Genomic DNA, 144,179 nt, shown 5'->3' with positions numbered 1-144,179 from the left:
AGATAGTCATTGCCTGGCACTTGTGGGGAGCGAATGTTACTTGCCACTCATCAGCCCAAGCCTAGATATTGTCCAGGTCTCGCTGCATTTCTACACGGACTGCTTCAGTATCTGAGGAGTCGCGAATGGTGCTGAACATTGTACAATCATCAGTGAACATCCCCACTTCTGACCTTATGATTGAAGGAATGTCATTGATGAAGTAGCTGAAGGTGGTTAGGCTTAGGACACTACCCTGAGTAACTCCTGCAGTATGTCGTGGAGTTGAGATAATTGACCTCCAACAACCACAACCAACTTCCTTTGCGCTAGGTATGACTCCAACCAGTGGAGAGTTTTCCCACTGATTCCCATCAACTCCAGTTTTGCGAGGGCTCCTTGATACCATACTGTGTCAAATGCTGCCTTGATATCAAGAGTAGTCACTCTCACCTCACCTCTTGAGTTCAGCTCTTTTTCCTTCTTTGAACCAAGCCTGTAATGAGGTCAGGAGCTGAGTGGCCCTGGCGGAACCCAGACTGAGCATCAGTGAGCAGGTTATTGCTAAGCAAGTGCTGCTTGATAGCACTGGCGATGACACCTTCCATCACTTTACTGATGATCGAGAGTAGACTGATGGGGCAGTAATTGGCTGTGTTGGATTTGTCCTGGTCTTTGTGTACAGGACAAACCTGGGCAATTTTCCATATTGCTGGGTAGATGCCAGTGGTGTAACTGTACTGGAACAGCATGGCTAGGGGTGCGGCATGTTCTGGAGCACAGGTCTTCAGTACTATTGCCGGAATGTTGTCAGGGCCCATAGCCTTTGCAGTATCCAGTGCCTTTGATCTTTTCTAGATATCACGTGGAGTGAATCAAATTGGCTGAAGATTGGCATCTTTAATTCTGGGGACTTCAGGAGGAGGCCGAGATGGATCATCCACTCGGCAATTCTGGCTGAAGATTGTTGCAAATGCTTCAGCCTTTTCTTTTGCACTGTTGTGCTGGGCTCCCCCATCATTGAGGATATTTGTGGAGCCACCTCCTCCAGTTAGTTGTTTAATTGTCCACCACCATTCACGACTGGATGTGGCAGGACTACAGAGCTTAAATCTGGTCCGTTGGTTGTGGGATCGCTTATCTCTGTCAACCGCAGGCTACTTACGCTGTTTGGCACGCAACTAGTCTGGGCTGTAGCTTCACCAGGTTGACACTTAGCACTACTGCAAACCCCATACCAACATCTCACACACTGACAGCTATTCAACCATGACAATCACATTACACCTCACTCAATGACCCACTTCCCTCTCTCTTGCAGGACAAAGTGGTGCATAACCAACAGCAGCAGGACCTAACTGACAGGATACAGGCACGGCTGCATGTACATACCCCAATGGAAGAGACAGTGATTGCTATCATTGGAATGGTCATCGCTGAGGCTGTGACCAATGGCAGGGCTGAATCTATTGAAGGTGATAGTGTTCTTTTTCTCAAATCCCACTTCCAACTCATCTCATAATCTCTTCTGATTTCCAAACTTCGATGGTATAAGCATGCACCTCTTGCTTTTCCCCACTTCCTCGTCACCTTACCTTTGTGCTTTTCTACTTTCAGCTATTCAAGAACTGGCCAGGCAGTCGTGGACGAGCAAAAGGTGGAAGAGTAGCAAGACAAGGATGAAGAAGAAACACTGTCATTGGTTCTCACTGTCGCAGCCACCAGCTCAGATAACTACATTGCATGTCCTTTAGAGGATAGCTTGGGGACAGGATCTGCATGTGATAAGGGACTGGGCACAGCAAGGCAGAAATTAGTGTTGCACATATACCCGTTTTCTGGAGGATGAGGTCATATATGGGTTCTGCTGCAGTGGACTGAAATTAGGACTTTCGACTAATGAATATGCACAACAAAACGTTTGGTACATTGACAGGCCTGCCAGAAACCTGTGGTCAAAGTCACGCAGCATGGAGGAGCATAAGATTTTATGAGAGTCGAAGCTATCTTCCTTAATGTGGAAGTGGTGGCCAACACCATGAGAACACTTGCAGACCCATCCATCATGCAGCATCAGATGATTGACTTCTCAAGCTTCCGCTGCAAAACAAGCAGAAGCCACCCAATGCCTGCTATAACGCAAGCTCAGAAGGTGACCATCATAGCTGTAGATGCGAGTGTGCAGGGTGTTACAGCACTCCAGCAATCTGTCCTCCAACACATTGCTAGATTTGCTGAGACACCACCCCATGGGAGTGGCAGTGGCTCCATGGAGCACAAACCTGCTGTTCCCTCTCAGAATGGCAGCATTCGTCCTCTCACCATTACCATTCTGCCAGTGCCCTTGCTGTTGCCTGTTAGTTAGCCAGCTCAGACTGTTGCTGCCCATGTCAAGATGGTGCAGTTCAAAGCTGGGACTTCTCGGCTCAGAGCTGCGCCAAGTCGTCCTGCAAGGTCATCTGTAATTTTCCCCATTGAAAGTCAGCAGCCTTTCACCAGCCACGCTGCAGCCATTACAGTAGCACTGGGTAGGAGCACTAGGATAGGCAAAGGCACTTGGAATATAGGCACTAAGAGAATACGCAAGAGTGATTAGTTGACTTTTGTGTGAAATATTGAATAGTTTGATTTACAAACTGGTGTGGAATGTTTGTTTTATGGTGGTTTTTATTTTTGCATTGTGGCCAAGTGGATGCTGTGATGGTCATTGACAAAGGGAAGGTAAGGTGTGGGATTGTTAGTAAATTGGGAATTGGGGTTGCATTCACAGGTATTACAGTCAGATGAGTTAATCACAGGTAGCCAGGCCAGAAAGGAGCTGTGCTGGCTGACTGCTTCCTTTCTATCCTCCTCCTCCCTCTCCACCTCAGCTGGTCACCATTATACCTGTTGGCAAAGGCTGTGCCCTTATGATGGCAAGGATGTGCAGCATGTAGCAGGCCATAGCAATCTTGACACATGCTCTGCCGAGTACTGAAGAGCTCCTCCAGAGCAGCAGAGGCGATGGAAGTATTGTTTAAGCACCCCAATGGTGTGCTTGGTCACATTTCATGTGCAGCATGGCTTTTGTCATATGCATGCTGCCCACTTGTGCATGGGTTGCACACTACAGTCATGAGCCAGGTGGTCAAAGGCTAGCCCCTGTCACCCAGTAGCCACACTCTAGTTTGTCATCATGGCGCAAATGCTGATGGCACAGTGAAGTGACACAGAATGAGGGCATCATGACTGCTGCTAGGATACCGAGCATTCAACAGCAGGAAGCACTGAGTATGATTGCACACTGACTGGACGTTGAGGGACTGGAATTCCTTCCGGTTGTGGTACATCTCAGAATTCACATGCGGTACCCACAAAGTGACGTGTGTGCAGTCACTATCATCGGTTGTCGTAAAAACCCATCTGGTTCACTAATGTCCTTTAGGGAAGGACATCTGTTGTCCTTATTTGGGCTGGCCTACATATGACTCCAGACCCACAAAGTTGACTCTTAACTGCCTTCTGAAATGGCCTAGCAAGCCACTCAGTTGTCAAGGGCAATTAGGAATGGGCAACAAATGCTGGCCTTGTCAGTGACACTCACACCCCATGAAAGAATTTAAAAAATTTGCCTGTGATAATCAAATAGTTTGTATGTTGTGCGGAAGATGTGACATGTGGGGAACTGAGGGTTGCAACAGTCTAGAGAGTAGCAAGGACAGCGTGTCTAATGAGGCGGGGTGAAGTGTGGAACAGTGATTGTTGGAATGTTAGGGATGTAGAGGAAGGGAGTATTGTGGGTAATGAAATTGCGGGTGGTGTAGGTATGAGGAAAGAGTAATTGACCTGAGCGGTAGGATTCTTACTTTAACAACTCTGGTGAAATCATTAAACGTATGTTGGCATTGCAGCCATGTCCTGGGAGCTAAGCTGCAGATGCTACCTCCTCAGCAATTTCTTCTAGACGTGTTGCCTGGAGGGCTTTCTGCCTCCCCACGGGAAACAGGATCTCACTCCTCCTGTTTACCACTTGGACCAGGGCCCCCAAAGCTGCATCAGAGAACCTGGATGGCCTCTCTGGACCACTTGCAAGCATTTCTTCACTTGCGAAGTTTCCCAGAGGCTGCAGACTTTAATTAATGGACTTTGTCTCTTACAATTTCTCAAAACTGGAAGTATATTTCTGCAGGTAAGTTTGCCTCAAAAGCAATGTATAGTCAGTCTCCAATGAGCATTGACTTCAATCTGTGGTGTCCTGGGAGCTAAGCTGCAGATGCTACCTCCTCAGCAGATGCTTTGCATCATGTAAGAACTGAGCAACCATTTTCGAAGTTCAGCATATGTAAAGAGGTGGTTCAGGCAAAAGAGTTTTTATTGTTTTGATATCTTAGGGAGGATAGGAAGTTTAACAATAATTATAACACACTGTTTGTATAAAATTGTTCTATGATATTGACATTCCTCACTGTGATGAGCACAAAAGCTCCATAAGAAAAAGAATGCACTGCACCATTTTAAATGCAGTAATTTTTCTCCCTGGTGCTCACAGAATGCAAAACTCTCTCTCAATTGGATTCAGTTTTTGATCATAGGATCGTAGGAAATAGGAGCAGGAGTTGGCCATTCAGCCCTTTGAGCCTGCTCCACCATTGAAACAGATCATGTCACCATATCCCTTGATGTCGTTAGTATTCAGAAATCTATCAATTTCTGTCTTGAGCATGCTCAGTGATTGAGCTTCCATATAAAGGCCTGCTACCCGACACGACCCCGACGACATGTCGGGTTCGGGTCGGGTCGGGTCATACTTCCAGGCCCGGCATTCGGGCTCGGGTTGGGTTGGGCCAGGGCAGACACACTTTATCACCACCTCAGGTAAATGGCTCCAATGTTAATTTACCTTTTGGACTTGAAAGGTGGTTTTGTTACAGTTATTTTAAGCTTGTGCAAATAAGGAACAAAGTGAAAAACGGAAGGTAGGTTAACTGATGGGCGGGTCGGGTCGAGTCAGGTCGGGTGCGGGATAAAAATGGAAGGACTCAGGCCGGGTCGGGGTCGGATGTGGTTCTGTCGGGCTCGGGTCGGGTTTCATTTGCAGACCCGAGCTGGCCTTTACTTCCACAGCCCTCTGGGGAAGAGAATTCCACAGATTCACCATCCTCTAAGTAAAGAATTTCCTCCTCATCTCAGTCTTAAATGGCCTGCCCCTTATTCTGAGACTGTGTTCCCTTGTTCTGGACTCACCAGCCAGAGGAAACATCCTATCCACATCCACCTTGTCACGCCCTGTAAGAATTTTGTAAGTTTCAATGAGATCATCTCTCATTCTTCGAAACCCTACAGAATACAGGCCCAGTTTCTGCAATCTCTCCTCATAAGACAATCCCAGGGAGTAGTCTAGTGAACCTCCGTTACACTCCCTCTATGGCAAGTATATCCTTCCTTAGATAAGGAGACCAAAACTGTACACGATACTCCAGCTGCGGTCTCACCAATGCTTTATACAATTGAAGCAATCCACCTTTACTCCTGTAATCAAATCCCCTTGCAATGAAGGCCAACATACCATTTGCCTTCTTAATTGCTTGCTGCACCTGCATACTAGCTTTCAGTGACTTATGAACAAGGACACCCAGGTCTCTTTGGACATCAATGCTTCCCAACCTCTCACCATTTAAGAAATACTCTACCTTTTTGTCTTTTCTACCAAAGTTGATCACTTCACACTTATTCATATTATATTCCATCTGCCATGTTCTTGCCCATTCACTTAGCCTGTTCAAATCCCCTTGAAGCCTCTATGCATCCTCCTCACAACTTACATTACCTCCTAGCTTAGTGTCATCCACAAATTTGGAAATATTACAAACAGTCCCCATATCCAAGTCATTTATATAGATTGTGAACAGCTGTGGCCCAAGCACTGATCCTTCCGGTACCCCACTAGTAACAGCCTGCCATCCTGAAAATGACTCATTTATTCCTATTATCTGTTTTCTCTCTGTTAACCAATTCTCAATCCATTGCAGTATATTACCCAAAATCCCATGTGATCTAATTTTGTTTACTAACCTCCTGTGTGGGACCTTGTCGAAAGCTTTCTGAAAATACAAATACATCACATCCACTGGTTCTCCTTTATCTATGCTACAAGTAACATCCTCAAAAAACCTCAACAGGTTTATCAAACATGATTTCCCTTTCACAAATCCATGTTGACTCTGCACAATCATATCATTATTTTCAAAGTGTCCAGTTATCTCATCCTTGATAATAGATTCCAACATTTTCCCTAATACTTACACCAAACTAACATGTCTGTAGTTCTTAGTTTTCTCTCTTGCTCCCTTCTTAAATAGTGGGGTTATATTTGCTACTTTCCAGTCTGCAGGAGCCCTTCCAGAATCTATAGAATTTTGAAAGATAACCACCAATGCATCCACTATCTCTATAGCCACCTCCTTCAATACACTGGAATGTAGCTTATCTGGTCCAGGGGATTTATCAACTTGGAATCCAATTAATTTTTTGAGTACTACCTCTTTATGGATACCAGTTACTCTCAGTTCCTCATTTTTATAAGTCCCTTGGTTCCCTAGTATTTCTGGGAGATTTTCTGTGTCTTCCTCCTTGAAGACACACACACAAAGTAATTGTTTAGTCTCTCTGCCATTTCCTCATTCTCCACCACAAACTCTCCTGTATCCGCCTGCAATGGACCGACATTTGTACTTGCTAATCATTTCCTTTTCACATACCTAAAGAAACTTTTACAGTCCACCTTTATGTTTCTAGCCAGCTTACATTCATAACCTCTTTTCCATTTCTTTATCAGTTTCTTGGTCCTCATTTGTTGGACTCTAAATTGCTCCCAATCCTCGGGCTTACCATTTTTTCTGGTGACCTTATAAGCCACTTCGTTTGACCTAATGCAATCCTTAACTTCTTTTGTTAGCCACAGTTGGTTCCCCTTTCCTGTTGAGTTTTTGTGTCTTAGAGGAATGTATATTTGTTGTAAACTGTGTAATACTTCTTTAAATACTAGCCACTGCCTGTCTATCGTCAAATCTTTTAATGTATTTTCCGAATCCACCATAGCCAACTTGCCCCTCATATCCTCATAGTTTCCTTTGTTCAGATTTAAGACCCTAGTTTCAGAATAAACTATATCTCTTTCAAACTTAATGTAGAATTCTATCATATTGTGGTCATTATTTCCTTATGGCTCCTTTACAGCAAGGTTGTTAATTAACCCTTTCTCATTGCATATTACTAAATCTAAAATAACCTGATCCCTAGTTGGTTCTTCAACATACTGCTCCAGAAACCCATCTTGCACACACTCCAGGAATTCCTCCTCCACCCATTAGTGCTAATTAGGTTTGTCCAATCTATATATGAATTGAAGTCGCCCATTATTACAATATTGCCCATGTTACATCCAGCTCTAATTTCCTGATTTATACCATGCCCAACACTACCACTAAAGTTTTGTGGCCTATAAACAACCCCCGCACAATGATTGCTGACCCTTACTGTTCCTTAGCTCCACCCAAACTGATTCTACATCTTGCTCCTTCAATCTAAGATCCTCTCTCACTAATGTGCTGATCTTATCACTCATTGACAGCTCTACCCCACCTCCTTTTCCCTTCCGCCTATCCCTCCTAAATGACGAATATCCCTGTATATTCAGTTCCCGGTCCTGGTCACCCTGTAACCATGTTCTGTAATGACAATTAAATCATACCCATTTACCTCTATTTGTACCTTCAAATCATCTACGTTGTTGTGAATGCTACGTGCATTCAGGTAGAGTGCCGTTATCTTTGTCTTAACATTATTCCTCATTCTGATCCTATTTGATGTTTGCCTTCATTTCGTCAGCCTTCTAATTTCGCTTACTACTTCTCCACTTCCTTTTACCAGTTTTGCTTCCATCCAATCTGAGCTCTCTCTTAGGTTCCCAACCCCCTGCCAATTTAGTTTAAACCCTCCCCAACAGCACTAGAAAATCTCCCTGTGAGGGTGTTAGTCCCAGTCCTGCTAAGGTGCAACCCGTCCATCTTGTACAGGTCCCACCTACCCCAGATCAGGCCCCAATGCCTCAAAAATCTGATGCCCTCCCTCCTACACCAATTCTCCAGCCATGTGTTAAATTGATTAATCCTCCTATTCCTATGCTTACTGGCATGTGGCACTGGGAGTAATCCTGAAAACTGAATATTTTTAAAGCTTGAAAATGAAAAGTGTTAACATTATTACAGTTGTGCTTTATGTTCAATAGATTGAAGAAAGAACAGTGTCTTTTGCATATTTTATGTTCTGTTTTGCTTCTTGGTGTCACAGACATGATATGCATCGGAACTGATGATACAGAGCCCCCTAGAGGAACTGCATCTTTAGGGAAAGATTAATACATATTTATCATTTATCACTGAGGATATAACTTTATTAAAATTTGACATTAGCTCAAACTTGAGCATACTTCTACCTGAAGTTTCCCCATTGTATTTGCCAGACCATAAAACGCGCTTTTCTCTGAAAAAAGTCACCTAAAATTGCCTTGCTTCTTACGATCCAAAGGTTACCCCTGGTCGCACAGATTATTAGCACCTGTTTCAGAGTTATGCACAGTGATTAGTTTTTTGTGGGGTTTTTTTGGTAAAATCTGGTGCAAACCCAATGGTTACAAAACGGAAAAGGTTTTCCTACACCGTAGAATTCAAACTGGAAATGGTAAAGTACATCAAAGAGCATGGAAGTAGAGCAACTGAAAGACATTTTGGTCCCCCTCTAACCAAGAAAATTAGATGGGAACGGAAGAAGCAAGAGGAAGAACTAATGAAATTAGTAAAGGGCAAGCACACTTCTCGTGGGTATCCTGCAAAATGGCCACAGCTGGAAGACAAGGTGAAAAATTGGATAATAAACCACAGGAAAAATTGAATTTTTGTATCTACCAAAATGATAGTATGTGAAGCAAGAAGAGTAGCGATAGCAAGCGGTGTTACTGATTTTGCCGGGACAACATCTTGGTGCTACAGATTTATGAATAGGCACAGGCTGAGCATGCATACTAGAACTAGGATAGTGCAGAAGATGCCAGCCAAATACGAAACAAAGATATTTGAATTTCACAGGTTTGTGATTAATGCAAGAAAAAATCATGTTTTGAATATGGACAGATAGGCAACATGGACAAAGTTCCCCTAACTTTTGATCATCCATCGAATAAGTGTGTGGACATTAAAGGTGCTAAAACAATACCCATAAAAATATCTGGCCACAAGAAGACCCACCACACTGTCATTTTGGCGTGTTGTTCTAACTGCAAAAACTGGCACCATTACTGATCCTTAAGAAAACAACTGGACCAAAGGATGAAATTCCACTTGGTATATTTGTTCACATACATCCTAAGGGATGGATGAAGGAAGAAGAGATGAAATTGTGGCTGGAGAAAATGTGGTCAAAGCATCCAGATAGCCTTCTAAAAAAGCCAGCCTTTTAACATGTGACCAGTTCCGGGTACATATAACTGAGGCCATGAGAAGAAGGGTTGCGGAATTGAAGCTGCTGACAGCTGTGATTCCAGGCAGTCTTACTAGCCAGTTACAACCCCTGGATATTTCAATGAACAAACCATTTAAAGCATTCACGCGTGAGAAGTCAACCAAATGGATGGAGACTCCAAATCACGACTTGATACCAACAGGACAAATGAGGAGGCCTACCAGTCCGCAGGTGTGCGAGTGGATGAGAAATTCATGGCAATTGATGAAACATGAGACAATTGTGAAGTCATTCAAGAAAAGTGATATCAACAATGCCCTAGATGGCAGTAAAGATGATGTACTATTTGAAGAATGTGACAGTTCACATAACATCAGTAATGATGAGTGTGACAGTAGTTGTGAGGAATTTCTGGGCTTCTACAATTAGTAAAATTTCATGATGCATTATTGTTTTAATGTGCTGCATTGCTGTTTTTGTTTTGTAATGGTAAATGTAAATATTAAATACCTACATGCCCAGAAATATACTTTTCCCAAATGTTTACTCTTACAATCCTAGTGCATCTTATGATCCGGTACACCTTATGGTCGGGCAAATACAGTAATTATCAGAATAATGGTTTTACTCAGACTCCATGGGCAGGAATTTGGGTTTTTGAGTCACGTCCCCAATGATGGGGTCAAATGGAGGTCACAACCTCGCACCGTGAGGGAAACAGTCACCTAGCAGTGATTTTCCCTGAATTGGCCAATTAGCGGCCAGAGGGCATGCTCGCTGTCCAATAAAGTATGGCTGGTGGGCTCTTAAAGCTCAGAAGGAGTTGCAGCCTGCCATTTCAGGTAAGAGAGAGAGAGGCTGCCTCCATCCTGTGGTGCCCTCTCAGCAACTTTTAAACTTCAATTTAAAAATGGCCACAGGGACCCCATTACAGGACAGCCCGTGGCTGCAGCTGTGGCCAAGTAGGCACAGAGCACCTCAAAGCCCCCTGGAGTGCTAGCCCTTCAGCCTGCCACCAGGAGGCTGCCTCTTGGCAGCTAGCCTGTTCCCATCGCTGTGGGGAGGCCCACAGGCCGACTTGAAAATTCCTGTCGGACTCTGACCTTAATTGGCCATTAGCTACCTGAATTGGCTACCAGCTGCTTGCGGGCAGTTAGCGCTTACATCCCCAACCTCACATCTGGGAAAACGGCCTGATGGTGCTGGAAAACTGGCCGCCAGCCAGCAGAGTAAATTTTCGTGCCCACCACCTGCATACTCATCCCCATATGGGGGTGAAAATTCTGCACCATGTTAATGTGTTGTGTACTGTCTAATTGCCAACTATACACAGAATTCAGCAGAGATTAGGAATTAACTGATAAAAATTGAAAACCACTATGTCCTCTTCACCACCATTGTGAAATTCATTTAAAAAATGTTTTTTAAGGTCTCTTCAGTGCTGTATTATGTTGTTCCATGGGGACAGGAGCCTACTTTCCATCTTTTTCGTCAGAAAATTAATTTGTGCTGTATTTGTCTTATGAGGAAAAATTGGACAGGCTAGACTTGTATCCGCTGGCGTTTAGAAGAGTAAGAGGCGACTTGATTGAAACATATAAAATCCTGAAGGGTCTTGACAGGGTGGATGTAGAAAGGATGTTTCCCCTTGTGGGGAATCTAGAACTAGGGGTCACTGTTTAAAACTAAGGGATCACCCATTTAAGACAGAGATGAGGAGAATTTTTTTCTCTCAGAGGGTCTGAGTCCTTGGAACTCTCTTCCTCAAAAGGCAGTGGAAGCAGAATCTTTAAATATTTTTGAGGCAGAGGTGGATAGATTCTTGATAAGCAAGGGGGTGAAAGGTTATCGGGGGTAGGCAGAAATGTGGAGTCGAGGTTACAATCAGATCAGCCATGATCTTATTGAATGGCAGAGCAGGCTCAAGGGGCCGAGTGGCCTACTCCTGCTCCTAATTCATATGTTCATGTTTAAATTTAAGTTAGGTTCTGCAAAAAACAACTGTAACAATTGTTACCACCAGGTGAGAAGGGGTCTAGGGGTTCCCTCTCAGCCTTTGCCTGGTTTAACCGTAACAGGGTTTAATTTTAGAAACATCGTGTTTTTAGTTCCCTCTTAGTGAATCTTTGGTCACTGCTCCAATTGTAAGGCAAAGAAATTTTAGAATTTTAGAACATTACAGCGCAGTACAGGCCCTTCGGCCCTCGATGTTGCGCCGACCTGTGAAACCATCTGACCTACACGATTCCATTTTCATCCATGTGTCTATCCAATGTCCACTTAAATGCCCTTAAAGTTGGCGAATCTACTACTGCTGCAGGCAGGGCGTTCCACGCCCTTACTACTCTCTGAGTAAAGAAACTACCTCTCACATCTGTCCGATATCTATCACCCCTCAACTTGAAGCTATGTCCCCTCGTGTTTGCCATCACCATCCGAGGAAAAAGACGCTCACTATCCACCCTATCTAACCCTCTGATTATCTTATATGTCTCTATTAAGTCACCTCTCCTCCTCCTTCTCTCCAACGAAAACAACCTCAAGTCCCTCAGCCTTTCCTCGTAAGACCTTCCCTCCATACCAGGCAACATCCTAGTAAATCTCCTCTGCACCCTTTCCATAGCTTCCACATCCTTCCTATAATGCGGTGACCAGAACTGCACGCAATACTCCAGGTGCGGTCTCACCAGAGTTTTGTACAGCTGCAGCATGACCTCGTGGCTCCGAAACTCGACCCCCCTACTAATAAAAGCTAACACACCATATGCCTTCTTAACAGCCCTATTAACCTGGTTAGCAACCCTCAGGGATTTATGCACCTGGACACCAAGATCTCTCTGTTCATCTACAGTACCAAGAATCCTCCCATTAGCCCAGTACTCTGCATTCCTGTTACTCCTTCCAAAGTGAATCACCTCACACTTTTCCGCATTAAACTCCATTTGCCATCTCTCAGCCCAGCTCTGCAGCCTATCTATGTCTCTCTGTACCCGACAACATCCTTCGGCACTATCCACAACTCCACCGACCTTAGTGTCATCTGCAAATTTACTAACCCACCCTTCTACACCCTCTTCCAGGTCATTTATAAAAATGACAAACAGCAGTGGCCCCAAAACAGATCCTTGCGGTACACCACTAGTAACTAAACTCCAGGATGAACATTTGCCATCAACCACCACCCTCTGTCTTCTTTCAGCTAGCCAATTTCTGATCCAAAGCTCTAAATCACCTTCAACCCCATACTTGCGTATTTTCTGCAATAGCCTACCGTGGGGAACCTTATCAAACGCCTTACTGAAATCCATATACACCACATCCACTGCTTTACCCTCATCCACCTGTTTGGTCACCTTCTCGAAAAACTCAATAAGGTTTGTGAGGCACGACCTACCCGTCACAAAACCGTGCTGACTATCTCTAATGTACTTATTCTTTTCAAGATGATTATAAATCCTGTCTCTTATAACCTTTTCCAACATTTTACCCACAACCGAAGTAAGGCTCACAGGTCTATAATTACCAGGGCTGTCTCTACTCCCCTTCTTGAACAAGGGGACAACATTTGCAATCCTCCAGTCTTCCGGCACTATTCCTGTCGACAATGATGACATAAAGATCAAGGACAAAGGCTCTGCAATCTCCTCCCTAGCTTCCCAGAGAATCCTAGGATAAATCCCATCTGGCCCAGGGGACTTATCTATTTTCACACTTTCCAAAATTGCTAACACCTCCTCCTTGTGAACCTCAATCCCATCTAGCCTCGTAGCCTGAATCTCAGTATTCTCAACAACATTTTCTTTCTCTACTGTAAATACTGACGCAAAATATTCATTTAACACTTCCCCTATCTCCTCTGATTCCACACACAACTTCCCACTACTATCCTTGATTGGCCCTAATCTAACTCTAGTTATTCTTTTATTCCTGATATACCTATAGAAAGCCTTAGGGTTTTCCCTGATCCGATCCACCAATGACTTCTCGTGTCCTCTCCTTGCTCTTCTTAGCTCTCCCTTTAGATCCTTCCTGGCTAGCTTGTAGCTCTCAAGCGCCCTAACTGAGCCTTCACGTCTCATCCTAACATAAGCCTTCTTCTTCCTCTTGACAAGCGCTTCAACTTCTTTAGTAAACCACGGCTCCCTCGCACGACAACTTCCTCCCTGCCTCACAGGTACATACTTATCAAGGACACGCAGTAGCTGCTCCTTGAATAAGCTCCACATTTCGATTGTTCCCATCCCCTGCAGTTTCCTTCCCCATCCTATGCATCCTAAATCTTGCCTAATCGCATCATAATTTCCTTTCCCCCAGTTATAATTCTTGCCCTGCGGTATATACCTGTCCCTGCCCATCGCTAAGGTAAACCTAACCGAATTGTGATCACTATCACCAAAGTGCTCACCTACATCTAAATCTAACACCTGGCCGGGTTCATTTCCCAGTACCAAATCCAATGTGGCATCGCCCCTGGTTGGCCTGTCTACATACTGTGTCAGAAAACCCTCCTGCACACACTGGACAAAAACTGACCCAGCTAAAGTACTCGAACTATAGTATTTCCAGTCGATATTTGGAAAGTTAAAGTCCCCCATAACAACTACCCTGTTACTCTCACCCCTGTCGAGAATCATCTTCGCTATCCTTTCCTCTACATCTCTGGAACTATTCGGAGGTCTATAAAAGACTCCCAACAGGGTAACCTCACCTCTCCTGTTTCTAACCTCAGCCCATACTACCTCAGTAGCCGAGTCCTCAAACGTCCTTTCTGTCGCTGTAATACTCTCCTTGATTAACAATGCCACACCCCCCCCCTCTTTTACCATCTTCTCTGTTCTTACTGAAACATCTAAATCCCGGAATCTGCAACATCCATTCCTGCCCCTGCTCTACCCATGTCTCTGAAATGGCCACTACATCGAGATCCCAGGTACCAACCCATGCTGCAAGCTCACCCACCTTATTCCGGATGCTCCTGGCGTTGAAATAGACACACTAAATCAAACAGGGTTCCTTAGATTTAAACAAGAAAGGTAGAAGTTTATTAATCTTAAACTCTAAGCCGGTTAACGACTACGAATATGCGATGCGGCCACACTAGCATGCATACACGATAAACACACACGCAGATAGAGACAGAAAATGTAGAAGGAATAAAGTGGAAAGGTTTGAGGCAATATCTGGTAGTTACAGTCCTTTAAGTTCAATGTGGAGTCTTTGGTTGTCATTAAGCCTTGCAATTCGTTGGGGCCCAGTTCACACTTCAACTTGTTTCGATGTAGGAGTCTTTTCTCTCTTGAGGTTTACGTGTCTTCTGTGGGTCTGGTGGCTTGGGAGAAAGAGAGAGAGAGAGGCAGCCAGGTGAGAGACTTTCTTGTTTCAGCTTCAGTTGCACACTGCCTTCTGAATTCAGACTGTCCTGTGGCTAGTTCAAAAAACCTGGACCAGTCAGTTAGTCATGTGATATAAAAACAAGAAATGCTGGAAATACTCAGCAGGTCTGACAGCATCTGTGGAGAGAGAGGCAGAGTTAACATTTTGGGTCGGTGACCCTTCATCAGTCACAGACCTGAAATGTTAACTCTGCTTCTCTCTCCACAGATGCTGCCAGACCTGCTGAGTATTTCCAGCATTTCTTGTTTTTATTTTAGATTTCCAGCATCTGCAGTATTTTGCTTTTAATTCAGTTAGTTATGTGATCAGCTGGTTTAACTAGTCCTGGCTTTGTGGGAAGGTCGTGGCGTAGTGGTAATGTCACTGGATTAGTAATCCAGAGCCCAGGTGAGTGCTCTGGGGACATGGGTTCGAATCCCACCAGGGCAGATGGTGGAATTTGAATTCAATTAATGAATCTGGAATTAAAAGCGAGTCTAATGGTGACCATGAAACCATTGTTGATTGTTGTAAAAACCCATCTGGTTCACTAATGTCCTTTAGGGAAGGAAATCTGTCCTTACCTGGTCTGACCTACATGTGACTCCAGACCCACATCAATGTGGTTAACTCTTAACTGCCCTCTGAAATGGCCTAGCAAGCCACTCAGTTGTCAAGGGATGGGCAACAAATGCTGGCCTTAGTCAGCGAAGCCCACATCCCACAAACAAATTTTTAAAAATCATCTTAGCAGGGCCTGGAATACGCATCCTTACACCTTCAATGTCTGATGATCAAAATCCATTTGGGTTAATTGGAGCAGGGAATAGTCCTTTGTCTCCACAAGCAGCATCTCTTAGTATGCAAATGTCCGTCCAGCCCAATGTCTGGTGATCTTCAAATAAGTCATTTCTTCACTCCAGCAACAGTTTATAATCAATGTTTATATGATAAAAATAATATGCCTCATTATTGGCAGGTGAGGGTCCGCATGACACAATAAATATGTAAATTTGGTCCAACAATCCTGACTACTTCAGAGGATTTCAATCCCATCTTGCACCATATCTTCAGTCCCTTTTCTCCTGAAAGATATTGAGTTCTCTTTGATTGAATACTTATATTTATATATCCATTTATATGGTGGTTTATCATTATCAAAATGTCTCAAAGAACTTCACACAATTGATCTCTTTTTAGATTGAAATGGTATTGTCATGCCAGTAATCACAGCAGCCATTTTGCACTGACATTGTTGCACTAACAGCAATGGGTTAATTTGCCTCTCTGATGATTGTGGTTGAGGAAGGAGTGTTCGTCAGTGTAATGAGAAGCTTTTTATGTTGTCTGATGCAACATGAATGAGATGCGTAAAGTTCAGTTGATTGAAGATCTCAAACAGCTAACAAGTATATACAGTGCAGAGCCAACTATTGTATGACTTGCCTCTAGGTGTTACAGTAGCAGAGTGAATCGGGCAAGTAGTCACATGACTATGTCCTGGTGCTTAGCTCATTAGCATACTAAGATCTTAAAGGACATCACTCTTAAAGGCAGTCACACAACATCCCCTTCTTTCCAAAGATAAGTCTCGTATGTTAAAACCAAAACATATAAAATTAGATGACATCAAAGTTATTCACACATAGATAGAGATTATGAACTTTACAAATATAGAGGCTCAAAAGTCCATACATCGTCTTGGAGGTTTGACAACTCTTGCTCAGGGAGTTTGTTTCTCATCTGTTGCTATTCTTCCTGAAGTTTTTCCCTCTCTGCATTCAGTTTCCGGTGCTCTGCCTTCAGCCTGCTAACCTACTCTATTGCTTTCCTCAAGATAACCACTTTGGGGCATTGTCATTCTTGCAAGTTCCGGCACCTAATCTTGAAGAGCTAACAAACAATACTTCAACTCATTCCTCCTCTGCTTCTTCAGGACATGGTGTGTCCTTCACCTCTCCTCATCCTCCATGTCTGAAGGCTTGGGACTCAAGGTTGAGGACCTGTAGGGGGAGGAGTACTTGGTCTCATGGAGGTACTTGTCTGTTATGGCTTGTGATGGTGCTGGAGGTTCTGTAGAGAGTAGAAGTGAAGGCATGGCATAGCTGTGCTGTTGTTGGGTTTCCAGACTGCACCATTTGTTGCTGGTCAGTGTCTGCAAGTGGGTTCTGGTCCTTGGAGACTTGGATTCGGTGCAATCCCTCATTTCCAATTGCTATCATTATTTTTACAGCCTGTTTTTCTGTTTCTATAATTATTTGGACTGTAAAGCATAACTGCATTCTCTCTTTGAACAGTTGGAACTCAGATAGGATATCCAAGGCTTTCCAGTTCATGCTGGGAAAATTAGTATCCATCTTTCTGCTGTTCTTTTGCTTTAAAATGTGCTTTAAGAACTTGCTTTTATGACCTGGTTCTGTGACTCTGTGCTGTCTTTCCTTTTTTTAAAAAAAATCATCTTCTTTAGACTGGCTGGTTTAATTGACATGAGCAGCTTGTCTGTTTATGTAGCCTCCAGCACTTGAGCCTGTCTGTTTATACAGCTATGACAGCACAGGCATTTCAAGTGTTTTTTTTTGGTAGAGTTTTTTTAAACTTTGGCTGTGTGAATGAAAACTGTTCATGCTGGAGTGATTTAATGGGGTTTCTTTTTATAGCTTCAGCTGTGAGCTGCATGTCTGGAGGATTCCCATGCTTTTTGCTATTGGGTGCCTCCTGTAATGATGCCAAACTGATCAGCCTGGGGGAGCCTTTGAAAACAATCGATCAGCCTGAGATAGAGATTGGGTTTTCCCTGTTTTTTTCTTTTACTGAGCCTTTAAAAAAAAACAACTTTGTAAGCACTTCAAAGCTTTTTTTTAAACTGTCGTTCCTGTACCGATAGCAGACTGACTCACCCGCTCACAATGATTGATTTGCAGCCTGTCGTTCAACTCTGTCTTCTACAGCTGGAGGTGAGTTTTTTTTTTATCTTCTTTAGACTGTTTGGACCAATGTTTATTTTGACTTTTTTTTAGCTGTAGGTAGTTTTTAAAGCTGTTTCCTGTGGTCTTCAATCTTGGATTCTATCTTCTCACCATAGCTGCCACCATGTAATGAGAAGCTTTATATGTTGTCTGATGCAACACAAATGAGATGTGTGGAGTTCAGATGATTGAAGATCTCAAACTGGTTTATTAAACATCTAAACTATTATATAGTGCAGAGCTATCTATTTATGTGACTTGCCTCTAGGTGTTACAGTAGTGGAGTGAATCTGGCAAGGAGTCACATGACTACATATTGGTGCTTAGCTCATTAGCATACTAAGATCTTAAAGGGACATCACTCTTAAATGCAATCACATGACAGTCAGGTTATAAGAAGAATTCCTTGATCTTCTTTGAATAGTACTATGGGATTTTTATCATACACCTGAATAAGACTGCAGTTTGATGTTTCAACCAAAGAATCTTTAATAATGCAGCAACCCTTTCACCACTGCAGGGGAGTGTTGGCTTGGATACGCACACAAGTCCCGATGTGAGACTCAAACTCACAAATTTCTGATCCAGAAATCAGAATAACACCAGGTGCCTGTGTGGAGTTTGCAAGTTCTCCCTGTGTTTGCATGGGTTTCCTCCGGGTGCTCCGGTTTCCTCCCACATGCCAAAGACTTGCAGGTTGATAGGTAAATTGGTCATTAGCAATTGCCCCTAGTATAGGTAGTTGGTAGGGAAATATAGGGACAGGTGGGGATGTGGTAGGAATATAGGATTAATGTAGGATTAGTATAAATGGGTGGTTGATGGTCGGCACAGACTCGGTGGGCCGAAGGGCCTGTTTCAGTGCTGTATCTCTAAACTAAACTAAACAGGTCAGTCAAGCCTTCCTTTCCACAATCTCATTGGTAGAAGTGACCACCAAACAGTCCTTCTGAAGAACTGTTCACAAGTCTCCACCTTGACATCCTCCATCATTGCACTACTACTGCGTCAAGTAGAAAAACTAAGATCAAAATTAGCAGCCCAAAATTGAGCATCTATGAGGCACTGTGCCTCATCAGCAGCAGCAGAATTTTATACCATCATAATCTGTAACTTCATAGCCTGACACATTACGCATTCCTTGATGACTATCAAGTATGGAAAACAACCATAGTTTCAAGGTGGCACAGTGGTGCAGTGGTTAGCACCGCAGCCTCACAGCTCCAACTGCCTCGGGCCTTCCTCTCAGGACACCCCCAGGGAAAGCAGGAAGGATTCCTGCAGAAAGGATTATAGGAAGGATGTGATTGCATTGGAGGGGGTGCAGAGGCGATTCACCAGGATATTACCTGGGATGGAACATTTAAGCTATGAGGAGAGGTTGGATAGGCTTGGGTTGTTTTCGCTGGAGCAGAGAAGACTGAGGGGTGACCTGATCAAGGTGTACAAGATTATGAGGGGCATGGACAGGGTGGATAGGGAGCAGCTGTTCCCCTTAATTGAAGGGTCAGTTACGAGGGGTCACAAGTTTAAGGTGAGGGGCGGGAGGTTTAAGGGGGATTTGAGGAAGAACATTTTTACCCAGAGGGTGGTGACGGTCTGGAATGCCCTGCCTGGGAGAGTGGTAGAGGCAGGTTGCCTCACATCCTTTAAAAAGTACCTGGATGAGCACTTGGCACGTCATAACATTCAAGGCTATGGGCCAAGTGCTGGCAAATGGGATTAGGTAGACAGGTCAGGTGTTTTAATGCATCGGTGCAGATTCGATGGGCCGAAGGGCCTCTTCTGCACTGTATTATTCTGTGATTCTGTGAAAGCAGCGTCTTATCCTCTCCCCGACATTGACCCCCTTACCTCCAGCAGGCAAGCACACGGGGAAATACTCAAGCAGCATTATTACAGACCCCCATTAGGATGGAGACATCAAGGGCCCGTTCCTCCAGAGAACACCCACCACGATGATCCACAGCAACGGGGCAGTGCACTGAGCAGACTGCCTCCACCTCAGCTGCTAATGTCAGATTCGCACCTAGACGTAGTAGCAGGAAAAGAAAATTGAAACAGTTTTGAGCATGAAGGTGGCATGGGTGATGCAGAAATGTTCATGAATGCAAAGATATATTCAAACATTTTTATTTCTTGCAAAATTGGATCCATTCTCAGTAATGTTTTGCTTGGTTGCAGATGGATACAAAGAAGCGTTTTGGAGGACTATGGCAGGAACACAATGATGTTTGCAAAGTATCTCAGGAAATGTCCAGTGTCCAAATCTCATTGGAATTTTAGCCTTCACTCCTCAATGATAGCTGTTTTCCTATTGATGATTAATACTCTTTTTCCAATACGCTCATGCCTGACTTTTGTTTTCTACGGTCATAACTTAACGCTGTTTGCAGTGATGAGTAGTTGCATTCATCATAACCCATAGATGATTTCAAATGCCAATCATATGAAAGTACAGTAATGCTTCGTTAAGATTGCAGAGATGAATAAGACCTCATGCAAAAGGGAATTTCTGTGGGGCATTGTTATGTTGCTCCTCCCAATATTCCTTGATGATTTGGATTAATATTGGCTGAAACGTATATAAATTAGATTCTCCCTGATGTCTCCACGGCCCTCATATCGATGACAGCATCGTTGTCATTGTTGTCATCCTCCTCACCCTCTTCATAGTCATCCTCATCTGAGGAGGACTGGTGTTCCTCCTGTTCCTCCGCCTGCAGAATGTTGCCACGTCTAATTGAAAGGTTGTGCAAGGCACAGCAGACAATGATTATTCGTGACATTCTCTGTGGCGTGTACTGAAGAGCCCCTCCAGACCGGCCAAGGTAATGAAATTGAATTTTCAGCATGTCTATGGTGTGTTCAATGTTAGTTCTGGTGGATGTGTATGCAGTATTGTACCTCTCTTCAGCAGCACTTTGAGGATGATGTATTGGTGTGATCAACCATGTAAAAAGGGGGTAACCCTTGTCACCCAACATCCAGCCATCCACTTTGGCTGGTTCTTTGAAAATTGCTGGCAGCTGGGAGTTCCTCAAAATATAAGAGTCATGACAGCTCCCTGGGAAAGATGCACAAACATGCATGATTCTTCTCCTGTGGTTGCAAACCAGTTGCACATTTAAAGAGTGGAAGACTTTGTGATTAACAAAGACAGCAGGCTGGTCCCAGGGAGCTCTAATGGCCACATTGAGTACAGTCGATCACCTCTTGCTCTCTAGGGAAGCCAGCGATGGCACCAAAGGCCACAGACCTTGCTGTCTGGCTATCCTTGTCTGCAGGTAAGTAGATGAAATCATTGGCATGTCGAAAAAGGGCATTGGTTACCTCTTTGATGCGCCTGTGGGTCACAGATTGAGTGATGCCACATATGTCACCCGTGGATCCCTGGAAGGTGCTACTGGAGAAAAAACTGAGTGCAGCAGTCAAATTGAGGGCAACTGGCATGGGATTCCCACCGAAGCTGAGTGGCTGCAGGTCATGCTGCAGGATCCTACAAATTTCTGTGACCATTTCACGTGACATCCTTAGGCATCTCTGGCATTGCTTTTCTGACATTTGTAGGTAATTTGTCCTTGTTCTGAGGATGCGATGACGTACCAGTGCCTGTCTTCCATAAGGCCATTTATCAATGTTATCATTTGCAGCATCCTTACCTTCCTGTTCTGCCTGTTGCTGGCATTCAGGCATCATGAGTTGAGGGAAAAGAGCCCTCCTTAGTCTCTGTTTTTGTTCTTCCGTGATACAAAACAATATGGCTCTATGAGACTCATGTCGCTGTGGCTTTTCTGAACAATAATTAAGCAAAGCATAGCAATTCAACCCTCTGTTTCTTGTGAGCTGAAACATTGAGGCAATGAACAGCTCAGTTATATCTGCCTTCAAATTGTAGCCAAATAGAAGACACACCCACTTTCATTTGCCTGCTCCCACTCTCCTTGCAATCCTTGAGTGTCCATGTAGTTCCCACTGTCGTTGGAGAAGATTTTTTTTAATTCATTCGTGAGATGTGGACATTGCTGGCTAGGAGAGCATTTATTGCCCATTCCTAATTGCCCTTGAGAAGGTGGTGAGCTGCCTTCTTGAACCACTGCAGTCCTTGGGGTGTAGGTACACCAACAGTGCCGTTAAGAAGGGAGTTCCAGCGACAGTGAAGGAACGGTGATATATTTCCAAGTCAGGATGATGTGTGGCTTGGAGGGGAACCTGCAGGTGGTGGTGTTCCTATGCATTTGCTGCCCCTTGTCCTTCGAGGTGGTAGAGGCCGCAGATTTGGAAGGTGCTGGAGAAGGAGCCTTGGTGAGTTGCTGCAGTGCATCTTGTAGATGGTACACACTGCTGCCACTGTGTGTCGGTCGCGGAGGGAGTGAATGTTGAAGGTGGTAGATGGGGTGCCAATCAAACGGGCTGTTTTGCCCTGGATGGTGTCGAGCAACCTGAGTGTTATTGGAGCTGCACCCATCCAGGCAAGTGGAGAGTATTCCAAAACACTCCTGACTGGTGCCTTGTAGATGATGGACAGGCATTTGGGGGACAGGAAGTGAGTTACTCGCCGCAGAATTCCCAGCCTCTGACCTGCTAGCCACAGTATTTATGTGGCTGGTCCAGTTCAGTTTCTGGTCAATGGTAACTCCCAGGATGTTGATAGTGGGTGATTCAGTGATGGTAATGTCTCTGAATGTCAAGGGGAGATTGGTTAGATTCTCTCTTGTTTGAGATGGTCATTGCCTGGCACTTGTGTGGCACAAATGTTATTAGCCAGGAAGTAATGCTACAATTGTACAGGGGTTTTGGTGAGACCACATCTGGAATACTGTGTGCAGTTTTGGTCCCCACATTTAAGAAAGGTTCACTAGATTGGTCCCTAGGATGAGGGGGTTGTCCTATGATGGGAGACTAAGTAAATTGGGCCTGTACTCTCTGGAGTTTAGAAGAATGAGAGGTGATCCCACTGAAACATATAAGATTCTAAATGGGCTGGATAAGGTAGTCACTGAGAGATTATTTCCGTTGGTCGAGGAATCTAAAGCACAGTCTCAGGATAAAGGGCCAATGATTTAGGACTGAGGTGAGGAGAAATTACTTCACTCAAAGTGTTCTGAATCTTTGGAATTCTCTACCCTAGAGGGTTGTGGATGCTCCATTGTTGAATACAGTTAAGCCTGGGATAGACAGATTTTTGGTCTCAGGGAATCAAGGGGTATGGTGAGTGGGCAGGAAAAAGTTGAATCCTAAGATCAGCCATGCTCATTTTGAATGGTGGAGCAGGCTCGATAGGCCATATGGTCTAATCCTACTCCTATTTCTTGTGTTCTTGTTGCCACATATCAGCCTAAGCTTGGATGTTGTCCATTTCTTGCTGCATATGAACATGGGCTGCTTCAGTATCTGAGGATGACGTGCATGAAATTCCGGGCAACTCTCCCCACTTTCCAATCTCCTCCTGCAACCTTCCAGCTTAAACCCATCACCCTTGCCCCACCCAATGTTACCATTACCCTTCCCTCCGTTACCATTGACCGTCCCCCATTACCGTGCACAATGTAATCATCAATGTATTCATGCCATCCCTCCCCACTGTTCCTACTCCCATTGCTATCGACATGCTGACTCTTATCCTTGACCCTCCTCACAGCGAACTGACCGTTGTTGCCGAGTCTCGTTACCCTCCATATGTGTCGTGTATTGTTGTTAGCGTAGTTCAAGTGCTATTTACAGATGTCTCGGAGTCTTGATATAGCTAAATAGTAACTTGTTTATTTTATGTACACAACCATTTGCACTCTCACTAAGCCTGTCCAGCTAACACCTCTCGTGTTTCTAGCTTCTTCCAAGCCTAATATGCATGTAACTACTATATCATCATCACTACAGTGGGAGGGGTTGCTCTCACTGTCTCAAGCATTAACCCCTTCAGACCCTTATACGGCAATATGAAGCTGTCGAATATCCACCCATTAATCTTGACCTTCCCCCCTGCAGAATCCATTTTCCCCCATTGACTGTGACAATTCCCTCTGCGAGCCAGTACCCTCAATTTGCCCCACCCCTCCCTTTAGACCCTTGCCAAATATCTGCACACAGTACTGATCTAAACCACCCACCACCTCTGCAGGCGACCAAATGCATCTTCAACATCAACTATTCAACAACCTGGACACTCCTCTCCATCCTCCCCTGCTCTTCCATGCACCTGATCAACTCCACCCTTCCTTCCCCGACTACCCTGCCCTACTCCTCCATGTAGCCCCCACCCATGCCGTCGTGGTCATTTCCTGAGATCATTCACTCTTGCTGGTGCTGAGCCTGGAGGCAAACATCCATTGCAATGCTAATGTTAGTTTTGCGGCTCAGTGAAAGAGAGAAGACCACAGACCTGAGACTCAACTGCACAAATGCGACTGCTGCACGCCACCTTGAAACATTCATGAAGTGGGTGGTGCGGGAATATCACTCGCCATTCAGTTATTCTGGCAGGTAGGGCTAAATCGTAACTATGTGTAGGGTAATGAGTGTTCATGACATGTAAATAAATGCAAAGCTGTAACACGCCACCATGCTGGGGGACCCCAGAACGCCGCAAACACGCCGATGACTTAATTCCTCTCAAAGTCTTCTCGAATACTGTGCGTAGTTTTGGTCTCCTTATTTAAGGAAGGATGTAAATGCATGGGAGGCAGTTCAGGGCAGGTTTACTAGATTGATACCTGGAATGAGCGGGTTGTCTTATGAGGAAAGGTTGGACAGACTGGGTTTGTTTTCACTGGAGTTCAGAAGAGTGAGGGGAGACTTGATTGAAGTTTATAAGATCCTGAACAGTCTTTACAAGGTGGATGTGGAGAGGATGTTTCCTCTTGTGGGTGAGTCCAGAACTAGGGGGCACTGTTTTAAAATTAGTGGTTGCCCTTTTAGGACAGAGATGAGGAAAAAAAATTTCTCTGAGGGTTGTGCGACTTTGGAACTCTCTGCCTCAGAAGGTGGTGGAGGCAGGGTCATTGAATATTTTTAAGGTGGAGGTAGATAGATTGTTGTTAGGCAAGGTAATCAAAGGTTATCAGAGGTGGATGGGAGTGTGGAATTCAAGACACAAACAGATCAGCCATGACCTTATTGAATGGCGTAGCAGGCTCAAGGGGCCGAATGGCCTACTTCTGCTCCTAATTTGTATGTAAATATCCTATCATCGGGAATCCGAAAAAACATCTCCCCCTAATTATATCACCCCGTATGCCGCTAACTCCACTGCGGCGGACAGCATAAAGTTCCCGCCGTACTCAACCAAGCAAGTAGAGAGTAATCCAGCACATTCTTGATTGTGATTTGTGGATGGTGGAAAGGCTTTGGGGAGTCAGGAGGTGAGTTATTTGATGCACCATACCCAGACTATAACCTGCTCATATAACCACAGTATTTATGTGGATGGTCCAGTTATGTTTCTGGTTAATAATGACCCTCCCCCTCCCCCCCCCCCCACCCCTCCAGCACCACCACCCCAGGATGTTGATGGTAGGGGATTAGACAAAGGTAATGCCATTGAATGTCAAAGGGAGATGGTCAAACTTTCTCTTGTTGGAGATGGCCATTACCTAACACACAAATGTTACTTGTCAATTATCAGCCCAAGCCTGAATGTTGTCCAGGTCTTGTTGGATGCTTCATTATCTGAAGAGTTGCGATGGAACTAAACACTATGCAATCATCAGCATCAATCATTATCACAAATAACTCCTTTTGTTCTAGGTATGGCTTCAACTATTGGAACATTTCCCCCCAGTTCCAATTGACTTCAATTTTGCTAGGGCTCCTTGATGCCAACACTTGGTCAAATGCTGCATGATGTCAAGGGCAGGCACTCTCATCTCACCACTGGAATTCAGTTCGTGTCCATGTTTGGACCAAGGCTGTAATGAGGTCTGGAGGCAAGTGGTCCTCGCAGAATGCAAACTGAGCGGCGGTGAGCAGGTTGTTACTGAGTAAGTGCAATTTGATAGCACTGTCGACGACCCCACCCGTCGTCCTACCGCACTCCCCACCCACTTCCTGGAACTTACCTGAGATCCATTACCGGCGAGGCAGGCAGTCAAAATTGATCCACTGGCAATGAGCAAGCTGCCTCTGCAGGTGGGGCAACTTTAACCCTCAGAAATGGATGGATTTGGGTTGGTTGGGAGGTTAACATTTTTTAATCACAAAGCCAAACCCAACCTGCTTTGAATCCACCCACATCCAGGTCTAATGGAGGCGAGTGGCTTATTTAAGTATTTAAGGAGGATGCATGTCTCAGATTTTACCTGACTTCCAGCTTTGATGCTAGCCGGCTGGGTTTCCCTGCCCTCGGGAAATCTGGCAGACAAAAGGAGGTGAGGACTGCTGCACGGAACAGCTAAATGCTTTTCCAGCATTGTTTGTGTACCAGCAGAAGCAAGATTGCTTCCTCCTGGACCATCAAGCTAACCTATTTCTCCCACCCTCCCATGATCAGACTCCACCTCCATGATTGGCAGCCTCCATCCCTGCAATCAGACCCCCATATGATCAGACTCCACTGCAATGAGTGACACTTCCAATATCCCCATCTCTGACCCCGGTCTCTCTCTAACCCCTCGCGATCTCCCCGCTACCGTCCAAGACAAGCTCCCACCTCACTTCTCACAATCTCTACACCAGCATCAGGACACCTCTGGACTCATTCCCGGGCTGTAACCTCTTCCACAACTTTCCCCGCCTGGCAAAGAGCCAAGTCTGCCAATCAGGCTGCTTTCCATGCGGGGATCCTGTTGGAAAAAAAACACGCATGGCATGGAGTTAAAACACCACAGTGTTCAGGGAAAACTGAACTTACTGGTTTCCTGACCAGAACCCCTCCCCCGCCACAACTTGGAAATCCCACACCAGTAAATTCAGGACCAAAGTATTCAAATGAGACTTGAGGCTAAATTTAGGGTGAGCCTCGGGTCTTCGATTATGCATAGAGGGTGGAATCTTGTGCCCTTTAAAACTAATCGAGGGGTGGGACCATTTCTGTGTCCCGACCTTGCACTGGCTGCCAGGGTGCCCACTTGGGAGATCTTCCCGGAAGTGGCCAATTAAGAGGCTGCCTCCGGGTCCACTGTCCTTACAGTTTCCTGAGGCTGCCCCACCGTCAGAGGTAGGCTAGGCACTGCAGGATGGGGACTGTGAGGGCACCTCCCTATTGAGGCACCCTCTGAAAAGGTATTCACTTTAATAAAACAAACATTGGCCACAGCTGCCAGGCCACGCCTCCACAGGATGGCCAGCAGCCGCAGCTATGGCCTGTTAATAGCTGTGGCTCTGATTGGGGGTGCTGAACTGAAGAAGGTCTCGCATTCCACCTCCAGGCTTAGCCTTCCATGGGGGTCTGTCGTGGTGTTCCCATTCAACCCACAAATAGGTGGTTAGTTATTCAAATTGGCTACCCGCTGCTGCCAGGTCGGTAGCCTCTGACATTGATGACCTGCCTCCGACAAGATTGTCCAGAGGCAGGAACGTGTTGGACCACTGATCCAAAGCCAAGATTTGTGAATTCCCTCCTGGTCCCACCTTCAAGCCTGCCTCCACAGGACATGGAAGATTCTGCCCAGAAAATGCCGCAATTGGTTAAGTGCCCAAAAATGAACCATAGTAGCCAATTGTATTTCAGCAAATATTTAAAGAATTGTGATTCCAAATAAGGAAGAAATGCAACAATTACTTTAATTATTTTTCAAATTTTGTTGAAAGAAACCAATCAAATAATGCAAGTTTGAGCAAGAAAACTGGAAAATATTTAACAATTAATGGTCAAAATATCTTTAAAAATTCTTTTTTTTTTGCGAAAAGAGAAAAATTAAACACTGATTTTCACGATGATAGTGCTGGTGTATATTTTCAACAAGGCATTTAAAGGTTGATGCATTGACTGCCTAGTTGTCATTGACATAATAATTTTCATTTACAGTCTAGTTGTACATATTCTTACAGCAATTTAACACACCAGGTCAGTAGCAGACACAAGCTTGAGCCTGATTTTAAATCTGTGTAAATGAATGGGTTTTGAGTAAGTTAAAAATCGGGCCCAAGTTGGGGAGGCAGGGGTGGGTTTTAACCTAAAAAAAAAGGTGGATTTGGGTTGTGGGGGCGGTGGGGGGGGTTAAAGTCTGAGAAATCTGTTTCCTGACCCAAATCCGCATGGAAGTCACCCATTTCTGGCTTTAACTTAGGCCGGCAAGTGGGCAGGCGACCAAGCTGCTCCAAGGAGGAGGGTTGATACTTTAAGTATGATAATGAGGCTGCGAGCTTACTAGTTATTCTACATTTCGAATTTAACTGCTGTCGGCTGGGTTTCCCTGACCATCAGGAAACATGGCATCATCATCAAGGAGAGGATGGCAAACTGTCTTTACACCTTACCTCCTCGATCCAGATACCTACCTAAGGAGCCTCTCCATCAGGCACATCTATCACCACCTTCCCCACTGAGGCCTCAAATCCCACCTCGAGGACTCCAATTTCCTCCCACCACCACCAGGCCTCCAAATTACTCCCCATGAGGCTGCAGATCTTCCTCACTGCCCTCCCCCCCCCACCCCCACCACACCTCCAATCTCTGATCCCCTCTGTCCTGGGAGGTTTCTGGCCACTCCCGCCCCCCCATCACCCTTGCCAAGCCCTCGGGCTCCGTAGCTCACCTGATTAACTCCCCCCTCCGATCAACTCCTGAAAGAGTTGGGCACTCTTACTAGTCTACATTTTGTCTAAGCTCAAACCGATGGATGAACAATGATAAGATTCTTTGCCTATGCAGCCAGTTTACAGGAGAAACATTTACCTTGGAAGTTTGTGCTGTGAGTAAAGGTACCATTTTTGACATCCAACACAAGTGTTATTATGTATTGCCAATTTAAAGGAGAATTGTTGCCTTGTGTTTATTATAAAACGAAACTTGTGTATTATGTTCTTTGGTGTAATGGTGAGGACTCTGAACTTTGAATCTAGTGATCTGAGTTCAAATGTCAATAGAAAGAATTCTTGCCGCATTAACTCAATGGGCTGAATGGCATCCTTCTGTGCTGTAATGACTATTAAGGAATTTTATTGTATCAGCGTGTAAATAAATGAAATGAAATTTAAAACACTAATAACAGTTATAATTTTTTCTTAAGGACCTGTTACAGCTGTACAGCTGTTCTGATCAGCTGTTACCACAGGATAATCTCCGGAGATGAAGTGGATGGTAGGTTCTTGAGTATTGATGTAATTTACTTGAACAGGGTTATCGAATCCACTGGATGCAGGTTGATGTTGAACCTGGACTTCAGCTAAGTGTGATGGAGTTGAGTTGTAGAGAATAAATCCAACCGTAATGATCACAAATGCCAGGATATATAATGTTGAAAACTAATAAAAAGAATAAAATTTAAGGTACAATGATTCAGAAGCTTTTAAATTGTTACATATTAATTTAGTATAAGTGAAGCATAATGACTTAAACCTCTCAAATACCTCAAATTATGTATTTTTCAACTTAGCCATAAAGGTGGGGCTAAAGTGTGGCGAGTTGAAGAGACTTAGCAGTTGGCAGGAAAAAAGACAGAAGCGCAAGGAGAGAGCCAACTGTGTAACAGCCCCAACAACCAATTTTATCTGCAGCACCTGTGGAAGAGTCTGTCACTCTAGAATTGGCCTTTATAGCCACTCCAGGCACTGCTTCACAAACCACTGACCACCTCCAGGCGCTTACCCATTGTCTCTCGAGACAAGGAGGCCAAAGAACACAAAGATACAAAATCTGAACTTCTGTATCTGAATTCCAAGAGCTATATGCGGTGAGATTTTTCTCCACATAATGACTCACATCTAACTTAAATTCATAAATTAATATATTTGTAGTTTGCGGCATGAGATTTTTTCAGCGTATGATATTTTTAATATAATAAATGAGAATGATTAAGAGTGTAGCTATGGCGACTATTGTGCAAAGCTATCCACCCACAAATGAACACAGCTGGGAGCAGATTTTAAAATTACCTGTTAATTGTCATCTAAAAAATACAAAAGAGAATTTTAATGTTAACCTTTCATATTAGTTGACTGGTTGATGTAAAAATAGTGTATCAGGCCACAGAAGGAGGTTGATGTTAATCACAGTAGTGACTTGATTTTTTAAATTTGGTTTCCATAACTTCCTCCTACACACTGCTATTGGGAGTCACTAACCTTTGCACCATTCTGTAATTATCCAACCAAGAAAAAAGCGGTTACTGGAGACTTAGAGCAGCATTAGCTTTCAATGCTGTGCTGTGTGTTCTGTAGTTACCAATGCTATTGCCAAGCACCTTGGAACAGCTGTATGATCTTTTAACAAAAAGATTTTATGGATGAATCAAATGTATGCTTTATCCAATTATGTGGGACTGCCTAAAACAATGTTGGTACATTAAAGTTAAGTTGACTAAAGCATGCAGAATAATAACTGCAATGATGTCATATAATGATCTTGTGTATCATGTAATATTATTTAACAATAATTGAAACTTATCAAAGTTGTCAAATGAACACATAGCTAAATTTCACAGAAAAAAGATTTAAATGTCACTGATAAAGTTAACACATACTAAAGAGATTTTTCTTTGGGATTTTTGCCTCAAATTTCTTACCCTCAAGTTTTTCTCTGCTTTTACTTTCCTAGGATCTTGTATGTGATACCTCCTCAATAACTGTTAATGAGCCAACAATGGTAAACTCATGAGAGTGAACCACTGATGACACTGTTTTCTCCCCACCCCCCAACAAGATGCCTATTCTTTGTTTAGCATTTCTCCACTGCACCACAGTTGCAATCAGGAACTCAGAAGATTACAGGATGAAGTGTTCAATTGTTCCATGGCACAGCATATCTAAAATTTCTCATAATCTTGAGATTTGCTTGTTGCTTTATAAAGTGTTCCCTGGGAAAATAGAGACATTTTGTTGAAGCTTTTCGTCTTGCACTCATCAGGACAATTTGAAAGAATACCAATGTAAGGGAAGCAACAAATTTACGCTGTAATGGAAGAGAATGCTGATTGGTTCGCAAGTGGACTCTGGTAGAGGCGTTGCCATGGAGAATGCACCAGTTTATGGTGACTGGCAGTTAACTGCTAAGCTTTGTTTGAAATTTAAACCAGGCAGCTTGACTCTGATTGGTCAAGGCATTGCCCTGAGGAATGAACCAGTGAATGGCTGTCAAAAAAAAAGCTTCGACAAAATGTCTCTATTTTCAACCATGCTCAAGTTCTATACTACCAAACGACTAAATGTAATAGTCTTTTGAAGAACAGGTTGATTGGATAAATGAAAGAAGTGTGTATATGGATTTTCAAAAGACTTTCAATAAAGTGTCACACAAGAATCTTGTTATAAAACTTCAGCCCTATGGTATAAGAGGAAATGTTGGTTAACAGATAAGAAACAAATAGTTAAGGTAGGTAGATGTTGCTCAGATTAGAGAAAGGTTGGAAGTGTCAATGCAGGGCCACATTTGTTCTCAGCATATATAAATCATTTGGACTTGTCTATTGGAAATAAAACTGTGAAAGTTGCTGATGACACAAAAGTAGGAGGTTTGGGAGACTACAAGCCAAACTATAAATGACTTCAGGAAGACAGACTGGTGAGCAAAATAGTAGGGGGGTGGGGTAGGGACACAATTTAACAAGAATAATTGGGATAATATATTTTGAAAGGAACTACAAGGAATGGGAGTATACAGTCAATGGAAAGACACTGAAAGGTGTTAATGAACAGAGGCCTATGGTTCAAATCCACAATTCCATGAAAGTATGAGACAAACCTATAAAAAAGACAATAGTAATTTGGGTTTTATAAATGATGCATAGAATACAGCAATAAAACAATAATGGTAAATTTATACAACACTTTGGGTAGCCCACAAGTAGAGAATTGTGTGCAATTTTGGGCAATTATTATATAATTTTTTTTATTCGTTTATGGGTATGTGGGCATCGCTGGTTAGGCCAGCATTTATTGCCCATCCCTAATTGCCCTTGAGAAAGTGGTGTTGAGATGCCTTCTTGAACTGCTGCAGTCCTTGGGGTGTAGGTACACCCACAGTGCGGTTAGGAAGGGAGTTCCAAGATTTTGACCCAGCGACAGTGAAGGAACAGCGATATAGTTCTAAGTCAGGATGGTATGTGGCTCGGCTGGAACTTGCAGGTGGTGGTGTTCCCATGCATTTACTGCCCTTGTCCTTCTAGGTAGCAGAGGTTGCGGGTTTGGAAGATACTGTCCAAGGAGCCTTGGCAAGCTGCTGCAGTGCATCTTGCAGATGGTACACACTGCTGCCACTGTGCATCAGTGGTGGAGGGAGTGAATGTTTGTTGATGGGATGCCAATCAAGCAGGCTGCTTTGTCCTGGATGGTGTCGAGCTTCTTGAGTGTTGTTGGAGCTGCACTCATCCAGGCAAGTGGAGAGTATTCCATCACACTCCTGACTTGTGCCTTGTAGATGGTGGACAAGCTTTGGGGTGTCAGGTGGTGAGTTACTCGCTGCAGGATTCCTAGCCTCTGACCTGCTCTTGTAGCCACGGTGTTTATTTGGCTACTCCAATTCAGTTTCTGGTCAATGGTAATGCCAATGGTAATGATAATGTTGATAGTGAGGGATTCAGCAATCGTAATGCCATTGAACATCAAGGGGAGATGGTTAGATTCTCTCTTTTTGGAGATGGTCATTGCCTGGAACTTGTGTGGCGTGAATGTTACTTGCCACTTATCAGCCGAAGCCTGGATATTGTCCAGGTCTTGCTGCATTTCTACACGGACTGCTTCAGTATCTGAGGAGTCGCGAATGGTGCTGAACATTGTGCAATCATCAGTGAACATCCCCACTTCTGACCTTATGATTGAAGGAGCATCATTGATGAAGTAGCTGAAGATGGTCGGGCCTAGGACATCACCCTGAGGAACTGCTGCAGTGATGTCCTGGAGCTCAGATGATTGACCTCCAACAACCACAACCATCTTCCTTTGCGCTAGGTATGACTCCAACCAGCGGAGAGTTTTCCCCCTGATTTCCATCGACTCCAGTTTTGCAAGGGCTCCTTGATGCCATACTCGGTCAAATACTGCCTTGATGTCACGGGCAGTCGCTCTCACCTCACCTCTTGAGTTCAGCTCTTTTGTCCATGTTTGAACTGACTGTAATGAGGTCAGGAGCTGAGTGGCCCTGGCGGAACCCAAACTGAGCAGTGAGCAGGTTATTGCTAAGCAAGTGCCACTTGATAGCAATGTCAACAGCACCTTCCATCACTTTACTGATGATCAAAGCAGACTAATGGGGCGGTAACTGGCCGGGTTGAACTTGTCCTGCTTTTTGTATACAGGACATACCTGGGCAATTTTCTACATTGCTGGGTAGATGCCAGTGTTGTAGCTGTACTGGAACAGCTTGGCTAGGGGTGCGGCAAGTTCTGGAGCACAGGACTTCAGTACTATTGCTGGAATGTTGTCAGGGCCCGTAGCCTTTGCAGTATCCAGTGCCTTCAGTCGTTTCTTAATATCATGTGGAGTGAATTGAATTGGCTGAAGACTGGCATCTGTGATGCTGGGGACTTCAGGAGGAGGCTGAGATGGATCATCCACTTGGCACTTCTGGCTGAAGATTGTTGCAAATGCTTCATCTTTATCTTTTGCACTGATGTGCTGGGCTCCCCCATCATTGAGGATAGGGATATTTGTGGAGCCACCTCTTCCAGTTAGTTGTTTAATTGTCCATGGCCATTCATGACTGAATGTGGCAGGACTACAGATTTTAGATCTGCTCTGTTGGTTGTGGGATCGCTTAGCTCAGTCTATCACATGCTGCTTACGCTGTTTGGCACACAAGTAGTCCTGGGTTTTAGCTTCACCAGGTTGACACCTCATTTTGAGGTATGCCTGGTGCTGAGCCTGGCATGCCCTCCTGCACTCTTCATTGAACCAGGGTTGATCCCCCGGCTTGATGGTAATGGTAGAGTGGGGGATATGCCGGGCCATGAGGTTACAGATTGTGGTTGAGTACTCTTCTGCTGCTGCTGATGGCCCACAGCGCCTCAAACTGCCCATTTTTGCATTGCTAGATCTATTTGAAATCTATGCCATTTAGCACGGTGGTAGTGCTGCACAACACGATGGAGGGTATCCTCAATGTGAAGATGGGACTTTGTCTCCACAAGGACTGTGCAGTGATCACTCCTACTAACACAGTCATGGACAGATGCATCTGCGGCAGGCAGATTGGTGAGGACAAGGTAAAGTATGTTTTTCCCTTTTGTTGGTTCCCTCACCACCTGCCGCAGACCCAGTCTCGTAGCTATGTCCTTTAGGACTCAGCCAGCTCGGTCAGTAGTGGTGCTACCGAGCCACTCTTGATGATAGACATTGAAGTCCCCTACTCAGAGTACAGTTTAAAATTATTAATGAGTGAGGACAGATGTTAGCAGAGATTTTCCACACAAAGAAATGTTAGAACATCGATACTTTGGCAGAGGGAGTGGTTGAGGCAAAGATCATTGTATTCTTTCAGGAAAATTTGATAAATATGCATAGCAGGGAAGAAACAGGGCTATGGGGAGAGTTCAGGGCAATTCATCAGAGACAACAGGTGAGGTGGACTGTTTGGGCAGAATTTTACTCACCCTTTGGAAACAGAAATGGAATCTGGGTGGGATGGGGTTAGTAAGATGACATGGGGCTGCGCTGGGCCAACTTCCTGATGTCTTCCTGCTGTCGACCAATTTTACCAGAAGTGGGCGGCAGGATGCATCAGTGGCTGACAGATCAGCAGCGGGCAGGTAATTAAGTATATTAAACAGCCAATTGCCAGGAATTTTCCTACCTTTTTCTGATTTTACCAATGCTGCACGGGATGCATGGAAGTTTACAGGCTCCCCTACTCAAACAAGGCAAGATCTCAGCGGCATCTGAGTTGGGCAGGGAACTGGCAACTGTACTGTGAAGCTGTCTGCAGGCCGTGTGTTGAAGAAGCAAATCTATCAAGTTTGGAGGCACTGTAGAGGGTGGGGCCAAGGTGATGTGCTGCTAGTAGAAAGGACAATCCCAAGTCCACAGCAGCCACTGGAGGCAGGACAAGGTTCTTGAGAGGTTCATCGCATAGGAGACCTCATCTGGTTCTGAGATCAATGCTTTCAGATTCTGACTCCTCCAGTGAGGAGGAGAGTGGCACAGAGATGGGGATGCAGCCACATAGAGCAGCCATAGAGCAGCCGGAGAGCTCCAGCTATCTGAGCAAGCCATTGGATGTTGACAAGGACGGTGCATGAGGGCAAGGCGCTATCCAGCTCAAAGCGTGTACCATCAGAGGCTCAGCATCATCAAAATGTCTGAGCACCAGAGTCTACAAAGACTGCGTCTCTCCGGGTAGGTGATGGTGGAGCTGTGCAGTATGTTGGAGCAGGAGTTGATGCCACTGGGAATTGGCAGGCACCCAATGCCTGTAGCCTTAAAGGCGATGTTGGCACTCAAATGTTTTGCCTGTGGCCCATTCCAGGGATCGTCTGAAGATCTATATGGCACCTCTCAGCCAGCGGCCCATCACTGCATAAATGAGGTCATGCATACAATGTATTGTCGGGCTGGCCAGTATATCAAGTTCACAACTGATCAGGCCAGTCAGGTTAAGAGAGCAGTTGGCTTTGGGACCATGGCTGGATTTCCCCAGGTATGGGGGTCATTGACTGTACTCATGTGGCCATGAAGGCTCCCTCAGTGCAGCTAGATGCCTTTGTAAACTGGAAGGTGTTCCACTCCCTCAATGTTCACATCATCTGTGACCAACCAGTACTAGATCATTCAGGGGAGTGTGAGGTTTCCAGGAAGCCACCATAACTCTTATATTCTTAGACAGTCCCAATAGCCTCAGAAATTACCTCAGGGTTGAACTCAAGAACAAAAAAGGGGCAATCACATTACTGGGAATGTATTAAAAAAAAACAGTCAGAGGCTGATAGAAGAGCAAATATGTAGGCAAATCTCTGAGAAGTGCAAAAACAACAGGGCAGAAATAGTGGGAGATTACCACTACACTAATAATTGGGATAGAATTAGTGTGAAAGGCATAGAGGAACTGAATTCTTAAAATGCATTCAGGAGAACTTTTTTAGCTAGTACATTGCAAACCGAGCAAGGAGTCTGAGTTTTAGTGAATGAAGCTGGGCAGATAGAAGGGGTCTCAATTGGGGAGCACTTTGCTGGAAGCAATAATAGTTCAGTTAGATTTAGGGTAGTTATGGAGAAGGACAAAGATAGACCAGGAATAAAAGTTCTCAATTGGGGAAAAGCTAATTTTACTAAGCTGAGATGTGATTCAGCTAAAGCGGATTGGAAACAGTGAGTGAGAGGTGCCAGATAGTGGGAGGCATTCAATGAAGAGATAGTGAGGGTTCAGATCAAGTATGTTCCCTTAAAGAAAATGGGTGGGGCTAACAAATCCAGAGCCCCCTGGATGTCAAGGAGCTTAGAGGAGAGGATAAAGAAAAAAAGGGAAGCTTATGACAGATACCGAGGGCTCAATACTATAGAAAACCTAGAGGAGCATAAAAAGTGTAGGAGTGAAATTAAAAAGGAAATTAGGAAATCAAAGAGAGGGCATGAAAAATATTGGCAAGTAAGATCAAGGAAAACCCAAAGATTGTTTTATAAATACATAAACAACAAGAGGATAACTAGAGGAAGACTAGGGACCATAGGGGTAACCTGTGTGTGGAGGTGGAGGACGTTGGAATGGTTTTTAATGAATATTTTATGTCTGTTTTCACAAAAGGGAGGGATGATGCAGACATTGCAATCAGGGAGGAGGAATGTGAAATATTAGATGAAATTAACATAGTGAAAGAGGAGGTATTAAGAGGTTTGACATCTATGAATGTGGATAAACCCCGAGGCCCAGACCGTAATGTTTCCTAGATAGTTAAGGGAAACAAGAGAAGAAATAGATGAGGCTCTGACAATCATTTTCCAATCCTCCGTGGCTACAGGTGTGGTGCCAGAGGACTAGAGGATTGCTAACCTTGTACCATTGTTTAAAAAGGGAGAAAGGAATAGACCAAGTAATTACAGGCCAGTCAGCCTGTGCTGGTGGGAAAATTATTGGAAAAAATTCTGAGGGACAGGATAAATCTTCTTTAGAAAGACACGTATTAATCAAAGACAGACAGGCAGCATGGATTTGTTAGGAGGAGGTCTTGTCTGAGTAACATGATTGAATTTTTTGAGGAGGTAACAAGGAGGATCAATGAAGGTAGTGCATTTGATGTAGTCTACATGGATTTTAGCAAGGCATTTGATATGGTCCCACATGGGAGACTGGTCACGAAAGTAAAAGCCCATGGGATCCGAGGCAAAGTGGCAAATTGTGTCCAAAATTGACTCAGAGGCAGGAAGCAAAGGGCAATGGTTAATGGGTGTTTTTGTGACTGGAAGGCTGTTTCCATTGGGATTCCACAGGGTTCAGGAGTAGGTCCCTTGCTTTTTGTGGTCTATATCAGTGATTTGGACTTAAATGTAGGGGATACGATTAAGAAGCTTGCAGACGATATAAAAGTTGGCCGTGCAGTTGATAATGAAGGAAGACTGCAGGAAGATAACAATGGACTAGTCAGATAGGGGCAACAGCGGCAAACGGAGTTCAATCTGGAGAAGTGTGACATAATGCATTTGGAGAAGGCTAACAAGGCAAGGTAATACATAATAAATGGTAGGATACTGAGAAGTATAGAGGAACAAGGGACCTTGCTGTGCTTGTCCACAGATCCCTGAAGGTGGCTGGACAAGTAGATAAGGTGGTCAAGAAGACATACAGGATACTTGCCTTTATTAGCTGAGGCATAGAATATAAGAGCTAGGAGGTTATGCTAGAACTGTATAAAACACTAGTTAGGCCACAGCTGAGGTATTGCATGCAGTTCTGGTCACCGCACTATTGGAAAGATGTGATTGCACTAGAGACGGTATGAAAGAGATTTATGACAATGTTGCCTGGACTGGAGAATTTTAGTTATGAGGAATGATTGGATAGGCTAGGGCTGGTTTCTTTGGAATAGAGGAGGCTGAGGGGAGACCTAATTTAAGTGTATAAAATTATGAGGGATCTAGATAGAGTAGATAGGAAGGCTCTATTCCCCTTGGTTGAGGAGTCCATAACCAGAGGGCATAGATTAAGGTAAGAGGTTTAGAGGGGATTCAAATGGAAATTCTTCCACCAAGAGCTTGGTGGGGATTTGGAACTCAGTGCTTGAAAGGGTAATAAAGGTAGAAACCTTCACAACATTTACAAAGTACTTAGATATACACTTGAAGTGCTGTAATTTATGGAAAAAGGGAGTGGGATTAGACGAGATGGCTACTTGTCAGCCAGCATGGAGACGATGGGCTGAATGGCCTCCTGCTGTGCTGTAAATTTCTATGAAACTTTCTATGAAGCTCCTCAGGCCATCCGAACACCTTTGTGGCTGGATCTTGGGGGACAAGGGGTTTCCACCAAAGTCATGGCTTCTGACCCCTGTACACAATCCCAACGCACAGGCAGAGAACACAAACAACCACTGCCATCTGACGACAAGGGCCACCATTGAGCAAGCCATTGGCCTTTTGAAGATGAGGTTTATAGGCCTTGATAAATTTGGGGGAGACCTGCAATACACATCCTCATTTTCGTCTGCTGCACATTGCACAACCTGGCGCTCGAGAAGGGAGTAGCGCCGGAGCCAGAGGAAGACACTGAGCGAACCACATCCTCAGAGGAGGAGGATAAGTATGAGGCAACTCAACAGGTGACAGCCAATGAAGATGGCATCACGGGGCCCAGCTCACAGGACAGTGACATGTATGGCAGGGAGATTCGCGACTCTCTGATCAGCAGAGGCATCATGTGAGGACAAGTGCAAACGGCCACTGAATCAAGAACTCTCCCAGAGGCGGCCCTGCTGATCTTTCACTGGAGACCCTTAGCATCTCTTTGTACCTGTCAACACTACATGCCAAGGCCTTTTGTCAGCACAGGTCTTTGTGAGACCCTCACGTTTACATACCATCAAAGAAGAACAAAGAACAAAGAACAGTACAGCACAGGAACAGGCCATTCGGCCCTCCAAGCCTGCGCCGATCTTGATGCCTGCCGAAACTAACACCTTCTGCACTTCCCGAGCCCATATCCCTCTATTCCCTTCCTATTCATATATTTGTCAAGATGTCTCTTAAACGTCGCTATCGTATCTGCTTCCACCACCTCCCCTGGCAGCAAGTTCCAGGCACTCACCACCCTCTGTGTAAAAAACTTGCCTCGCACATCCCCTCTAAACTTTGCCCCTCGCACCTTAAACCTATGTCCCCTTGTAACTCACTCTTCCACCCTGGGAAAAAGCTTCTGACTATCCACTCTGTCCATGCCGCTCATAACTTTGTAAACCTCTATCATGTCGCCCCTCCACCTCCGTCGTTCCAGTGAAAACAATCAGAGTTTATCCAACCTCTCCTCATAGCTAATGCCCTCCAGACCAGGCAACATCCTGGTAAACCTCTTCTGTACTCTCTCCAAAGCCACCACGTCCTTCTGGCAGTGTGGTGACCAGAATTGCACGCAATATTCTAAGTGTGGCCGAACTAAGGTTCTGTACAGCTGCAGCATGACTTGCCAATTTTTATACTCTATGCCCCGACCGATGAAGGCAAGTATGCCGTATGCCTTCTTGACTGCCTTATCCACCTGCGTTGCCACTTTCAATGATCTGTGGACCTGTACGCCCAGATCTCTCTGCCTGTCAATACTCCTAAGGGTTCTGCCATTTACTGTATACCTCCCACCTGCATTAGACCTTCCAAAATGCATTATCTCACATTTGTCCGGATTAAACTCCATCTGTCATTTCTCCGCCCAAGTCTCCAACTGATCTATTTCCTGCTGTATCCTCTGACAATCCTCATCATTATCCGCAACTCCACCAACCTTTGTGTCGTCCGCAAGCTTACTAATCAGACCAACTACATTTTCCTCCAAATCATTTATATATACTACAAACAGCAAAGGTCCCAGCACTGATCCCTGTGGAACATCACTAGTCACATCCCTCCATTCAGAAAAACACCCATCCACTGATACCCTCTGTCTTCTATGACCGAGCCAGTTCTGTATCCATCTTGCCAGCTCACCTCTGATCCCGTGTGACTTCACCTTTTGTACCAGTCTGCCATGCGGTACCTTGTCAAAGGCTTTACTAAAGTCCATATAGAAAACATCCACTGCCCTTCCTTCATCAATCATCTTCGTCACTTCCTCAAAAAACTCAATCAAATTAGTAAGATACGACCTCCCCTTCACAAAACCATGCTGTCTCTCGCTAATAAGTTCGTTTGTTTCCAAATGGGAGTAAATCCTGTCCCGAATAATCTTCTCTAATAGTTTCCCTACCACTGACGTAAGGCTCACCGGCCTATCATTTCCTGGATTATCCTTGCCACACTTCTTAAACAAAGGAACAACATTGGCTATTCTCCAGTCCTCTGGGACCTCACCTGTAGCCAATGAGGATGCAAAGATTTCTGTCAAGGCCCCAGCAATTTCTTCCCTTGCCTCCCTCAGTATTCTAAGGTAGATCCCATCAGGCCCTGGGGACCTATCTACCTTACTGCTTTGCAAGACACCCAACACCTCTTCCTTTTTGATAACGAGTTGACTGAGACTATCTGCACTCCCTTCCCTAGGCTCATCATCCACCAAGTCCTTCTCTTTGGTGAATACTGATGCAAAGTACTCATTTAGCACCTCGCCCATTTCCTCTGGCTCCACACATAGATTCCCATCTCTGTCCTTGAGTGGGCCAACCCTTTCCCTGGTTACCCTCTTGCTCTTTATATATGTATAAAAAGCCTTGGGATTTTCCTTAATCCTGTTTGCCAATGACTTTTCATGACCCCTTTTAGCCCTCCTAACTCCTTGCTTAAGTTCCTTCCTACTGTCTTTACATTCCTCAAGTGCTTCATCTGTTCCTAGCCTTCCAGCCCTTACAAATGCTTCCTTTTTCTTTCTGACTAGGCTCACAATATCCCGTGTTAGCCAAGCTTCCCGAAACTTGCCAAACTTGTCTTTCTTCCTCACAGGAACATGCTGGTCCTGGATTCTAATCAACTGACACATGTCAGATGTTGATTTACCCTCAAACAGCCACCCCCAATCTAAATTCTTCAGTTCCTGCCTAATATTGTTATAATTCGCCTTCCCCCAATTTAGCACCTTCACCCAAGGATTACTCTTATCCTTATCCACAAGTACCTTAAAACTTATGGAATTATGGTCACTGTTCCCGAAATGCTCCCCTACTGAAACTTCAACCACCTGGCCGGGCTCATTCCCCAATACCAGGTCCAGAATGGCCCCATCCCTAGTTGGACTATCTACATACTGTTTCAAGAAGCCCCCTTGGATGCTCCTCACAAATTCTGCCCCATCCAAGCCCCTAGCACTAAGTGAGTCCCAGTCAATATAGGGGAAGTTAAAATCACCCACCACCACAACCCTGTTACCTTGACATCTTTCCAAAATCTGTCTACATATCTGCTCCTCTATCTCCCGCTGGCTGCTGGGAGGCCTGTAGTAAACCCCCAACATCGTGACTGCACCCTTCCTATTCCTGAGCTCCACCCATATTGCCTCGCTGCATGACCCCTCTGAGGTGTCCTCCCGCAGTACAGCTGTGATATTCTCCTTAACCAGTAATGCAACTCCCCCACCCCTTTTACATCCCCCTCTATCCTGCCTGAAGCTTCTAAAGCCTGGAACATTTAGCTGCCAATCCTGCCCTTCCCTCAACCAAGTCTCTGTAATAGCAACAACATCATATTTCCAAGTACTAATCCAAGCTCTAAGTTCATCTGCCTTACCTGTTATACTTCTCGCATTGAAACAAATGCACTTCAGACCACCAGTCCTGCTGTGCTCAGCAACATCTCCCTGCCTGCTCTTCCTCTTAGTCCTACTGGCTTTATTTACTATGTCCTCCTCATTTATTTCACTAGCTGTCCTACTGCTCTGGTTCCCTCCATCCATTTGATTTCATATCTGGACACTCAACTGTTGCATGAAAATAAAAATGCAAGTCATTATAAATTGCATGTCAAGACCTTCAACTCTCATTTAACATTAAATACTTCTGCAGTTAACAAATTATTGCCCAGTGAAACCCTAAGTGCTAGTCCATGCATTTGCACACTTGCTCATAGTCACTTCTATGGGGTACTCCCCTGCGCCTGGAGTTGATGTGGAGCAAGGCTGTTGCCTTTCTTGTTCCAGTGCATTAGCTGGCGGTGGCCTGTGTCCTCGGAGTGCCTGAGCCCTGCTGGGGCCCAGTACATTTAGGGCCACCTCAGTCATCAGACCAGCAAGCAGTATTGGTGTCACCGTCGAAGGGGCCAAGGATCTGCCTTCAGCTGTGGAAGTGTCTTGAGAGGAGTCCCCATTGCCTGGACCTTGGCCCTTCCCTATCCTTTCAGGCCCCTTCTGTACTCGCCTGGAATGGTTGAGCTCCTGACAACGGGGAGATGCGTGGCTGGCCCACATCACCCACCAATCACTCCATAGACCTCATAGATGAAAGCATGGAGGGCTGTGCGGACCCCCTGCATCCATTCAGTGCTATGCTCCATGTGCCTCTGCATGAGGGTCACCATTCTCTCAAAGGAGGACGCCATGCGTTCACATGCCAGAGATATGGAACCACTCATGGCACAGATGGACACCTCCATCATTTGCGCATGGGAATTCACCGCCTCTGGAAACTCTGATGGATCCTGATACATTTGATGCAGCAGCTGTATCCTCTGCTGCTTTGCTGATGACACCCAAGGTTCGCCATCTGCATGGAGCTGAGCATCGCTGGGCGTCTCCTCACTCCTCCGAGGGGAAGTGGCCACAGCTGTCACTGTCTCTGTTACCTCCTCCTGCAAGTCTGTGCAGTGCTCACCAGATGGTGCCACCTGCTGTACTCATGCAACAAAGCCCATCAATGTGAATGTATCTGCGCTAATGGAGGGTGTGCTGGAATAAGGTGATGTTGTATGTTCAGATGGGGTTGCACCCTGTGAACTTTCCAGTGTAGCCCTAGTCTTTCCTCATCTGCTGCTGTACGTGCTGGAGAGACATGAGGGAATGAGGACGCAACCATCGCTTTACTCACTCTCCATAGCTTCCACACCTGTCTCACCCTCAGCGACAGGCTGCCCTGCCATGACCATTCAATCTCCATGGCCTCCTCCTCCATTGATGTCACGAGGGCAATGAAAGGCATTCCACCTCTGGTTTGTTGATGCTCCCTGGCATTCTGAGCATGTTTCTCCTGCATAGACATAGGCAGTGTCATTTTTGTCTCATGTTGCATCTGTGCTTGCCACTCTGAGGCATTGTAAACATGCAGCACCATGGGATGGCATGGTGAGGTGGCCATTCAGCTATCTCAATGTCGCATTCGCCCATCAGTGACCATGGGGTTTGGGTGCGTGTGAACTGGATGCCTCAATGTGCACATTGATGCTTGCTGTTGCTCTAGGCATGGGTCTACCACTTGGCCTCACATTACATGGGGGCCTTTCAATTCATGCTGGTCTTCCAGTTTGCAACTCTAAAGCTCACCTTTCCAGACTGAAGCAGGTGATTAAATCTCTTCCTGCACTGGATTCAGGTTCTTGCAACAACCCCTTGGCTGTTTACACTGTCTGCCATCTTTAGCCATGCCTTCTTGATGAGATTTGTTGGCCTCCTCCTCCCATCTGCTGGAAACAGGACCTGTCTCCTTTCTCTGACTGCTTACAAAAGAGCCTCCAGAGAGGTGTTGTTGAATTGTGGAGTGATTCTTCCCCTTTCTGATTGCTGTGCTGATATCTTTGCTGTAGACACCCTCCTTCTTGTCTCTGTCTTCAATCTGCCTGACTGACTGCTTAAAATGGCAGCTGTGTGCGAGCTACCAGCACTAGGACCTGCCCGCTGTTAATTGGCCAGCTGCTCCATTTGCAGGCCCTTAATTGGCTGTTACTGGTAAAATGCCGTAGAATGTCCCGCCGCCCACCCATGTGTGCCAATGACCTGCATTTCTGCCTGACTGGTAAAATTCAGGCCTTCTACCACACTGGCTCTATTGCTACAAAATAAAGTAGAGTTCCTTCATGCTTTAAGTTCTTTGAGAAGTGGTTAAAAATTATTGAACCCTATGACTATGATACTGACCTTAGATCAACAAAGATGAATGGTTCCTGAATACTATTATAGGTGTCTTGGGTGAAGGATATTACCCTGGATTTGACTAAATTACTCCATGCTGGCACTAATTAGGTTTGACATCACAGACATGCAAAAATAGAAAATTAATATAAGCTGACACCAACCCCCCCCCTCCCCCTCAACAAATAAAATGCTGATGGAGCACCCCAAAAGTTAACAGCTTCAAAGAAGCTCTGAATATAGACCAATGGCAGATGCAGTCAAAGAGTTAGACTGAGTGCAGCAGGACAAGGGTTTATCACAGTCTAAGCTGCAGGCATGCACAACATTTCATCACCTTTATTACAGTGTAAGTACTGAAAGTCTGCATTTTATCTATCTGGGCATGCTTTCCAGAACATTTTGATTTTTAACACCTGATACGGTGCATCTATTGATATTTTGGAGTCTACTGTGAAACTGAATCTCAGTATAATTGCTTTTAATTACGAGTAAAATGCACCATCATCCCAACCCCTTTCCTTATTTTGTTTCATTCCACAAATACAGTGCCAGTAATGATCAAATAATGCTAGTTCATGCATTTACTGAATGGAACATTTTCTTTATCTCAAACAAACAGCTGCTAACAGCATTGAAGAAAATAAACATCATAGCCACTCTGGAAAATTCCTTTGAGGGAAATAAAAGGTTTTATGTTACTTACAACTTCTTTGGGGGCAAACGCTAAATGAACAAATCTGGAACTGCAACTCCTGGACACCAACAACTCATTTGAAATTCTTCTGCCTCACATTTGTATGCAACAACAACAGGAGAAAGTAATGTCTGATTGGTTCCAATCCTACCCTTCAACCAATCTGATTCTCAAAGGGTCCAGTCCCAATTTCTAAATGATCTGATTGGGTGATACTAACAACCTCCACCGCTGGTCAAAAAGCTAATTTTTCTTGTGAAACACTAACAAGTTGGCACATACCTGGACAATCATTACCAGTGCACCTCAAATTTCTAACCAAGAATTCATCTGCTTTATCATCTATCTGCTGCCCCTTGATCACATCATCCAGAAACACAGGATCAGTTTCCACAGCTTTTGCTCAATCCTCCAAATATCAGTCCAACATTGAGGTTTTGGACCAAAACTTCAATCTCTAGATTTAAAGGGGATAATAAAACTCTCGGTCAAAAACCCCCACATAGGGCCAGCAGCTGAAATATCCAGATCCTAGAAGAGTTAAGTTCAACGCAAACAGAATTTCCTTCACTTAAAAAACCAAATCCATCTTTGTCAACTCCCTTTCTCTTCTATGTGCATCTACCATTCAACCTCACCAGTTACCACCTCAGGCAAAGAATAGTGATGCAAAGCCATGACATGCTGCTTGACCTCTGAGCTGAGTTTTCTTTCCCATATCACTCCTGTTCCCAAGATCACCTGCTTCCACCTTTAAAATATTGCCCACTTTACCTCTACCTCCCTCCCACCAAGACTAATTAATGCCCTTATCATTTTGAGGCTCGATTTCTCTTTGCTTGGCAAACTGTCTAATTGCCACCTCTACAAACTTTAACTCATTCAGAATGCCAGTGCCCTAATTCTGATCCACTCAAGCCCTACACTTTCACTATTTCAGTTGCCACCAGCTCTCTCTCTGCCTCTCAAAATCAACTTCAAGATTCTTTCCCTCAGTTCCAAATGCCTCTATGGGCTTGTGTCATCCTACCACAGTGGTTTCCTTCTATCTTTTGTTTCTGCTTGTACCCTTTGCTCCTCTGACTGATCTGTTCCCTGTTTCCTCCTTTTCACTCCACCATGGGTGCTGTTCCCTAAACCACTGTCCAGCTCTCTAGAACTACCTCCTACCAATATCATTCCAACCTGTGTCTTTTGGTCCTGTTTTCAAAAATATACTAAAGACCTTTCCTTGCAGCCTTCATCATAACTTCATTCTACTTATTCTTTTGCTCCCAATCAATGGGTGGGATTTTAGTTCTGTGCAAGTGGGTGTGTTTTGGATGGGTTATAATTAGGCCCAGATTTATATTCTTCTCTCTGTAAAGTGCTCTGAGACATCTTAACAATAGAGGGTAACAACAATAATATATTAATAAAATTCATGAAGTAGGTTCTCCTATTTAGTTTTCTTGAAATAAACTTTAATTATGTTGAAGTGTACTCCTAATTGATTTTTGTTTAATTGTCTCTTATTGTAAGTGAACAGACGACATTTTAAAATTCCTCTGTTAATGAATTGGATGAAGCAATCTACTTTACTGATCAAATAGGTTATATTTTATCACTCATCTCATCTATCATGTATCTGAGTATTTTCATTAAATCTAACAGCAACACTGAATTTCCACAGGCCAGCACAGATAATCCCACCGCTTACTCTACCAGAATAAGGAGGCTGCAGTTAAATAATTTTTAAAAATTACTCTTTCAATCTTCAGCGGTCCAGAACACCACCAGTGGGACTCAGTTATGCACTTCTGGAAGCTGGTATGTTTTTTCTCACTCAGCATACTGGCCACTATCAGTCTTCGTGAGGCCCAGCATATGGAGTGCCCACCATCATCCCTGTCCCCTCTGATGTGGGTGCCCTTGTAAGGAGCAAAGAGAGGTTCCAGCCTCTGCCCTATGAAAACCCTTGCATAAGGCCACTGCTGACATATCCAGCTCCTAGAATAGTTTGTGACCATTCTGGTGGACTCAGGTGGAGGAATTTCGTCCCTAGTGTTTTGTTACACAATTTCTCCAGGGTTTCTGTTAATTTTCCTTCAAAGGAATGATCAGAGTTTGGGACAACCCTGTGAAAGAACTCCCGGAGGTTTTTTTTAAGTAGGTGTATTAAAAATAAAGTACATATTGGTAGTTTTAAAATGGTGCCTGTTCCTTTAAATCCAGTGAGAAGCTATTTAAAAAAAGTGATGGCAGTTCAGATTCCTGAACAAGCCTATTTTGAACAATGTTTAAGTTTCCTTGGTTACAGGCTAAAGAGAGGAAAAAAACAAATTTAAACAATACTGTGTGATTGGTTCTGTTTGTAAAAGACTAATAGTTCCTTTTGAAATTTGAATGGCCAGACATTCAAACTCCAGGAATTTCTAGTATCTATTTTTGGGATATTAAAACAAATCAGTTTGAATCAGTTTGAAAATCTGTGAGAAAAATATCAGTTTGAAAATCTCTGAGAAGAAACCAGTCAATCAGTTAGAAATTCCTGACAGAGAAATTTAAATTAATTTAGGCTCCCACAATGTTAAGAAATTTAAGAAATGCTGCAGAGTAGAAACCTTAGAAAAGTTACGGCACAGAAAGAGGCCATTCAGCCCATTGTGTCCACGCTGGCTGAAAAACTAGCTGCCCAATCTAATCCCACCTTCCAGCTCCTGGTCCATAGCCTTGCAGGTTACATCACTTCAGGTGCATGTCCAGGTACCTTTTAAAAGAGTTGAGGGTTTCTGCCTCCATCACCATTCTGGGCAGTGAATTCCAGACACCCACCACCCTCTGGGTAAAAGTATTTCCTCATGTCCCCTCTAATCCTTCTACTGATCACCTTAAATCGATGCCCCTGGTAATTGACCTCTCCTCTAGGATAAACAGGTCCTTCCTGTCTACTCTATCTAGACCCCTCATAATTTTGTATACCTCTATTAAGTCACCCCTCAGCCTCCTCTGTTCTAAGGAAAACAAACCTAGCCTATCCAATCTTTCCCCATAGCTGCAACTTTCAAGCCCTGGCAACATTCTTGTAAATCTCCTCTGTACTCTCTCCAGAGCAATTAGATCCTTCCTGTAATGTGGTGACCAGAACTGTATGCAATTCTCCAGCTGTGACCAGTGTTTTATACAGTTCCAGCATTTTATCCCTGCTTTTGTATTCTATACCTCAGCCAATTGAGGAAAGCATTCCGTATGCCTTCTTCACCACTTTATCTACCTGTCCTGCCACCTTCAGGGACCTGCGGACATGCACTCCAAGGTCTCTCACTCCCTCTACCCCTCTCAATATATTCCCATTTATTGTGTATTCCCTTGCTTTGTTTGCCCTCTCCAAATGCATTACCTCACACCTCTCCAGATTGAATTCCATTTGCCACTTTCCGCCCACTCAAATAAACCATTGATATCATTTTGGAGTCTACAGCTATCATCTTCACTATCAAACATAAGGCCAATTTTTGTGTCATCTGCAAATTTCCCAACCATGCCTCCCACATTTAAGTCCAAATCATTAATATATACCACAAACAGCAAGGGACCCAACACTGAGCCCTATGGAACGCCACTGGAAACCGCCTTCCATTTGCAAAAATATTCGTTGACCATCACTCTTTGTTTCCTGTCACTGAGCCAATTTTGGATCCAACTTGCCACATTCCCCTGTATCCCATGGGCTTTCATTTTTCTGACCAGTCTGCCCTGTGGGACCCTTACTAAAATCTATGTAGACAACATCCACTGCACTACCCTCATCAATCCTCCTTGTTACTTCCACAAAAAGTTCAATTAGGTTAGTAAGACACCAGCTTCTCTTAACAAATCCATGATGACTATCCCTGATTAATCCGTGCTTTTCTAAGTGGCAGTTTATCCTATTTCTCAGAATTAATTCTAATAATTTGCCCACCACCGAGATCAGACTGACCAGCCTATAATTATTTGGCCTATCCTTCACACCCTTTTTAAACGCTGGTACAACGTTCGCAGACCTCCAATCCTCTGGTACCTCGCCCGTATCTAGTGAGGATTTGAAGATGATCCTCAGAGCATCCGCTATTGCCTCCCTGACTTCCTTTAACAGCCTGGGATACAGTCCATCTGGCCCTGGTGATTTATCCACTTTCAAGGATGTCAGATCCTTCAGTACTTCCTCTCTCATTATGCTTATTGTATGTAAATATTACTTACAAAGGATTAACATAGTATTTAAGGTTGTGATCTTTATATTATATTTCTGCTCAAGGAACTAGGTGGAAAGATTTTGACTATATATATAATTTGTATTATATGACTGCTACTTATTTACTGGCTTAATTTTATGAAATAAATAAATTCATGAATTTAAAATGAGTGGTAAAGGTATGATGCCTTATCATTCCTGAAGACTGGCCTAAGATCTTATACGGCCACAGATTAAAAATAATTTACTATGTTTTATTATTCATTTCCTAGGTATGTTACTGACAGTTTGTTTAGATATCAGGGCTGGGATAGATATTTTTAAAGATTTGGGGAGTGAGCACTCACATCCGAGTGATCTAAAATATGAGAGGTAGAAATGACACTAAAGTGTAACAATAGGCACAGATTGAACATTCACTCTTTTGTTTCTGATGAAACTTTAAAAACCCAAAGATAATTGGCACTGAAACACTAAAGCACATAGTGGTAGACTGGAGGAACACAAGTTTAATTGCCACTCTGTTGAATTCCCAATCTCAGTCATGCAGCACAGGGAATTGCCAAGTGGAAGTCAGGCATTTCCCTACAGAAAGGAGCAAAGCTCACAGAGGAAGTTGTCAGAGGATCTTCCAGTGGCCAGCTAAGATCAGTAGAAACATTGGAGCAGGTAGACTGCCTACACTCTTGGACACAACTGGCAGGTATTAGGGAAAGACCAGATCAAGGGGAAAGAAAATGGCCCTTAAAAAAAAAGGAGGAATATGTAACACAACCAAAATAAAAGAAAATCCAATGCAAAATATCCTCCTATGACCAACAATAAATTTACTAATTCAGTTTCTCTTGGATGGTTGCTCACCTTGTAATGGAATAAAAAAGTCCCAAAGAAGAGGCTGTAGAGATCTGCGGTCAAGATTGCAAGATTGACTGAGGTGGCATTGCTGAGTTTAATCACAACTGGCAGGAAGCTGTACCATCCAAACATGCAAAGAGCAAATGCAGTGAACAATAACACTGTAAGGAAAAGAGTATATGGTTCAAAATAAATGTATGTTTAAATATAATCTTGAAACTGTCATAATATATGTTCACGTAGTCAGAATAGATCCAGTCATTTGGCAGTTTTTGAAACATTCTTTCCCTATTTTCTTTGTTCTTCCTCATTTCGAGCAACCATCAACTGGTTCTCTTGTTAGCAGAGTGGCGAGAGTGTATGTAGTCATCATAGTTTCTATCAGATGATAGTGCTAATCAATGGTTCAAATCGAAATTGATTGAATATTATACTAGTTTTTATGACAAAATACTGCTGGCCTTACAGGGAACGTATAAAATACGTTAGGGCCAATTTTTACAAATTATATCAGAGATTTAGTTGTGATTTTAGACCATTAATAATCAAAACATCTTGGGTAGATGCTGTGAATTTCTAATATGTATTGTCAATAGACAGAGCTGATAAAATTACCTCTGTTATGCATTACATTTGCCAATTTAAAACAATGCCCTTAGGTTGCCTTGTATTGATTTTCCTGATATCGTCCCCTGCTTCACCAAAAGAAACATTAAGATCATTCAAAACATTTTGACTTTCAAGGTACCTGGTGTTTGATTTATTTTATGTTATTTTCCAGACAATTGTAGGTTTCCTCTGTTACAAGTTTAGGGTCTGACCTTCTTGGGTTCAGTGTAACCTGTTTAAGCATCTTACTTTCATGAGTATTGATCACACTGTCAGGATATAACAATAGTGCCTTTGTGACCTGAATCATATATTCACATGTGTCTCTCTGTTCTCTCCGAAGGCAGACTGAGCAAACCATTGGTGAGACAATGTCTGATATAAACCCCGCTAAGTTTTTTTATGTCACCATAAGAACAGAAGTTATAGTTTTACTTGATGAATTCAATCAAAACAACCTATCTTTCACATAAAAATACAAAATGAAGAACATGCCATACCACCCCACAGAAATAGATCATCTTATCTGATGAGATGAATTCAATGTCTTCCTGTATTTATAACTCCATAATCTCTGCAAAAGTCCTTGAAACTTTCTCTTTTAAAAATCTGACTGTCTCTCCGTATTCACAGCCAAAAAAGAAGGCTTGCCAGACAGTTCCTAACGAGTGCATGAATCAATAGATGTGGGGTGTTTAGCTAATAATGAGACAAGTTAACAAATTGGTCATTGTTTACATTCTTTGGGGGGAGTTTTATGCTGTCCCCGCAGTAGATTTGGAGGAGGGGAGAGCATATAATTGGATGGGAGGGCGGCATGGGGAGTCCCCACTACAGTACCGCCTCCGCTGAAATTAAGTACAGGGTGGGAAGGCCTCTGAAAGTCCTTCCTGTCCCGCCACCAATTGAGGCCCTTAACTGGGCAATCAATCAATGTCCAATTAAGGGCCTCATCCCACCATCACCGCAATTAACCAAGAGGCGGGCGGCCCTGTCGCTTCATGGGAAGCATGGGAGGAAACACCATGCGGACTGCTTGCCAGCTAGAGGGCAGGTAGGGGAGGAAGGGGTGTCTCGTTAAAAGGCACAGTGCCTGAATGAGGGACCCGACATTGGGAAGGGGGAAGCCTACTGAGAGCCACAGCCCTGCCCTTGCTGCTGAACCCCTTACACCCCTCTCCTCCATGACCCCCACCCGGTGAGACCTCCCGCCGACCTATGCTGCTCCTGGGCCTCGGGTGAGTCATCCACTGGCAGCAGCCACTGCCTCTGCGGTGGTGCTGCTCATTTGAAGAGCTGCTGGCCTCTGATTGGCCAGCAACTCTCAGAGGGCGGGACATCCATCGCCAGGGTCCTTCATCCTGTAGAAGGCCTGCTGCTGCCCAGTTAATTGCCTAAATAGCACTTGATTCAGCAGGTCTCCCAGAGAAGAGGTGACATGGGGTTCTCTGCGTCGCTTGCCAGACGTCAAGACCCCTATCACCCAGATAAAATCTAAGCCTTTGCTGCTAACAGGGAATATGCCCCATATGGAAACTAAATTTTGTTACTCAATTACAATAGTTACTTTCCTGAAATAAGAGCCAATTTCTTTGAGAAAATTGATCACAGGCTAATGACAATTATCTAGTAGAAGGCAAAACGTAACTGATGGACTTATATTCTCTAATTCTGAAATGTTCAAGAATCAGTTCTGTGATATCATCCATTGCTATGAAATCTTCACTTTCTATACAATGGAATGACCTACAAACAAAAAACTAAGGGCTGAGTACTGGGCCGTAAAGCCGGGGGTAACCCCACCTCAGCCATTTGGAGGACCCCCAGCTGCATTTCTCGGCGCTCAGGCAATTAACTGCCTAGCACCGGAGCTCCCGTCCCTTTAAAAGATGGGGGCCTGCCTCCAAGAGCTGCCAGCCAATTGGAGAGCGGCAGCTCTTCAGTCTCAGCAGTGCCATAGGGAGCGGTGGCTACTGCTGGGACTGCAGCTGTCAAAGATGGATGCCGACCTCCCCATGAGGTGTGGAGCCGGGGGGGAGTGGGGGGTGTCACCAGGGCCAATCAGGCAGGCCCTGGCAAGGGGTTGGGGGAGAGGGTGAGGGCAGGGGGCCCCTGTATGGGCCCCCGTGTCCAACTACTGGTCTGTCTCTCCTTGTGGTAGGGGCCCACCAGCCGTTGGTAAAATTCCAGCGGTGGCGAGAAGAGGTCCTTACCTGGCCCTTCATTGGCTACTTAAGGACTTAACTTGGCCTTTGGGTGGGAAAGCCATCCACCATCTTCCCCGCCGTTGATAAAATTCCATGCCATCGGGAAGGCGACAGGCACTCCACCCACTGCCTTCTCTCACCATTTTACAGCTCCCTCCTCCACAACCCCCCGCAACCTGGCTCCCAGCCCATCCATAAAGGGCAGATAAAATTCGACCCTAACAATGCACTTTTGAAATTCATGGTTCAAGGCTGTATTCTGGCTGTCGAATCTCTCTAATGACTGGGAAAATTCTGTATAGATCAGTAATGAGACAATCGGATCATTGGCCTATTTTGACAGGCAAATGTCCTTGTCTTGATGATTGCTAGAACATATGATATTCTTTGCCTCCAATGGTTGTATCCACATTTGTCACTGAAAGTACTGCTCTACTTGGAGCTGCTAGCAGAAGATCATTTCTTTAATGGATCTTGGCATTTAGGAAAACAGCACTATCTCTTAAAGTGTTGCTTCCACAGTTGGGACTGGCATGCTATAAAAGGAACATTCAAGACAATCCAATTTTCACAAAGAGCTTAATTGTTGACAAGTAGAAATTTACAATCCACTTGCAATTTTTGTAAAAAAAAAATTAAGCTCTTATTTTGATTTGTTAATGTGTTTTCTTCATGGGACATAATTTTGTGAAATGTTATAAAGCAAAACCAAGAATTACATGTATTCCTGATGAGGATAATTTATTTGTTCAAGCAATTGTTCAATTTTTCCTCAGAAATAGCAATTTCAATGCATCTGCCTTTTAGTGCAAAATTTGGATACTGGGGCAGTAAATTGTGCTGTAGAAATTCATGGGATTTGTTGTGATTATGATATTATGACAAGAGAAGCAGTGGTGTCCTTGACAGCAGTTTTATACTCTGACTCCATTTGGCAGCAAGACTCTCTGCCAACTTTGGGCAAAGTATTTTCTTGCTGAGCAAACTACTGAAGTAGAAAATGAAATAAAAAGATGGTAGGGTTCTCCTTCAACTGTTGCACTACCCAAACCATACACATCAGTTGAGAACAATGTTAGTCTGTGATGGCCCTTGTCAAATAACCTACAGAAACTCACTGTCTAAGCTTCAATTATGCCCTTTGTGTGAAGTATTTGAGGGCTGCCATGGATGCATGAAAATGTAAAGGAGCATGATTTAATGCCTTCAGGAGAGCAGAGGAGACTATTAGAAGAAGACAACAAAAAAAGTTGACAGTTACTAAGTTGAAACACCAGCACCAAGATATCAGAGTTTTCTCCACATAAATTAGTGACTTTCATTAGAGATAAACAGAAAAGAGTAAATCCTCTTCTTTTTCTAGACTACATTCAATTCTAGATTTAGTCTTCGGTAATGAAGCTGGGCAAGTAGGTGAAGTAGCAGTGGGTGACCATTTTGGAGATAGCGATCATAATACAGTTAGTTTTAGCATAATCATGGAAAAGGACCAAGATAAGACAGGAGTTAAAGTTCTAAATTGGGGGAAGGCAATTTTTACAAAACTGAGAGGCAATCTGGCAAAGTGAACTGGACACAGCTACTGGAAGGAAAATCAGTGGCAAACCAGTAGGAGGCATTCAAAAGCGAGATTCTACAGGCACAGTGTAGGCATGTCCCCACAAAGATAAAGGGTGGTACGGCCAAATCTAGAGCCCCCTGGTTATCTAGAAGCTTACATGGTATGTTGAAGCAGAAAAAAAAGCTTATGACAAGCACAAAAAACTTAATACTTTAGAAAGCCTAGAGGAGTATAGAAAGTGGCAGGGTGAAGTAAAAAAATGAAATCAGAAAAGCGGCGGCACAGTGGCGCAGTGGTTAGCACCGCAGCCTCACAGCTCCAGCGACCCGGGTTCAATTCTGGGTACTGCCTGTGTGGAGTTTGCAAGTTCTCCCTGTGTCTGCGTGGGTTTCCTCCGGGTGCTCCGGTTTCCTCCCACAAGCCAAAGACTTGCAGGTTGATAGGTTAATTGGCCATTATAAATTGCCCCTAGTATAGGTAGGTGGTAGGGAAATATAGGGACAGGTGGGGATGTGGTAGGAATATGGGATTAGTGTAGGATTAGTATAAATGGGTGGTTAATGGTCGGCACAGACTCGGTGGGCCAAAGGGCCTGTTTCAGTGCTGTATCTCTAAAAAAAAAGAGAGGACATGAAAGAATACTGGCAGGTAAAATCAAGGAAAACCCAAAGATGTTTTATCAGTACATTAAGAGCAAGAGAATAAATAAGGAAAGGGTAGGGCCTATCAGAGATGTACAAGGGAACTTACATGTGGATGCAGATGATGTGCGCAGGGTTCTTGATGAGTTTTTTGCCTCTGTCTTCACAGAGGAGAGGGATGATGCAGACATTGTAGTAAAAGAGGAAGAGTGTGAAATACTAGATACAATTAGCATAATGAGGGAAGAAGTACTGGGGGTCTGACATCCTTGAAGGTGGATAAATCACCAGGGCCGGATGGATTGCATCCCAGGTTGTTAAAGGAAGCCAGGGAGGAAATAACGGATACGCTGAGGATCATCTTCAAATCCTCACTGGATATGGGCGAGGTGCCAGAGGATTGGAGGTCTGTGAACGTTGTACCATTGTTTAAAAAGGGAGCGAGGGATAGGCCACATAATTATAGGCCAGTCAGTCTGACCTCGTTGGTGAGTAAATTATTAGAATCAATTCTGAGGGACAGGATAAACTGCCATTTAGAAAGGCATGGATTTATCAGGGATGGTCATCATGGATTTGTTAAGGGAAGGTGGTGTCTTACTAACTTATTTGAATTCTTTGAGGAAGTAACAAAGAGGATTGATGAGGGTAGTGCAGTGGAAGTGGTCCACATGGATTTTAGTAAGGGATTTGACAAGGTCCCATTGGTCAGAAAACTGAAAGCCCGTGGGATACAGGGGAATGAGGCAAGTTGGATCCACAAAAGGAAACAAAGGGTAGTAGCTGACGAATGTTTTTGTGAATGGAAAGCTGTTCCCAGCGGCGTTCCACAGGGCTCAGTGTTGAGTCCCTTGCTGTTTGTGGCATATATTAATGATTTGGACTTAAATGTGGGAGACATGATTGGGAAATTTGCTGATGACTCAAAAATTGGCCGTGTAGTTGATAGTGAAGAGGATAGCTGTAGACTCCAGAATGATATCAATGGTTTGGTTGAGTGGGCTGAAATGTGGCAAATGGAAGTCAACCCGGAGAAGTGTGAGGTAATGCACTTGGGGAGGGCAAATAAAGAGAGGGAATACGCAATAAACGGGAGGATATTGAGAGGGTAGAAGAAGTGAGAGACCTTAGAGTGCATGTCCACAGGTCCCTAAAGGTGGCAGGACAAGTAGATAAAGTGGTGAAGAAGGCATATGGAATGCTTTCTTATATTGGCCAAGGTATAGAGTATAAAAGCAGGGATGTAATGTTGGAACTGAATAAAATGCTGGTTCGGCCACAGCTGGAGTATTGCATACAGTTCTGGTCACCACATGAAAGGAAGGACATAGTTGCTCTGGAGAGAGTGCAGAGGAGATTTACAAGAATGTTGCCAGGGATTGTAAGTGCAGCTATGAGGAAAGATTGGACAGGCTAGGGCTGTTTCCCTTAGAACAGAGGAAGCTGAGGGGTGACTTAATTGAGGTGTACAAAATTTTGAGGGGCCGAGATAGAGTAGATAGGAAGGACCTGTTTCCCCTAGCAGAGAGGTCAATTACCAGGGGGCATACATTTAAGTTAATTGGTAGAAGGATTAGAGGGGACATGAGGAAAAGCATTTTCACCCAGAGGGTGGTGAGTGTCTGGAATTCGCTGCCAGGAATGGTGGTGGAGGCAGAAACCCTCAATTCTTTTAAAATGTACCTGGACATGCACCTGAAGTGCTGTAACCTGCAAGGCTATGGACTAGGTGCTGGAAGGTGGAATTAGTTTGGGCAGCAGGTTTTTTGGCTGGCACAGACACAACGGGCTGAATGGCCTCCTTCTGTGCTGTAATTTTTCTATGGTTCTGTGGTTCTATGGTTCATATTCATTGTCTAACCCATAAAAAAGATACAGTTCAATGTAAATGTTCAGATGGTACATATTCTCATGGCGCCCTTCTATTTCTCATCTGTATGCTGCCCTTTGGCGATACCATCCGAAAACATGTCAGGCTCCATACGTGTGCTGATGACACTCAGCTCGACCTCACCAACACCTCTCAAGACCCCTCCACTTTCTCTAATTTGTTACACTGCTTGTCCAACATCCAAGATTGGATGAGCAGAAATTTCCTCCAACTAAATATTGGGAAGACTGAAGCCATTGTCTTTGGTCCCCATCACAAACTTCATTCCCTGACTATAATTTCCATCCCCGGCAACTATCTGAAGCTGAGCCAGACCGTTCACAACCTTGCTGTTGTGTTTGACCCCAAGATGAGTTTCTGACCACATATCTGCTCCATCACCAAGACTGCCTACTTTCACCTCTATAACATTGCCCAACTCTGACACTGCCTCAACTCATCTGCTGCTGAAACCCTCACCCATGCTTTTGTTACCTCAAGACTTGGCTATTCCAATGTTCTCCTGGCCAACCTCCCATCTTCCACCATCCATAAAGTTGTGCTCATCCAAAGCTCTGTTGCCTGTATATTAACTCGCACCATTTCTCGCTCTCATTCACCCATCACCCTGTGCTTGCTGATCTACACTGGCTCCTGGTCCAACAATGCCTCAATTTTAAATCTTTATCCCCGATTTCAAATCCCTCCATGGCCTCACCGCACCTCCATCACACCACCCCACGCCCCCACTGACACCCACCACCCCTCCCCCACAACCCCCATCTATGCAACCACCTCCAGCACTATAAGCTTTCAAGATCTCTGTGCTCCTTCAATTCTGGCCTCTTGTCTATCCACGACTTTAATTGCTCCATCATTGGCAACAGTGCTTTCAGTTGTCTTGGCCTTAACTCTGGAATTCCCTCCCTAAACCTCTCCACCTCTCTCTCCTCCTTTAAGATGCTCCCTTAAACATATCTCTTTGATCTAACTTTAGGTCACCTATCCTGATATCTCCTTGTGTGGCTCAGTGTGAAAATGTTTTTTTTATTGATCTTGTTAAGCACATTGGGATGTTTTTCTACGTTAAAGGCACTACATAAATGCAAGTTGTTGTTGTTGAGTGAATGCTTACCGACTTGCCAGTTCCAGTTAATGTTTGCAATTGCATTATGTTCCAGAATGCCTCTACAAAAGAAGAAAATGAAAAGTCTGATTTTTAGAAGTTTCTACTAAGGGTACAAGATCATTCTATTTTTTCACAAGACAGATCTTTTTCTTTCTCTCTCTTTTCTCTTCCCTCCCATGTTCTTCATTTTTATCTATCTCTTCCCTGTTGATTTTTTTTTCATATAGGGCAATAGTAACATGTAATTATAATTTTAAAGTGATTTATGAACATGCTATAATTTTACATGTTGTGGAGACTGATGTACCACATTCTATAAATTCCTGAATTATGCTTTCAAAAATAAACACTACTCCTACTGTTAGTAGTAATGCCATATAACTCCATGTCTGATGTCACACTAATGTTGGTTACTCAGTTACCTACATGATTTAAAATAATCCTCATCTCCTCAACAACATCATTAAATTACCCAAACCAGGATAAACCTGAACCACCTTCATTTAAATTATAATTATTATGGAATGTAAAGGTATAAGAGATTTGCTGTTGCGATTTCTGCGGTTATAAAATTCATCCTGTTCTCCATTGCTCAGTTAATGCCTGATATTTCACTGGTAGTTATCTACCAATATATGTAAATTACAATACATATTGAAGTATTGTAATAATAGTTATATATATATATGCATTTTTTATACAGAGCTGTTACAATGAAGGAAATATTAAGAATGACATTTACAATCAATCAGCAAGAGTGACACACATTGCTAACCCATTCAAAGATACAGAGCCAAACTTTTTTTCAGGATACCGTATACCAAATAGATTACATTTTTAAGACACTCCTCATGACTGGTTCTTGACCAGGACTGTTTAAACCTGGTTAACTTGAAATAAATTTAATCAGGTTCTGACTCGGCACCAGAGGCAGTTTGCTTGATTGTGATTCATGACCTGATGTACATTACAAAATCCCATTGTTCTCCTGAGGAAACAGGCTTTCTCTTAGATACAAAATATTAAAAGGTGAACAGAGGTTGCATACTATTGAATAGCAGAACACCCAGTTTATTGCATTCCTGAGGGACGTATCTTGCAACTAAAGCAAAATGGATTTTTTGATTAAGGTATTTTTTGTTCCCATTTTGTTTGCTGTTTGTAGAATAAGTGTAAATGTTTAGCAAGAATCTATCATGGGAGCTTTCTATGGTTCAACATGGAAGGTATTGACTGAAAAGAAGCTAAACTTAAGCTAAAATTGTCCATATGAACACTGCTTACTATTGTTCAGAGAACATTAAAACATTTATATTGTACACAATTTAGAATAACATTGCCATTCCTTACAGTTGTATACCGCTACATAAAGTTGCAAATAAACCAAGCATTCCCAGGAACTCCTCTCTGCTAAAGTTTTTCACAACAAATTCTTCACACACATTAGAAATTCCATAAAGTATAGCACTCCCCAGGACCAGCAGGTCTCCCAGCAACTTCTTGTCACCTATTTAAAAGAAAAACACCAAATCCACTTAAGAAAAAAAATCAAAGCATTAATAACATTACTTTTTAATAATAATTCAGAACTGTATATTGAGAATATGTAGCCACCTTTTTATGTTATTCGAACAAGTTATAAAGTTAAAAGCATGTTCATAAATATATGGGACAAACTTCCACAGAAAGTAATTGATTCAGGGTCAATTAATCAATACTTTTTAAAAAGGAGTTGATCTACAATCTGATAAACCAATAGTATCAAGGCTTATAGAGATATTCATTACACTATCAGAGAGGTCAGAGAAGGAAACTAATGTTCTGTAAAGTATGGGAGGGAAGTTCATGATAAAATAACGATACACCAAATCTGAATGGACCATGTTTGATTTGATAAATGTTTGAGCTCTAGATTTCTTATATTACAAACATATGAAAAGGGTCAGGTAAACAGCAGCTGCCCCATGCAGTCTGTCCTATGCCAGCACGGTGTGGCATTATTTGACCCATTCCCAACCTCCTGAAAGAGGTAGAAATAAAAACAGAGAAAAAAAAAATCTTAGGCCCACTTAAGGGAAAACTCTGGGAGATTCCTCTCCAACTCCTAAAGGTGATTGAACAAGTTGCAGGCAACCAAGGTGACTGAATGGCACAATCCACAATGACATACCTACCTTCTATATGTAAATATTTTAGCCATTCTCAGGAATTCACTCAATTCCTTTTGAATGCTTGTAATGAATCCACAATCACAGCCCATGCTGGCAACTTACTCAATAGGCCAACGATGCTCTGCAAAAAAGAAACGCTTCCTAGCATCTAAACTAGTTCTATGCTTACATATCTTATACTTATGTCCCTTTGTGCTCCCTAACCTATACAACTCCAATAGCCTATCAGCTTGGACCAAGTCTAATTCTTTCATTGAAGGACTTCAATAAAAACTCACCAATATCTACATTTTACTGAAGTAAAAAAGCCCCAACGCGTTTAAATTAGCTATTAATCTAGTGGCCCACGTCTGAACATTTTCTTAAACTGGTGACCAGAACTACCTAAAGTCTTAGGAGGGAAGTGCACCTACACAAGAAGCAAACTGCCCATGCCTGCCTTTACCCACACAAGCATGCTTATAGACCCAGATGAATGTGCCTTTGCAAAGCAGGTGTGGAAAGAGATGCAGTGGTTTTTGTCAAGGTTCATCCCAAGCAGCTCTGTAACACAGGAGTCTGTGCTCTACGGGCTGTTCCCAGGGACGCACACCGAGACAAACATCAACTGCTGCTGGAGGACTATCAATTCGGTGAAAGACGCCCTTTGGTCTGCCCGAAACTTGCTGGTCTTCCAGCGCAAAGAGTTGTCCACCACCGAATGTTGCAGACTGGCACATTCCAAGGTCCAGGACTACGTGCTGAGGGACGCACTAAAGCTTGGGGCAGCCGCAGCAAAGGCTCAATGGGGAAAGACCACAGTGTAAGGTTCCCCCACCAAGCTAGACTGAGGGGCTGGATCCATGGGAAACCCCTCGAACTGTATCGTTAATATTCTGAATTGCTGTAAATGTAAAACTGTAATTGACATGACAATTGAGAAACGGAAGGGTTGGGAAGAAACTCATGACAGTATTGAAGGAAACTGATCTCCCTTGCAATGTTTGTATTTTTTGGTGCTGTTTGGAAACTGTTTGGCAATGTAATTTTTACAGATTTTTATGAATAAAGTATATTTTGGAAATAAAAAAAAAAAAAAATTTGAGTTCCTTTTGGCTAAGACCAAGTGTAGTATTCTTATCAGTGCTTACTTGATTGAGAAGAGACCATGATCATTGCCTTTTGATCCTGGGGAAGCTTTGAGTAAAATGGCTATAACCAATCTTCGAGCTTCAGGCCAGGGAGTACGCAACACCGTTTGGGTGGTCGTAAAGGACAAGGAAGGAGATGCACTGGTCGATCGCACCTTCTTCATCAAGAAAATTCTCTTCGATTGCTGCGGATTTCAAGCGACGGACGTCTTCTGCCTGCAGGATTTCCCCAGCAGTGGATACTTCGACGTGACGTTCCGGAACGTGGCGGGATGCATCAAGTTCCTGAAGGCGTTCAAGGAGAAAGGGGACCGGGCGCCACTGTCGATCCTCACAGCGGAGCCGCTCTTCACGCTTCCGTCACAACAGGACCGGGTGGTGACGATTCACCTCTACAACCCCCATGTTCCAGTGGTGGATGTACTCACCTTTCTCGCCAGGTACGTCGAAGTGGCCGGCAGCAGCACTGATGTCAAGGACCCCTTTGGGATTTGGACCAGCAAGCGGCAGGTCAAGGTGACCTTGAAGGTCGATCCCAGTGCAGCCATCATCCACCCTCCCTCCAGCTTCACTATCGGGGGAAGTTGAGGCTTCTTGGTCTACGCTGGGCAGCCCAGAGTTTGCCGCAGCTGTGGCAAATCTGGTCACGTGGTGGCCAACTGCAGCACGGTTGTTTGCAAGAACTGCAAGGAGGAAGGCCATCAGACCAAGGACTGTAAGCAGACTAAGTGTTGCAACTTGTGCGGTGCGGCAGGCCACCTCTACAAAACCTGCCCCAAACGCTGCCTCAGTTATGCTCAGGCAGCAAGGTCCAAGGAAAGGCCAGGAGAAGGTTCGACGAAGGCGTCCGGTGTTCGAAAGGAGACCAGCAACCTTCTTCGCAGTGAGGAGCTTCAACCTGAGAAGAAGGAAGGTAGGGGAGGCAGCTGAAACCAGCGACCCAGCACCTACCCTGCACCCGGAAACCCCTCCTCCACAGACAGAATCAATGGAGGAGGAGGCAGCAGATGGACAAACAGGTCAGTGGCAAGTGGTCCAGAGGAAAACCACAAAGAAAAACCATCCCAAAGTGGAATAGGCCACCACCCAAACCAGTGGCAAGAGGAGGCTATCTTCTGAATCAGACTGCAACAACTCCTCTTCACTGGACGGGGGAATGCTGGAACGACAGCCCCTTCAAAAGAGGAGGCAGAACTCCAAGGAGATGGAAGATAAAGCATCCCAGCCCCCAGGCACTGGAAGCTGTGATGGACCCGGCGTGCCCCAACCCCAAAGCGCCACACGTAACGACGTGGCCAACGTGTCTCAGCTCCGGGACACCGAGAGCAAAGACGCGTCCGGCGCACCTCAGCTCCGGGAAGCCGGGAGCAGTGAGGTTTTTGAGGAGGAACAGATGGAAGCAGCAGAGGATAACCCAATCTTTGCTGCCTACAAGACCTCCCCCCCGATGTCACCCCAGCGGAAGAACCCCTGCATGAAAAACCAGGAGGGGTTTCTGAGCCCAACTATTGTGAAACAGCTTGCTCACACGAAGGGTATGCAGGAACATCCCGAAGGACTGGGACTAGCAAGGACAAATGGTATGGGAAGCAACAACTAACTTTTTAAAAATGGATGTAAAGATTGCTTCCATTAATGTGCGCAGCATTAAATCTACTCCGCGATGTGTTTCAACCTTGGATTACCTCGCCAAGGTCAAAGCCGACCTACTGTTTCTGCAGGAGTGTGGAATACCACACCTCAGCACCTACAGGCAGTGGTCGCGATGGTAATCCCACGGGCCATCGATCTGGTCGGGGGGTAATGATTGCCGTTCCTCCGGCCTGGGTATTCTGCTACGGGGAGGTAACTTCACCATCTCCGAAGTTAAGAAGGTGGTGGGCGGTCGCCTCCTTGTAGCAGACGTAATGTACAACAACGCTCCGCTCCGGTTGATCAACGTGTACGCCCCGGTACAACGCAGCGAGCGGCTGACCGTCTTCCAGCAGCTCCCACTGCTGCTGGCGACGTCCAGGCCAGTCATCCTAGGCGGTGACTTCAACTGCATCATCGATGCGGCTGGACAATCCGGCAGTGACGACAGCAAACTGGACGCTACGTCCAGATTCCTAATAGAAACAGTTAAAGATGCCAAACTGCACGACGTCTTCAGCAAACCTGCAGACGGAGCGCAGCGCAGATACACATGGTCAAGATCGGACGGGTCTGCCCGTTCCAGGATTGACTTCCTGTTTGTGTCCCATGCTGTCACGGTCGGATCCACCGACGTCAAGCCGGTGTTCTTCTCCGACCACTGCCTCTTATTGGCCGACTGTCACTTACAGGACGACCAGCGGGTTGGCAGAGGGACGTGGAAGCTCAATGCTACACTGCTGACCCCAGAGAACGTTGAGGAACTCAAAAGGGATTACAAAGGTTAGAGGACCGTGAAACCCCTCTTTGAGTCTTCAGTTCACTGGTGGGAAGCGATTAAGGAGAACATCAAGAGGTTCTTCATCCACAAAGGTGTTCAGAGGGCGAGAGAGAGACAGAGGGAAATGTCCCGACTCCAGAAAAGTATGCAAAATCTGCTCCGGTTGCAGTCAATGGGGGTCGAGGTCAAGGAGGACCTCCAAGAGGTGAAGAGCCAGCAGGCCTCGCTCTTTGCCAAGGAGGCCTCCAAGATCATCTTACGGTCCAGAGTCCGCTCCATCGAGCAGGATGAGACGTGCTCGCGTTACTTCTTCCAAAAGGTACACAGAGAGAGCTCTGTTATCAGCAGCCTGAAGGAAGAAGATGGCTCGGTAATGTCTTCGCAGTCCGACATACTAACGATCAGCAAATCCTTTTATGCGGGGCTGTATGGCGCGAAGCCCACAGACAGCAGAGCCACCCACTCCTTCCTGTCATCTATCACAGAGGTCTTAGATGACAACAGGAGGGAGAGACTGGACAAGCCGCTAACTCTGGATGAGCTGACAAAGGCCGTCGAGTCCTTCGAGACGAGTAAAACTCCCGGAAGCGACGGCTTACCGGTCGAGTTGTACTTGGCCCTGTGGGACTGGGTCGGCCCGGACCTGCTGGAAGTATACGAGAGTATGCTCCTGGCCGGCAGCATGTCAGAATCCATGAGGAAAGGCATCATCACCCTCATCTACAAGCGGAAGGGGGAGAGGGCAGAAATCAGAAATTGGCGGCCCATCTCACTGCTTAATGTTGACAACAAGATTCTGTCCAAAGTCATAGCCAGTCAAGTCAAGTCTGCTCTGGAGTTGGTGATCCACCCCAATCAGACCTGCACTGTACCCGGCAGGAAGATCTCTGATAGTCTCGCGCTACTCAGGGATAAGATCGCCTATGTACGGGACAGGAGGGTGGACACCTGCCTCATCAGCCTGGACCAGGAGAAGGCTTTTGACAGGATATCGCACACCTACATGATGGACGTGCTTTCCAAAATGGGGTTTGCGGAGGGAATCTGCAATTGGATCCAACTGCTCTACACAAACATCAGTTCTTTTGGGCCTCCTTATCTCGAGAGACAATGGATACGCGCCTGGAGATGGTTTGTGAAGCAGCGCCTGGAGTGGCTATAAAGGCCAATTCTAGAGTGACAGGCTCTTCCACAGGTGCTGCAGAGAAATTTGTTTGTCGGGGCTGTTGCACAGTTGGCTCTCCCCTTGCGCCTCTGTATTTTTCCTGCCAACTACTAAGTCTCTTCGACTCGCCACATTTTAGCCCCGTCTTTATGGCTGCCCGCCAGCTCTGGCGAACGCTGGCAACTGACTCCCACGACTTGTGATCAATGTCACAGGATTTCATGTCGCGTTTGCAGACGTCTTTAAAGCGGAGACATGGACGGCCGGTGGGTCTGATACCAGTGGCAAGCTCGCTGCACAATGTGTCTTTGGGGATCCTGCCATCTTCCATGCGGCTCACATGGCCAAGCCATCTCAAGCGCCGCTGACTCAGTAGTGTGTACAAGCTGGGGATGTTGGCCACCTCGAGGACTTCTGTGTTGGAGATACGGTCCTGCCACCTGATGCCAAGTATTCTCCAGAGGCAGCGAAGATGGAATGAATTGAGACGTCGCTCTTGGCTGTCATATGTTGTCCAGGCCTCGCTGCCATAGAGCAAGGTCATGAGGACACAGGCCTGATACACTCGGACTTTTGTGTTCCGTGTCAGTGCGCCATTTTCCCACACTCTCTTGGCCAGTCTGGACATAGCAGTGGAAGCCTTTCCCATGCGCTTGTTGATTTCTGCATCTAGAGACAGGTTACTGGTGATAGTTGAGCCTAGGTAGGTGAACTCTTGAACCACTTCCAGAGCGTGGTCGCCAATATTGATGGATGGAGAATTTCTGACGTCCTGCCCCATGATGTTCGTTTTCTTGAGGCTGATGGTTAGGCCAAATTCATTGCAGGCAGCCGCAAACCTGTCGATGAGACTCTGCAGGCACTCTTCAGTGGGAGATGTTAAAGCAGCATCGTCAGCAAAGAAGAGTTCCCTGATGAGGACTTTCCGTACTTTGGACTTTGCTCTTAGACGGGCAAGGTTGAACAACCTGCCCCCTGATCTTGTGTGGAGGAAAATTCCTTCTTCAGAGGACTTGAACGCATGTGAAAGCAGCAGGGAGAAGAAAATCCCAAAAAGTGTGGGTGCGAGAACACAGCCCTGTTTCACGCCACTCAGGATAGGAAAGGGGTCTGATGAGGAGCCACCATGTTGAATTGTGCCTTTCATATTGTCATGGAATGAGGTGATGATACTTAGTAGCTTTGGTGGACATCCGATCTTTTCCAGTAGTCTGAAGAGACCAGGTCTGCTGACGAGGTCAAAGGCTTTGGTGAGATCAATGAAAGCAGTGTAGAGGGGCATCTGTTGTTCACGGCATTTCTCCTGTAGCTGACGAAGGGAGAACAGCATGTCAACGGTCAATCTCTCTGCACGAAAGCCACACTGTGCCTCAGGGTAGACGCGCTCGGCCAGCTTCTGGAGCCTGTTCAGAGCGACTCGAGCAAAGACTTTCCCCACTATGCTGAGCAGGGAGATTCCACGGTAGTTGTTGCAGTCACCGCGGTCACCTTTGTTTTTGTGGAGGGTGATGATATTGGCATCGCGCATGTCCTGGGGTACTGCTCCCTCGTCCCAGCACAGGCATAGCAGTTCATGTAGTGCTGAGAGTACAGCAGGCTTGGCACTCTTGATTATTTCAGGGGTAATTCTGTCCTTCCCAGGGGCTTTTCCGCTGGCTAGAGAATCAATGGCATCACTGAGTTCTGATTTGGTTGGCTGTATGTCCAGCTCATCCATGCTGGGCTGCATTGAGGGCAGTCTCAGTGACAGCATTCTCCCTGGAGTACAGTTCTAGGTAGTGCTCAACCCATCAAACATCATCAAACATCAGTAGCGCAGTCTCAATCAACGGGTGGGAATCGGAAAGTTTCCCGATCTAATCTGGAGTCAGACAGGGCTGTCCTCTCTCCCCGGTCTTGTTTGTTTTCTGTATTGAACCCTTTGCTGAGTCTATTAGGAAGGATGCGAGCATAAGAGGGGTGACAATCCCAGGCAGCGGAAGCACTCAGGTTAAAACCTCCCTGTACATGGATGACGTCGCCGTCTTCTGCTCGGATCCGCTGTCCGTGCGCAGACTGATGAGCATCTGCGACCAGTTCGAACTGGCCTCGGGAGCCAAAGTTAACCACGGCAAGAGCGAGGCCATGTTCTTTGGGAACTGGGCTGACCGATCCTTTGTCCCCTTCACCGTCAGGTCAGATTACCTGAAGGTGCTGGGGATATGGTTCGGAAGGGCCGGGGCGTGCACCAAAACCTGGGAGGAGCGAGTAGCCAAGGTACAACAAAAGTTGAGCATATGGGGGCAGCGATCTCTCTCCATTGTGGGTAAGAACCTGGTCATCAGGTGCGAGGCGCTCACGTTGTTGCTGTATGTGGCGCAGGTCTGGCCTATACCCCACTCCTGCGCTGTGGCAGTCACCCGAGCCATTTTCCGCTTCATCTGGGGATCTAAAATGGACCGGGTCTGGAGGGGCATGATGTTCAAATCTCTGGACAAGGGCAGGAAAAATGTACCCAACGTGGCCCTCATCCTGATGACCACCTTCGTGTGCGGCTGCATCAAGCTGTGTGTAGATCTCCAGTACGCAAACTCCAAGTGTCACTACGTGCTGAGGTTCTATCTGTCCCCGGTGTTGCGAAGGATGGGCCTGGTCACATTGCCGCGGAACGCTCCATGCAGTTGGACCGTGCCGTACCACCTATCCTTCGTGGAGCAGTTTCTGCGGGAAAACACCTTTGACCACCGGTCCATCAGGCAGTGGTCTGCACGGAATGTCCTCAAGGCCCTATGGGAAAAGGAGACGGTGGATCCTGTCGGATGGTTCCCCGAGCAGACCGCCAAAGTCATTTGGCGGAATGCCTCATCACCAGAACTTTCAAACAAGCACCAAGATGTAGCTTGGCTGGTGGTGAGAAGGGCCCTCCCCGTCAGATCCTTCATGCACGCCCGAAGTCTCGCTCACTCTGCACAATGCCCCCGCGGTGGCTGTGGTGGGGAAGAGACGGTTGCCCACCTCCTCCTGGAATGTGTCTTTGCAAAGCAGGTGTGGAAAGAGATGCAATGGTTTTTGTCGAGGTTCATCCCAAGCAGCTCTGTAACACAGGAGTCTGTGCTCTACAGGCTGTTCCCAGGGACGCACACCGAGAGAAACATCAACTGCTGCTGGAAGACTATCAATTCGGTGAAAGACGCCCTTTGGTCTGCCCGAAACTTGCTGGTCTTCCAGCGCAAAGAGTTGTCCATGACCGAATGTTGCAGACTGGCACATTCCAAGGTCCAGGACTACGTGCTGAGGGACGCACCAAAGCTTGGGGCAGCCACAGCAAAGGCTCAATGGGGAAAGACCACAGTGTAAGATCCCCCCCACCAAGCTGAACTGAGGGGCTGGATTCATGGGAAACCCCTCGAACTGTATCGGGAAAATTTTTTGTGCTGTAAATGTAAAAATGTATATGGCATGACAATGAAATGGAAGGGTTGCGAGGCAACTCAAAATTGTATAGAAGGAAACTGATCACCTTTGCACTGTTTGTATTTTTTGACTTGATGCTGTTTTAAATTGTTTGGGAATGTAATTTTTACAGATTTTTAAGAATAAAGTATATTTTGGAAATAAAAAAAATTTGAGTTCCGAAGAAGGGTCACTGATCCGAAACGTTAACTCTGCTTCTCTTTCCACAGATGCTGGTTCCAGCATTTCTTGTTTTTATTTCAGATTTCCAGCATCCGCAGTATTTTGCTTTAAGTTTAGCTATTTGAGAATATCTGATGAGAACTACCTTCACATTCTGAGGTTCATTATCAAGAAGGCAGTGACGAAATGGTACCATCTGCTACAAGCTGACCTGCAGACAGACTCCACAACAAGAGCAGCAATGCCAGGGTACTGAAGGTCACCGCCACCATGATTTTTTTCTGCCTCTGGATCCTTCTGGTCTACCAAAAGGAATATTTGTAACAACTGTCATTTTCATAGGACATAAATATATCAAGCAATTCACTGATGCTTTTCTTGTGCACCAGTGCAAACACTTTTAATCGCATTCCCAAACAAGCACCAGCAGAGTAAGATGGCACTACAATTCTTTCACAGGGCAAGATTTCCCAAGGTTCAGCTAATTATTGATGGAATCCATGAGACCATCTGCATCCTTAACCACAATGCCATGGTATTTGTGAACCACAAGGAGTTTCGTTCCATCAGTATATCAAGATGGTCAGTAGTCGTAAAACAGAATCTTGAAGGTTGATACCTCCTGCTGAAGCAACAGTCTTTAAGGTAATCTTCTCAGCCTGGCTTATTGGAACAAGAAGGCAATTTGGAAGGATGGTTCCCAAGAGATCAACGTTGCTCTCTGTAGCCCTAGTTAATAACCCTTGCAAGAACTAAAGTCAGAACTAAACTCAGATACGTTAAGGCCCATATGTTTATCATGTGATAGTAGAACCAAATATTGGTATCTTAGACAAAAGCAAAATACTGCGGATGCTGCAAATCTGAAATAAAACAGAAGATGCTGGAAATACTCAGCCGGTCAGGCAGCATCTGTGGAGAGAAAAAGAAAGTTAACATTTCAGGTCTGGGACCTTTCATCAGAACTATTTTGACCTGAAACATTAACTCTGTTTTTCTCTCCACAGATGCTGCCTGACCTGCTGAGTATTTCCAGCATTTTCTGTTTTTATTGATATCTTAGAGCAGGGCTTTAGATGCCTGGATAGATCATGGCTACCTTGCATTGCAATCCTGTTAGATTATCCAAGATCCTTGTTGTAAGCTGTATGCTAGACAACATTGCCATCTAAATAGGTCTGAAACAACTGAAGGAGGAGAGGCAACCACAAGCCAAGCCAGATGGGGACACTGCAATGACTCATAGGATGTCACTAGCATTCGTGGAAGCCACATCCACCTAACTTCCAGAGCCAACCAACATATGTTGTTTGCACAGATGCACAATGCAGTGCCTGAGTACACTTTTACCAATATTGTCTTCTGCACTACTAAAACTACTATGGATGCAAAACTACAGATTCCTTACTCTGCATGGTTAGAAATAAACTCTCTGGAGAGAGTAATAGTAAAATATTTCTTAGATTATAAGTTTGTAATATATGTGTTTACCCCAGTGCTTCCCTTTGACAGTATACGATGTGTATCTCTTCTAGCTGTTTCTCCGGTAAGAGAACTAAGTGAGGTTGTGCCCTTTTGAATTAAGGTGGCCCTGTATCTCTTCGTGGTGGTCTTGAGATTGAGCTGAAAATAGTTCCTGCATATCTGCTGCTGTGGTGGCTGTCTGGTCCTGCCCACTTTCTGCCACGTGTACTGTCAGTTGAGGTGAAGCGAGATGTGGAGCATGTGGAGCTACTTGACCTCTGGGCAGCAATGAGCAATGACGCCCTATATAACGGTACTCTCCATTTGTCCTTCCCCAGCATCCAGACATGAAGTACTCCATAGCACAGTGAGTGTTCATGAGAGACACTCCCACTGAGCACAAGACCTTTTGTTAGTAGAAGCTGAGCTGCAGAATTCTCAGAGATGCTACACGCCATGGGTAGATTCCAGTTCCGATGAGCAGTGTGCACAGATATGGATAGGGAGTCCTCCATGCTCACCAGCAGACCTTCCAAGATCTTGTGCACAGTATCAAATGACTCCAAAAGATTAATCTCAGACAGCAACATTCTTTAACATGGTGTATGGTTGAGTAATTTGCATGCAGCTATAGGCAATGTGTTGCAGGTTGAGAGGAAATATTTTGGGGCACACATGCATTATTTATAATTTTACTACAGGGAACAAATAGATAGCTTTACTTTCTTACATATTTGGATGCCTGAACATTTTTTTTATCTATGTGCTTCCATGTGTGCTACAAGGTGCTATTGGTATTCCTAGCAGCTAACATCTCCTCCAGACATTACTGTCCTCTGGAATGGTGCTGTGGACTGCTGAGCAGAGTAACCCTTCTTTGGTGCACTTCTGAAAACCATATAATTTTTGTCTGACATAGCTTCATCACTACTCAGCCTACGCCTCTTTTAATTCTGCAGCAAGCAAGAATCAGGGTGCAGCCCTTTAAATTCCTGTATTTTCACAGGAATTCCTACCCCTCCAAATATAAGAGCTTCCAGTAGTAGGGTCAAGTCACTCTGCATAGTTAAAAAGCTGCAACCTCAAAGTTGGGTCTCATCTTTATATATCCAACTGTAGCTTTCACATTGAACCAATCTCAGCACCTCCATCACTATCAAAAAAGGCAGTGACTCATAATGAGATGTCATTTTCTAGGAGCTCTTCTGTTCCTCACCTATCTGGCCATTATTCAAATGCGTGTCTGGACAGTGAATATCATGATGCTATCCAGTCTGTAAACTTGTGGCTAATTATGACGTAATTTTGATCTTGTTAGATTTGCATCTGGCCCTCCTAGTTTTTCCTTCAAAGTGTTTCTGTCAGGCTCATCTGATTTTCAGTCTATCTTTGATGAAGCCACATTTGGAATATTGGTTGGAGTTCTTGGCATCCTACCTTCAAGAGGGCGTTGGTTTATTACAACTTAAGAACATAAGAACATAAGATAAAGTCAAGGATGAGAAAGTATCATTCACTCCTCTCATTCTCAGAATCACAGAACTGCAGGTGAAGAGAGTGTTGTTTATTTTGTGAATTCTGTCCCTTGACCACACCACTTGCTGTAATTGCTCAGCTAATTCTTCTCAGCACGGAAGTCCTGCAACTACACTCTCAGGTATTGAACTCCCTTCAATGGATGCGAAACAATGCAGAAAGTGGTAATTTTATGAATGTTGTATTCTTGAATCACATGCTGAAGAGTAACCATTTCCCATTTAACTGTACTCTGCTAAAAAAAATCAGTGCCTTCAGAAAGGAAGAGAATTTCAGGGAAAAATTGTTTTTTTAAAACCTTTTACTGATCTGTATAAGTCAGTAAAGCAGGCCATCATTTAATGTTCTAATAATGCAATTAAAGTTATGAAATTGAAGAGTAAATCTCATTCTTGTACATCTGCATGTTATTTAGGCTAATTCAAAGACTTTTTTCCTCTTTTCCTTATTTCTTCTACCTGCCCAACATTTGAGGGATTCCTCAGCTACTGGTGATGTGATTAACATAGGTGGGTGCATAGTCCTATCCACTAGGTTGGAAAGTGATTTCAGTTTTATGATAAGGTAGTTTTAAAAACAAAACTACAGAAGTTATTAGTACTGGTTTCTGTTAGGTTCCTAAAGTTATAATCACACCAAGTTTAAAACATGGTTTATAAAAGTTTTATAAAACTAAAAGGTTAGCATTGATTGTAAAAATGATTATAAAAATAAAGCAAGGACTGTTTGCTGAGTGCTGAAATTTGATGACTTAGATTTCACAGAACACTGTGATGAACTGAAGCTCTATTCTGTCAACAAAAGTAGTTTGCATTGGCATTGCATACTGTTTTGCTTGCTACCTAGCTAATACAGTTGTACTGCTTTCCATTGATGTTTGTATGCTTAGCTACTTAATTTACAGGGAGAAATGTGTTTTAAATCAGACTGCATTTTGAAGGCATTGGGTTGGCTATACACTTTACATACAGATTAATTGCCCCTATGCCCGTGGCTGAGTCAATAATTGTGTCAAATGTCCGTGGTGCAACATGTTGATGCCTATCCCTGGACTGACTGGATTGTTCCCTGGAGAGCCGGCATGGACTCAGTGGGCTGACTGACCTCCTTCTATGCTGTAAATGACTCTTTGAAGTTAAAGTGACTGGCTTGTAATTGCCAGGTTTATCCTTCTCCCCTTTTTTGAACAAGGATTTAACATCTGCAGTCCTCCAGTCCTTTGGCACTGTTATATTCCAGAAAGGTGAAGGATGGAACTGGAGCCAATTTTTACTCAGTCTAACATTTATTTACAGAGTGAAACATTACAAGCATGCAGCTCCTAATGTAACCACACCACAGTTTCAGTAAGTTTCCCTTTATACATGCTCAAATGAAAGCCCAATTAATGCCCCCCACCTTCATATAATTAAATACAATTAACAGATTCCCTTCTTTCTCTTTAAATAAACCGTAGAGTTATTGTGCACAAACAAAATTTCAAAACAAATCAAAAAAACTTCCACATTCTGTTCAAAACATTACATTATGAGAGTCCCCTCCTCTAGGACCCCTAACAAATGCTTTGGACAAGCACTTCTTTTTGTAAAACAATCAGACAGTTGATGACTTACATCAACCCATTTAATTTTAGAGATTTATTTTCTCTCTAACATTTGTTTCAAGGCAACAAGGACAATCTGTAATCTCTTCTCACTCACACTTATAGTAGCATCCACATTATCCCACAACGAATGATTATCTTCATAACATTCAATGGGTATACTATTTTCAGTATGCCCCTTTTATAGAATTTCACTTAAAATATTTGGCAAACAGAATCCCATATCCACTGCCTCCACAAAAGCCAGTATTTTGGCAGCTAAAGTACTTTTAACAACCCTTTTCATTTTCTTAGCTTCCCCAGCTAAAGGACAACATTTCCCATTTGTCCCTATTTAAGGAGGGATGGATATACTTGCATTGGAGGCAGTTCAGAGAAGGCTCACTAGGTTGATTCCTGGGATGAAGAGGTTGTCTTATGAGGAAAGGTTGAGCAGGTTGGGTGATCTTATTAAAATATATAAGATTCGAGAGGGCTTGACTAGATAGATGCTGAGAGAATGCTTTCCCTCATGGGAGAATCTAGAACAAGGGGGCACAGTTTCAGGATATGTGGTCTCCCATTTAAGACAGAAATGAAAAGGAATTTCTTCACTCAGAGGGTCATTAATCTTCGGAATTCTCTACCCCAGAGAGCAGCGGAGGTTGGTTCATTGAAAATATTCAAGGCTGAGTTAGACAGATTTTTGATCTACAAGGGAGTCAAGGGTTATATGGGGGTAGGCAGGAAGGTGATGTTGAGGCTACAATCAGATCAGCCATGATCTTATTTGAATGGCAGAGGAGGTTCGCGGGATCGAATGGCCTACTCCTTCTCCTATTTCTTATGTTCTTATTGTCATCCATCAGAAATATTATGAAACTATCCATATTTGAATACCCATCAGGAAGATTAGCACATGAAGCATCACTAAAAATGATAAGTTCCATGTTCTTTGGTTCACCTAAGGATAGGAATTTAAGTACATATTTCTCCAACTTTAATTTTTTCAATGATCTATTTTCCCTTAAAACATTCTCAGCTTTAGGGTGTTTCATTGTAGTACTTAACTCCAACATATCAAAACTAGCATCTGGCCTCGTCTGAGTGCACAACTAGTTCAACTGACCAATCAAGCTTTACAATTACTCCATCTCTTCTTTAGATATAACATCACCTTTCTGTGATAACCTAGCAGGGTGGGAGTAACACTGTCTAAATAGGATTGCTGATTTAAAGTTATCCCAGACCCTCTCTGCTTAATATCTAAACAAATATATTTAAAAGCCCCGGAAGCCTGACACCCAATTTTAAATTCTACTCTCATCTTATTAATAACACATTTCTCAAATTCTGCAGTACCACCCCATAAGAAATTATAAACATGCATCATGAAGGTGCCTGACAGTTTTCCTTTATGATACCAATAAAATATTGCAAGATCTGCTTTTAATTAAATACAACCTATTTTCAGCTAAACAGATTTCACCGAAAAATACCAGATCCTGGATGAAGTATTCAGGCTGTAGATGTATTTGATTAGTTTCTATTGTTTCCCTTCTGCATCTGCAGCCTCTTCGGGCAGTTTCAAAAACATTTCTCTTTGAAAAGTATCCTCCTGCAGAAATGTGGCTTTTATGTTGATTGATCTATACTCCCATGAATATGTGGCCAAAAGAGCATCCAGTCACTCTTCAAAACCTCTCGCAACTATCTGCAACTTTAGCCTTATAAGTCCTATCTGCAAGGACTTGTTCAATACAAACCAATCTATGTGACAATGCTGGCTGCCCCTTATCTGGTATCTCAGAATAAACCCCAAACTCTCTCCAACTAACTAATTTCTTTAGTTTTGCCTCTCTTATTAGTTTATCCTCAAGTTTATTGGCAACCACCAAAACTTCATGGTCATTAGGACTTTAGCATCTAGTTCTGTTCCAAGACTGTTCATTTCATTATGTAATCTATTCAGGCTACAGCCTCTACTTGCTCTTTGATGTGTGTTGGGCCTACTGCTCTGAGATTTCCCTCTCGCACTATTGGAGGCTCTTTCTTTGGTACGTGATCATTTCTGATGCAGGGGTCACTTCCGGTCCCACTATTACAACATGCACTACACTTTCTTATTCTCTATTCTTTCACCCCATTTTGCCAGTCCATGGACCTCACTTCTTGGCTATCAACCTGAACATTCAACCAATAATTAAACTTGCCAGTAGCTTTTCCTGCACGTTCAACAATTACCACATCCTTCCATTCATTAGATCCCTCTGGAATATATGTCACCTGAGTACCCACTTTGGGCAATTGGCTTTTGGATGCGATAGCTCTGTCCTTTGTGACATGATCACTCACATTGCCATTATCCAGCCCTTGATCTACTGTATTCTGTTCCTCAGGACTTTCATCACAAAATGCATGAACATTTGAGGTACAAGGTGCATTTTCTACTTCTATTCAAGGTCTGAGATTTTGTAATTAGTCCCAATTAATCATGAGCTATTAACCTTAACAGTTTGATTGCCATGTTTGATAACTGTCTTACCAACATGACCTATGACCGTACCAGGCCGTTTCCATTCTCTATGATGCTCTCTTTTATAATCCACCAAATCTCCTGAATTAAATTCAGGAAATCACAGTTTCCCCAGGAATTTTTTAAGGTAGCAGACATCTGTCCAACAAAGAGTTTCTCTCTGAGACCCGAACACCAGTAAAAACCACGAGCCTCTCCATATGCGACACCTTAGCACAATCCAGCAATTTAAATGTAGCACTGAACCAAGGATCTCCAAATTGAATTTCCTCAATCTTTTTATAAAGACTGTTAAAAATCCATGTTATATTCCTCCATTGAATAACCATCTGTTTTCTGAAATCAGTCAAAGTCTGACCATGCCTCATAGACATTTAGTAGATCATCTTCCTTGTAAGTTTCATCCAAGAACTCTCATAGAAGATCCAAACCTTCATCAGTATCCAATTGATGGGCATTCAGTTCACAAAATACTTTATTTCTGATTTTACTTCCGGTAGGAAGTGACAATGTCAAAGCCATACCTTGTTTCCTCTTAGGTTATATCCCTACCTATGTCCACATAGTCGCTTCATTCTTGCACTGGTCATATGGTTCATATGGTTCAGATTCGGAGAACATCGTCTCCCAACAATTTACAATTGCTTTCTACCATTTCTCACAATAGCTACTGGGATTGTAGTCCTCTGTCTTGAATTTTCTTTTCTTAGATTCCAACCTCACCTTTAGGCAAACATTCTCTGCTACCATATTATATTCCAGAAAGCCAGTTGGTGAAAGATAGTACTGGAGTCTATCTTTACTCAGCCTAACTTTTATTTACAGAGGGTAGTTACAAGCATACACCTCCAAACTCAACCACATCACATTTTCAGTAAGTGTCTGTTTTTATGTGCTCAAATGAAACTGCAATTAATGCCCTCCACCTGCATATAATGAAAAGCAATATACAATTCACAGCCACAACAACTGTAAGGCAGATTGGAAGATTGTGGCCAGCACCTCTGCAATTTCTGTCCTTACTTCCCTCAGCAACCAGGATGTATCCCATCAGGACTGAATGACATATCTACTTTAAGTTTCTTTTCTTTTTTCTTTTGGGCCTCCTTATCTCGAGAGACAATGGATACGCGCCTGGAGGTGGTCAGTGGTTTGTGAAGCAGCGCCTGGAGTGGCTATAAAGGCCAATTCTAGAGTGGCAGGCTCTTCCACAGGTGCTGCAGAGAAATTTGTTTGTCGGGGCTGTTGCACAGTTGGCTCTCCCCTTGCGCCTCTGTCTTTTTTCCTGCCAACTACTAAGTCTCTTCGACTCGCCACATTTTAGCCCTGTCTTTATGGCTGCCTGCCAGCTCTGGCGAACGCTGGCAACTGACTCCCACGACTTGTGATCAATGTCACAGGATTTCATGTCGCGTTTGCAGACGTCTTTAAAGCGGAGACATGGACGGCCGGTGGGTCTGATACCAATGGCGAGCTCGCTGCACAATGTGTCTTTGGGGATCCTGCCATCTTCCATGTGGCTCACATGGCCAAGCCATCTCAAGCTCCGCTGACTCAGTAGTGTGTACAAGCTGGGGATGTTGGCCGCCTCGAGGACTTCTGTGTTGGAGATACGGTCCTGCCACCTGATGCCAAGTATTCTCCGGAGGCAGCGAAGATGGAATGAATTGAGACGGCGCTCTTGGCTGACATACGTTGTCCAGGCCTCGCTGCCATAGAGCAAGGTACTGAGGACACAGGCCTGATACACTCGGACTTTTGTGTTCTGTGTCAGTGCGCCATTTTCCCACACTCTCTTGGCCAGTCTGGACATAGCAGCGGAAGCCTTACCCATGCGCTTGTTGATTTCTGCATCTAGAGACAGGTTACTGGTGATAGTTGAGCCTAGGTAGGTGAACTCTTGAACCACTTCCAGAGCGTGGTCGCCAATATTGATGGATGGAGCATTTCTGACGTCCTGCCCCATGATGTTCGTTTTCTTGAGGTAGATATAGACATATCTACTTTAAGTACTGCCAGCCTTTCAAGTACTTCCTGTATCTATTTTTATCTCATTCGGTATCCTGGCAACCTATTCATTTACTATATTGTTACGACCAGGTGAGAAAGGTCGCTAGGGGTCCCTTTCAGCCTTCACCTGGTCTTACTGCAACAAGGTTTAATTTTAAACTCACCGTGTTTTGAGCTCTCCATTGGTGAATCCTTGTTCACCGCTTTCCAATTATAAGGCAAAGAAATGAGCACAAACAGGTTTTCTTAGGTTTAAAGAAGAAAAGTGAAATTTGTTATAACTTAAACATATACTCTAATTCGGTTAACGCCTACAGATACGCGACGTGCCCACATTAGCATGCATACGGGATACACACATGCAGATAGGGACAGAAAAGAACAGAAGAAAGATAAAGTGGAAAGATTTGAGGCAATATCTGAAGAGTTTCTTGTTACTGTGCTTCGAGCTTATTGTAGAATCCTTTGGTAGGTAGTTCTTGCTTGTAGGTAATTCTTGCTTTTCATTGGGGCCCAGTATTCTTCTTAAACCTTGTTCACTGTAGAAGACTTTCCTCTCTTGGGGTTCCTGTGTCTTCAATGGATTCCAAAGCTGGTGAGAAAGAGATGAGAGCAGACAGGAGAGGCTGCGGCGAGCCAGCCACGAGAGGTCTTTTCAGTCCAGGAGCAAACAGCTTTCGCAGTTTAAATTGTCTGTAGGGAGTTCAAAACAACCTACAACAGTCATGTGACTAAACTGGTCTGACCACATCTTGTGTGTATTGGGAGCAGGGACTGGTTCCTTTGTTCCAACACGGTCAGCTAGAATGCAAAAATATCTTTCCAGCTAGTGGCCTGGCAATTCCTTGTAATAGGCTCTTTTCTTCCCAGCAACAATTTGAAGTTTAATATCCATGTGGCGTAATTAATGTGCCTCATTCTTGGCAGGTGGGGATCTGCATGACAATATCTTTGGAAAAGACCTCTTCCTTGGTAAACAGCAATGCAAAGTACTCATTTCGTACCTCAGACATGCCTTCTGCCTTCACCGATAGATTAGATTAGATTAGATTAGAGATACAGCACTGAAACAGGCCCTTCAGCCCACCGAGTCTGTGCCGAACATCAACCACCCATTTATACTAATCCTACACTAATCCCTTATTCCCAACAAACATCACCACCTGTCCCTATATTGCCCTACCACCTACCTATACTGGTGACGATCTCTAGTTTGACCTTTAATTGGCCCCACTGCTCCTCCAACAACCGTTTTCTGTTAATATGCCTATCGAAGACCGTTAGATTCCCTTTTATATCAGCCGCCAATCTATTCTCGTACTGTCTCTTTACCTGTCTTATTTCCTTTTCACTTCTCCTTTGTACTTTTTATATTCAGCCTTATTCTCCCTTGTGTTATCAAGCTGATGTCTGTCAGGTGCCCCAGAGAATAGTAGAGCTGTGGAACAGGATGTCGGCTCACGCAGTTGTTTTTGATGCCCTGATTTTGTTCAAACCGGACCTGTTTCTGGCTGGACTGTAGATCACACTTTACCGGTAGGTACTGCAAGAAATTCAAGTCTAGAGTCATCTCCTGGACTAGTCTTGATCACCTTGATAGGTCCGAGAGGAACTTTCTGGAATTTTTTCCCCAAATTGACCTGGATTTTTATATGCTTTTGGGTGGGGCGGGGTGTATTTATTGTGATACACAAGGTGCCTAGAGTATTGTGTACAGTTTTGGTCTCCTTATCTAAGGAAGGATATACTTGCCATAGTGGGAGTGCAGCAGAGGTTCACCAGACTAATCCGTGGGATGACCAGATTGTCTTATGAGGTGAGATTGCAGAAACTGGGCTTGTATTCTCTAGAGTTTCGAAGAATGACTGGTGATCTCATTGAAACTTACAAACTTCTTACAGGGCGTGGCAGGGTCGATGTGGATAGGATGTTTCCTCTGGCTGCTGAGTCTAGAACCACTGAACACAGTCTCAGAATAAAGGGCAGGCCATTTAAGGCTGAGATGAGGAGGAATTTCTTCACTCAGAGGGTGGTGATTCTTTGGAATTCTCTACCCCAGAGGGCTGTGGAAACTCAATCATTGAGCATGTTTAAGACAGAAAATCGATAGCTTTTTGGATACTAATGACATCAAGGGAGATGGGTATTCTTCTCTTCTTTGGCCTCCTTGTCTCGAGAGACAATGGTCTAAGTGCCTGGAGGTGGTCAGTGGTTTGTGGAGCAGCGCCTGGAGTGACTATAAAGGCCAATTCTAGAGTGACAGACTCTTCCATAGGTGCTGCAGAAAAACTTGTTTGTCGGGGCTGTTACACAGTTGGCTCTCCCCTTGCGCTTCTGTATTTTTTCCTGCCAACTGCTAAGTCTCTTCGACTTGCCACACTTTAGCCCCGCCTTTATGGCTGCCCGCCAGCTCTGGCGATCGCTGGCAACTGACTCCCACGACTTGTGATCAAAGGACTTCATGTCGTGTTTGCAGAGGTCTTTAAAGCGGAGACATGGATGGCCGGTGGATCTGATACCAGTGGCGAGCTCGCTGTACAATGTGTCTTTGGGGATCCTGCCATCTTCCATGCGGCTCACATGGCCAAGCCATCTCAAGCGCCGCTGACTCAGTAGTGTGTATAAGCTGGGGATGTTGGCCGCCTTGAGGACTTCTGTGTTGGAGATACGGTCCTGCCACCTGATGCCAAGTATTCTCCGGAGGCCGTAAAGATGGAATGATGGGGATAGTGGGGTAAAATGGCATAGAGGTAGATGATCAGCTATGACAGAGTAGGCTCGACAGGCCAAATGGCCTACTCCTGCTCCTATTTCCTATGTATCATAATTGTGTGGGACAGGCTGGATATACCAGAGGGTCTTTTCCTGTTTGTCATTGTATGTGAATACTCTTCTAAATAGACTGGACTGAGAATTTTGTTACTATGGTTTCAAGGCGGCACAGTGGCGCAGTAGTTAGCACCGCAGCCTCACAGCTCCAGCAACCCAGGTTCAGTTCTGGGTACTGCCTGTGCAGAGTTTGCAAGTTCTCCCAGTGACCATGTGGGTTTCCTCCCACAACCAAAGACTTGCAGGTTGATAGGTAAATTGGCCATTGTAAATTGCCCCTAGTGTAGATAGCTGGTAGGAGAATGGTGGGGATGTGGTTGGGATTAATGTAGGATCAGTATAAATGGGTGGTTACTGGTCAACACAGACTCGGTGGGCCGAAGCGCCTGTTTCAGTGCTGTATCTCTCTATGAATCTATGACAGCAATTAGCCTGGGTTAAATAGTGGTGATACCAATGTGTAGATATTCTGGAGTTCCACTTTGTTGTTTAAGAAAAAAGTATGACAAACTTTCCTTTAGGAGAATTAAGTGGAATAAAGTTCATGATCAGGTAGTTTATATATGAAAGGACTATGTTTATGTGGTAAAAGTCCTTTTCTCAATCCATGCTTTGTTTGCATTCTTAAGTTCGTACAATACAATGAACAGTCTATTCAAAAACATTTCTTACAATTCCAGGTCCAGTCAGGTCTCCTGCACCAGTTAGTCTTACCTAATCCTTGATTCTTTGCTGCCAAAACATCTGCACCAACCATAATCCCAACGCCCAGCAAACATATTAAAACGGCCACAAAGTGGATGGCTTTGTATCTTGAACGTAAGATAAACCATGATAGAAGCATCACCACAGGAATGACAAAGCAATCTAGGAGCTGAAAGGGCATAACAAACACATGTTAACAAGTAATTTATTTAAATTTACCTACAGAAAGGGTAGGCTGGACATTCAGCTCCGAAGCACCCCAGGTTTGGGCGCTATGGGTGCTGTTTTGTGTTCAAATTGGTATCCGTTCAATGCGCACACAATTCTGGTATGGGCCACGCCATCTTGGTAAAAGCCAAACAAGAGGCATCCTTTACCCATATCAGAAGCTGGTGTTAACATATGCAAACAAGGGGCCAATTGCCCGCTTCTGCTCCCTCTTGCAACTTTGCCTGTTCTGAGGCAGCCAGCATCAGTGCTGAAATAAAAACAGAAAATGCTGGAAATACACAGCAGGTTAGGCAGCATCTGTGGAGAGAGAAACAGAGTTAATGTTTCAGGTCTGTGACCTTTCATCAGAACCAGATTTCCAGCATCCACAGTATTTTGCTTTTGTATCAGCATTTGTGCTGATTGCCTTGGGAAAACCAACATTAAGCAGCATAGAGTGAAAGAAAGGTTAGTGCTTCTTGTGATACCACTTTAACAGTCTGAATACTTCACACATTGGGCTGGATTTTGTGTGGCCCTTGAGGTGGGATCAGAGGTGTGGAGGCACAGAGTACCACAACGGGCAGTGGGACAGATGGCCCGCCGCCAAGCGATCTTCCCAGGGGTGTGGACAGTCTGACAATGGCCTTCCCACCCAGAGGCCAATTGCGGCCCTTAAATGGACTATTAACGGACAATTAAGGGCCACTTCCCACTGCTGCTGGGATCTTACCAATGGCAGGGGTGTACCTCCACTGTGTGGGGACGATTCCTTACAACGTGAGGCGCCCAGCCTACGGGCTTTGGTGGGTGGGGGGGGGGGGGGGGTTCCCTCCTTCGTGGGCAATTTGTGGCCCATGGAGGACACCCAACGGGAACAAATAACAAATTTAGCCATCCGGGACCCCCCTCCTCCTGGACTGCACGACCACCCACACTTGCCGGGGCCTTCCAGACTTGCCCCAGCAACCCCGTCTCACCTACCTTTGGTCCAGGGTTCCAGCACTAAGCACTAAGCCTGGGTCAGAGGCCTCTGCAGTACCGGCAGTGGCCACCGCTTCCAGTAGAGCTGCTGATACTGCTGAGCTGCCAGCCCTCCGATTGGCCAGTAGCTCTTGGGGCGGGATCCACGTCTTTAAAGAACGTCTGGGGGTGGGGTGCAGTGTGGGCACAAAAAGGCAGAGACGGGATTCCCCCTGCCTTTTTGACCCGGCACCGGGAGCCCCAACTTCAGCACAAAATCCAGCCCATCACAGGAAGTGACATCAACCAACTCAGCTGGAGTTGTGTTAGTCAGCTAGTCACACATGTATTATAGGGCTCTTGTGTAAACCTGTTACTTAATAATAAAGAACCCACTCCTTGATTACCTTTCAACTCAAGATTGTTTGAAGAAGGCACTAACACAAAATGGTGGCAGCTTATGCTTTCTGAAAATGTTCACGTTCTGGACACATCATCACATCTGGTAGTGTTGAAGTGTAGTTCAAGACCACAGCATTGAGGTAGCAGAACACATCGAAGTAGCAGTACAGCAGAGAGGCTCAACAGCAGCATTCATTGGGGACAGCGATTTATCCCATTCAAGTCCATTGGAGGTAGTGGCGACGGCGCAACACTGTCAGGTTTGACAACCATCTGCTGAATTTGGTGCTCGAGTGAGTCACGAACGGGGGGTTGCTATTCTGATGGATGTCGACAAGCAAAAGCAAGAATCAGGCAGGTTCAGGAAAGGTGAGTAGCGTCGTTTCACATTGGGGCAGCAGAGCAGCACTGTATTGCATGCTGTGTGTTTTCCAACCGTAACCACTTTGTGAGCTGAGTCTCCCAATCACAGGCAAAAAGCCCACGCTGCAGGCACTGAACACAGGGCATGGCTGAAGTCTGATGCTGTGCACACAAGAGACCTGCAATTTTTTTCTCCCTTCAGGGAAGCCTCAAAAAAAAAAAGGAAGGCATTTAAAGCAGAAAGTTCCAGCCAAGGATTCTTGCAAACCAGTAATTTTGCTCTATGACTACCAAATACCCATTAATGAATTGGAAAGCCCAAGACCTTCTCCATGAATTCCAACTTTTCAGGCATGGATTTGTATTTCTTGGATCTTGCTGTCACTGAGCTGGACAAGCAAGCGATCAAAATAAAAAATGCGATCGGCAACAAAGGTCTGCATCTTATTAATACCTCGGGATTATCTGAAGCGGACCGGGGGAGCCAGTGAGACTCTAGACACTGGAGGAGCAGCTGAAGGTCAAGAATAATTTTTGAATTCATCGTCTTGAACTAATGGTGTACAGGCAACAATCACAGGAGACCATTGATCAATTCGTAAGCAGATGCTGCGTAAAAGGAACGGTCTGTGATTTTTCGGAAGTGGAGTTATCTGAAAGGATCATGGAATTGGTCATTGCATCTACCCCGATAGAAGCTTTTCAGAAAGAACTACTAGACAACGAAAAAGGGTATGATATAGAAAGTCTCCTGAGAGAAGGCAGGAAATTTGAGGCCATTGCCACAAGTAGGCAGTGCATACGAGCACTTGGAACAATGGCGATCGGCAAGGTAACAGATCACCTCAGCAAGGCAAGATATTTGGCAAGTGTGGACTGGTACACCAAGCGAGAAATTGTCTGGCTTACATGGACAACAGAAAGGTGTGTGGCAAGAAAGGGCACTGGACATGGCTATGCAAGAGGTCTAGTACTAGAAAACTGGCCAGAAGTCACAGCAGACCATGACCTGATAAGAAACAAACACCACCTTAAGAGAGGTTCAGGGATACAATCAGAAGAGGCCAATCCAAATGCAGATATGTCCACGAGATCGATGCAGATGTGTGTAACATAGAGACCACTGATGGTGAGCAAACCTTTCACACAGTAACAATTGCCCACCAGATGGACTTGGTTACTCAGCAGGAAGCATTCACTACCATTGATATCATTTGCCCAGAGAAATCTGGACAGCACAAACTGCGACTCAAGATCGATACAGGAGCAAGTGCAAATATTTTGCCACTGAGAAAACTGAAGAACATGTACCTGGCAAAATGGGAAGCCATGATGCAACCTACAAACACAAGACTCACTGCATACGAGGCTACTCCAATCAAATGTATGGAAACATTAAAGCTGGAATGTAGTTGTGGAAACTCTTTGTGGTCACAGCAAACATTCAACATTGTTGATCTGAACAGACCAGCAGTTGCAGGGCTACCAGCACGTAGCGAGCTTCGAATTGTGACATTCCATGAGATGAGCAGTGTGAAGGACAGAAATCAGCAAATGTGTCCAGATCATTTTGATACAGTGGGAAGTTTCAAAGGAGTAGTCACTTTGCATCTGAAAAATTATGCCATTCCATCTGTAGATCCACCAAGGAAATGTAGCGTCCATGTTAAGGACAAACTCAAAGCCGAGCTGGATACTATGGAGCAGCAGGGAATTATCAGGTGCGTTCAATAGCACACAGATGTTGCAGTTCTATAACGAGGGTGATAAAAAAAAAGACGGCAACATCAGGGTATGCTTAGACCCTAGAAGGCTGAATCAGGCCTCATAAAATCCCCACCTTGGAGGAATTTAATCAAATGTTTGCAGAGGCTAGAAGCTTGATGCAAAATACAGATACTGGTTGGTCCATCTCTATGAAAGTTCACAAGAGTTAACGACTTTCAGGACTCCATTTGGGAGATATTGTTTTTTTGCACCTACCATTAACTTATCAGTAAGCCAGGATTAATTTCAGCAAGGCATGGATCATATCATATATTTCAGGGTGTTTATGTATTGCTGATGTTACGACCAGGTGAGAAAGGTGTCTAGGGGTCCCTTTTGACCTTCACCTGGTCCTATTGTAACAGGATTTAATTTTAAACACAGTGTTTTGAGCTCCCCCTTGGTGAATCTTTGTTCACCGCCTTCCAATTGTAAGGCAAAGAAATGAGCACAAACAGGCTTTCTTAGGTATAAAGAAGAAAAGTCAAATTCATTAAACTTAAACTCTAATTTGGTTAACGCCTACGGATACACGCTGCGCCCCATGCTAGATTGCATACATGATACGGACGTGCAGATAGAAACAGAAAAGAGCCGAAGAAAAATAAAGAGAGGTTTGAGGCAATCTCTGAAGAGGGGTTTTTGTTACTGTGCTTCGAGCTCGCTGTAATCCTTGCTTGTAGGTAGAGCTTGCTTTTCGTTGGGGCCCAATGTTCTTCTTAAACCTTGTTCACTATCGGAGACTTTTCTCTCTTGGGGTTCAGATGACTTCAATGGATTCCAAAGCTGGTGAGAGCGAGATGAGAGCAGACAGGAGAGAGGTCTTTTCCAGTCCAGGAGCAAACAGCTTTCTGAGTTCCAACACTGTTTCTCCAATTTGTTGGCCAGCAGGTGGTCAGGTGACCAACTTGTTTGACCTCCTTTGGTCTCCTTTGTGTATTGGGGAGCAGGAATTGGTTCCCTTGTTTCAACACTGTCTGCTAATACGCAAAAAATGTCTTTCCAGTCAGGGGCTTGGCAGCCCCTTGTAATAGGCCTTCTTTTCTTCCCAGCACCAATTTTAAAATTTAATGTCCATGTGGCAAAATTAATGTGCCTCATTCTTGGCAGGTGGGGGCCTGCATGATGCTGATGATATAGCAGTAATGGGCAGCACTAAAGAGCAGGACAACAGCGTTGAGTTTCTTTGTGTTATCTTAAGCAACACAATGGATTCAAGTTCCTTGAAGCTCTCTAGCAGGTTTATTAACAACTAAACTAGTATATACAATACAGAGCAAACTATATACAGAACCTTTGTCCAGAGATTTACAGTGCAGAGTCACAATGGCTTCTAGTCACATGAATGCATCCTGGTACTTAGCTCATTAGTACATGGAGTTCCTAAAGGGATAGCACTCAAACAACATCTTCTTTCTTTCCAAAGCTAAGTCGCGTATGCTACAAGTAAAAACACATAAACTTGGATAATATCAAAATTAGTTATACAGGGATAGAGATTATAAAATTTACAAGCATAATGATAGGAATTGTGAAATTTACGTGTGCAGAAGCTTAAGAGTCCATATATCGTTTCGGTGGTTTGACAACTCTTCCAGATCTTGTAATGGTATAACCTGGGGATGCGGATTTCACCCTTGACAACACATATGTAAGCCAAAAACAGCCAATGTGTTTGTTGTTGTATTGTTGTTCCGTCCCACCCTCATAGTTGGAGTGTGTTCTTTCGGGTCCATTGTGCGCAATTGGACTATTGCCCACTTCTGTTAATTGGCTTTGGTTCCTCCTCAACACTGCTCCGTTAGATGTTGTAACCTCGTAAGACCTAGGCTCATTGCATACTTTGGATACTTCTGCGAGTAACCATGTTCTTTCCCATTGTGGGATGTATGACCCTGACCTTTTGTCCTACCTGTAGTTGAGGTACTTTCGTCCCTGCATGTCGGTCGTGCACCATCTTCATTCTCCCTTGCTTTTCGAGCAGTGTCACCTGTGTCTCAGAGAATCAAGACAGATAATGGCTTGATAGAATCATTCTCACTTGTCTGCCAAACAGGATCTCTGCTGGTGACAATAAGCCCAGCTCCATAGGTGTAGCTCTGAGGTGTAACATGGAAACATGAAAATCTTGTTTCGTTGTCCTACACCTCAGGATAAGCAATTTAACTGTGCGAACCATTTGCTTCGCAAGACTGTTAGATCTAGGGTAATGTGGTGACGACGTCACATGGCTTACGCCCCATTTGGCACACATATCCCTGAAAGGTCTGCCCATTTACTGCGACCCATTGTCAGAAATAATTTCTTCAGGTACACCGAACAGACTGAATAAGGCACTCAATGTGTCTGCGACAACCGTGCTTGAAGTGTCTTTTGCCTGTCTGACAATTGGAAATTTAAAGAAATAATCGGTGACTAAGATAAAATCATCTCCATTCATGGTAAGTAGATCAGTGGCGATTTTGAATCAAGGGACTGAAGGAATCTCGTGAGGGTGTAGAGGTTCTTTACGCTGTTGTGGCTGGTGACTCTGGCATACCTCGCACATCCTCACTAATCTTTCGGATGTCACCCTTGATCCCTGGTCAATAAACAGTATATCGTGCCAATCGTCTCATTCGATATATGCCCATATGACCTTGGTGAAGTTGTGACAAGATATCCTGTCAGAGAACTTTGGGCGCAATCACTTGTTTTCCTTTGAAGATTTCGCCTCAAGATACTGAGTTCATCTCTATAAGGCCAAATGCATCGGAGGGTTTCTGGCACCTCTTATTGTGTCAGGCCAGCCTTCTATGATGACTCTTCACAGTGCCTTCAGTGGTGGGTTTCTGATTGTAGTTGGTCACATTTGTGTTAACCAAAATGGCAGTAAATTAATTTTGAGCACATCTTCCAGTTCGATGTCCATGCTGTTTACTTATAGATCCAGTGGGTCTTCTTCATTCTTGTTCAGATTTGGCAATCTGTTCAGCATATTTGAGGTGACCTTGTTGGTACCTGGTTTGTCGCAGACATCAAAGTCGTACCCCTGTACTTTCAGCAAAAGTCACTGCAGTTAAGATGGTACACTTATCAATGGTTTGCACCAGATCATCTCCAGTGGTTTGTGGTCAGTTACCACAGTGAATTGCTAACCAACCAGTAGATGTGGAACCTTGTGATCCCAAACATCAGAGCAGGTGTTTCACACTCTATGTTTGAGTAATTGGATTGTGCTGAGGATAAACATTTGAATCCGAATTCAGTTGGTTTGCCGCTGTATAGGACACATGCTCCTAGCCCTGTGAGGCGCCAACTTCCAGGATTTTCTTCTTCCTTGGATCATAGTAGTGCAGGGTACAGGTTTTTGCTGACAATGCTTGTTTGAGAGACTCAAACATATGCTGACGGTCCTCCTGCCATACATATGGTACATCTTTCTTTAAGAGCTCTCTCTCAGCAATGATGCTTTGTCAGAACAATTTTAAATGTATGGTGCCAAAAAGTTGAAATATCCAACAGATCTCTGTAGATCTTCTTTGACTTGTGGAGTAGGCATATGCCTTACATCCTCGTCTTTGCCTGGGTCAGGACAGATTCTGCAACCTGAATAGATGGAGCCAAAGAAATTGATCTGACTTACATTCACCTGGCACTTCTTGCTGTTAAAAATGAGTCTTTCGCGACGAGCTACAGCCAGTAAGTGAAAATTTGAGCATGCTCTTCTTTGGTTTTGCCCATTACTGCAATATCATCGGCAATGCATATACATCCAGGCATGTTTTCTATAATCCTGTCCATATGTTGCTAAAACAGATCTTGACTGACAGATAAGCCAAAGGGTAGTCTCTGGATGCAATATTTTCCAGATGGTGTTCTGAAGGTGGTGACTTCTTGAGATTCTTTAGCTAGATGTACCGACCAATATCCATGTTTAGCATCCAATGTAGAAAAGAATTTGGCTCCTGTGAACTTGGGATTCAATTCTTCCAGTGTTGGAATCTTGTGGGGGCATCTCTTTTGGGAAAGGTTTAGATGCCTCAGATCTAGACATACGCTGATTGCTCCATCTTTCTTCAGTCCGCACGTAATTGAACTGCACTAGTCTGTGTGATGATGCATGCGATGGTTGATGCTATTGCATTCCATGTCATCCAACTCGCTTTTAAGCTTTTCCTGTACGTGCATGCTGCACTTTCTGGGAGGGTTGATTGATGGAATAGCATCCTCGCTGAGGTGCACTACGGCATTGCCTTTGATATCTCCAATGGCATTGAACCTGTCTGGGTACATTTGTTGTAAGTCCTGGACTGACCCAATATGGGTCCCCTTGGTCTCTTCTGCTATAATGGATTACTTGGAGATCTTGTAGATAGTCACAATGTTGAAGTTCTTACACGCTGGTAGTCCTGCCACTGCTGGTCCATGCCGACTTGCCATAGCTGCATTACATTGTCAGTATGTCACTGCAAGGGATAGGTGACTCATTGTATGCAGTTGTCGGTTATATCATTAATTTCCAATGACTCCGGTACATACCCTTCAAGAATTGGACTGGTAGGATATTTTCACTAGCTCTCATGTCAATCTTAGTCCCGAGTGTGTGTTTGCCCAACTTTCTTTGGCTCATGACACTAATTGTAGCAAAAGCTTCCAGTTGTTTGGCTTCATCAACACAATGTGTCGGGTTCACAACTTGAAACGCCTGCTCACGCTCTGGCTGAGAATCGTTCCACTCCGAGTCTTGTCTCAGGTCTATTTTGCTGTGGACTTTGTGTATCAGCTTGCCTTTATGCAGGTCTCTGGCGCTCTCCTTGCTGCTGTTGCCATGTTGCTCCACCTGTCTTCTGTTTGTGTCCTATTGTGACTTCTGTCTGCATCTTTGGAGACAGGTTTCTTGCATAGGTGGGCCCAGTGTCCTTTTGCACCACAAGCCTTGCACATATCTTGAAATGCAGGACAACTTTGCGGTGAGTGAGACAAACCACACTTACTACACAGCTTGCTTGCTTTTTGTGACCTGGTTACTGTGCCGATATTGTCAGCTGCACCTAGTGCTTGCCGATGCTGTTGTCCAGCTACAATGGCTTCATATTTCCTGCCATCTTCTAGCAGCACATCAATGCTGTGGTCTTTCTACTTCCCCCAGGAGGTCTTTTTGAAATGCTTTAATAGGTGTTGAGACAATCACCAGCTCCATTATTCGCTCCGACAGCTCCGTTTCTGAAAAATCGCATTCATTGCCCTTCCTACGGCATCTACTGACAAATTGATCTATTGATTCCTGTGGCTGTTGCCTGTAGGGCATTAATTCCAAGCGATGAATTCTAAAATTCAGTATTACTCTAAGCTGATCTTCTAGCACTTTGCATATCTTTGCGGGATCTTTCTGGTCCTTTTCAGATAAGCCAAAGGTGTTGATTCTGTATAACCCATCATTTCCAACTGCTATCAGTACTTTCACAGCCTGCTTCTCTAGTTTTGTAACCGCTTGGTCTATGAAACAAAACTTCATTTAAAAAAGTTTGAACCCAGATAGGATATTAATGACCTTCCAGTTCATGCTGGGAAATTTGATTCCCATCCTTCTGCTGTTCTTTTGCTTTCTGCTCCATTTTTAACTTTGTTCTGCTGTGTGTGTGCCATCAGCACTGTACTTATTATGACTTTTCTATGTGGTTTAAAACCTTTTTATTAACTCTGTGCTGTTCCCCCTTTAAGAAATTCTTTTTTAAGCTAGCTGCTTTGATGCAGTGTAACAGATGCTTGACAGTGTTCTCTGCTTTTTTCTCTTTCAGTACTTTGCTGAAATGTTTACACAGCTGCTTATTGGAATTCACAGAGCTGTTCAATAGTTCCAGTTGCTTTCTTTTCCAGAGTTTATTTACCTTGTTCATGCTTGACTGCATTAATGTTTTTTTTTCCCAGACTTGGTTGTGTGAATGGAGACTCTGTTGTGTTCAGGGTTTCCGCGCTTTTCTCGGACGCCTCCTGTAATGGAACCGACCTCAATCAACCTGAGAAAGGAATTGGGTTTTACCCGTTTTTTTTCACTCTCCCACAGAGTCTGTAAAAAAATAATTTTTTTAAGCACTTCAAAGCTTTTGTGAAAACCGGAATTCCTCGACAGTCTGCACAATGACTCACCCGATCACAGGAATTTATTTGCAGCCTGTCGTTCAGTGCTCTGTCTTCTACTGGAGGTAAGTTTTTTTCTACTTTCCACGGTTTGGGCCAGTATTTCTTTTGAACTTTCTCCCTTTTAGCTGTAGGAAGGGTTGCTTCACAGCTATTTTACCCATGGTTTTCAAGCTTATATCTTATCTATTCACCACCGCTGCCACCATATCATGAGTTTCTTTGTGTTATCTTAAGCAACGCAATGAGGTATGTGGATTCCAATTCCTTGAAGATCTCTAGATGGTTTATTAACAGCTAAAGTCATTCTTTTGGGCCTCCTTATCTCGAGAGACAATGGATACGCGCCTGGAGGTGGTCAGTGGTTTGTGAAGCAGCGCCTGGAGTGGCTATAAAGGCCAATTCTGGAGTGACAGGTTCTTCCACAGGTGCTGCAGAGAAATTTGTTTGTTGGGGCTGTTGCACAGTTGGCTCTCCCCTTGCGCCTCTGTCTTTTTTCCTGCCAACTACTAAGTCTCTTCGACTCGCCACAATTTAGCCCTGTCTTTATGGCTGCCCGCCAGCTCTGGCGAATGCTGGCAACTGACTCCCACGACTTGTGATCAATGTCACACGATTTCATGTCGCGTTTGCAGACGTCTTTATAACGGAGACATGGACGGCCGGTGGGTCTGATACCAGTGGCGAGCTCGCTGTACAATGTGTCTTTGGGGATCCTGCCATCTTCCATGCGGCTCACATGGCCAAGCCATCTCAAGCGCCGCTGACTCAGTAGTGTGTATAAGCTGGGGGTGTTGGCCGCTTCAAGGACTTCTGTGTTGGAGATATAGTCCTGCCACCTGATGCCAAGTATTCTCCGAAGGCAGCGAAGATGGAATGAATTGAGACGTCGCTCTTGGCTGGCATACGTTGTCCAGGCCTCGCTGCCGTAGAGCAAGGCACTGAGGACACAGGCCTGATACACTCGGACTTTTGTGTTCCGTGTCAGTGCGCCATTTTCCCACACTCTCTTGGCCAGTCTGGACATAGCAGTGGAAGCCTTACCCATGCGCTTGTTGATTTCTGCATCTAGAGACAGGTTACTGGTGATAGTTGAGCCTAGGTAGGTGAACTCTTGAACCACTTCCAGAGCGTGGTCGCCAATATTGATGGATGGAGCATTTCTGACATCCTGCCCCATGATGTTCGTTTTCTTGAGGCTGATGGTTAGGCCAAATTCATTGCAGGCAGACGCAAACCTGTCGATGAGACTCTGCAGGCATTCTTCAGTGTGAGATGTTAAAGCAGCATCGTCAGCAAAGAGGAGTTCTCTGATGAGGACTTTCCGTACTTTGGACTTCGCTCTTAGACGGGCAAGGTTGAACAACCTGCCCCCTGATCTTGTGTGGAGGAAAATTCCTTCTTCAGAGGATTTGAACGCATGTGAAAGCAGCAGGGAGAAGAAAATCCCAAAAAGTGTGGGTGCGAGAACACAGCCCTGTTTCACACCACTCAGGATAGGAAAGGGCTCTGATGAGGAGCCACCATGTTGAATTGTGCCTTTCATATTGTCATGGAATGAGGTGATGATACTTAGTAGCTTTGGTGGACATCCGATCTTTTCTAGTAGTCTGAAGAGACCATGTCTGCTGACGAGGTCAAAGGCTTTGGTGAGATCAATGAAAGCAATGTAGAGGGGCATCTGTTGTTCACGGCATTTCTCCTGTATCTAACGAAGGGAGAACAGCATGTCAATAGTCGATCTCTCTGCACGAAAGCCACACTGTGCCTCAGGGTAGACGCGCTCGGCCAGCTTCTGGAGCCTGTTCAGAGCGACTCGAGCAAAGACTTTCCCCACTATGCTGAGCAGGGAGATTCCACGGTAGTTGTTGCAGTCACCGCGGTCACCTTTGTTTTTATAGAGGGTGATGATGTTGGCATCGCGCATGTCCTGGGGTACTGCTCCCTCGTCCCAGCACAGGCATAGCAGTTCATGTAGTGCTGAGAGTATAGCAGGCTTGGCACTCTTGATTATTTCAGGGGTAATGCTGTCCTTCCCAGGGGCTTTTCCGCTGGCTAGGGAATCAATGGCATCACTGAGTTCCGATTTGGTTGGCTGTATGTCCAGCTCATCCATGACTGGTAGAGGCTGGGCTGCATTGAGGGCAGTCTCAGTGACAGCATTCTCCCTGGAGTACAGTTCTAGGTAGTGCTCAACCCAGCGGTCCATCTGTTTGCGTTGGTCAGTGATTATGTCCCCCGATTTAGATTTGAGGGGGGTGATCTTCTTGATGGTTGGCCCAAGAGCTCTCTTCATGCCATCATACATTCCTCTGATGTTTCCGGTGTCTGAGGCCAGCTGAATATGACTGCATAGGTGTTGCCAGTAGTCGTTTGTGCAACGCCTAGCTGTTCTTTGTGCAGTACTTCTGGCTGCTTTAAGTGCTGCGGATGTTAAATCGCTGGGGGCTTTCTTGTAGTTCAAAAGTGCAATGCGCTTAGCGGCTATGACAGGTTCCAGCTCTTCATTATGAGATTGAAACCAGTCTGCATTTCTCTTCGCACTTTTGCCGTAGGTGGTCAAAGCTGACTCATAGATGGCGTCTCTGATGTGGGCCCACTTGGTCTCAGCATCCCCTGTGGGAGTGTTTTGAAGGGCTGTTACAAGTGAATTTAGAAATTTTTGTAACAGCTGTGGGTGAGAAATTCTGCTCGTGTTGATGCGCGGGTGGCCCTTCTGCTTGGAATGATGCAACTTCTTTGGTCTGAGTCTAACCTTGCTGCACACCAGGGAGTGGTCGGTGTCGCAGTCCGCACTGTGGAAGCTGCGTGTGATTTGAACACTGTTTAAGGCGGCTCGCCTTGTGACAATGAGGTCTAGCTGGTGCCAACGACGTGATCTTGGGTGCCTCCATGAAACCTGGTGACAGGGTTTAGTGTGAAAGAACGAGTTGGTGATGCAGAGGTTATGATAGGTACACAACTCAAGCAGTCTCTGCCCGTTCTCATTCATCCTTCCAACGCCATAGCGCCCAAGGCAGGAGGGCCATGAGTCATGGTCGGCCCCAACCCTGGCATTAAAGTCCCCCAGCAGGAATAGGTGTTCGGTGTTGGGGATGCTGCTAATGATGTTATGGAGTTGTTCATAGAACTGGTCTTTAGCTTCAGGTGCGGAGCAGAGTGTTGGAGCATAGATGCTGAGTAGGTGTACTGGACCAGAGGTGGTGAGCAGTCGGATGGACAGTATGCGTTCCGAGCCATTTGAGGGAGGCTCTATCATGCTGAGCAAGGAGTTTCTGATGGCGAAGCCCACTCCATGCTGTCTTGGTTCTTCAGAATCCCTGCCCTGCCAGAAGAAGGTGTAGTCTTGCTCTGCTAGAGAGCCACTCGCGGGGAGGCGAGTCTCCTGAAGTGCTGCAATGTCCACATTGAATCTACTGAGCTCGTTGTTAATGATGGCGGTCTTCCGAGAATCGTTGATTTGTGTAAGGTCTTCCGACAGGCCAGGACACATAGTTCTGACGTTCCAGCTTGCAAAGCGAAGGGCTGGTACCTTCTTTCCTTTTTTCATGTTGTTTGGTGCGGTGTATCAGTCCACCTTTCGGGCAATGACCCTGAGCTCCAAGCACCCATTGAAGCAGGCAGACTGTGGCGGGACAGAACCTTATTGACCGGGGGCTGCCCGGTTTGAGGCGGGCGGTAGCTGTCCAGTGAGGTGCAATGACCTCTCCCACCGACAAAGGCAACCCGTGGCGCCCAGTTTCTACGCCAATTTATCTGGACTTATAACCCGTAACTGCTGCCTTCCGTGTTGTTTTAGTCGCTGTGAGGCAACTATGGAGTGACCTCTCCATGGCGCATGCCTGGGCAAATTTATGGGGGTTGAGAGTTGCCCAGTCGTCAAAACCCCCCTCTCGGCCTTTCTGGTGGGGTCCAAAGGAGTGCAGGACACGACGTTTGGCACCGGTATGGCTGCAGGAACTGCCGGAAACATGCCAAAGGTGACACATGACCGCCTACGGGGTTCCGCTCCGGATTTTCTGTTAGGGTTTACTCCCTTAGCCTTGGTCTCTCCCGAGACGCCCACAAGGCAGTGGGGTTGTTGGGGCCCCTACACAGGTGTAGGATGGTGCCGGTGGGAGGAGGGGATGCAAGGGGGAGGGGTAGAGGGAGGGGGTGGGGGGGGGTGCAGGGGAAGGGGGTGCGGGGTGAAGATGGTGCGAGGGGGGGGGTGGGCTGGGACGGGGTTGTGAGGGGGTGAGCTGAGAGGGTGGAGCAGGGAGGGGGACGGGGGTGGGGGGGGTGGAAGGGGGGTAAAGGGGGGGGGGAGGGGGGGTGGAATCTGGTGCAGGTAATAAGCCATTTCCTCAGTGCCCACCATCGACGTCCGGAAAGCTCATCCACGTCCTTCGGGAGGTGAAGCATCATTTGGCAGACTTAGAGGTGATTACATTTGCTAAGGGTTTTTTTTTGCAGTGGTTTAAATAAAGGCATGCAGCATTGCCGACAGTGCGCTGCAGATGCTCTCCGAGCCATCTCCCGCGGGCGCTTTGAAGTTGCGGCCGGGGGGGCCGTTCGTGGATGTTTTGGGTGTTCGGGGCACCTTTTCACAGGACTTCTCTCGGGTCCCGCAGCTCCTTCTTCACCTCAATGGACTTACCGCATGCCGTGGCTGCAGACACTCTGGACTGTGAAGACAGCAGGATCGGAGATTGAAGTATCGGCAGCTGTGCTCGTCAGTTTCATCCGGATCAATTTCATTGAGAAAACAAAGAGCAGGTGTGGCTGGGGGAGGGCAGTGGGCCCAGGTAACATACACTAAACTAACTGTTAACTTTTAGATAGGGCTAAAATGAACTGATTTAAAGAGCCAGGGGAATTTAAACAGTTTAAGAGGGCAGATTGGGGGAGAAAACGTTAGGGATGGGAGCAGATGGCCATGGGCTGGAAGCTCCCTAGGAAGCTCCCTTGCTGTTCAACTCTATTCATGGCCAACAGCTAAAGTAGTGTATACAATACAAAGCAAACTATGTACAGAACCTTTGTCCAGAGTGTTACAATGTCAAGTGACTATGGCTTCTAGTCGCATGAATACATCCTGGTATTTAGCTCACTAGCACATTGAGTTCTTAAAGAGACATCACTCTGAAAGCGATTACACAACAAACAGGGATCTGCACATCCTCATGCAAAATGCCAGAAAAGAAGGCCTTGTATTCTACAGCAAGAAGTGTGCCGTGAACACAAATCACATCATTTTTTTTGTTTCCATTTACACAGATGCAGGCATAAAACTAGATCCCAGTAAAGTAGAGGATATCCAAGCCATGCCAAGTCCACAAGACAAGGAAGACTTACGGAGATGACTCAGTCTATTTAATTTTTTAGCTCCTTACATCTCAAATTTTTGCAGAGAAGTCCTCATTTCTATGGGAAGATACATCTTATCTTATTCACTCCACCCAGGCAGGCAGTGACCATCTCCAACAAGAGAGAATCTAACCATCTCCCCTTGACATTCAACGGCATTATGATCCCTGAAGCCCCCACTATCAACATCCTGGGGGTTACCCTTGACCAGAAACTGAACTGGAGTAGCCATATAAATGCCATGGCTACAAGAGCAGGTCAGAGGCTAGGAATCCTGTAGTGAGTAACTCACCTCCTGACTCCCCAAAGCCTGTCCACCATCGACAAGGCACAAGTCAGGAGTGTGATGGAATACTCTCCACTTGCCTGAGATGGGTACAGCTCCAACAACACTCAAGAAGCTCGACACCATCCAGCACAAAGCAGCCCACTTGATTGGCACCCCATCTACAAACATTAACTCCCTCCACGACCGATGCACAGTGGCAGGAGTGTGTACCATCTACAAGATACACTGCAGCAATGCACCAAGGCTTCTTGGACAGCATCTTCCAAAACCACAACCTCTACCACCTAGAAGGACAAGGGCAGCACATACATGGGAACACCACCACCTGCAAGTTCCCCTCCAGCCACATACATTAGAACATTAGAACATTACAGCGCAGTACAGGCCCTTCGGCCCTCGATGTTGCGCCGACCATCTGACCTACACTATTCCATTTTCATCCATATGTCTATCCAATGACCACTTAAATGCCCTTAAAGTTGGCGAGTCTACTACTGTTGCAGGCAGGGCGTTCCACGCCCCTACTACTCTCTGCGTAAAGAAACTACCTCTGACATCTGTCCTATATCTTTCACCCCTCAACTTAAAGCTATGTCCCCTCATGTTTGCCATCATCATCCGAGGAAAAAGACTCTCACTATCCACCCTATCTAACCCTCTGATTATCTTGTATGTCTCTATTAAGTCACCTCTCCTCCTCCTTCTCTCTAACGAAAACAACCCCAAGTCCCTCAGCCTTTCCTCGTAAGACCTTCCTTCCATACCAGGCAACATCCTAGTAAATCTCCTCTGCACCCTTTCCAAAGCTTCCACATCCTTCCTATAATGCGGTGACCAGAACTGCACGCAATACTCAAGGTGCGGCCTCACCAGAGTTTTGTACAGCTGCATCATGACCTCGTGGCTCCGAAACTCGATCCCCCTACTAATAAAAGCTAACACACCATATGCCTTCTTAACAGCCCTATTAACCTGGGTAGCAACTTTCAGGGATTTATGCACCTGGACACCAAGATCTCTCTGCTCATCTACACTACCAAGAATCCTCCCATTAGCCCAGTACTCTGCATTGCTGTTACTCCTTCCAAAGTGAATCACCTCACACTTCTCCGCATTAAACTCCATTTGCCATCTCTCAGCCCAGCTCTGCAGCCTATCTATGTCCCTCTGTACCCTACAACACCCTTCGACACTATCCACAACTCCACCGACCTTCGTGTCATCCGCAAATTTACTAACCCACCCTTCTACACCCTCATCCAGGTCATTTATAAAAATGACAAACAGCAGTGGCCCCAAAACAGAACCTTGCGGTACACCACTGGTAACTAAACTCCAGGATGAACATTTGCCATCAACCACCACCCTCTGTCTTCTTTCAGCTAGCCAATTTCTGATCCAAAGCTCTAAATCACCTTCAACCCCATACTTCCGTATTTTCTGCAATAGCCTACCGTGGGGAACCTTATCAAACGCCTTACTGAAATCCATATACACCACATCCACGGCTTTACCCTCATCCACCTGTTTGGTCACCTTCTCGAAAAACTCAATAAGGTTTGTGAGCCACGACCGATCTTTCACAAAACCGTGCTGACTATCGCAAATGAACTTATTCTTTTCAAGATGATTATAAATCCTATCTCTTATAACCTTTTCCAACATTTTACCCACAACCGAAGTAAGGCTCACAGGTCTATAATTACCAGGGCTGTCTCTACTCCCCTTCTTGAACAAGGGGACAACATTTGCTATCCTCCAGTCCTCCGGCACTACTCCTGTCGACAATGACGACATAAAGATCAACAACAACGGCTCTGCAATCTCCTCCCTGGCTTCCCAGAGAATCCTAGGATAAATCCCATCTGGCCCAGGGGACTTATCTATTTTCACTCTTTCCAAAATTGCTAACACCTCCTCCTTGTGAATCTCAATCCCATCTAGCCTAGTAGGCTGTATCTCAGTAATCTCCTCGGCAACATTTTCTTTTCTCTACTGTAAATACTGACGAAAAATATTCATTTAACGCTTCCCCTATCTCCTCTGATTCCGCACACAACTTCCCACTACTATCCTTGATTGGCCCTGTTCTAACTCTTATCATTCTTTTATTCCTAATATACCTATAGAAAGCCTTAGGGTTTTCTTTGATCCTATCCGCCAATGACTTCTCGTGTCCTCTCCTTGCTCTTCTTAGCCCTCCCTTTAGATCCTTCCTGGCTAGCTTGTAACTCTCAAGCGCCCTAACTGAGCCTTCACGTCTCATCCTAACATAAGCCGCCCTCTTCCTCTTGACAAGCGCTTCAACTTCTTGAGTAAACCACGGCTTCCTCGCTCGACAACTTCCTCCCTGCCGGACAGGTACATACTTATCAAGGACACGCATTAGCTGCTCCTTGAATAAGCTCCACATTTCGTTTGTGCCCATCCCCTGCAGTTTCCTTCCCCATCCTACACATCCTAAATCTTGCCTAATCGCGTCATAATTTCCTTTCCCCCAGCTATAATTCTTGCCCTGCGGTATATACCTGTCCCTGCCCATCGCTAAGGTAAACCTAACCGAATTGTGATCACTATCGCCAAAGTGCTCACCTACATCTAAATCGAACACCTGGCCAGGTTCATTACCCAGTACCAAATCCAATGTGGCATCGCCCCTGGTTGGCCTGTCCACATACTGTGTCAGAAAACACTCCTGCACACACTGGACAAAAACAGACCCATCTAAAGTACTCGAACTATAGTATTTCCAGTAAATATTTGGAAAGTTAAAGTCCCCCATAACCACTATCCTGTTACTCTCGCTCCTGTCAAGAATCATCTTCGCTATCCTTTCCTCTACATCTCTGGAACTATTCGGAGGTCTATAGAAAACTCCCAACAGGGTGACCTCTCCTCTCCGGTTTCTAACCTCGGCCCATACTACCTCAGTAGACGAGTCCTCAAACGTCCTTTCTGCCGCTGTCATACTTTCCTTCATTAACAATGCCACACCCCCCCCTCTTTTACCCTCTTCTCTGTTCTTACTGAAACATCTAAATCCCGGAACCTGCAACATCCATTCCTGCCCCTGCTCTACCCATGTCTCTGAAATGGCCACAACATCAGGATCCCAGGTACCAACCCATGCTGCAAGCTCACCCACCTTATTCCGGATGCTCCTGGTGTTGAAGTAGACACACTTTAAACCAAGTTCTTGCTTGCCAGTGCCCTCTTGCATCCCTGTAACCTTATCCCCTACCTCACTACTCTCAACAGCCTGTACACTGGAACTACAATTTAGGTTCCCATTCCCCTGCTGATTTAGTTTAAACCCCCCCCGAAGAGCACTAACAAATCTCCCCCCCAGGATATTGGTACCCCTCTGGTTCAGGTGAAGACCATCCTGTTTGTAGAGGTCCCACCTACCCCAGAAAGAGCCCCAATTATCCAGGAAACCAAAACCCTCCCTCCTACACCATCCCTGCAGCCACGTGTTCAACTCCTCTCTCTCCCTATTCCTCTCTTCGCTAGCACGTGGCACGGGCAACAACCCAGAGATAACAACTCTGGTTGTTCTCGCTCTAAGCTTCCACCCTAGCTCCCTGAATTTCTGCCTTAAATCCCCATCTCTCTTCCTACCTATGTCGTTGGTGCCTATGTGGACCACGTCTTGGGGGTGCTCCCCCTCCCCCTTAAGGATCCCAAAAACACGATCAGAGACATCACGTACCCTGGCACCTGGGAGGCAACACACCAACCGTGAGTCTCTCTCGTTCCCACAGAACCTCCTATCTGTTCCCCTAACTATGGAGTCCCCAATGACTAATGCTCTGCTCCTCTTCCCCTTTCCCTTCTGAGCAACAGGGACAGACTCTGTGCCAGAGACCTGCACCCCATTGCTTACCCCTGGTAAGTCGTCCCCCTCAACAGTATCCAAAACGGTATACCTGTTGTTGAGGGAAACGGCCACAGGGGATCCCTGCACTGCCTGCTGGTTCCCTTTCCTTCCCCTGACGGTAACCCATCTACCTACTTCTTTTACCTGAGGTGCGACTGCCTCCCTATAACTCCTGTCAATAATCCCCTCCGCCTCCCGAATGATCCGAAGTTCATCCAGCTCCAGTTCCCTAACGCGGTCTGCGAGGAGCTGGAGTTGGGTGCACTTCCCGCAGATGCATTCAGCAGGGACACTCTTGGCGACCCCATACCATCCTGATTTGGAACTATATCGCCGTTCCTTCACTGTCGCTGGGTCAAAATCCTGGAACTCCCTTCCTAACAGCACTGTGGGTGTACCTACCCAACATGGATTGCAGCGGATCAAGAAGGCAGCTCACCACCACCTTCTCAAGGGAAATTAGGGATGGGCAATAAATGCTGGCCTTGCCATCAATGCCCTCAACCCATGAATGAATAAAAAAATCTGTGGCTTGAGGACCACCAGCATGCATTTGATTTGTTGAAGTAATTGTTGCCAGAGGCACGGTTACAGTATTATGGCCTGAATAAGGATACCTTTCTTGAAGCAGATGCTTCTTTGAAAGGTTTGGGAGCACGCTTGTTGCAAGAGGATCATCCAATTGCTTTTGGTTCAAAGAGCTTGTCACCCACACAGGCAAGTTATTTCAACATAGAAAGGGAAATGCTAGCTCTGGTATTCAGAATCACCAAGTTTCACACTTATCTTTTTGTAAACCATTTCATCGTCGAGACTGATCATAAACCATTGGCTATGATATGGCAGAAACCGCTCACCAATGCACCATCCCATCTGCAGCAACTATTGATAAAAGTGCAAGGATATGTCTGCAAGGTCAGATATGAGGCTGAGAATCTTAGTGACCTCAGACATGCTTAGCAGATTATCCAATCCCAGAAAGTATAAAGACGTTCGATTGGCCATCCAGGTTAACAAATTCGACATAGAGCTGGAAGATGTATACCAGATAGATTTGATATGATTTGGACAAAGGAAGCTGAAGGAACTACAGGAAGGAACTTCTAGAAACCCAGTCTTAATGGAGATATGGCAACTCATTGTTACAGGATACGACACAAGAAGTTCCTGCAGAACTTAGAGAATCTTTTGACCATACTGAGATGAGCTGGGGGTTTCTAGTGGCATGATCTTCAAGGAAAGGCCAGTGTTAATTTTCCAGTTGCTTCACCTTGACTCCTATTGCAGTTGTACCAAGGCCATATGGATGTAGAGAAATCCAGAAGACTTGCACGTGAAACTGTCTGCTGGCTGGGAATTAACAATGACACAGTGGCGCAGTGGTTAGCACCGCAGCCTCACAGCTCCAGCGACCCGGGTTCAATTCTGGGTACTGCCTGTGTGGAGTTTGCAAGTTCTCCCTGTGTCTGCGTGGGTTTTCTCCGGGTGCTCCGGTTTCCTCCCACAAGCCAAAAGACTTGCAGGTTGGTAGGTAAATTGGCCATTATAAATTGTCCCTAGTATAGGTAGGTGGTAGGGAAATATAGGGTCGGTGGGGATGTGGTAGGAATATGGGATTAGTGTAGGATTAGTATAAATGGGTGGTTGATGGTCGGCACAGACTCGGTGGGCCGAAGGGCCTGTTTCAGTGCTGTATCTCTAAACTAAACATTGAGCGAGCATTACGGTCATGTGATGCATGCCAAAAGCATCAAGCCAACGTAAAGAGCCACTTCTCCTGCACCAAGTTCCCTCGGATCCTTGGACACTGGTCGCCATTGATCTTTTCTCTATCCAAGGTGATGGCTATCCTTTGCTAATCGCTTATTTCTCTAAGTTCCCCATAATCTGGCAATTGAGGGACACATTGAGCCAATCAGTTGCTAACATTATCAGCGCAATATTCAGCTTATTTGGCCCTCCGGAGGAGATAATATTGGACAATTCACCACAATATCATCGTTGTCTGTCCCTCGATTCAACTCAAGATCACTAGTTTCTGCCATGGGTCTTCAGGTGACTAAACAGACCGATTCTCGACCCGAAGATCTTTAGGCACAGTGTCCAGTCCATTGAAGTTGGCTTTGCAAGAGTTTTGCCTGAATGCTTGTGGAGCTGACTTCAAGAAGGACACTAGTGTTTGTTCAACGGTCCTCCCATTGAATCCGGAGGATGCGGCGGAGGCATTGCTGATGGAATTTCTCTCTTATATGTCGCTGATACACAGTCCAGGTCTTACTGCAGTACAGGAGTGTGGTGACAACAACTGCTCTGTACACTAGGACATTTGTTGACTTGCAGAGGTCTTTGTTGTCAAACACTCACTGCAATAGTTTGTAGAAAGCTGATCCAGTGTTGGATCTCCTCATCAATGGTGGCCTTTTGAGAGAGGTGGCTGCCAAAGTATAGGAAGTGCTCAACATATTCCAGAGTGTCTCTTTCAACATATATGGGAGGTGGAATATTTGACTGACCAGGTGTGGGTTGATATGAGTTTTGTTTTGGCAATATTCAAGGACAGGCAGAGTCTCTTGTATGCAGAATTGAAGAGATCGAGAGCGGCTTGCAAATCTGGTGCAGAGTGGGCAACAACACTGCAGTCATCCACAAGCTGTAGATCATGTATATCTATGGTGGTCAGTTTAGTTTTGGCATGGAGGTGACTGAGGTTAAAGAGTTTTCCATCTAGGGAGTATTTAATACTCACACTAGAGTGCAGCCGATCTTTCATAAGGTGAATAGCCACTGTCAGGTAGATTGTAAATAGTATGGGGGCTATCACACAGCCTTGCTTGACCCTGGTCCGGATTTTGAAGGCATCTGTGTCGGATCTCCCACTCAATATAGTTGTGGTTATATCATGGAGCAGTTGCAGGATGAAGTTTCTTGGATATTCAAACCTTTGGAGCACAATCCACAGAGCCTTACAATTTACTGAGTCAAATGCTTTGGTCAAGTCAATGAATTAAAAGAAGAGTTCCTGGTATTGTTCGACGTTTTTCCTAGATTTGTTAGGCAACAAAAACCATGTCGGAGGTTCCTCTGGAAGATCAGAAGCCACTTGTGCCTCTGGGAGGATTTCCTCAGCCACAGGAAGCAGGCGACCTAGGAGAATGCTTGTCAGGATTTTCCCTTCTATGGACAAGAGGAAAATACTTCAGTAGTATTCACAGCCTGATTTATCTCCCTTCTTGAAGATAGTTACAGTTGTCACATTCCTGAAGTCATTGGGGGGGGTGGGGGGGTGGTAGGGAGGGAGTTCTTTTTCCTCCCAAATCCATAGGATGAGTGCATGGAGTCTTGAAGTGAGCAAAAGCCCACTAGCTTTGAAGACCTCAGCTACAATACCATCAGGACAGCAGGCTTTGTTGTTTTTCATCTGTTTGATTGCTTGTTGCAGCTCTCCCATCGATGGTGGTTCATCCATGGATTCTACTACAGGGTACCGGGAGATAGCCTGAAGAGTATCAGCTGCCACTGTGGATTCACGGTTGAGGAATTGTTGAAAATGTTCTTTCCAGCATTGACGGATGGCATGGTCATCCTTAAGAAGAGAGACACCATTCTGTGAGTGAAGGGGATTTTGTCCATTTGATCTTGGTCTATAGTTCACCCTGGTGGCTTCATAAAAGCTTCGCATGTCATTATGATCAGCACATTGTTGGATCTCTCGGGCTTTCTCTTCCCACTGTTACCTTCCAGATTTGTCTTTGGGTGTCAGCCTTAAGCTGTTGGAATGCTGCCTTCTTGACTTGTGACCTTCTGCCAGGCAATGAAGGCTGCTCATTTTTGTTCCAGGAGGTCACATATTTCAGCATCATTTTGTCGAAGCAGTCCTGGTGACAACGATGCTCAAAACCAATGGTCTGGACACAGGAGTCTAGTACAGCTGACTTTATTTGTTCCCACTGTTCTGAAATTGAGTTAGACGTGTGAAGATTTTCCGGATTGGTTGTGAGCTACACTTGGAATTCCTCTCTTCGGTTGGGCTGTTTAGGCCTGAGAAATTGATCTTCTGCCTCGTGGACTTTTGGGTCTTGCGCTGCCTTGGTGCTAGGTGAATGTTCATCACCGATCGAACAATTTGATGATCTGTCCAGTAGGCATCAGTTCTCTGCATGGATCGAGTGATACAGACATCACTTAGATCTTTGACTCGAGCAATGACATAATCCAGCAGGTGCCAGTGCTTTGATCTAGGATACCTCCATGTGATTTTGTATTGGTCCTTCTGGCGGAAGAGGGTGTTTGTTATAATGATACCATGCTGAAACTTTGTCAGAAGGTGGACACCATTTTCATTGGCTTTTCCCACCCCGTTTTTCCCAGTGGTTTCTCTCCAGGTATCGGAATCACAGCCAACCCTGGCAGTAAAGTCCCCCAGAAGAATGATACTCTCTTCTTTTGGCATGGCAGTGAAGACTTCATCAAGGTCAGAATAGAAATTTTCCTTAACATCTTCATCGATGTCAAGGGTTGGGGCATAAGTGCTGATGATGGTGGCATATTGATTATTACTGAGCTGTAGGTGAAGTGTCATGAATCTTTCGTTTATACAGTTGGGGAGTTCTGGCTGTGTATCCAAGATCCTGTTCTGGATGGCAAAACTAAATCCATGAACAAGAGGGTCACTCTCAGCCTTTCCTTTCCAGTAGAAGGTGTACCCCCTGCTTGTTCCTTCAGCTGCCCTTCTCCAGGAAAGTGGGTCTCACTGAGGGTGGTGATGTCCATTTGGAGTCTTGATAGATCACGTGATATGATTGCTGGTCTTCTTTCCAGACAGACAGTCACTCCAGAGATTATCCAGGAGTGTTCTAAAATTCTAAGTTGCAAAGTTTAAAGTTTTCCTTCTTTGATCACAAACATGGTGATCCCGCAGTGTGTCGTTCCCCAACCAGGAGAAAGTGGGACAGCCTATTGTTCAGGCACCTTTTCTAGCCCCCTCCCCATTTGGGGTGAGCAGAGGGCAGTATCCTGAAGAGTACTGCTCAGTCACAGATGCTGCTGTCCAAAGACACCTCTGTCCAACACAGGTGTCCAACAATCTTCATGCATCTGTCACCTGTGTGCAAATTCTTGACTAGAGACTCCCAGGTTCACAGCCCTGTCCTTGTTGCCAATTCTCCATCGCCACAGGACTTGGCAAATGGACCCTGGTAGAAGCCTGTGCCTGACTTTTATTAATGTGGGGACCTTGGGGCACCGTCATTGTCCACACAATCTTGACTGATTGGTGGTCAGATTTCAATGATGTGTCAAACCATGATGACCGGGACCACTTTGCCGCTGTAGTCTTGTTCCACCTTCGCAGTAGGTGCAACGAACAGTCTTCCTTTGCCTGTTCTGCCGTTGAGGACTTTTCAGACTGCACTTTGTCTGGTACCTCCCCCCAACCTTTCTGCCATGGGTGGCCCTACCAGGAGCAAAAAGCTCCCAACAGCATCGTTCAAGGGATCATCGGAGTGCTCAAGCCTCTCCACCACATCAAGGTGGCGATCCACAGAGGGACCACAATATACTGCCAAACCATTTGAAGGTATGTGTTAAAAAAGGGCAGTGAACTATGTCACATCTTCACCACATTACCCCAGGTCAAACGGCCTAGCTGAAAGAATGGTTCACACAGTCAAATCAATGATTGTGAAGTGTCGAGAAACAAAGCAAGATCTACATGTAGCCATGTTACACTTAATGGCAACATCAATCAGCACAGGATTACCATCAGCCGCAGAAATTATATTTGGAAGGCAAATTAAGACAACTCTACCACTACAGGACAATGATTTTGAATGAGAGGTGAATAGGTTTGAAGAAGATGAGTTGCTCAAAAGAGGAGAAAGTGTCAGAGGAGTAGGGGGTCAGGCCAAGGTGTGAGTTGTTGATAAGCACCAAACCACGACCATGATTGTCTTGACGGGGCAAGTGGTGGAAGACATAACCAGGTGGGGAAACTTCACTAAGGGGAAAGGTGTCATCGCCACTCAGCCAAGTTTCTGTTAAGGCCATGATGTCGATGCAATCTGTGATGGAATTTAGGTATAATAGGCTTAATTAGGTAGAATTTAGATATAGTTAATATATTATACCTTTTAGAATTAAAGATTGAATAAATGGTCAGTTTTCAAGACTCACTGACATTCCCCTTTAAGAAGGTAGCGTTAAAAAATTTCAAGGTCTTTCAAGGTTCCTGTTACAATAGAATATGAACCAGAAACAACTTTTAAGTTGGGAAATCCATTTCAGCGTCTCTGTCGCCAGGGACTTGGAGGATAAATACACACATTGAAATATCCTGTGTGACATCAGTAAAAGATAGCCATAAAATATAATTAGTTGATGGTGTTAGTAAATGTAGGCAGATTGACCCACAAAGAGGGTTCAACCTACCATAAAACACAATTATAGACAATAAAACGGAATAGTACTTACAGGAACAAGAGGTCAAATAAACACAATTATAAATATTTTGACCAGATAAATGCTCACAATTTCAAGAGCAGGGGGTTTCCAGTAAAACATTAAGATGAGATGGTAGTTAATGATACTATCAAATGTGGATCTTGAAAGCAAGAAAAACACACACAGAAAGATAACATCTATATGTTAAAAGGTCATATGACACCTTAGAAACAGTATAAACATGAGGGTATCTGAAGCAAAAATTAAAAGTGTTGAATTCCTCAAACAATATTTCTCACCCCATAGCTTATTTGGGGAATTTAAGGTAAAAGTTTACTTTAAATTTTGATGGATATTCTAAGATATTTTGTTGTAATATTAGCAAGGTTAAATTTTGGATTCTACGTTAGAAATAAGATTATGTGTTACATCTCTTAATAATATTTGATATTGTGATATACTTATCCACTTAAAAGTGTATTGCCTGTTAAATTCTTTAATAAATATAGAAAAGTTAATGAATCGTCACATGTAGCATTCTGTATTCTACAAGAACCCCCTCTCTGTGTCTCTCTTTAGGTGGAGAGATACATATTGAAGAGAGTTTCCCAGACTCTTATAATATCTGGGATATTTATGACTTAGCCATAATTATTAAAAATAGGCTATCCGAAAGATGGTAATATTCTCTGTTAGTTTTCTTTCTTTGAGGGAAAACTAGCTCAATTCTTTGGACACAAATTAGTGTCTATAAGAATTTGTCTGGTTTGAACTTAATTACAGGAGATTCATAGAGATGTACTCCTGATTTAGTTTAGTCCCTATAAAGGGATTAAAGTCATAAATCACTTCAAATCATCCACAATAATCTTATGGATGGCAAGGGTCTTGTTCACAAGTGAACAGACATTCTGGAGGTAGATGTGTAGAGGAGTGGTGAGAGCAGAGCCACAGGATCAGCAGTGGGAGGAGTTAATTTGATGGAAGAAGATTGGCAAGATTAGCCCCCAGTGGGCGCACTGGAAGGGAAGGTCGATGAGAGAGTGGGATGGGGCAATTGGGGTTGCTGCTCATAATGAGCCAGCGCTGTGAGCCTCGGTGAGCCCTTCAGAGGATGCTGAGAGAGACACAGAGGGAAGCTGTAGGGTTCTCTTAGAGGGACTCAAAGCTAGGACAGTAGAAAGAGCAAAAAGATTGAGGAGTATTAAAGAATTGGAGTAGGGAATTGGTAGGGCAGAGCACCTGAGAGTGGAGAAGTGAAAGGGGGCATGATAGAAGAGAGAGGCCTTGGGTGAGTAAAGAGAAAAGACGTATAAAAAAGAACAAGAATAGAAACAGAATCTTGGGCTCTGGACTGGAGCAGCAGCCAAAATGCACACATGAATGAACTCAGGGAAAGCACAAATTATAGAGGCCTAGTTACATTAAAATGTTGATATATAAAAAGCTGATAGTAAATGGGAAATAATAGGAGATAATAGGAAGGAAAAGGATAAGGAGCAATCTAGAATAAAAATAATTAATTAGAGGAGGGCAAATTTCTGTGGGGGTGAGAACAGATCTGGCCCAGGCAAATTGCAATCAAAGATTGGCAGGCAAAACTATAACAAAACAATAGGCTGCCTTTGGAGATGAGATGGTTCGGTTACAGTCGTGGTGCATTTCCACAAGGGAGAAAGGTAGGGCGACCAAAGCCAGAGCTCCCTAGATGAAAGAGTAAGATGATGTAGGAAAAGGGTGAGTATGACACAGGTCAGGTTGATAATACAAGAGAGAAATAAGCTGAATGTAAAGTTCAGAGGGGAAGTGAAAAAGGAAATGAAAGGCAAAGAGAGTATGAGAAGAGACTGGCAGCTAACATAAAAGGGAATGCAAAAGTCTTCTATCGGCATATATAAAGTAAAATGGTCATGGTGAGGGGCGAGGCTGATTAGGGACCAAAAAGAAGATCTTGACATGGAACAGAGGACATGGCTAAGGTACTAACTGGCTACTTTGCACCTGTCTTTACCAAGGAAGAAGATGCTGCCCAAGTCATAGCGAAAGAGGAGGCAGTTGAGGCACTGAATGGGCTAAAATTGATAAAGAGGAAATAGGGGTCGGCGTCGTGCCTGTACATGGACACCTGTGTCCAAGATAAAAAATTTTGAAGTTGTGACTGGTAATTTCAGGGATGAGAAATTTCCAATTAGCTTCTTCTTTCTGATCAGACCCTATTTAAAACAAGATTGCACTGTCAGTTTCACAGCTGAATTGGAATTTCTAAGCTCAACTCTTTATCTAATGCTCATTAACATTCCTTTCCATATTCAGAGCTGACATGGGCTGTAGCAGAACAGTGGTTTCTGAACTTTGGACAGATTAGTGTTTTTCTGGCGGACTTTTAAAAAATATCAGAACCTGTTGGAAAACCCCGAATCTGTCTGAAGTGTCGAAACCACTGTTCCTGCTCTCAGCAGTGGTCCGGGGGCGGGGGAGGGGATGCAGAGAGGAACGGGCAGAGAGAGGGGGATGGGCAGAGAAAGAGGGGACAGAGGGAGAGAGATGCAGAGAGAGAGATCTAATAAGTGGCAAGTAACATTCGCGCTACACAAGCGCCAGGCAATGACTATCTCCAACAAGAGAGAATCTAACTATCTTCTCTTGACATTCAATGGCATTACGACCGCTGAATCCCCCACTATCAACATCCTGGGGGTTACCTTTGACCAGAAACTGAACTGGAGTAGCCATATAAATACCGTGGCTAAAAGAGCAGGTCAGAGGCTAGGAATCCTGCGGAAAGTAACTCACCTCCTGACTCCTAAGGCCTGTCCACCATCTACAAGGCACAGCTCAGGAGTGTGATGGAATACTCTGCACTTGTCTGGATGGGTGCAACTCCAACAACACTCAAGAAGCTCGACACCATCCAGGACAAAGCGGTGCACTTGATTGACACACCATCCACAAACATTCACTCCCTCCACCACTGATACACAGTGGCACCAGTGTGCATCATATACAAGATGCACTGCAGCAACTCACCAAGGCTCCTTGGACAGCACCTTCCAAACCCTTGACCTCTACCACTTAGAAGGACAAGGGAAACAGATGCATGGGAACACCACCACCTGCAAGTTTCCTCCACGCCACACACCATCCTGACTTGGAACTATATCACCATTCCTTCACTGTTGCTGGTCAAAATCCTGAAATTCCCTTCCTAACAGCACTGTGGGCATACCTACACCCCAAGGACTGCAGCGGTTCAAGAAGGCAGCTCACCACTACCTTCTCAAGGGCAATTAGGGATGGGCAATAAATGTTGGCCTGGCCAGCGACACCCAGATCCCACAAACGAATTTTTAAAAAGCCAAGTTTCAACAAAGTAATGAGAAAGTAAGTCAATAAATTAATCTTATCATTTAAAGATTCTTCACAAATGCACATTTGTTGTTGTTTTGATTAATAGCGAGATAAATTTTTAATGCCTTTATCTTTCCAAAATTGTCTCACCAGCCCCTTATGTAACACAAAAATTGTAATATGGCCCCACATGTGAAAAGGTTGGACATCCCTGCTCCAAGCCTTTAACCTTGTGTTTTAAAATAACCTAACAGCTACATTATTTTAAACACAAGTTTAAAGGCTTGTTTTATGTAAACTCATTTTAAAATGGCAAAAGTCTCTTAGGGAATGTCTCGATTTCTACACTCTGGCATGCATTACTTTCACGTGGGACACAAGCTCAGTGACATGTTGAAAATTGCTGGACATTTACTTCTATATAAATGTCACAATTCCACTGCTATCCATTTGAAATCACATTGTTCCAGAATTTGTATTCAGGGGAAAACAGGCAAGAAAATCCAAGGTATCTCCAGAACCCAGCACTGTATGTTCCTCATGAATACAAGAGTACGGTGTAATGAGGCTGAGTGATATTAGCAAAAACAAGATGCTACTGACCTACACAATTGTTAGTAAATACAATGTAACAAATAGCTTTAATAATCCTTAATCTATGATGAACCGCCGACGATACTTTAACAAAATCCATGTTGCATTTGCAGCTTTACAAACAGTCGGGAAAACATAGGGCTGAATTTTATAGAGCCCTCGATATTGGGAACGGTGGCAGGGAGGACATGAAGGTTGCTCTGGATGAGGCCCGCCACCAACCTTGATGCCTGCAGGACCCATCCTGATCTCAGCAGTGGCGGTGATGCCTCATGTCAGCCCCCACCCCCGCCTCCCACCGCTTGGCAATGGGACCCACATTACAATATGCAGATTGGCACTTACCATTTATTAACATGCCAGCCACTGCAATTCAGACAGCAGTTGAGACTTTCATCCTGGCAGACGGCATCGACGTGCATTCGGATCCCCGACCGGGGAAACAAAGTGCGACTCCTGTAGGGAGGGGGGAGGAGGTACTTTTCTCAGTGTGGGAGGGGTAAAGTGGGGTCAAACTCTTAGGATTGGTTGGGGAAGGGGTTGAGCGTTAGAGTTTGTGAACTTTGGGCGGGGTGGATGGTCACGTAGTCAAGGTAAGTATTTTGGAGGGTGAGTGGACGATGAATTAAATGTAAGGCGTGGTGGGAGTGGGGTTGGAAAGATTTTTAAAATCATTTTTAAGCCTTTTATATAAAATTTACCTTTAAGATTTGAAACGGTTATTTAGGGCTCTAAGCCCTTTAAAAGTGGCGCCGGTGCAGTGGCGCCGGGTGCCGTTGCTGGGCACAGCTCGCCCGCCCCCTCCATGTAATCGAAGGGGGAGCAGCCACCCTGACCATGTTAATGAGCCCTCATGGCAGCCACATAAAATCCAGCCAATAGTAAAAATCTATTATGTTTTGATGACCATGTTAGAAACAGTCATTAATGGGATTTTTTTTGCTGTAAATTGGATTAACGGACAAGTTTTACAAGTATGTCAAAGATCAGTAACCGCAATGTGCATCATTTTGAGGACAGAAAACCTGAGTGGCCAATGTCATTTGAAAGTTGTCTGTATCATATTACATTACATTAAAAGTGCACCTTTGCTAACAGGTAAGAGATTTGGTTTGGACAAAAATAGGTTAGTCTGGAGTACAATCTTGCAGATAGTGACTAAACATTTAGTAACTGAATAATATATGCAGTAACAACTAATCAATTTTTTGCAGAAAAGTTTTTTGTTAATAATTATCTTGTCAGAGCTGAATCAGAATTGACAGTGATAGACTGAGATCTAGACATAAGTAAATTTATTGGAGGAACTGAAGGGTGTCTTTAATTGTTAAGGTGTTTATCTAATTTTGTTCCTAGCTTTGGTGAGTAAATGACATTTTATCCATGAGAGATGCTGTTGTTTCTGTATTTTAGAATCCAGGACCTAGTTTAACAGCCAACCCTGATGAATAAACTGGTCTTGGCTACCTACTGTTAATCCCTCTGCCCCTTCCTGTCCCACTCTGCTTTTCTGTTTTGCATAACTCTTCTGAAATACTATCTGCTCCATCCTCTAAAATTCTCCTGATTTGGTGATCACCACCCTTTTGATTAGCTGCCCTGTCTTCGGACACATATTACAAATAGGTGAAGAAGTTGCATTAACATTGATCATCATGGGTCTTGTGACAATAGCAGTGTGAGAAATGGTCTGTCTTCCAGATTTCATAGATTCATAACAGCACAGAAGGAGGCTATTCAGCCCATTGAGTCCATGCCAGCTCTCAGTAGAGCAATCCAGTCAGTCCCGCTCCCCCACTCGATCCCCGTAGCTGTGCAAGTCTATTTCTCTCAGGTGGCTATGCAACTTCCTCTTGAAGTCATTGTCTCTGCTTCCACCACCCTTGCGGGTGGCGAGTTCCAGGTCATTACCACGCGCTGTGTAAAATGTTCTTTTTTAGTTTAGTTTAGTTTAGTTTAGAGATACAGCACTGAAACAGGCCCTTCGGCCCACCGAGTCTGTGCCGACCATCAACCACCCACTTATACTAATCCTACACTAATCCCATATCCCTACCACATCCCCACCTGTCCCTATATTTCCCTACCACCTACCTAGACTAGGGGCAATTTATAATGGCCAATTAACCTATCAACCTGCAAGTTTTTGGCATGTGGGAGGAAACCGGAGCACCCGGAGGAAACCCACGCAGACACAGGGAGAACTTGCAAACTCCACACAGGCAGTACCCAGAATTGAACCCGGGTCGCTGGAGCTGTGAGGCTGCAATGCTAACCACTGTGCCACCCCAATTCTTCCTCACATTCCCCCTGCATCTCTTGCTTAAAACCTCCAATCTGTGTCCTCTTACTCCTGTACCTTCAGTTAATAGGAACAGCTTTCCTTTGACTGATTTTTTTACTGCCTCACCTCAATGACCACAATAACAATCCACTCCTTATTGGATGAATTTGTACTCCTGACACAGTGTGAATTCACTGAGGTCCTCCGATAAGGTCCATCTACCACCCCATGACATGGTGTAGCTAGCTCTATTCTGTCAACAAAAGTAGTTCACATTGGCATTGCCTACTTTTTTGCTTGTTAACTAGCTAATACAGTTGCTTTGCTCTCCATTGATATTTGTATGCTTAGCTACTTTATTTATATGGAGAAATTTGTTTTAAAATCAGACTGTGTTTTGATGGCATTAGATTGGCTATACAATTTACCTACAGATTAATTGCCCCCATGGCCATGGCTGAGTCAATAATTTTGTCAAATCTCCGTGATGCAACATTTCGGTGCCTGTCCCTGCCAAGCATACTGTCGGAAGTAGGGGAGGAAATGTAGAAGCACTGGCCATAATCTTCCAATCCTCCTTAGATACAGGGATGATGTGAGAGGACTGAAGAATTGCAAATGTTACATCCTTGTTCAAAAAAGGGTGTGAAGACAAACTACAGGCAATTCAGTATAGCTTCAGTGGTGGGAAAACTTTTAGAAAGAATAATCTGGGGAAAAAAACAGTCACTTGGACAAGTATGGATTAATTAAGGAAATCCAGCACAGTTTCGTTAGAGGAAAATCATGTTTAACTAACTTGATTGAGGTAACAGAGAGGGTTGATTAGGGTAATGATGATGATGTGGACTACAAGGACTCCCAAAAGGCTTTTGATAAAAGTGTCAGATAATAGGCTTGCCAGAAAAGTTAAAGCCCATGGAATAAAGGGGACGGTGGCAGTACGGATACAAAATTGGCTGAGTGATAGGAAACAGACTGTAATGATGACCAGTTGTTTTTTGGACTGGAGGAAGGTATACAGTGGATCAGTACTAAGATCACTGCTTTTCTTGATCTACATTAATAACCTAGACTTGGGTACAAGGCACCATTTCAAAATTTGCAGTGATACAAAGCTTGGAAGTATTGTGAACTGTGAGGGAGGAGAGTGACAGACTTCAAGAAGACATAGACAGGCTGACGGAATGGACAGACACATGGCAGATGAAATTTAATGCAGACAAGTGTGAAGAGATGCATTTTGGTAGGAAGAAAAATAAAAGGCAATATAAAATAAAGGTCTAATTCTAAAGGGATTGCAGGAACAGCGACCTGAGGGTATATGTACACAAATGGTTGAAGGTGGCAAGGCAGGTTGAGTAAGCAGTTAAAAAGGGATATGATATCGTGGGTTTTATAAATAGAGGCATAGAGTACAAAAGCAAGGAAGTTAAGATGAAGCTTTATAAAACACTGTTCGGTCTCAACTGAAGTATTGTGTCCAATTCTTTAGGAAGGATGTGAAGGCTTTAGAGAGGACGCAGAAAAGATTTACAAGAATGGTTCCAGGGACTTCAGTTACATGGGTAGATTGGAGAAGCTGGAGCTGTTCTCTCTAAAGATGAGAAGGTCGAGAGGAGATTTAATAGAGGTGTTCAAAATCATGAGGGCTCTAGATAGAGTCGATAGAGAGAAATTGTTCCCATTGGCACTAGGGTAAAAGACCAGAGGACATCAATATAAAGTGAATAGCAAAAGAACCAACAGCAACATGAAGAAAAGCTTTTTCACGCAGTGAGTGGTTAGGATCTGGAATGCACTGCCTGAGAGTGTGGTGAAGGCAGATTCAATCTTGGCTTTCAAAAGGGAATTAGATAAGCACCTGAAGAGAAAATAATTGCAGGGCCTCGGGGAAAGGGCAGGGGAGTGGGACTAGCTGATTTGCTCTTGCAGAGAGCTGGCATGGACACAACGGGCCAAATAGCCTCCTTCTGTTCTGTAACCATTCGATGATTCTATGCTTATTATTGGATTAATTTATAAATGCACCACACAATAGGATACTGAACCATGCAGAGGAGAAAAATCCCAAAGTCAATCACTGCTCAGTATTGAGTTTGCTGATGTCAGCCAGGGCAACAGCGGTAACATTACAACGCATCAGCATTGTCAAGGTGGAAAGGAGTAAAATATTCCAGGATGTGATCAGTTATGATGACCTTCACCATTAAAAAGTCTACTGCTGTCTAGAGTCACACAAAAAGTTTGTTCACTTGAATGAGGTGTCAGATGGCTACTGTGAGCCATACCCCACCACAACTCAATTTTAGGGCAAAGGAGAGAAAATTGGAGGTAAGGATTTGCTAAATTCTTGCCATCTGCTTATAGGAAAATAAGGGATATGATAACTGTAGTAATAACAACAACACATACCTGAACACTTGTTAATGTTGTATACTGGTAAGCTTTGACTACAAGGTAGTTTGCTTCAACATCAATTAATCCCAGCAGAAGATACTTCCACCATCTTGTCTTCAATATTTGTAGTAAATTGTCATTGCCTGATTAAAAGTAAAATTAGCAACACTTCAGTTTTGATGCTACAATTATTTTAACAAATTACTGTACATTCTGCTGATTCTGAACATTTCAAACAGATTTGTGTTTTTGTTCACTACCTACCCTGCCTGAACGCCAATATCCCAGTGTAAACCAGGAACAATAGAAGGTAGTTGATAAAACCTTGAAGCACTGGAGTGTTCACAGCAAAGTCAGCTGTCAAATATTGACTGCTAATTGCAGTTCCACATAACAACATGGATAATCCTTGACCAAGAAGTAATATCTTTAGAAGACTCCTAAAATAAATCATGAATTATAATTAGTACATGAATATTTGGCCATTTTAGAGCTAGCCTGAAAAGTGAGTATTAAAGAGAAATACCTAACAATGAACCCCCAACAAGTATAAGGCATCCCACCAATTTGAAAGGATGATTTAAATAAACTTAATATGGTCCCTCTGATTGGAATTTGGAAAATTCTCCAAATTGATTGCTGCTTGCCTTCTCTCAAGGAAGGTTCTTTCATTTTTTAAAAAAAAGCAAATGGCTAGATTTCCCTTTATTTTGCACTTTTTTTTAATACGTAATTCAGTTGTGAATTGTTGGCTGTTTGATACAGTGTGACATCTGACAGATGGTCTCATAACTTTGATGTAAATTGGGTGGACAGGACAGTTCAAAGAGTAGAAGAAGCTGGAAGCAGAAGCGTGTGAGATGGAGGCCTGGACAAAGGGAGAACCTCACTTAGAACAATATAGAAAAAGAGTAGGGTACATCAGAAAACAGATTTGTAAATTGCAAAAAAGAATACAACTGTGAAGAGCAGCAGAAGAGATTCTAACCAGATTGCAGCAGAAGAAACTGAGAATTTGAATGAAAATATCAATTAAAAAAATTACTGTGCTGTATTTGAATGTCTATGCATAGGGATGTATAAAATGAAGATGAGATCCAAGGGAGAAAGCAACTCCCTGCCGCCACTGCACCGCGGCCCACCACCCCCACTAAAACAAATCTGCCTCCTGTCCTCAAATGAAATTTGGCCGTTTTGCTAATTGTGGTACTGAATGAATGTCTTCAAATGAGAAGGTTCATGAAGTATTTGCTTCTGTAATAAGTAGTTGCTTTCTTGTTTTCTGTTGAACTCCATGTTTTGCCCTCCCTCCCTGAAGGCACTGACTTACGTTGGGGTATAGTTCCACAAATTCAATAACTTGCTCAATTAAGCATTTTTCATGTGTGAAATAACAAATGAGTGCCAGAAAATTATTTTACTGTGCAGAATCATAGAGTAACAATATCGTATCTGAACCCAAGTCTTCCTCAGTCAATATCCATACTTCCCATCAGGAGTCAATGGATAGCAATTGTGTGTGAGAATTCTGATTGGTGTTTTCCTATTCACCTACTTTTTTGCCATGGCTGAGATCCCGGGTCCTCCCTGGTCTGTGGGTCTGACCATTGCATTAAGTATTTCCTCACTGAACCAATCAAAGAGCCCCCAAGTGGTTTTTATGTTTTCAGGTGTATCGAATTATTGACAATATAGCCCTTTAATTAGTGAGAAAACACCCAAGCATGGGAAATTTACCCTGCATATTTCATCACAAAAATTACTGCAGAATTTACCAAAGTTCTCTACAATTTCCACTGACACCAATTATATCTGGAATCTTTAAAGTAAGACAATGTTATACTTTGAATTCTTACATTTTACAGATACATATCAAATATGATAAATCAGTGGTCTAGTTCAGCTTTTCTTCTACTAGGCTCTCATCGATTTTAGAAGGAAAAAATAAAGACAAAGATAGAACATTAACTAGTTTAGCAACTTCAAGAAAAATGCTATCATTATTTCCATTGTAGTTAAAAAATTTGAAAAGCTGTTTGTATAATGAACTAGTAGAATATGAAAAGTTCAATTAAATCAACAATTGTTCAAAGTTTAATTCCAGTAATCAGATCAGAATGTCATAATCTATTTAGTTGAATTGTGTGCTCATGAAAATGAGAAAAGGTCGTCTATAAAAGTCAAAAGAATGAGAATGATAAATCAGAATCTAAAAACACTTTTGTTTTATTCCAATGCCATCAACTCTCATGCCCAGGCCTCTACTGCCTGAATGGGCCAACGCAAGAACGGAGGCAGAGGATAATTAAAAATTGGAAACCAGTGTTTGTTTTCCACAATCAGAATACAGTATAAAGGGGCTTTTATCATTTAATAGAAGTTAATGATAACTTGTCTGTTAGCATGAATTTAAAAATATAAGCTCTCTTTTGACAAGTATATTCTTCAATTTTCAATCATTCTCATACATAAGAAAAACAGGTAGGCCCTAACATTTTTTTATATTTGTTTCTGGGATGTGGGCAACTCTAGTAACACTACATTTATTGCCCATATATTGGTTTCCTTGAGAAAATGATGGTGGGCCTTCTCCTTGACCTGCTGTAGTCCTTGAGGCGATGGAGCTCCCACAATAATATTGGGTGAGAAATTCAAGGATTTTCACCCAGTCTTGATAAGAGAACAGTGGTGTATGTACAAGTCAGAAAGGTATGTGACTTAGATGGAAACTTACAAAACGTTGTGCTAACATGACATTGCTGCTCTCCTTCTCAATAGTAGAGGTTACAATGCTGGGAGCTATTGCAGTAAGTTTGGTGAGTTGCTGCAACACATCCTGTAAATTGTACATACAGCAGCCACAGTGCACCTGTGGTGGAGGGAATGCATGTTGAGAACATGGCAAGGGTGCAAATCAAATTAACTTTGCTAGATAGAGTTCAGCTTCTTGAGTGTTGTTACAGCTGTACACATCCAACCAAGTGGTGAGTATTCCATCACACTCCTGACTAAATTCTTGCGGATGGAGATGAAGCTTTGAGGGGTCAGCAGGTGAGTAACTTATTGAAAAGTACTCAGCCTCTGACCTGTTCTTGTAGCCACAGTTTTGATTTGGCTATTAAGCTTCAAGCCACTGGTGATTCCCCCAAGGATCTTGATGGTGAGAGATTAGGTGATGATGGTATCATTGGAAGTTGGGGATAGCTGTGCCTTTTGCTTTTGAAAATGATCATTGCTGGCACTTATGTGGCATGAATATTACCTCCTGGATGTCAGCCCAAGTCTGGCATTATATGAATTATGAATGAAGTTGATTACTGTAGAATTATTGATAAACAGACACATTTCTGACTCTATGACTAAAGAAATGTAGCTGATGAAATAGGTGGACCAAAGACACTATCCTGAGGAACTTCAGTAATGATGTCCTGGGGCCATGATGATTAGGCTCCGACACCCATGAACTTCTTCCTGTGTGTCAGGTATGACTCTAGTCACTGAAGTATCTTCCTATTACCTTATTTTTGCTAATCCTCCATGCTGCCATACTCAGTCAAATACTATCTTGACGTTAAGGTCAGCTACTCTCATCTCACCTCTGGAATTCAGCTCTTGCTTCCTTATCATTCAATGGAATTATCATTGTCAAATCCCTCATCATCAACATCCTGGGGGAGTCACAATTAAACAGAAACTTTACTGGACTGTGGCTACAAGAGCAGGTCAGAGGTTGGGTATTCTGCAGGGAGTGGCTCACCTCCTAACTTCCCAAAGTCTTTCCACTGTAAGAAATGGCTGTCTTCTAACCTTATAAAATCTAAAGAAATTAATTGCATCTTATTGAAATAATTCTCTCTGTCTCTCTCTTTTATGAAGAAATATTGTACAGTAGGCGACCAGGCTGATAGACACAGGAGAGCGTAGGCCTGTTACCTCTGCCAAGGACATGATTCTATCACAGGCTCTGAAACAAGACATGCCTAAAGTTGATAAGATGGAGACTTGTAGTCTCTCTATAAAAAGTGTCTGGCAGATGTTAACAAATAGTACCATGCACAAGATAAGCTGGAAGGTGGCTTGGGAGGCAGAGTGATGCAGAGAGGAGAGGTTTATTTTGGATACCTGTCCTTTGCTGATTGGGCAATGGGATCTAAAAAGTGATTGACATGAGATACCAACCAGCCTCCAGAAATAAGGTGTATAAACAGGGGCGAGGGAGGGACGTCTTCAGTGTTCTTTAGACGGAAGAAGATCGGAGGAGAGCTGTATAAAACTTTGGTTAGCTCAAGAAGACTGAGAGCAGAAGATACTGCCATGAGCTACGGAGACCAGCACTCACTCTGTAACATCCATCTGTTCGTCCTCAGGGACAGGTAAACCTCTCTCACCTGTATATCTTTTCTGTCTATTTAGCTTAGGCATATTTAAACTGTTGTTTAATAAAATGCTTGACTCCCAGATCAAATCTTATACCTCCATTTCAAGGCGCAGGTCAGTGCAGTTCCAACAACATTCAAGAAGCTCAATGCCATCTTGGACAAAGAAGTCTGCATGACTGGCACCCCGTGCAGCACCTTAAATAGTCATTCCCTCCACCACCAGTGTAGTGTGCACCATCTACATGATGCAGTTCAGCAACTCGCCAACAATTCGACAGCACTTCCGTGACTTCTACTGCCAAAAAGGACAAGGGCAGCAGGCACGTGGATCACCACTACCTCCAAGTCACACACCATCCTGAGTTGGAAATACATTGTCATTCCTACATCCTGGAATTCCCTCCCTAACAGCAGTGTGGGAGTACCTTCACTATACAGACTGCAGCAGTTCAAGAAGGTAGCTCACCACTACCTTCTCAAGGGCAACTAGTGATGGGCAATAAATGTTGGCCTTGCCAGCAATGCCAACATCCACTAATAAGTACAAAAAAAATAATGTCTGGATCAAGATTGTGAAGAGGTCTGGAATGAAGTGGTTCTGATGTTACCCCAGCTGAGCATCAGCAAACAGGTTTTTGGTGAGTGTTGTTGATTATTTCTTCTTAGCTTTGCTGATGATTGGGAGAAGGCTAATCGGGTGATAATTGGCCTGGTTAGATCTTTCCTTTTTATGGATTGAACACGACTGGGCAATTTTCCATATTGTTGGTTAGGGGGTAATGTAATAGTTGCATTGGAATAGCTTGGAGAGGAGGCCAGCTAATTCTAATATGCAGGCCTTAAGCATTACAGCCAGGATGTTATCAGGGCTCATAATCTTTGCTATGTTCAGTATACTCAGCTGTTTCTTATTGTCATAGTTATTTACCTCATTGTCCACCACCATTCTCATTGGTTGATGGTACAGCTACAGGGCTTTGGTCTGATCTGTTACTCACAGAACAGCTTAGCTCTGTCTATAATCTGCTGCTTTTGGTATCTAGCATACAGACAGCCCTGTGTTGCTGCCCCATTCTAAAATGCATCTGGTGCTGCTTCTGGCATGCTTTCTTCAATCCTCATTGAACTAGAGTTGATGGTGATCAGGAGTGAGGGATGTGCTGGCCTTGAGGTTACAGATTGTGGTGGTATACAATGCTGCTGATGACACAGTGCCTCATGAATTGCAAGGTTTGGGCTGCTAGGTCTGTTCTATGTCTATCCCGCTTCACATGTTCATAGTGCCACTCTACATGATGGAGGATGTCCTCAGTTTGAAGATGAAACCTTGTTTTCATAAGCACTTTGGAGTGGTCAGACCTACCAATGCTAGCATAGACACATATGTCTGCAATAGATAGTTTGTTGAGGACGTTTACCATATAATTAACAATGCAAGTACAAACGAGTGATATAAAGGAGGTAGATAATGTTCCAGGTTTAGCAGCCAAAATATAATTATTTTACCATTACTCATAATAGATGCAGTTCACTTTTGACAAACTATCTTGTGCTTGAAAGACTGACTGCTTCTGCATTATTTTTCTAGCCACTGAAGAATGTGATATTTAACAGTTAATGTTTAGCTTCCTCTCACTTACCATGTCAAACGTTCTCTTGCTTTGGTTTTTTCTATCAAATTGGAGAAAAAGTTCTTGATTTTGCTGTGACCCTCACTGCTCTCCATTGCTCAAGGTGAAGTGCGTAGAAAACCAGAGAAGATCCAAAACGAAAGGACACAAGAAACTGACCTGGCTCATTCCTTAATATGGACTGATTTCTGATTAGCTGAATCATTAACCATCTTACTGAACAATGAAATAAGATAATGTGTGGGTTCACCCATTTAGCAAAGTTCTTGTGAAAGATAAAAAGAGAAATGACTAAGCATGCTAACTAGTTGCGTGGAAAAGAAAAACAGACCTCATTGCAGCCAATAGTTTCAGTAATAAGGCACTTGAATGCTTCTTGATTAGATTTTTAAACAAAAAGACAATAATTTTAGCAGGCGCTCCCTAACTAGGTCAACTGACACACATTTGGTATGCTTTCCATTAATGTTTCTTTTTAATTTGATTTAAATGTTAGAAAATTAAATTGTTGCTGTAATATTCATTGAATAAGTTACACCATCATGCAAGTTTTATGGCCTGCAACCATGGGGGTGCAATTTATAAGTAATATCTTGTAAAAGGTTAGCTGACATAAAAATTATGCATTGTATAATTTACAGCAGACTTTATGGCAGTTTCACAATGTTACACATAGGTAAGCTGATTACTTGGTTTAATGTTTGCCAGAAGGCACATGATATGCTGTAAAAATGCAATGCTGTGCAGCTTGGAAGCCATTGTCCCAAAAACAAACACAGTATAGATACTGTTACGGTCAGGTGACGAGGGGGATCTCAGGCTTTCCTTTTTTTTCCCCTTCTCTCATTTGACCACAACAGGGTTTATTTTTTTTTTTACACAGTGGTTGTATGTACCACCTCAGTGAGTGACTGCTCCTGTTCCTCTAATGTGGTTGCAAAAGAACCAATCAGACAGGTTTTCTTGGGTTTAAGCAAGAAAGATATAAGTTTATTACTCTTAACACACTAACCCGGTTAAAAATATGCCATACATTCACGCTCCCATTCACACGAGAGTCTCACACACACGCACACACAAATAGATTACAGAGGGAAGACCGATTTGGTGGTTGGATTAAAGTCTGAAATAAATGGAATTTAAATACAGTTTGTGAGTTCAATAGTCTTCAGCTGAAATTGTATACCTGACGTCCTCGCTGGGCCAGGTATACGGTGGTGGGCTTGCTTTGTTCAGGGCTCCTGAAGGCAGAAGAAGGGATTGATTCTCGTCCCCTGGTTGCTGGCTGTGGTGGTCTGTAGGCTTGAGGGAGTTCCCAGTCACAGCCAGATCTTCTCTTGATACTTTCTGAGGAGAGAGAGAGACCTGCTTCATTGATGGCTTTTCAGTTACTGCTCCCTGCAGTTTGTGTGACAAAGCTCACAGTTTCTCCAGAGTGGTGCAAGCAGTCAATTGACTCTATCATGCCCCTTTCTTTTTTTAATAAGGTTTTTTCTGGTATCTTCTCTGAGATTCAAGGTGTGACATGCTTCAAGATGTCCAGTCACACTTGGAGGGGTGTTGGCTCTTTCAAAGTCAATGGGTGTAGATGGCTCTGATGACCCCGTTGATAAGGCCATTCTAGGTAATTCAATCACCGAGAGCCAACCATTGTTCTGGCTAGGCTAGGTGAGACTTTTCGTCTCCAGTTTTAATCTTCTAGTGTTTCCAATGTAAATTGTAGTGGCCATCTTGGCTGCCAGTTTTTTAAAAAGTTACTTGTAGGATTTTCCTATTAAAAGTCTAATGTAAGGTTCCAACCAATGAAATTAATATTTCCCCTTTTGGCATATAGGGTTTACATGACAATACAGATAAACACTAGAAAGTTATGTAGCCTTCGTATCAAGTACTCTGTAGGAGAAGTTTACGAATGCTAATTGGCTAAAATGTTGGAAGAGCAGAGGCTAGTTTGTATTCTGAATAAATAGGTTACTCAAGTAACCACTAGCAAAGACTTTAGCAACATGCCTAACTGTGACAAAAGAAAGCAACCAGGATTAAACATTTTGACATCAATGAGATGAAGGTTCCCAAAGCAGACTAATCCCCGGGGACAGATGGTATCCATCCCAGTATTACAAGAGATAGGTGAAATTTTGGAAGGTCTAATAATCAACATCAAAAAGTCAATTAATATTGAAAGTTACAACAGAAATAAGGTAATGCAGCAGTACCCACATATAAGAGGGACAGATTTAATCCAGGCCATTACGTACTGCGAGCCAATTCCTGGTAAAACAATGAAAATACTCATCAAACTTGTCTGGAAATAATCTATTAAATACAAGGCAAGTTAGCTTTAGTGTATGAAGGTGCTGCCTGACACATCTGCTTGATTTTTTTTATTGCGAAAGTGACATCCTAATTGAACAGTAAAAAAAAAATTATTTAAAAGCTGCTCAGTCTTTCCTTCCCAAAGCTCTGTCTGTATTTTCAAATCCAGTCAGGTATCAGCTCTTATTTCTCTTCATATTTAAATACATTGGAGGAAATTTGGATGCTGCAGCATTCGTGCTGAAAATTGCTGTAAAACCATTGTGCACCCTAATCCTCCAGCGCTGATCCAAAGCTGAAGGTTGCTGACAAACTCAGTGGCCCAGAAATTGCTCGAAAAATAATGGCTAGTTCACAGCACCTGCCATTATTAGTGCAGTATAAAAACAGCAGTTTGTGGTGATGAAGAGATATGCCATGAGTTACAAATTGCTGGACAACTTGTGACATTTACATCATTAGCCTCGTAGAAACGGGAGCTTTCTGTCAACCACTGCATGAGTGTCAAAAAGTTGCTGGATTTGCACCATAAAAACTAATGAATCTCACCACAGAAATTTAGGGCTAGTATTTTATGTCATAAGGGCTCTGTTAATTTTGTGATTTTTGGTCCTGGCATGCCGCTCAACCTGGAGGCCTAGAAAGAGAACTATAGAGTCTTACTCCTGCAGGTAGTAAATTGTTCCCAAACATTTTTAAAATTTTTAAATTTAATTTTTTTTAATTACGATTCCTTTCTGACTTTTTTTTCTTTCTCTCTTAATCTAACCTTTCTTTCCCTCTCTCTATTTCTTTTTCTGCATCTCAATTGACTGTAATTCACCTCATTTCCCTCTCCATCATTTAATCGGTTTCTTCACCATTAGATTTCATTGGTTAAGAAAATAAACCATTGGCCCCATTGCTTGCCAAGTTCCAAGATGATCACATGCTTCCATCATTTTCAGGGTAAAAGTTTTTCAAGCTGATGGGTTGGGCAAAAGAAATTCGACTCACTGGGCATGCTCCAGCAAATTCTGGCCCATTATAGGAGTGTCAACTTCACCAAATGTATTACATTTTTTTTATTCATTCATGGGACATGGGCATCGCTGGCAACAGCAGCATTTATTGCGCATCCCTAATTGCCCTTGAGAAGTGGATAGTAAGCCACCTTCTTGAACTGCTGTAGTCCTAGTGGTGTAGATATGCTGTTAGGGAGGGAGTTCCAGGATTTTGATCCAACGACATTGAAGGAATGGCAATATAGTTTCAAGTCAGGATGGTGTGCGACATGGAGGGGAACGTGCACGTGGTGGTGTTCCCATACACCTGCTACCCTTGTTCTCCTAGGTGGTAGAGTTCGCAGGTTTGGAAGGTGTTGTCAAAGAGCCTTGGTGAGTTGCTGTAGTGCATTTTGTAGATGGTACATACTGCTGCCACGATGTGCCAGTGCTGAAGGATATGAATGTTTAGGGTGTGGATGAGGTGCCAATCAAGTGTACTGCTTTTTTGTAGATGGTGTCGAGCTTCAGGAGTGTTGTTGGATCTGCATTCATCCAACCAACTGGGGTGTATTCCATCACACTCCTAACTTCTGTCTTGTAAACGTTGGACAGGCTTTGGGAGCGAGGAGGTGAGTTACAGAATTTGCATCCTCTGACCTGCTCTTGTAGGCATTGCATTTCTGTGCCTGGTGCAGTTAAGTTTCTGGTCTATGGTGGCCACCAGGATGTTGATGGTGGAGGATTCAGCGATGGTAATGGCATTGAATATCAAGAGATTCCTTTTTGTTGGAGATGGTGATTGCCTAGCACTTGTGTGGCACAGGTCAGGAGTAGACAGGGCTAAGCGATCCCAAAACCAATGGATCAGATCTGAGCTCTGCAGTCCTGCTGCATCCAATTGTGAATAGTGGTGGATAATTAAACAACTAACAGGAGGAGGAGGCTCCACAAATATTCCCATCCTTCATGACGGGGGAGCCCAGCACATCAGTGCAAAAGACAAGGCTGAAGCATTTGCATCCAATCTTCAGATAGAAGTGCTGAGTTGATGACCATCTCAGCCTCCTCCTGAGTTCCCAGCATCACAGATGCCAGTCTTCAACCAATCCAATTCAGTCCACGTGATATCAAGAAATGGCTGAAGACACTGGATACTGCAAAGGCAATGGGCCCTGACAACATTCTGGCAAAAGTACTAAAGACTTGTTCTTCAGAAATAGCCGCGCTCCTAGTCAAACTGTTCCAGTACAGCTGCAACACTGGCATCTACCCGACAATATGGCAAATTGCCCAGGTATGTCCTGTCCACAAAAAGCAGGACAAATCCAACCCGGCCAGTTACCACCCTATCAGTCTACTCCTTATTATCAGCAAAGTGATGGAAGGGGTTGTCGACGGTGCTGTCCAGTGGCACTTGCTCAGCAATAACCTACACAGTGATGCTCAGTTTGAGTTCCGCCAGCACCACTCAGCTCCTGACTGCATTACAGCCTTGGTCCAAACATGGACAAAAGAGCTGAACTCAAGAGGGAGAGGTGAGAGTGACTGCCCTTGACATCAAGGCAGCATTTGACCGAGTATAGCATCAAGGAGCCTGAACAAAACTGGAGTCAATGGGAATCAGAGGGAAAACTCTCCACTAGTTGGAGTCATACCTAGCACAAAGAAAGATGGTTGTGGTTGTTGGAGGTCAATAATCTCAGTCCCAGGTCATCACTGCTGGAGTTCCTCAGGGTACTGTCCTAGGCTGGAGCTTCAGCTTCTTCATCAATGATCTTCCCTCCATAATAAGGTCAGTAGTGGGGATGTTCGCTGATGATTGCACAATGTTCAGCATGATTCACGACTCCTCAGATACTAAAGCAGCCCATGTCCAGATGCAGCAAGATCTGGAAAACATCCAGGCTTGGGCTGATAAGTAGCAAGTAATATTCGCTCCACATGTGCCAGGCAATGACCATCTGTTACGACCCAGTGAGAAAGGGGTCTAGGGGTTCCCTCTCAGCCTTCACCTGGTCTTACCATAACAGGGTTTAATTTTAAACACACCGTGATTTTAGCTCCCCCTTGGTGAATCCTTGTTCACTGCTTTCCAATTGTAAGGCAAAGAAACCAGCCAAACAGCTTTTCTTAGGTTTAAAGACGAAAGGTTGAATGTTATTAAACTTAAACTCTAATTTGGTTAACGCTTACGGATATGCAATGCGCCCACACTAGCATGCATACGCAATACACACATGCAGATAGAGACATAAAAGAGCAGAAGAAAATAAAGTGGTAAAGTTTGAGGCATTATTTGAAGATGGTTTTGGTTACTATTCTTCGAGCCTGCTGTAGAGTCCTAGATGGTATGTAGGTCTTGCTTTTTGTTGGGGCCCAGTATTCCTCTTAAACCTTGTTCGATGTAGGAGATGTTTCTCTCTTGAAGTTCACATGTCTTCAGTGGGTCCAGAGGCTTGTGAGAAATAGATGGGAACAGACAGGAGAGGTCTTCTCAGTCCAGGAGCAAACAGTTTCTCTGAGTTCAAAAACTGTCTGTACAATTCAAAACTCCCCAAGTTGGCCAGCAGGTTAGTCACATGACCAATTGGGGTAGCCACTTCTGTGTTTATGGATTCTCTTGTCCTAGCAGACCCTGGAATGTCTCTTCTTACACACAATACCTGGTGATCAAAGTCCATTTTAGGATAAGTGGATAAGGGAAGTAACCTCTCTTGTCCCGATTGGTATGCTAATGTCCTCCAGCTAAGTGCCTGGCAGCCCTTGTAACAGGCCTTCTCTTCTTCTCAGCAACAATTTGAAATTTAATGTCTATATGGCGAAATTTATATGCCTCATTCTTGGCAGGTGGTGGCCCAGAATGACACCATTTCAAACAAAAGAGAATCTAACCATGTCCCCTTGACGTTCAATGGTATTGCCATCGCTGAGTCCCTCACTAGCAACATTCTGGGGGTTACCATTGACCAGAAACTGAACTGGACCAGCCACATAAATATTGTGGCTACAAGAACAGGTCAGAAGCTAGGAATTCTGCGGTGCGTAACTCACTTCCTGTCTCCCCAATGACTGTCCACCATCTACAAGGCACAAGTCAGGACTGTGATGGAATACTCTCCACTTGTCTGCATGGGTGCAGCTCCAACAACACTCAAGAAGCTCAACATCATCCAGGATAAAGCAGCCCACTTGATTGGCACCTCATCCACCACCTTCAACATTCACTCCCTTCACCACCAACACACAGTGGCAGGAGTATATACCATCTACAAGATGCACTGCAGCTACTCAACAAGGCTCCTTCAACAGCACCTTCCAAACATGCGACCTCTACCACCTAGAAGGACAAGGGCAGCAGATGCATGGGAACACCACCACCTACAGGTTCCCCTCCAAGCCACACACCATCCTGACTTGGAACTATATTGCCATTCCTTCACTGTCACTGCAACTCCCTTCATAACTGTACTGTTAGTGTACCTACACCCCAAGGACTGCAGCGGTTCAAGAAGGAAGCTCACCACCACCTTCTCAAGGGCAATTAGGGATGGGCAATAAATGCTAGCCTAGCCAGTGATGCCACATCCCTTGAACGAAAAAAAAATGTTTCTTGCCACTTATCAGCCCAAGCCTGAATGTTGTCCAAATCTTGTTGCATACAGGTAAGGACTGCTTCATTATCTGAGGAGCTGTGAATGGAACTGAACACTTTGCAATCGTCAGCAAACATCCCCACTTCTGACCTTATGATGGAGGGCAAGTCAAACTGATGAAGGAAACAAACCTGGTTGGGCTTATGACATTATCCTGAGGAACTTCTGCAACAATGTCCTGGGGCTGAGATGATTGTCCTCCAACAACCACCAGTGGAGAGTTCCTCCCCCGCCCCCCCCGGACCCCCACCACCACCCGATTCCCATTGACTTTAATTTTACTAGGGCTTCTTGAAGCCATATTCTATCAAATGCTGACTTAATGTCAAAGGCAGTCACTCTCACCTCACCTCTGGAATTTAGTTAATTTGGGCAAAGGCTGTAATGAAGTCTGGAGCTGTGTGGTCTTGGCAGAACCCAAACTAAACATTGGTGAGCCAGGTTATTGGTGAGTAAGTGCTGCTTGATAGCACTGTCGACCACATTTTCCATCACTTTGCTGATGATTGAGAGTAGTTTTATGGGGCAGTAATTGGCTGGATTGGATTTGAAAGAAAAAACTCGCACCTATATATCACCTTTCACAACCACTGGGTATCTCAAAGCACTTGACAGCCAATAAAGTACTTTTGAAGTGTAGTCACTGTTGTAATGTAAGGAAATGTGGCAGCTAATTTGCACACATCAAACTCCCACAAACACAATGTCATAATAGCCAGATAATCTGTTTTTTGTGATGTTGATTGAGGGATAAATATTGACCAAGAAACCAAGGATAACCTGCCCACTGTTCTTCAAAATAGTGCCAAAGGATCTTTTACATCCACCTGAGAGGGCAACCAGGGCTTCAGTTTAACATTGCATATGAAAGACAGCACTGTGCTGGAATATCAGCCTAGATTTTTAGAACATAGAACATAGAACAGTATAGCACAGTACAGGCCCTTCGGCCCACGATGTTGTGCCGACCCTTTAACCTACTCTAAGATCAAACTACCTACATACCCTTCATTCTACTATCATCCATGTACCTATCCAATAGTCGCTTAAATGTTCCTAATGTATCTGCTTCTACTACCACCGCTGGCAGCGCATTCCACGCACCCACCACTCTCTGTGTAAAGACCCTACCTCTGACATCTCCCCTAAACCTTCCTCCAATCACCTTAAAAATATGCCCCCTGGTGATAGCCCTTTCCGCCCTGGGAAAAAGTCTCTGGCTATCCACTCTATCTATGCCTCTCATCATCTTGTACACCTCTATCAAGTCACCTCTCATCCTTCTTCGCTCCAATGAGAAAAGCCCTCGCACCCTCAACCTTTCTTCATAAGACATGCCCTCCAGTCCAGGCAGCATCCTGGTAAATCTCCTCTGCACCCTCTCTAAAGCTTCCACATCCTTCCTATAATGAGGTGTTCAAGTCCAGCATTGGGACTCCAAACTCACAATGTATTGGCTCAGAGGCAAGAGTGCTACCAACTGAGCCACAGCTGACACATGTCCCCCTTTTTTTGAAAAGGACAAACCTGAGACAATTTTCTAAATTGTCAGGTAGATACCAATGTTGCAGTTGTACCAGAACAGCTTGGCTAGGGGTGCAGCTAGTTCTGGAGCACGATAATTGAACCTAGATTTACTGGGGAAAAAATCTCATTTGCGGCTGAGGACAAACTCTGCAGCAGGAAATGTATGTCTCATTATAAGGCCTACTATCAGCAATGCAGTTCATCACCATTTTAAACATTTAGAACTGTAAAATCAAGTTGTGTAACAATGCATTCTCTGTTGTGGAGTATATTTGTTGGTTATAAACTCAAAATCAGCTTTATTTTTAAATAGTACTGGATCGCAGCTTCCTAGTTGGATTGGAATGACTTCCACACCATTTGAATGGTAAAGCTTTGAAGGTGGTTGGTATAAATGCAAATTTTCTTTCAATGAAGACAGCCTGGTGCATGATCATTCACAGCAGATATTAAATGGCCACTGTCTCTATTCATTATAATGATTTATAACTTAAGTATTTTCTCAATGACGGATTTCACCTAAATGTTTGCAGTCATCGATTGGGTAAGTAGTCATTGCTTTTGTGTCAAGGGGACAGATACAGCGGAGATCTGGTGTTTCCTGCCTCGGGAGCAGAAACATATTTTTTTATATTCATTCACGGGATGTGGACGTCACTACATTTATTACCCATCCTTAATTGCACATGAGAAGTTGGTGGTGAGCCGCATTCTTGAATATAACTGAGTGGCTTGCTAGATCATTTCAGAGGTCAGTTAAGAGTCAACTACGTTGCTGTAAGTCTGAAGTCACATATAGGCCAGACCAGGTAAGGATCTCTTTCCCCAAAGGAGATTAGAATATGGATTAACAATCTTTTAAATTGGCAGTGCTCAAAAATGTTATGTGTACCTGGGCATATAAAGAAATATGGATTAAACAGGTTTGACTGTAATACCTGAAGCTGCCTGATGCTGGTATGGTGGCACAGTGTTTTAAAGCACTAATGCACAGTGCTAAAATGCATGAGTTCACAACTATGATTCCCCCTTGTACCGAGTTCTCAATGCCATGTTGTTTTGAGAAAAGCATGGGAAAATTGAAGAGTTGTGACTTCGCCTTGTTCCTTCAGGTCCTAGAAAAAAATGTATGACTATTCTAATGCTCTCCTGGCTGGCCTCACATCTTACACCCTCCATAAACTTCAGCTGATCCAAAACACGGCTGTCCGTATCCTAACTTGCACCAGATCCCATTCAGTCATCATTCCTGTGCTCACTGGCCTACAGTGGCTTCCAGTCCAGCAACACCTTGAATTTAATATTCTCATCTTAGTGTTCAAATCCCTCCATGGCATCGCTCTTCCTTTTCTTTGTAATCTCCTCTAGTGTACAACTTTCCGAGATCGCTGAGTTCCTCCAATTCTGACCTCTGAAGCATTCCCCATTTCCAACATTCCACCATTGGTGGCTGTGCTTTGGGCTACTGAGGCCTTAAGCTCTGGAATTCCTTCCCTAAACTCTAGGTCTCTCCACATCTCTCTTCTTCTGTAAGCCACTCCTTAAAATTTATCTCTTTGACCAAGCTTTTGGTCATCTGTCTTATTATCTCTTTATGTGGTTCAGGGCCACATTTTGTCTGATAACGCTCCTGTGAAGTACCTTAGGATGTTTTAGTACATTAAAGGCACTATATAAATACAAGTTTTGGTGGTGTTGTCGTTAAGAAGGACAATGGGAGAGACCTTAATGCCTGAATTTTAACCACAGTGGTGGCCTAACTTCAATGAAATCTCTTTTCTGGTGAATAAAAAGTTTCTTAACCATAACTAGTTGGGAATCCTGAGAGAAATTTAGGTTGGCATATGCTGGTAAAGTAAAAACTAAAGTAATAAAAAGACAGCAGAAACAAAATACAAATATACTTGGAAGCATGTCTTCTTAGTGGAAAGTAAAATTGCAATCTATTATCTGTCAAATTTTTGTAGTGCTGTGCCTTGGATCAACTATATTGGCTGCTACTGATTTATGGCTGGGAGTAGGGGTAGGCTGCAATTTCAAAGAATCTCTGGAAATCATTTGGAAATGAAAATAGCAAAGAAATTGTGTGATTAGGTGTCTCTATTTACAATTACAGTTTGTGTCATTTATAAATGTAAATATACACAAGTTAGTAACACTGGCCTAGGATGCATTATAGCTTTAGAAGGTACATTCTTTATGAACTGGGTATATGGGGGAATCATAGGAATCATAGTTGTGAACTCATGCAGCACCACTTTAGCACTGTGCAGTAATGGTTCATACCCAAGTCAAGGCAGGTGGTGGTGTTGTTAACTGAGGAAAGGAGGAACCCCCAGAAACATAAAGGCAATGATTTTCCCTTCCCTATAAAGTGCAAAGGTTGAAACTGATAAACTTATTAACAGAGTAGCAAAATGGAAAGGTGGATCAAGATCTCAGTGACTTATTATTTCCCAGATGGTCTAGTGATGCTCAGAAACTTAAGTGTGTGTCCAGAAATAGTTCCACTTACTAGTCGATGATGATTGTGATGGGGAGAGATTTCAAACCCTAGCTTGGGCCTCTATGGTGTCAGCCATGCCTCAGTGGTGTTGGATTCCAGGAAGCCAGTTGGTGAAGGATAGTAATGGAGCCAATCTTTACTTAGTCTAATATTTATTTACAGAGTGGAACATTACAAGCATACACCTCCTAACTTAACCACACCACAGTTTTAATAAATGTCTCTTTATGTGACCTCAAGTGAAACCCCAATTAATGCCCTCCAACTGCAAATAAACCCAATTGATATACATATTCCCTTCTTTCTCTTTGAATAAAACTTAGAGTTAATGTGCACAAACCTCCTCTAGGACCCTAAAACATTTCTTCATGCAAGCATTTCTTTCTGTAAAACAATCAGACAGTTGATGACTTTCACCAACCCATTTAATTTTCAAGATTTCCTTTCTCTCCAGCATTTGTTTCAAGCCAGCAAGTTCAATCCGTAACCTTTTCTCATTCATGCTTTTTGATAGCGTATACATTATCCCACAATAAATGATCATCTACATAACATTCAATAGGTATACTATCTTCAGTTTGGCCTTTGAAGAAATTCCTCCTCATCTCAGTCTTAAATGGCCTACCCCTTATTCTAGAATAAGGGGCATAGTATAGAATCTCACTTAAAATATCTGACTAATAGAATCCCATATCCACGGCCTCCACAAGGGCCAGTGTTTCAGGAGCTAAAGTACTTTAGACAGCCCTTTTTATTTTCTTGGCTAAAGGACAACATTTTCCATTTTCACCCATCAGAAATATTATGAAACCAGCTGTACTTGAATATCCATCAGGAAGATTAACATGTTGAGCATCACTAAAATGACTAGTTTCATGTTCTTTGTGTCACCTAAGGATTGGAACTTAAGTACGCATTTCTCCAGATTTAATTTTTTCAATGTTTTATTTGCCCTTAAAACACTTAGCATGTAAAACATTCAAACGTGCAGAAAAAAAGGAACCAATTGTAGTATCTGCTAAAGCAGGAGGACTATCGCACAGCGCAGAAGGCAATTTGGGATTTCGTTCATAGGTCAACTGATAGGGAATATACCCGCAAATCATCTGGATTGAATTCTTTGCATGAACTGCCCATGCCAGGGCAGTTGTCAATTTGCAGTCTAGTTGATCAGCTAAGGTTTTATGCAACATTTCATCAATCATCGCATAAGTCTTTTCATAGTCCATTGCTGGAAGGAATTTCAGCTGCGATATTCATGACCATAATGATTATGTTTTCACACATGTCTCTGAACTCATCATTGGCAAATTCCCTTCCATTATCAATCAGAAACTTAGCTGGTGCCCCAAGTCCAGACCCTATCTGTTTCTCCATGATTTATCTATAATTACCCTTTTGTCCTCAATATGTAGTATTGCAGAAAGTCTAAATCAGGTTGCCAGGTCTATGAAATGTAGAATGAAAATATTTTTGTCTTTCTCCCATATTTTTAGATCCATGGCAATTACTTCTTTCAAGTCACGTGCCAATAAAAGGCTTAAAATAGGACGTGGCAGTGACCTCCAATATTTTTTAAAGATTTCACACTTCTCACCAAACTTTTCTATTAGCCTCATATATTTCTCATCAACCACACCTGCATCCATTCGCAGGGTTTTTAATCTTTGACAAGTAGAGTGAGTAAATTCTCGATGTAACCTTAAGAAAATGTGCTTTTTTCTTGTTGATTCTTATCACCTGATGCCATTTATACTTGTCTAATGCTCTGATGAGAAACATCAAGTTTTGTTAAGGGGATACAATAATGTCCTGATTTGATAAACTGCAGGTCCACGGACTTTCCAAAAACAATTGCCTGATCATACTCCATATCGAGTTTCATCTGTGCCTTTTTCTTAGAAGGTTAACTCAACAGCAAAGGTATCTCACTAGAGACTACCTCAGTGCTGATAAAGTGGCTTCCTCCAGCTATTTTACATGGAATGACAACTCTGTTTAGTGATCTCAGTGTGTTGTTATCACAAAACCATTCCATTTTTATAGTCCTTCGCCTTGAATCAATCCTCACTGAGTGAATTTAGGTAAAATTCTAACCAGTCTGTTTCACATACTGTAGAAGTGCAAGCACAATCCAGCACAACACAGTACATGACTAATACATTCATTACAAAACTAAAACTCCTTGTGAATGGTACAATTCATCATTATCTTCATCTTCTGCTTAAGAATTTTCCAGGTCATGTGTCACTTCAAGGACCCTGCCTCTCCGCATTGACCAGTTCATTACATAAAGATACTTAGACTCACACTTGAAGCACCTATGAACTGTTCCTTGGGCATTCCTGGGATTCATTCACTTATTATTTCTGTGCCAATTCTGTCATCTGCTATAATAGCCAGATCTACTAAAGGTGCTTTCATCCTCATTCCACCTGTCAGTAACTCTTCCACTGTACTGACGCCTGTGTCCAGTATCTGGACTATTTTGAAATCTGGCAATCATAGAGTCTTCTATCCTTTGTGTATCATGGAATGCCCCATTCATTTCACCAAGGCTGCAGGAAATGACTGTTTACCCAGGAATTTTTTCAAGGTAGCAGACATCTGATCCAACAGGGAGTCTGTCTCTGAGAACTGAACATCAGTTAGAAACAAGAGCCTGTCCGTACATGACACCTTAGCACAATCCAGCATTTTACATGTAGCACTGAACCAGGGATCTCTAAATTGTATTTCCTCAATTTTTTGTACAGTCTGTAAAAGTCCATGACATATTCCTTCATTGAATACCCATCTGTTTTCCGCAATCTATCAAAGTCTGATCATGTCTCATAGGCATTTACTAGTTCATCTTTCTCATAGAAGATCCAAACTTTCATCAGTATCCAACTGACGGGCATCCAGTTCACAAAATATTTTACTTCTGGGAGGAAATGACAATGCCAAGGCCTTAGCTTGTTTCCTCTTTGGTAGGGATGCAACCTGTGTCCACATATCCATTTCATTCTTCTACTGGTCATATCATATGGTTCAGACTCCAAGAACATCAGAAGGTAATCATAACCCAAAAATGTACACTTGCATTCTGCCATTTCTCACAATGGCTACTAGGATTGTAATCTCTTGTCTGGTTTATTTTTCTTAGTTTCAACCTTCACCTTTAGGCAACAATTCTCTTCTACATTTATATTCCAGAAAGCTAGTTGATGAAGCATAGTACTGGAGTCAATCTTTACTCAGTCTAACATTTATTTACAGGGTGAAACATTACAAGCATACACCTCCTAACGCAATCACACAATAATTTCAGTAAGTGTCTCTCCATATATGCTCAAGTGAACCTCCAAATAATGCCCTCCACCTGCATAGAATTAAAATTAATTGATGTACAATTAACAAGTGGTAGCATTTTCCTTTCTGAGTCAGTAATTTGTGGGGTCAAGTCCTATTCCAGAGACCTGAATACACAATCTAGGCAAACATTCCAGTGTAATGCTAAAGAAGTGCTGCATTTTTGGGATGCCATCTTTTGGGTGAGACATTAAACCAAGGATCTATCTGCTCTCTCAGATAGATGTAAAAGATCCTATGACACTATTTTAAAGAAGAACTGGCAGTTCTCCCTAGTGTCCTGGCCAATATTTATCCCTCAGCCAACATCAATAAACGAACAGTATATTGGTCATTATCACATTGCTGTTTGTGGGACGTTGCCGTGTGCCGATTGGCTGCTATGTTTCCTATATTACAACATGGACTACACTTCAAAAATAACTATTTCATTGGCTGTAAAATTGACTCAAGATATCCTGAGGTCATTTTTATATAGATAGATAGATTTAAGTTCTTTCTTTCTAAGCTAAAATAAGTGGTAAAATCCAATATGCCACATGAATGTGCATTTACATTCAGAAGAAGAGCCTTGGTATTTGAGAGTAGGAATGAAATTTACTTTAGAGACTCATAGGAAAGCTAAAGAGTTAGCCAAATTTGTTACAATACCATCTGAATATAGTGCTGGATTTGGCAGATAGCCATGAGCACTACGTAACAACAAGTTGCAGTTATAGAGCATCCTTGGGATCTCAAGAACTAAAAGTTCAATTTGGAGCAACCAAAAGATTACTAGAGCCACACAGTACAATTAACAAATGTTATCTTTAAACCTGTATAAAGTTAATTAATACCTTGTGCAGAATTCAGCTTTGCCTCTGGAGTGAAGACAAAGTAATAGAACACACCACTGAGGTTCAAAGGAAATCATCCTCGTCTATGTCTGGTTTGTCGGAAGGGACATATCATCAGAGATCATTTTATTTGAAGTATAGATGGCAAAATATCACTGATGAGCAAGGCAACTAGAACATACCGTCATAGAGTCATAGGACTGCAGATCACATTGCCGCCACCGACGTAAACAATGATAGTCTGCCCTTGCCGAATGCACGTCGCATGGTGGCTCATTTAAATGGCTAGGGCAGACCGCCCACCCCAATGATATGGAGGGGGCGGGCGGTCCGTCCCTGGCAATGGCATCAGCAGCCTTTGCACAGGCCCTGATGCCATTTTTAAAGGGCATCGAGCCCTTCCATTTAATTTAAAAATTTAAACAGTGATGTTGCAAAAAATTTTAAAACATTTAATTTGCCCAGTAATAACCATGCAATGCATTACTTGCCCTCTCCCCCCACCAAACTACTTCCCCTGCCCACTTGATCTCCCACCCCCCAAAGTTCATAAACTATAAACTTTACCCCTTATCACCATCCCCTACACCAATTAAATTACTTTGCGCCGCTCTCCCCCCCACCCCACCGCATTGAAAAATTTACCTGCTCGCCCCTCCCCACCAGTGTTCTGCAGATCCCAGGACGGATATCCGAAGGCACGGGAGTGCTGGCCACCGGCACCAATATCACTCTAGAACAAACTGCAGGAGCGGGTAGGTCATTTATTACTTCATTTACATTATTTTACATATGCAGATTTGGCGTCTGTCGCCAAGCGGCAGGGGGGCCGCCACGAGGCCTCGCCGCCGCCAGCAGTATCGGGCCGGGCCCTCCCAGCGTTGAGGCCCATGGCAGGCCTCTACCAGAAACATTTTACAGTCACCAACCCGCCCCCTGCACCCCACCCCCCCCACCCCGGCACCCGCCATGACCCCTGACATCAGAGGGGAGGGCTGTAAAATTCAGCCCATAGAGTCATTTATGGCACAGGAGGAGGCCCTTCGGCCCATCGTGTCTGTGCCGGCCATCAAACACCTACCTATTCCAATCCCATTTTCCAGCACTTGGCCTGTAGCCTTGTATGTTATGGCATTTCAAGTACTCATCTAAATATTTCTTAAATGTTGTGATGGTTCCTGCCTCTACCACCTCTTCAGGCAGTGCGTTCCAGATTCCAACCATCCTCTGGATGAAAGATTTTTCCTCAAAACTCCTCTAAACCTCCAGCCCCTTACCTTAAATCTATGCCCCCTGGTTATTGGCCCCTCTGCTAAGTGAAAAAGTTTCTTCCTATCTAACCTATCAATGCCTCTCATAATTTTGTATACCTCAATCATGTCCCCCCTCAGCCTTCTCTGCTCTAAGGAAAACAACCCTAGCCTTTTCAGTCTCTCTTCATAGCTGAAATGCTCCAGCCCAGGCAACATCCTGGTGAATCTCCTCTCCACCCTCTCCAGTGCAATCACATCCTTCCTATAGTGTGGTGCCCAGAACTGTACACAGTTCTCCAGCTGTGGCCTAACTAGCATTTTAGACAGCTCCAACATAACCTCCCTGCTCTTATATTCTATGCCTCGGCTAATAAAGGCAAGTATCCCATATGCCTTCCTAACCACCTTATCTACCTGTGCTGCTGCCTTCAGTGATCTATGGACAAGTACACCAAGGTCCCTCTGACCCTCTGTACTACCTAGGGTCCTACCATCCATCGTATATTCCCTTGCCTTGTTAGTCCTCCCAAAATGCATCACCTCACACTTCTCAGGATTAAATTCCATTTGCCACTGCTCCGCCCATCTTACCAGCCCATCTAGATCGTCCTGTAATCTAAGACTTTCCTCCTCACTATTTACGACACCACCAATTTTCGTGTCATCTGTGAACTTACTGATCATATTTCCTATATTCAAGTCTAAATCAATAATATACACTACAAACAGCAAGGGTCCCAGCACCGATCCCTGCAGTACACCAGTGGTCACAGGATGCCAATCGCAGAAACAACCCTCAACCATCACCCTCTGCCTCCAAGCCAATTTTGGATCCAATTTGCCAAATTGCCCTCAATCCCATGGGCTCTTACCTTCTTAACCAGTCTCCCATGCGGGACCTTATCAAAAGCCTTACTGAAGTCCATGTAGACTACATCAACTGCTTTACCCTCATCTACACATCTCGTCACCTCCATGAAAAGTTCAATCAAATTAGTTAGACATGATCTCCCCCTGACAAAGCCATGCTGAGTATTCCTGATTAATCCCTGCCTCTCCAAGTGGAGATTAATCCTGTCCCTCAGAATTTTTTCCAATAGTTTCCCAAGCACTGATGTTAGACTCACCGGCCTATAATTACCTGGTTTATCCTTGCTACCCTTCTTGAATAATGGTACCACATTCGCTGTCCTCCAGTCTTCTGGTACCTCTCCTGTGGCCAGAGAGGATTTGAAAATGTGTGTCAGATCCCTGCAATCTCCTCCATTGCCTCGCACAACAGCCTGGGATACATCTCATCTGGGCCTGGGAATTTATCCACTTTTAAGCCCGCTAAAACTGCTATTACTTCCTCCCTTTCAATACCAATATGTTCAAGTATATCACAATCCCCCTCCCTGATCTCTATACCTACATCGTCCTTCTCCATAGTGAACACAGATGAAAAGTATTCATTTAAAACCTCACCTATATCCTCCGGCTCCACACACAGATTGCCACTTTAGTCCCGAATGGGTCCTACTCTTTCCCTACTTATCCTCTTACCCTTAATATACTTATAAAGTGCCCTAGGATTTTCCTTTATCTTGCCCGCCTGTGTTTTTTCATGTACCCTCTTCGCTCTCCTAATTACTTTTTTAAGTAACCGCCTACACTTTCTATACTCCTCTAGGGCCTCCACTGTTTTCAGTGCTCTAAATCTGCCATAAGCCTCCTTATTTTTTCCTGATCCAATCCTCTATATCCCTTGACATTCAGGGTTCCCTGGACTTGTTGGTCCTACCCTTCACCTTAACGGGTACATGTTGGCTCTGAACTCTCGTTATTTCCCCTTTGAATGACTCCCACTGGTCTGATGTATACTTTCCTACAAGTAGCTGCTCCCAGTCCACTTTGGCCAGATCCTGTTTTAGCATATTGAAATCGGCCTTCCTCCAATTCAGTACCTTTATTTCCAGTCCATCTTTGTCCTTTTCCATAACTACCTTAAATCTTACAAAGTTATGGTCACTTTCCCTGAAATGCTCCCCCACTGACACTTCTACCACTTGTCCAGCTACATTCCCTAGGAATAGGTGCAGTACTGCCCCATCTCTTGCAGGACTTTTTACGTATTGGCTCAAAAAGCTCTCCTGTTTGCATTTTAAGAATTCCGCCACCTTTAAGCCTTTTGTACTAAGACTATCCCAGTTGATATTAGGGAAGTTGAAATCCCCTACTATTATTACCCTATTATTTTTACACCTCTCTGAGATTTGCCTACATATCTGCTCCTCTAAGTCTCCCTGACTGTTTGGAGGCCTGTAGTACACTCCCAGCCAAGTGATTGCCCCCTTTTTGTTTTTAAGTTCTACTCATTTGGCCTCATTTGAGGAACCTTCTAAGATATCATCCCTCTTTACTCCTTGATCAATAATACAATGCCACCTCCTCTTTTATCCCCGCCCCTGTCACGCCTGAAGATCCTATACCCTGGAATATTGAGCTGCCAGTCCTGCCCCTCCCTTAACCATGTCTCTGTGATAGCAATAATTCGGCTCATTGAGTCCATGCAAGCTCTCCACGAAGCTATGTCCCACTCCCCTGCTTGATCCCCATAGCCCTACAAGTCTATTTCTCTCAGGTGGCCATGCAACTTCCTCTTCAAGTCATTGATTGGCTCTGTTTCCACCGCCCTTTGTGGGTTGCGAGTTCCAGGTCATGACTGCCACATCTCAGGCTCAAAGAATCATACTTGAAGTCACAGATTTAACTTCAACAAAGATTTAACAAGCCTTAATAAAGACTTCTGTTCACTGTTGCAGCATATGCCAATTGGACCTTGCAACAACCCCAAGGTCAGGTGTTTTCCCCAAAGCACAAAGCTACTTTCAGTTTCTCTTCCAAGTACTGTATAGTCTCTAATACTCAAGCCCATACATACAATCATGACACCCACCAGTACTGCCTGCTAGGACTCCAAGTGAAAAGCACACCTGCACTCCTGATGCAGATATACTTACGTTCCAGGATAAATGCAATCATTGCTTACAGAAACATGGCAACTGTGAAATGGTTATTTTTTTTTAAACAAAACATTTCTTGGATGAAATGTGCCTCCAATGGAATGCCAAGATGCCACACTCTAATTTCTAGCTCCATGTCATGTGGATGCCCACATAATGTCAGAAATGTATTGGCGACTTCTCTCTTCATGTAAATAATCCTGTCCTGTAATTTGGGTTAGGGGAAGCGGCAGGGCAGACTGCTGGGTGGGATGTGGGGGATGGGAAGCGAAGGAGGTGGAGTGAGACTCCAGAAATTTTGCACTGTTAGTATTCTGCCTAAAATTGTCTGTAGAGTGCTATAACTCACTGGAAAGCCCTTTTTTTTTTTAGAAAGGCCTATTTCTAGTTCTAGAACTACAAGCTCAAACAGACCCACCGACTCGTCCATATTCAGAGGGAGTCCTATATGTGAGATAACAGTCTCACACCCTCCCATGTTATGCTTTTGTTTTGGTATATTTATTTTCCAGTTGTGGACAACAGTGGCAAGTCTGCCATTTATTGCCCATCCCGAGTTGCTGTTGAGATGGTGGTTGCACACTTTCTTTTACCTGCAACTGTTTATGTAGTGAAGCTCCTCTGCCAATGTCATTAGGTAGGGAGTCGTAGGATTTTGACTCAGTAACGATGAAGGAATGATAATGTATGGTGTGTAACTTGTTGGGCAACTTGGACTTGATGGTGTTCCCATGTACCTGACGCTCCTGTCCTTCTAGGTGGTGGAGGTTGTGGGTTTAGGAGATGCTATTGAAGATGCATTGGCAAGTTGCTGCAGTGCAACCTTTAGATAGTACACACTGCTGTCATGGAACCTGGGTGGTGGAGGGGGAAAATGTTTAAACTTAGTGGATGGTGCCAATCAAGGGGTCTGTTTTGTCCTGGATCGCACTGAGCCTCTTGAATATTGTTGCAGCTGCATCATCTAGGCAAGCATTTCATTACACTCCTGATTACTACCTGAGCCATATGCAAATTGTCATAGGATCAAACAGATCAGAGAGTTGAATGCATGGCTGAAACAATGGTGTGGGACATAAGGGTTTTGATTCATGGGGCACTGATACCAGTACTGAGGACAGACCTCTTAAACCAGCATGGAACCAGTGTCCTGGCACATCAAGCAACTAGGACTGTACATTGGGCTTTAAACTAAAAGGCAGTGGGAATGATTCAGGCGAGGAGATATTTATAAATCTGAAAAGAGGAGTCAAGGCCATAGAGCTGTGTAGCACTTTGGATAAAGATAAGCCATGTGACAGGAGGGGAGAACGTTTAACAGTAATAGTGCATCAGTGAATAAGGTAAAATCAGGGTAAAAATGGTAAAAAGTAAAAATTAAAGGTGCTTTATCTGAATGCATGAAGCGTTTGTAACAAGATAATTTAAGTAATGACACAAATAGAGATAAATGGGTTTGATCTAATAACGATTAAAGAGACATGGTTGCATGGTGACCAAAGTTAGGAACTTAATATTCCAGAATACTTGACATTTCAAAAAGACAGACAAAATGGAAAAGTGGGGTTGGGGTTGCAAGGGTAGCCCTGATAATGAAGGTTATCATATGGACAGTAGTGTGGAAGGATCTTGGCTTGGAAGAGTAGAAAGTAGAATGAGTAGTGATAAGAAATAACGAGGGGAAGGAAACATTGGCAGGAGTAGTTTATAAGCTCCCTAACATACTGTTGGACAGAGTATTAATCAAGGAATAAGAGGAGTTTGTAGCAAAGGCAATACAATATTTGTGGGAGACTCTAATCTTCATATAGACCGGACAAATCAAATTGGCAAAAGTAGTTGGAGGAAGAGGGCATGGAATGCATTTGACTCAGCTTTCGAGAACAATACATTGGTGAACCAATGAGGGAAGAGGCTATTTTAGGTCTTGTCTCATGTAATGCGACAGGGTTAATTAGTAATTTATAGTAAGGGATCCTAGGGGAAGAGTGATCATAATATGAAGGCATTTTACTTTGAGTTCAGGAGTGACATTCTTAAGTCTGAAACTAGGGTATCAAACTTAAATAAAACCAATTACATAGGTATGAGGGACAAATTTGCTAAGGTAGATTTGGAAATTGGATTAAAAGATATGATGGTAGATAAGCAGTGGTGAGCATTTAAAGAAATATTTTACAATTATCAATGAATATGCATTCCATTGAGAAATAAAAATATCATGGGTAAAATGATCCATCCATAACTAACTAATGATATTAAGGATAGTATTAGATTAAATGAAGAGGCTTACAATATTGCCAAGAACGGATGACCAAAAAATGACAAAGAGGGAGAAAATAGAATATTGGAGTAAACCAGTGTGATGAAAACCACACCTGCCAAAAAATGAGACATATTAATTTTGTCACATGGAACATTATTTTTGACCTGTCACTGGACTTGAAATAATTAGTTTAAAAAGCCCACAACAGTGGCTGAAAACATGGCTGCACATTTGCATTCTAAAAGACGGTTGCCTGAAGAAGACAATGGGAGTGCCTCCCTGATTCAATTAGCCAGACGGATTTTAATCAAGAGACATTGAATGTGTAAAAGCCAGCATTCTCCACCACCACCCACACCACCCCCCCCACCCCACCCACTGAGAGTGTATGCTAAGCTTGAAGGAATCCACAAAATTTTGCAGGCGAGACTGTTGCAAATAAGGAGCCTGTCACATGACTAACCTGCTGGCTAACCTGGGAATTGTTTGAATTGTGCCACACAAAAAGGGACAGACTGCAATTTGAAGAAAAAGAGAAGTAAGATCTCTCCCTGTCTCTCTCTCTCTCTCTCTCTCTCAAGCAAAGTTCCAGGGACCCACGGAAGTAACTTAAGCCTGAAGGCAGAAGGCCAGTGAAACAAGTTTGTAAGTGTGCATTGGGCCCCAACGAGAACTGCAAGACTTAACTTCAATCATAGACTTACATCAAACCCAAAGCCAGTAACTGAACTCTAGCTATTACTTCAAACCTTTCCCCTTCTTTCTCCTCCTCTGTCTCTACTTGTGTGTGTGTTTATCGCATATGCATGCTAGCGTGGTTGTGTCACATGTTCTTAGTAGTTTTAACAGAATTAGAGTTTTTAAGGTTAATAAACTTACACCTTTCTTGTTTAAATTTGAGAAATCTGTCGGGTTAATTTCTTTGCCATTACAATTAAAGAGCAGTGAGCAAGGACTCACTGAGAGGGAAGCTAAAACACGATGTTTTAAAAAGTTAAACCCTGTTACAGTCAAACCAGGAAAAGGCTGATAGGGATCCC

The 144,179-nt window shown here is 44.0% G+C and overlaps 1 protein-coding gene across 1 annotated transcript; it reads right to left on the bottom strand.

Annotated features, from left to right (window-relative positions):
- Nucleotides 1–27,515: 27,515 nt before the first annotated feature.
- LOC137370967 (solute carrier family 35 member F2-like) lies at nt 27,516–121,632 on the bottom strand. Its single transcript, XM_068032858.1, has 8 exons — nt 121,447–121,632; nt 115,692–115,867; nt 115,443–115,570; nt 81,030–81,189; nt 59,215–59,371; nt 57,871–57,923; nt 49,854–50,008; nt 27,516–29,216 (listed from the first exon to the last, which is right to left on the bottom strand). The coding sequence occupies exons 1-8, from the start codon at nt 121,530–121,532 to the stop codon at nt 28,977–28,979; spliced, it is 1,155 nt and encodes a 384-aa protein (XP_067888959.1). The 5' UTR covers nt 121,533–121,632; the 3' UTR covers nt 27,516–28,976.
- Nucleotides 121,633–144,179: the final 22,547 nt, after the last annotated feature.

The sequence above is a fragment of the Heterodontus francisci genome, chromosome 6 (genome assembly GCF_036365525.1).
Source record: "Heterodontus francisci isolate sHetFra1 chromosome 6, sHetFra1.hap1, whole genome shotgun sequence".
Lineage (NCBI taxonomy): Eukaryota > Metazoa > Chordata > Chondrichthyes > Heterodontiformes > Heterodontidae > Heterodontus > Heterodontus francisci.
This window is presented reverse-complemented; position numbering and strand designations above follow the sequence as displayed.

Bases quoted from the DNA above. Each gene is read 5' to 3' on its own strand.
- LOC137370967 (XM_068032858.1), bottom strand. From the start codon at position 121,532: ATGGAGAGCAGTGAGGGTCACAGCAAAATCAAGAACTTTTTCTCCAAT. The intron at 81,190-115,442 runs GTATGTGTTGTT...ATGCCCTTTCAG, and splicing joins CAACATTAACAAGTGTTCAG to CTCCTAGATTGCTTTGTCAT. The intron at 57,924-59,214 runs GTAAGGAATGGC...CTTCTTTTGTAG, and splicing joins TTATGTAGCGGTATACAACT to AGGCATTCTGGAACATAATG.